Source organism: Chanodichthys erythropterus, chromosome 10 (genome assembly GCF_024489055.1).
Source record: "Chanodichthys erythropterus isolate Z2021 chromosome 10, ASM2448905v1, whole genome shotgun sequence".
Classification (NCBI taxonomy): domain Eukaryota; kingdom Metazoa; phylum Chordata; class Actinopteri; order Cypriniformes; family Xenocyprididae; genus Chanodichthys; species Chanodichthys erythropterus.
In genome coordinates this window covers 42328518-42472696 of record NC_090230.1, presented here as the reverse complement: position 1 = coordinate 42472696, position 144179 = coordinate 42328518, and the positions used below count along the sequence as shown (strand labels likewise).

At 37.7% G+C, this 144179-nt stretch overlaps 3 protein-coding genes across 8 annotated transcripts; 2 read left to right on the top strand and 1 right to left on the bottom strand.

Moving 5' to 3' along the window:
• Positions 1–7496: 7496 nt before the first annotated feature.
• On the top strand, positions 7497–12374 carry tmem218 (transmembrane protein 218). The gene is made up of 4 exons (XM_067399261.1): positions 7497–7625; positions 7867–8000; positions 8097–8199; positions 12027–12374. Exons 2-4 carry the CDS (start codon positions 7891–7893, stop codon positions 12159–12161), a joined length of 348 nt encoding a protein of 115 aa, XP_067255362.1. The 5' UTR covers positions 7497–7625; positions 7867–7890; the 3' UTR covers positions 12162–12374.
• A 10464-nt stretch (positions 12375–22838) lies between these two features.
• robo4 (roundabout, axon guidance receptor, homolog 4 (Drosophila)) lies at positions 22839–41604 on the top strand. 2 transcript variants are annotated; one of them, XM_067397805.1, is made up of 19 exons: positions 22839–23108; positions 24381–24620; positions 25941–26098; positions 26272–26392; positions 26536–26674; positions 27933–28060; positions 28206–28321; positions 28423–28654; positions 29265–29386; positions 30205–30376; positions 30469–30654; positions 30741–30783; positions 32768–32883; positions 33364–33684; positions 33758–33865; positions 33995–34133; positions 38523–38777; positions 38852–39183; positions 40731–41604. In XM_067397805.1, exons 1-19 carry the CDS (start codon positions 23051–23053, stop codon positions 40949–40951), a joined length of 3207 nt encoding a protein of 1068 aa, XP_067253906.1. In that variant the 5' UTR covers positions 22839–23050; the 3' UTR covers positions 40952–41604. The 2 variants fall into 2 exon arrangements, with proteins under 2 accessions (XP_067253906.1, XP_067253905.1); XM_067397804.1 differs by having other exon boundaries at positions 24381–24707.
• Positions 41605–50164: 8560 nt separating this feature from the next.
• robo3 (roundabout, axon guidance receptor, homolog 3 (Drosophila)) lies at positions 50165–127456 on the bottom strand. Of its 5 annotated transcripts, none has more exons than XM_067399256.1 (29): positions 126946–127456; positions 112873–113199; positions 90845–91002; positions 87687–87807; positions 87460–87598; positions 86498–86625; positions 85304–85315; positions 78769–78893; positions 76593–76764; positions 73737–73942; positions 69099–69180; positions 68542–68710; positions 64250–64416; positions 63513–63634; positions 63182–63398; positions 62823–62947; positions 62191–62368; positions 61719–61946; positions 61258–61297; positions 61022–61161; positions 60625–60900; positions 60159–60303; positions 56698–56919; positions 55931–56115; positions 55668–55772; positions 55403–55576; positions 52959–53101; positions 51473–51529; positions 50165–50845 (listed from the first exon to the last, which is right to left on the bottom strand). In XM_067399256.1, exons 1-29 carry the CDS (start codon positions 127007–127009, stop codon positions 50834–50836), a joined length of 4239 nt encoding a protein of 1412 aa, XP_067255357.1. In that variant the 5' UTR covers positions 127010–127456; the 3' UTR covers positions 50165–50833. The 5 variants fall into 5 exon arrangements, with proteins under 5 accessions (XP_067255357.1, XP_067255358.1, XP_067255361.1 ...); XM_067399257.1 differs by having other exon boundaries at positions 52959–53098; XM_067399260.1 differs by lacking the exon at positions 51473–51529.
• Positions 127457–144179: the final 16723 nt, after the last annotated feature.

The following is a 144179-nucleotide window of genomic DNA, read 5'->3' as shown; positions in this document are numbered from 1 at the left end:
CAAAGCAACAGGCCAATAAAACAAGTTGAGATACACCAGTTCGCAAATAAAACGCAGATCCATTTATCTGGATTGATATGCATTTCTAATCTTTTTAAAACGAGTGAATTAGCCACCATAAGGCAAGCCATTCAAATGAATTAATAAAGGGAAAAATAACTCAGTCCTTGCTGTTAAGTGATTCTGTCATGTACTGACGCCATTACAGGCATTTTGCACACATACAGCTACCGATCAATGCCTTTCAATGGCTCTGAGCTTGAAAGAGGATGATGGAAACGTGGGGGGTTCTGTTCGAAACACAACAAAAGATGCACAAATAGATCAGCGGGAGAGGAAGCTCCGATATAGCCCAGTGTCAAAGGTCCAAATGAAATCAGGTGGTTGGAATCAATGGTGGTCTGTGTTTGAATGCTCTAGAGGACAGAGCAGGAAGTGTGAATGGGAGAAAAACATGCCTTTATGAATGATGTCATTGAAACGGGACGAAGCGAGATGGCACTTTCGGAGAAGATGGCTTTTACAGTAATAGATGAGCGTTCAATGCACTATTTCAGCTCTAATAAAAACGCCGCACTCCAAAAGACAGGAGAGTGAAATGCACACAATGCACCGCTGGAGAACATCTATCTCTCTCCAGTCACGCCAAATGACACCAACATTTGAAATGTGTAAAACATGTGAGAACTACAATTCACATGCTCACTCTAATAGAGGAAATATTAAACATCATTCTCTCTCAACCTTATAGTCAAGCACTCTCCTGCCTCTAGCACATTATTTTAATTTGACTAGTTATTATACTCATGCATATATTTATATATTTAGAGGGGGAAAATGTATGAATTGGTCTTGGCTAGGGTTTTTTCCCTACTTTGATCTCAAAAAGAATTCAAATAAAATATCTTCAACCTTCAATCTGTTCTGAGAAACTACTCAGAAATATAATAAATTCAGAATTTGGTAGAAGTGTTTGTATTTCCCTCAGTGACGCCGAGTTCATTTATTTGGATTATCAGCATTCCACTAGAGATAAGAACAAAGGCACTCAGAGGTTTACAGTCTTGTTCAAGGTTTTTAAATTCAGAATTAATAATAAGCTGCTGCTAATTTGACTCTGCTTTTGATCCTGGTGAAGTAATTATTTCTGTTCTTATGAACAACTTTGGCTGTCATTTGCATGAGATAATACTTTATTATTATCATTAGAAAATTAATAAAATATATAATAATAATAATAACCAGGGCAAAGGTCACTGAGTTGTTACCAGGGCATTGGTATGCAGTTGCTAGGGTGTTGCTAGGTAATTGCTCACTGGTCAAATTCAAAAGATCCCACCCCCAAATCACAATATGAGATTCTGATTTCTAGAAATGGTTTGGGTCCCTCCTCCAATGTAAGTCTATGGTATCACTGATATACTACTGTAGTTTTTGTTAATATTTTGCATAAAAATTTTTATGTTGTTTTCATTTTAATTTTTAAAGTTATAGTAATTTGTTACGTTTTGATATTTTTATTACTTTTTTATGTTTATGGGTCAGTGACATGACATGCATATTTTTGTGTCCAAGTGCATTATTTCCTTTTAAAATAATAATTTGAATTAATTTTTCCTTTTAAAATAATAATTTGAATTCATTTTTAGTACATTTAAATAATAAATATTATTTTGTTTTGTTATCTTAAACCCCCACAATATCATGTGGTGCAACTGTCCGAACAAATAAACAGACTGTATATAAAATGGTGTTTTAATAATAAAAATATAAAAACTAAAGACTATGTCATCATTTTAGGTTTAAAACCTTTCATATAAACAAATGTTATAAATATCAGTAATCTTAAAGATGTTGAGATTATTGAAAAACTTTTTTTTTTTCAATTCTCTTTTATTATGAATTGACAAGGTAATAACAGTTAACAGATAATGCATCATCCGGAGGACCCCAGCTGATCCTTGTGGCAGAGTGAAAATGTTTGTAGATCTCTCTGCTAATTTCAAGTATAGGTAGGTGGGTATACTTTCCATGTCAGGTGGTACAACTACAGTATATACATACAAATATTTGGTTGCCGCCTGACAAAAAGTGAATTTAAACACTTTGAAATTTTATTTGACAACTGAAACTTGTTTAAACATTGTTCATGACTCAAAAATATGCATTACATCAGTTTTGAAAATATTTAAAAACACTTTTTTTGAAGGTTCTTTTGTCAATAACCCTTATATTTTACACTCTAAAAATTAATTCAGGGGACCTGTTACAACAAATTAAATAATGAATTGCAAGTAAAAAAAAAAAATCTAATTTATTATTTTAATTAAACGTTTTAAGTTGGAAACATTATTTTGTAGAGTTCTGTTGACATAATAATGTTGATCATTACATCAACTTAATATCGTCTGTAATTTAAACTTAAATTTTAATTGGCTTTTTTAATAAATTAGGTTGTAGTAACTTAATTAAATTGTCTTGATAACTTCGGAAATTAGGTGGATTTCTAGTTCCCGTATGCTTTGCATAGGACTAGATAAGGAGAACAAATGTTGAAATTAATTTAATTGTTTTTAGTGAAGGGAAAGTTAGTGTTTAATGCTGTTATGTTTGACATTTAAACGAGTTTCTGTAATGAAGTTTTTGTGGTTAACATTGTGCTGATAAGTATACATGCATGAAGGTAAACACCACATTTACTCAATAAGCAGTGACTACACTAATGTCAGTGACAAGTAATATCTTACTTGTTCATTAAATATACATGCTAAATAAGTTACATTTAGCATGTGCTATGATGGCTGTTGATCTGAATTTAAATAGATAAGATTAATTGATTCCAAGGCTACAAATCTGGCAGTTGGAGGGACTTAATTTTGAGTAATCAACTCAAAAATTTGTGTTTATGCTAAAAATTAAGTTCCTCTAACTCAATGTAGCTTGTTGGTTGAATGTAAATTCACTCAAAGTTGTCATAACTCAAAAAACTTGATGCAAACTGTGTCTTAATTTTTATTTTTTATTTTTTTTTGAGCCAACACGTTACGTTGTCTCAGTTTAGTTATGTTAAAACTTCAACTTAAAGGAGAAAATGAGATGTTACTCTGGCAACTATAGCTAAAATAAAATATTATATGTGTGTGTGTCTTTCAGTTGTTGTTTTTTTGTTCAAGTAATGATTTTTTTAAATATTTATTTAACAATAATAACCCTGTTATTAGACCAGACTTTTTATTATCAATTTTTATTTATCATTTTGTTCAAGATGTTTTAAATGTTACAGATATATAGACACAAGTAAGGATAGTCAAGGACAGATTTTCATCAAGTCATTTGTCATCCGGCTACATCTATTAAAGTGCATGACAAGTGCTGACATGCACAGCAAAGGACGACTTCATCACATTTGTTAACATGAGATCATCACTTCTTTTTGGAGACTGTCGATTTCAAGCCTGTGTTTTCTCATAAATCAAATCAACGTCAGCTCCAACATATCATGCCACGTCTCTCTAAGGCCAGGGTGACATTAAAACAGCAAGGCCTGTGATGGGAGTGCTATACTACGAGTGACTGTTAAGTGCCTGCGCACGTGTAAATCAAGTAAATCTTCCTCTACCTCCAGGTCCCTGGAGAGGAGTTTGACCGCCGTGCCTAGCAGTATAGGAGAGCAGCATAGCGAGGTCGTTTGGACACACAGCCGTCCAACGCAATAACAGGCCCGCGCTCCTCAGAGAGCCATCAGGATCAGCAAAGGCTTAGCGGTGGAAGCCTGTAACAACAGAGCTCTGTCTCTGTGCATCTAAGAGGAGCAGAGAACAATGTAGCCTCATATTGCTTCACCTTGAACACACAAGACCCCAGCAGACTACAGGCTGATGAATAATTCTCATTTGAGGCTGCTTTTTTTATTTTGCATAAAATGGTATCTCATTAACTGTCAACAAAAACAACATGTGTAAGATCTGAAAATCCAAATGAGTCCTGTAGAAAAATATGCGTTTCAATTATTGTTAGAAAGGAAGACAATTTTCTAAACAGCTTTATGGAAGTCTAGAAAAATCACAATTGGTTTACAATCTTCTTTTTGCTCAGTTTACTTCCTTCATTTAGGGTGACTGAGTCATTTTATTAGCGATTAGACCAAAAGAGCTCCGGGTCCTGCAGTATTGAACCTTAGATTGTAATTTGCTCATAATGTGGAGAAGGGAAATATGCAAATAAAGTCTTGAGTATTTTGTGTTTGCAGTTTTGCCCGTGGGCAGCTTGTCCCGCGACACAAATCATCAATTAAGATCCCAGCAGGGATCTCGGCATTTAAATTAGCCCCATCCAACAACTTTTATCTTCCAGACAAAACATTACAGCCTCATGATCGCCTGCACCGCAGAAATAAAACAGCTGATTAAATGAGATTCAACTTTGGGTGGAAAATGGACATGCAATGTCACTCTTATGTTGTCTTATGTATAAGTAGATGACACATGTGTATGATATTTCCTCTTGGCTAAAATAATTGTATATTTGAGACTAAAGAAATTCAAACCTACAACTCCGTGAGAACTTTGTTGAGGCCTGTACTGGAAAGACTAAACTGATCACATCTCAATATTTGTAAAGAGAAAAAGTGTTATTTACTTAAATACATTTAGAATGTAGCTTTTTTTTTAAAATAGTATTTTGGCATATTGTGAAAGGTGTTATGTATGTGTATACTTTAGCTAAATATTAAATTAAGAGGATTTGAGATTTTTGCACCACATTTCTGCAGGTTGTAACTGATCTAATTGTAGTTATTCTGATATAAACCTAGCATGAAGAACTAAATTAGCATTTTAGATTTCCAGAAAGAGTATTAAAAATGACTAGCTTGTACAAATTTGCTTCATAAGCTTGCAAACAGTTTAAAACAACCCTTAAATATCCACATTTCCTGTCAACTGCCATTGAGTCCTTTATTATTTAACCTGACAACTTAAAATTTTAGAAAAAAGGCTGTTTTGTCACATGTTTCTTACTTTACCTTTAAGACGTTCACCGCTTTTAAAATGTCTGCTTGCTAGTTTAGGTAAAGAATCCACATTTGCAGAAAAATGCACAGCCCTATAAGTTAGGTGCAATGAAGGATGTTCAAGTCAGTAAACTTTTACAAAGGAACAAGTCTATATCTGATGAGGAACTTAATTATTAACAGTACAATGTAATGTTGTCTCTCTGCAAGTCAGAACGGAACAACCAGCTTCATGTTTTACAAATCAGAGGACAAGTCTAAGTATACACAAGAGAATAATACTGTACCACATGTATGTAAACAGTATGCATGGAGCCAACAGAAAAGAGTCATTAAATTGACGGCTTAAAAATATAACCATACTTGATAACAGTACTAATAATCGCAATGAGCATGTTTCCAATATAGTATTTCTAATATTTCTTTAGACGTGTTTACTGTAATCCGCCATTTACCTAAAACCAGTCAGGTGGCGAATTATGGAAGGTTTGGGGGAGTCTGTTCACAAATAAGCACCACCCCAAGTAGCCAAAGTACAAACAAGACGTGGGACCTTAGCAAACACTTTCTAAAAACCATATATGGGCTTTTTTAAGCAACATTTTGGCACCCATAAAAGTTGGATTACCAATTTACTCAAGAGTGCATATTTTCAATCGACGCTAGTCGCTAGCGAACAGACTTCGCGTTAGTCAAAGGTGGTAACCATAACAACAGTATGCTGCTCGAGCACTTGTAGTTATTTGTCAGTATCGTACGAATCATAAACAAAACGAAAAAACATGTCAGTACTAAAATCTTTATTACAGATTCGCATACCACAAAAACGTTTGTGTTTTGATTTTAAAAAAATATATACAATATTGTCATCGGAGACAAAAAAAAAAAAAGTATTCGCGAAGTTGACTCCGCGGTTGACTTTGTGTTTTTATTTTCCTAAACTCTTCCTTGATAATGTGCGATAATCTCATGTCAAACTGGAAAAAGTTATAAATTCCAGATAAACATTTACTGCGCAGTTTCAAAATTGACTAGTTATAAAGTAAAATACAAATATTACCTTGTAGTACGTTACTCATTAAAAGCCATAAGATTTATATGTAATACTCATTAAAAGACATAAGCTTTGCTCAACAAAACATTAGCGATAACAAAATATATCCCGATTAAAATTCTAAACATGAATTTACATGCGTAGCCTATATGTTGCGCGTTATGAATATGAAGAATTTAGTCATGTATCGCTACAAAACGCCTTTTAAAACCCAACAAAAATGTCGACACAAAAATTACCACCACATTTCACAAGTCCAAACGCATCATCCACCATAAATTCATCCACAAAGAAGCGCTCCCCAAACTGCACGGCATCTTCTACCGTCTTTCCTCTCTTCCTCCCTCCTTCTATCGCACTCGTTCTCTTCCTCCTCCTCCCTCCCGCTCACTCACGCGCTCTCTCTCTTTCCCCTCACTTTCTCTCTCCCTCTCTCTCTCTGTCTATCATTCTCTCCCCTCAGCCCTCGGCCAGTCTGTATGAATAATGTCCTGCCTTTTGTAATGAGAGCGAGAGGGAAAAAAACAGGCTGAAGTGTTCGCCCGCTCCGCGCTCTGACATTGAAAATGAATGACAGCTTACCTGAATGCCAATCTTCATCAGACTGACACCAGGCTGACAACACAGCCTATACTCCCCTACACAAGCCGTGACGTCTGCCATATCAGACCCCTCCCACCATCTCCCCCTCCTCTCTCCCTCTCTCTCCCCGTACCCCTCTCTCTGCCGAGTGTACACCTCCGCGGTTCCTCTTCCACTGGCATTAGTCCATGCTGTACCGAACACCCCGGGCCCTGCACGCGCATCTCCGGTTCATTAACGGTGGAGCCCGCTGGCCCCCTATCGGCATCAAATGAGACCTACATTCGGCTGCAGCTCGCCTTGGCTGTTAGCCTAGTTGGAAAGCAGAGGAAAACTATTTATTTGAGCCACAAAAAAAAAACAAAAAACAAAAAGGCACTTGGTCAAATCTCAAATGTATATTTAGGTATTCTTCTAGAAATTTAACCCATAGGCTACGAGTAAAGTTTAGGCAAAAAAGCCTAATCTGGATATAAATCCCTATAAAGGGAGCTAGGCTATATATAATTGCCTGTATAGAGACTGACAGTGTGATAGCCTAATGCTAAAATAACGCGTCATTAACATTAAATAATTGTCTTTTAAATTGTCACTGTACTGTAGCCAAAGCACATCATCAATAGCCTATATGAAAAATATATTCAAAATAAAATATAAAGAGTCTATAAAAACGGCGAAAATACAAACCAACATATATTAAGCACACACACTATCAGTGAGCTTGCAGGGCAAAGAAAGTGTTTATACTGTACGTACTACATATACCCAGTATTCACAAAAACTACAACTCCCAGCATTCAGATCGCCAGATACTACAACCTGATTGGTCTATTTGCGACACAGGAAGTGTGGAGATAAACAGAAGCGACTGGGTTTCCATGGAAATATTTTATACTTTCTGCAGCTTGCATCTAGGCGTAAATCAGTATTATTGTTCAGAATTTCGTAGCTGGTTTCATCATTTGGTTATTTTATAAGGTAAGCAAACGGCTTAGCCGTAAAAGGCTTACAAGGGATAGTTTGCTAGTTTAAGCACGTAATTTTGATGAACTGCATGCTTGTGGGACTGAATAAAAAAAAAGCTTGACTGTAAATTTCTAGTAATAGCAGTTTGAAGACGATGGACGCGCCACGTGGTTTGCTTTCATAACATCGGATTTAGCGCGCGCGTCCAATCTTAACACGCTGTCTAAACACAAGAGATACTTCTCTATTTCAGGTACACGCAGCGTGAGAGGTGAGGATGGCCGACGTGGTTTTGGGCGTTGGGACAGGTGTGTTTATCATTGCTTTAATCTGGATAGTGACTCTCGTGCTCGCCATCGTTCTGTCGCGCGCAACCGGCCCAACAAAGTAAGAGCATACGTTTACGTTTTCGACACAGAATTTGCATCTCCAGTGCTCTGTAGTGTTGTATCATGAATAATATCGATGTTATTGCCTCACCAGGTTAGGGATCATCCCTGTATTCCTTCTGGCGCTTACCATCACACTGGTTTTAGTCTTTTTCCCTCGCGCACCTGAAGTTCCTTCCCCTGAGAGAGCAGTTCAGGTGAGTGCATTGTCACACTCTCTCACACACACACACTGACCGGCCACTTTATTGAGTACACCTGGCTTGTAACGGGTTGGACCCCCATTTGCCTTCAGAATTGCCATAACTCTTTGTGGCATAGATTTAATAAGGTTCTGGATACATTCCTCTGAGATTTTGGTTCATAGACATGATAGCATCATGCAGTTGGTTCAGGTTTGTCAGCTGCACATTCAAGATGCGAATATCCCCTTCCACCACATCCCAAATGTGCTCTATTGGATTGAGATCTGGTGACTGTGGAGGCCATTTGAGTATTGAACTCATTGTCATTTTTGAGATGATCTGTAACAATACTCAGATAAGCTGTGGTGTTTAAACAATGCTTAATTTGTACTAAGGGGGCTCAGAGTATGCCAAGAAAATATTCCCCACACCATTACACCACCAGCAGCAGCCTGAACTGTTGATACAAGGCAGGATGGATCCATGCTTTCAAGTTGTTTGTGCCAAATTCAGCCCCCTACCATCTGAATGTCACAGCAGAAGACTTGTCAGACCAGGCAATGTTTTTCCAATATTCTATTTTCCATTTTGGTAAGCCCATGCAAATTGTAGGCTTAGTTTCCTGTTCTTTGCTGACAGGAGTGGCACCCGTTGTGGTCTTTTGCTGCTGTAGCCCATCTGCTTCGACGTGTTGTGCATTCAGAGATGCTCTTCTGCAGACCTCGGCTGTAACGAGTGGTTATTTGAGTTACTTTCTATCAGCTTGAACCAGTCTGGCCATTCTCCTGTGACCTCAGCCATCGACAAGGCATTTTCGCTCATAGAACTGCTGCTCACTGGATATTTTCTCTTTTTCAGACCATTCTCTGTAAACCCTAGTGATGGTTGTGCGTGAAAATCCCAGTAGATCAGCAGCAGTTTCTGAAATATTCAGACCAGCCCGTCTAGCACCAAAAAAAAAAAATCACCTTTCTTCCCCATTCTGACACAGTTATGAACTTAAGTAGATCATCTTGACCATGTCTACATGCCTAAATGCAGCAAGTTGCTGCTATGTGATTGGCTGATTAGATGTTTGCGTTAACAAGCAGTTTAACAGGTGTACCTAATAAAGTGGCCGTGTATTATGGTGCGTAACGCCACCACAATGTTGTAAATACGAATGGGGAGCTCAGGACTTTCTTTAAGCCCCGATCTGTACGAGTTGGGGGCGTGTCAATGAGAAACATGGCGAAATACCACAATACTTATAGGTATTTAGCAGTGACATTGTCAGGCTTTTCTATTTACAACGAAGTAAGCTAATTCCTAGCAAAAAATACGATAGCATCATAATATAACAATATAATATGTAACAATAAAGTTTACAATGGCTTCATAAATTAATTAAAAACATAAAAAAGCAACATACAACCAATGCACATTCTTTGCTCTACATTTTCTAGCAGTAGAATTTTTTTGTGTGTGTAATTAATTTAGAGAAGGCACACCGCCATCTTACTCCGACGAAAGTGAGTTGAACGCACACGACTTCCCACTTCGTAAGTACGAACTTCCCAGGAGGACTTGAACGCACCAATATTTCCTGAATTCAAGTTCAATTTATAATGAAAGGTTAATGTATAAGTGATTTGATAATTGTTTTATAAGCTTATTGAATTCTGATCTTCATGCTTGAATAGTGTTAGGTGCACTGTACAGCTCTGTGTGTGAGTTATATTTGACAAAGACATGTGCTAGTTTATCTCTCCTCAACAGCAGACAAGCACAAACACAACAGCTTTTTCCCAAAGTCTGTCTTTGCCAAAACCAGCGCTCTGAGCTGCCAAGTCACCCTCTTGTCTGCACAAACAAAAACCGAACCATTTACCTTTTCAGTCTTCAATAGCAAAACAGAAACATGTTGACTGAATCAAACATTCTCTTGTCTTCAACCTAAAATTAATATATTACCCCTGCTCTCAGCTTGAAAAAGATTACATTTGTTTTGATACATAGACTTGCGATATCACACGTTACATAGTGTAGTTCATTCCTGTAATATCTTGCAAAAGATGTTCTCAGAATGATTTTCTGATGTCAACAAGCACTTTTTTTGGAATTTTAGAAACCATGTATGTTTGTGCAGGTACGCTAGTGTTTAATAATGAATATATGGTCTGATAGTTGCCTAAATTGAAAAACAATCTCCATCATTTTTCCACAGTGGCTTTCTGTTGTAACCAAGTCTCTCATTACTATAAGCATGCATGTAGCACCATTCGTTGTGCTAGTCTCTGATTTGTGCATAACGCCAAATCCATGTTACACCCATTGCTGATTTGCTTGCAGCGCGTATGACCAGATAACAGTTTTTTTCTTGATAGGTGACAGTGTGTTGTATGAGAAATGGGTAACCCCTCACTGTTGTACAAAGGAATAATATCACAGTGCCAATTAGGCCGGCCCCAAACAGGAGCTCACTGCCGCACATTCGATGCCACATTAATAAAACATGGCCTCTGCTCTGTGCTTCGCTAGCCAGCTAATTGGCAAATTAGAAAGTGAGATGCGTTAAACGAGAGAACACTGCATTCGCTGGAGACAGATCCCCCTCCCACATACACATGCATAGACACACACAAAGACATCTCTCTGTCTGTAGTTTAATGTAGGTTGTGGCCTCTCCCATGATTTAGGCCTCATACTCTAGTTCAGGTCCGTAGGGACGTAGACTGTTATTAGTATTCAATGCTATCACCCTGTTCAGCTTTAATTCTAACTTGGAAGAAAAACAGACAGCAGAGTAAGAAATAATGGCAAGAAAGAAGTTATAGTTTTCGAAGAGAATGCTTGAATAAGGGTAAATCCTGCTACATGAATATTAAACAAAAAAAAAATTAAATTAAGGATACTGATTTATATCTATGTAACATTTTATGTCTATTAACATACACTCTAAAAAATGCTGGGTTAAAAACAACCCAAGTTGGACAAAAATGGGTCGTTTTAACCCAGCGGTTGGGTCAAATGTTTGCCCAACGTGCTGGGCAGTTTATATAACCCATCTGTTTAAAAATTACTCTATGGCTGGCTTAAAATAAATAATAAATGCTTACTGTTTCATTCATTAAACGTTTTAATAAATGTTCATTTATTAAAAATATTGATTAATGTTAATTTCCAACATACTTTGGGTTCATTTTTAGCAAGCAATACAGTAATTTTAAACAATAGTTGAGTTAAATAAAACTACCCAGCATGTTGGGCAAACATTTAACCCAACCGCTGGGTTAAAACAACCCAATTGCTGGGTTTGTCCATTTTCAACCCAACTTGGGTTGTTTTTAACCCAACATTTTTTTGTATCTAGTTTATATGTATTAAATGTTTTATATTTCCAGTTTATATTATATAATTGTTTTCTATTTTAATATATTTTAAAATGTAATTTATGCTTGTGATGACAAAGCTGAATTTTCAGCAGCCAATATTTCAGTTTTCAGTCACATGATCCTTCAGAAATCCTTCTAATATTTCTTATAATCAATGTTTAAAACAGTTGCATTTTTAGTTTCACACTTTTCTCAAGATCATTTAGGTTAAAATACTGTCTGTATGGCGCTTTAATAGTGTCTTGTGCTGTGTTAAATGTTTTAGTGAGGTGCCTCTGGTTGCAGTCAGAATTTCTTAAAAGAACCCTGCTGACCTCTAGTGGAGAAAAGCAGGACATACTAAATGTATTTCATGTTAATTAAAAATATTAATGGAAACATCAAAGTCCTCATGGCTTTAATTACTTTCCAGTAACTGTATAATATGTTAAATAATTCACGCCGTAAGCCTGTGATGTTTTTCAGATAGTGGATATGTTCTTCATCGGCCGGTACGTGCTCCTGTCCTTGGTGAGCGTGGTGTTCTTGGCAGCCCTGTTCATGTTGCTGCCCTTACATTTCCTGGAGCCCGTGTATGCCAAGCCCCTGAGAACACACTAGACTGCAAGGCTTCATGTGCCAAACTCCTACAGATATCCCAAAGCAGGGCAGCCAACCTGGCAGCGCAGTCATTCAACGAGCCCCGTTTGAGATGAGGACAGCAGAAGGTTCCAGGGCTTTTGTCTTCCTGTCCAAATCAGAGACGTCCACATCTCTCTGAGAGCACAACATAGAGCGGCCTGCATGCAGCATGTGCATTGCAAACAATTTCGGATGTGGTTGGGTCAACTTTTTCATGTACAGATTCAAAGTTAGATGTGTAATTGAATTGTTTTCTTCCTGTTACAATTTCATAATTTTATGTATTTTTACTGTTAAAAAGAATACAATTTTATTTTTATGTCAAACTTCCAGTTTGTTCATTTCTTCAATTAGAGGTGTTTGCTATGGAAGCATCACTATTATTATTGCTCATAGTCAGGATTAAGGTTTTCGAAAAACTCATAACTGAGTATGAAACTGAGTATTAAACTGTGATTGGATCGTTGAGTCAATGGGTAGCAAATAAGAACCAGATCAGTCAAATTAATGAATGACTCCTTCAGACTGTTTTGTGAACTGAAACGGATCATTAAATGGTTAGTTCACCCAAAAATTGCTCCAAATGTAAGACCTTCGTTCATCTTCAGAACACAAATTAAGATATTTTTGATGAAATATAAGGGTTTTTTTATCCCCCGTAGAAAGCAACTTAATTACCGTCATTCAAGGTAGAGAAGAAAAGTCGTAAAGTAGTAAAGTCATTGTTAAAATAGTCAATGTTACTACAGTGGTTCAACCTTAATGTTATGAAGTGATGAGAATATATTTGTACTGAGTCTACGTTCGGACATTAACACAGAATCGCTGAACTGCATTCACTGCGTCAACTGCGTACGAGTTTGACAGGGTAGAGAAGAAATTGTTGAATAAAGTCGTTACTTTTTTTTTGTTTTTGTGCACAAATAGTATTCTTGTCACTTCATAACATCAAGGTTGAACCACTGCAGTCACGTTGACTATTTTAATAACTATTGTAATATTCTTTGCTACTTTTCTGGTAATTACGTATGGGGGATTAAAAAAAAAAAAAACACAACCTTGGATTTCATCAAAACTAATTTGTTCCGAAGATGAACAAAGGTCTTATGGGTTGGGAACGACAATGCTTACTGACAGAAATTTCATTTTTGGGTGAACTAACCCTTTAAGTCAGTGAGTCAAACTCAAGCACCAGATCAGTCTGAATCATGAATGAACTTGATCAAACGATTCATTAAAGTGATCTGATGGCAAAAAAAAAAAAAAAGATTCATTCTCTAATCAGACATTACCTAAGACAAGAAAGAAATATCAAACTGTGTGGCTTGTTTAAGAGAGGTGGCCTTGTACTATCAAAAAACAATCAGACTTGCATTTTCACCCAGCGGAAGATAAAACAAAACATTCCATTTTATGGCAGTATTAAAGGGACATGGTGATGGAAAAAATATATCAATGGTTTTCCGTTCTCTTACAGACGTTCTGCATTTCCCCAAGAAACTTTACGTTCACTCACAAAATGTTTGCATTCTCCTAAGAAACTTTGCATTTGCTCGCAAAACTTTTGAGTTCCTTGCAAGCGAATGCAAAGTTTTTCAGGCGAATGCAAAAGTTTTTTCACAACTGACCGATGAAAATGCTACCTGAAATCTTATTGGCTGAGAATGAACTGGAATTCTTTGACAATCAAAGATGGATCTTTAATTTATTATCAGTTTAATATTATTTAGTAATACAAATCAAATCTATCTTAGAAATGACCAGGGATGAGGTGATTGGATGATTTGGACATAGTCTCTCTTACTGCTTCACAACGGCATACATTGTACTCTGCAGAAGGTACTTGAGCCATTTCTAGTCATAATCAGTGCATATTTTTGACACCTTCACTACACCAGATCACATTCTAATACCCCAGTCCATTGCAAACTCAAATTTCACTCATTCACAGCTCAAACCAGACAAATTTCATTTTCTTGGTCCCATATTGACATGCTAATTTTGGCCTTATGGAAGCATTCTTCAAGACACTGTCTCACTCTCCGCACAATACCACAAAGACTCAGGGAGCAAAGTTGGGCGGTCCAACAAAGCTTCAAGCTGTGCAAGTTGATTATTTTGTTCTTAACAAGGCGAATACTCTGTGTGGGCCCTTTGTTGCCTCAGACGTTTACTTTCATTTTCATAAATCTCTCTGGGAGGCAAACTTCACAAGGCAGATGACCATCAATATTGCTTATTATTTTCACAGGCGTGTTGTACATGTCTCCTGTGATCTTTACAGCATGAAGACAATAAATAACAAGCTCCAAACCTGATGTAAAACATGCTAGTTGCAGTTTCATACATCACAAAGTCAAAAAAAGTTGATCAAATGTGTGTCAAATCAAACATGACAACAATAGTCCAGAGTAGAACCTACACGTTTGTCCATTACAAAGCAAAGCAAAGCCAGTTGAGTTGGTGGTCATGCTGAAAAACTTGAAATATCCTGGAACTCATCCCATATGCTCATATATCCGGAGGTTCTTATACAGGGAGATTGTGGGAATGTGAGCAAGAAGCGAGGCGAGGCCGTGTCTCGGTTGCGCTAGCTCTCACCCCTAAGGTCTTCGTGCGATCCTTATTTAAAAGTGGGGAGTCCGGCAGGACGTGCAGTGAAATTCCAACCAGTGCGATGAAAGAGAATCTAATGAATCAAATCCAATCCTATTAGTTCCGGCCCACATCGCAACACTGAGGCCTTTCTGCTTGCTGATCGGTGAAGATCTACCAGAGCTTGAGAAACAGGGTACCGGACGGATGGACTGGTACATCAAATGGTTTGTGTAATCAAACCAAAGGATCACAGACACACTGAACGGAGTCTATAAGTGCGATATAATAAAATACAAAAGACGCTAACCTTGAGAAACTGAGAAAAGAATCATTTTGAAAGGTGCCATTTTAGGAGCTCTTCTAAAACCAATATGTTTATAGATGGTTTCCAAAAGAAAATCAGTCATGTAAATCTCATTTATGATAATTAGTGTTTTAGTAGTCAAATAAAGTAGAGACAATAGAAATAAGGAAGCTCTGAGCCATCTGTGTAGAGGAAGTGGCATAGGTGGCTGAGAAATGACATTACAAAACAGATTAGCAATTTGCTAATGTACTGCTCTGTAATCGCTGACTGCAATGACACTTGACTTATTTGTGTTTCTTTTCCATTTCTTCCTGTCCTTCTCTCTGTCATTTTCCTTATCCCTTCTTGTTGTCCGTGCTGGTAGTGACTCTCTCTCTCCAGGGAGTGGGAAAAACGGCAGAACAAAGCATCGAAGGGAGCAGGGCTCATTGGGAGTCTGAGCTGGAGGCTTTGTAGGGCAGCCAGCTGGACATACAAAGAGAGTAAGAACGAGAGAGAGAGAAAGAAAGCAAAAGGGGGATGCAGAGCCGAAGAGGTGTAAGAGCGGCCCAGGATATGGGTGTGGGTGCTGCCGAGGCTTGCGGGAGAGGGGGAGGGATGAGGAGGGGAGCGGGGTGAACACTAGATCCTGCTTTGTGATCCATTCAAGCAGAACTTTTGCCCTCACACCCCTGGCCTTCTATTCTCCAGCTCTGTGCTCCACAAGCCCACCCTTCACCCCCGACTCCATCCCTGAGAATTTTTTATCTAATTGGCGTTGGATAAATGTTTCTCGTATAATTTGTTCAATATGGGAATCTGTGAAGGAAAATTGTATAAGTCTATGAACAGAATTCCTGTTGGTTGTTGTCGGATGTTAAAGGTCAGTTATACAGTGGGTGTGGGGACAGGTGAGGTCAAATGTGGGTGCTAACCTGGAAGTCAAACTAAATTAACTTTGATTAAACTTACAGTAAACTAAAATTGTTTTATGGGTATGCAAGCTCAGTTGAAACGGGGTTGAAAAATAGACATTATTATTATTAATGTCTTTATATTTATATTTTAAATAATTGTAATATATATATATATATATATATATATATATATATACACTCCAAAAAAATGCTGGGTTAAAAACAACCCAAGTTGGGTTGAAAATGGACAAACTCAGCGATTGGGTTGTTTTAACCCAACTGTTGGGTTAAATGTTTGCCCAACCTGCTGGGTAGTTTTATTTAACCCAACTATTGTTTGAAAATGACTATATGGCTGACTTAAAATGAAATTAAAATGTTCATTTATTAAACATATTAATAAATGTTAATTTTCAAGATATTTTTGGTTCATTTTAAGTAAGCAATACTGTAATTTTTAAACAATAGTTGATTTAAGTAAAACTACCCAGCAGGCTGGGCAAACATTTAACCCAATTGCTAGGTTAAAACAACCCAATCGCTGGGTTTGTCCATTTTCAACCCAACTTGGGTTGTTTTTAACCCAGCATTTTTTAGAGTGTATATATATATATATATATATATATATATATTATTTATTTATTTCACAAACAGAGCAGATATTTGTTGTGAATATTAGCAGCAAACTATTTTTTTGTGGAAACTGTGGTATACTACCATTCAGATGTTTGGAGTAAATAAATTAATACATTTATTCAGCAAGAATGCAATATTTGATAAAAAGTGACAGTAACGACAAAATCTTACAAAAGATTTCTACTGCAAATAAATACTGTTCTTTTGAACTTTTAAAACGATTAATCAGCAAAAACGTTGCTATTTGAGCACCAAATCAGCATAATAGTATGATTTCTGAAAGCTAAAGATTCAAAAGTTTTTACCCGTCAAATTTCATCTTTGTTTTTTAAGATGGCTCCTCATAAGACTTTTTTTTTTTCTACCTATTTTTTCCATCTCTGTGTCTCGCTTTAGGAAGATTAGTGCAGTCTCCATCCTCCTTCGCTGAAGATTGAGGCACAGTTTAAGGGTCAGTTTGAGCTGGAATAGCCCTTTGCAGAGACACCCTGACACCCCATGGAGGGCTGAAGCGTGGCCTCTTTCGGGCTCTGACCAGGGTCACTTGACATGACCCCCTACCTGGCAGGGGGTACAGTGAGAAGTGATCATTGAATAAACAAATGACTAGTCTTTTATTCCAAGGTCATGGTTTGCAATATGGGTGGTCAGTGAAATCTGAAAATGGTAAATTTAGACACTTGTTAGGAGCATGTTCCACATAAAATGCATTGCTCACACACAAATCAATCGTATGACTTCAGAATATCTGCAATAGAGCACACAAGCTGTCTGGACCACTTTTTGAGGCTCCCTTTTTAAGCTTGAAAGCTCCATTTTCCATTCTGGTGTTCCTCAGAATCATAGAGGTTTTGGATTACATGAGTGAGATTAAATGGTGACAAAATATTCTTGATTTGGGTAAAATCAGTTTAACACCACCGACAACATTGAAAGTGCATTTTAAAGGATTAGTTCACTTACCTAGTTCAATTACCTTAAGCTTTACTCACTCTTAAGCCATCCTAGGTGTATATGACTTTCTTCTTTCAGATGAACACAATCTGTGTTCCTACATCTTCCGTATTCAACTTACGAAAAAAGCATAACTGACGTCGTGCAAGTTATGCTTTTACGTAAGTAACGCTTTTTTTGTAAGTTGAATATGGAAGGCGGTCTGGCGGAATCTAGATATTTTACTTTATATCTTGTAGGGCTGGACGATATGGCCAAAATTTATATCACGATATAATTCTTAATTTCGGTCGATACGATATAATTCCGATATCGATATGAACTATATAATAGCCTCAGAAAAGCTGCCAAGAACGGTCACAATGGACGTCTGTACCTACAAACGTCTGAAAAATGAATTTGCCAAATCTATGAAATCTCTTCCTATATAGAAATATTTAATATTTTAGAAATAAAAACAGTACAAATAAATTTATGTTCAGCTTTTATTTGTATTTAGCCTTCATACAAACATACAAATAAACATAAGACTCACTCACTTTAGTAATATTAATATCTTTAACATTAAACTATAACGTAGGCTGATTTTATTATTCTTAAAGGGTCATGAAACCCCAAAACACTTTTTTTGAGATGTAAACAGATATGTATAGGCTGCACATCATTGAAAACACTAAAAGGTAGCCTACTTAACTATAAAAAATAGTTATTTTTGCATTTTTCAGAGCGATTTCTGTCTTCCTGTTTGAAAAACGGAGTCGGAGCAACGTCACAAAATCTGACGTAATCGTGTACTTTCGGCCCAAGTATGGGCATGGTCGAACATGCTGACGTAGACCGTTTCGAGCGAATCTCGACATATATTCATGACATAAAGCTCATTTAATCCAATCACTGCGCTGTAGTATGCATGAGATTATAATTGCAGTATTATGCATGAGGAAGCATCACTTCTCTCGGAAGTGGATTGTTTTGTCACAAATGGAAAATATGTTCGCATGAGATCGCATTACAGCACACAATTCAAATGTCACAAAAGTGCTGTTCATTCACCTCTGCCTGCTCTAGATGCGTTCAAATACGCAAGCCCTAGGCTGTTTACCTCAGCACAACACGTGTGTTGTTTGTATTTTGCTCGCGATACGGTCAGAACTGGAGTTTGAATATGAACACATGAAAAATACGATTGTTTTTATGATATACAGGCGGAGCGTGCATATGCTCGGTTTCAGCGCGGAGCTCCGCGATGAGTTTAATAACACTAGCCACGTGACACATAGCTCATACAGAATAAATTATCCGTGTTTAAAGTTTTTATTTCACATATTTTCCTGCACCAAACATTAACCAGCACGGTGTAGTTATGCACACATATTTCCATCAAGTTGTGGAAGCTTGTTCCGTCGCATTTGCATCAGGTGTACTCATTTTGTAAAACTTGCCGCGTTCGCATTTGATCTGAGCACTGGCTGGTGGCTGCATGTCTCTGTGGTGTAAGTCATCACGCAAATAGCCACTCGCGTTCTGCTCTTAAATGTGCTGTAATATCAAAATACCGGAAATGTGTTTAAAAATCATATGTTATCGATTTTTTTACACAAACACATCGCTTCGCTTCAGAAGGTCTTTATTAACTCCCCGGAGCCGTGTGGAGAACGTTTATGATGGAAGGATGCACTTTATTGACCTTCATACTCATTGGTTGCGTCAGGATATTTATTAATATAACTCTGATTGTGTTCATCAGAAAGAAGAAAGGATGGCTTGAGGGTGACTAAATCTTGGGGTAATTTTCATTTTAAAGTGAACTAATCCTTTAGGTCAAAATTCAACTTTCGCCTCATTCGCAGAAACTGGCTGATAGTGTACATCCTGTAATATTTTATCTATCGCCCACTTCTCTCCCTGTAGTTTATAGTCTTAAATGAATTGGGAGGTTTTTGGAATTAAATCCCGATCAGGTCAGGTCTGTTAACTCAGCATGTTTCTTCTGTTCTTCTGTGCTGAAGCAGCAGGACTGGTGAGTGGAACACAAGACCAAACTGCATGAGACAAATTGCTTTCTCTGTCCCATTTGATTCCACCTCTGTGACGAGTGGAACACATACTGTGCACGCAAAGAGGAACGAATTTCTCCCTTTTTGCTTTTTGCTTCGTGAACGGTGAAAAATCTTTAAACATATGTGAACCGAAAAAGAAGAAAGGAAAAGAAAAGGCCTGCATCTTCCCTCATTCACTTTGCTGCTCAGTAATCAAATTCAACTAGGTTTCTGTTGTCCGATAATTGAAATGTTTAAGTGTGAAAATCGAAATGATATCCACTTCGAGCGAAACGTCTTCACTTCGACAAATGAGAACGTTCCAGTTGCATTAGCGATTCGGTCCGTTCACCTCTCCTCTAGGCGTAAAATAGAAATTGTGTTGAGAAAGTGCGAATCCCCCCCCAAACAAAAGCCGTCCCTTTCATGACCGACAAGCAGCCAAAGCCTTTGGAGAGGGTCAGTTTTGTTTGAAAACACTCCCTCTCTCATGCCTTTGAGAGAGTAGCTTGATGCAGAAATGAAGGCTGTCTACTTCGCCTTTTGTGGTCCGGGCCAATAGCAGTCAGGCAATGCGTTTTCGCCCGTTTGATGTTTAAAGAGCGCGAGAGTTTGTCATTCTGAAGGATTTGATCAGTCGACTAGCAGACACTTGATTAATGGAACTGATCCCTTTCGGTATGGGAGATCCCCTTCCGTCCCCTCCCAGTTCGCTCCCGGGCCTTGTTTGCCGTCTTTGGGACGTGCAGAACGAATGACACAGATGTTGTTGGTGGAGACAGTCCCCGTCCCTCTCCTCCTCTCCCGCGCTCCCAGCATGGGGCCTGAAACTTGTTTTTCAATCATTGTTTCCGCCAACTTCTTTCCCAAAAGAGAAAAGAGAGGCGAGAAAGAGGAGGGAGAGAGCGGAGGGGAGCGCTAAATAAAAGAGGGAGGGAAAGTAAATACAAAGCATTTGTGGAATATAAAGAAAAACATTCTTTATAACAATCTCCCGATAATTTAGCACTGTGGGGAGAAGGGTGCATCGGTCTTAGCCACAGTTGGGATGGTGTAGTGGAGGGTGCAGAGCCAGAGGAGAGGAGCTTTAAGCTGAAGATGCAGGTGTCAGCATGGCTGCTGTGGGTGGCATGGCTGTGTACCTGGACCGAGGCGGCGCGCCACTGCCAATGCCAGTGCGCGTGCCTACCTGACGAGCAGGTGGCACAGAGGTCAGAGAGGTCAGAGGAAAGAGGGCACCTTCGCCATCGTCTGGCACACCAGCGGGCATCGCACAGGGAGAGAGCCCATCGCAGGAAAGGTAAAGCGAATGGATTTCTTGGGCGGAATATAGCATTGTTTTGAAACGTATTGATGTAAAATCGTGATGCTTTTCTTTAATTCCTCAAACAAATTATTTTTGTTGAAGAATAATCATTTAAATATATAAATGTATTCTAAATCTATTAAAAAAAAAAAAAATCATTCAGAACTTTTCGGCAGCCGCTCTCTCGGCATATCAGCATGGGGTCCAAAGCATGAAATCAGAAAGACAGTGATAACTTGATAAAGTCTTTTTCACTTCATGATTTTCACTTGTGGTCACTGGGGATTTAATTTACACGTGAAGAGTTTATTAAGCATGACGGTACTGTAGTGTGCTGCGTTTACATGACTGCTTTCAAGTTTCACTGTTTAACAAACTTTAGCTGGTGTAGTTTATGGTATATTTGACCTTTTACTGGATGGTTATCCAAGCAAACTTTGTGAGTGCTTTATTGAATGGTTGAAGTTGTTTGACTTTTGGAAAGTAGGCAAATTATGAACAGGAAAAAAGGTGCTGCTGTTAAACCAATTTCTTCTTCCTTTGCTATTCTATTTATTTATTAATTTGTAAATATATATATAATCTACATGTTATAATAATAATAATACAAAACATCAAAAAACATATTTCATTTTGACCAAGATACTATGAAGAAGTTTATATTTTTAACATAAAATTCTGACCACTTGTTACTTATTAAAAGCATGCTTTATACCCTTTTTGAGACCATTTTGGTATACAAATAATGTTAAGCTCATACTCAGTCTCTGTTAAGAAATTCAATTCAAAGAGACTTATTTATGAGTAAAACGTGCTGAAAAGTTACTCTAGGCGGTAAATCAGCCTGGGCTTCTTTTGCGGTGCAGATTTAATTCTGTGTTGTGGTATGCAGTCCCATAGTCCCTCAGCATCTTTTGTTAGTCGCTGAAAGCTGGTGATCCACAGGCCATCAAGGCACTGCTCCCTGGATCAATATACGTGTCCATCAGTGTGGCCTGCTCTTTTAGGCCACACAATAGACAGTTCTCTAAACAACACTTTATTTATATGTGGCTTTCGAGAAAATGAACTGCCGCCGCCTCTGCTTTTCTCTCTTCTCTTTTCACTTTCTGTTTTCTCCTCTCTCCGTCTCACCCCCTCAGCGACCGTATTTACACAGACTTAATAGTAATTGGAATTAGCAAGTGTTGCCCCTCAGTGTTGTTTTAGCTCTACAGTAGCAACTGTGCTTAACTTTCACTTTTGTAAACTTTCTAAATTCATTTTCATTATGTATTTTTGTTGTATTCTTATGAATCTAAGGGACAAGTTTGTGATTTAATGGATAAAAAGGTTAAAAAACTTGAACAGAACTGGTTCATGGTACTATTCTGTTAAGTTTAACAATTTGTTTGCAAATAGTTCATGCTCATATAAAGTTTAGTGTAAATTTGTATTCATATATTTTTAAAGAGGAAGTAAAGAAGTTTTTCTTGGCTGTGAGGTCTAATGGGTTCCTGTTTCAGTATGCTGTCATCACATACATTTGCTAGAAACGTTTATCACACATTAAATGACTGACTCAATAAATAGTGAAATCACTATCATACATAACCACTACCTTCCTCGCAATAACACTTGTCTAGAAGTAGTCGCTATATAAAAAAATAAATAAATAAATAAATAAAAGTTGGAGACACAGTAGTATAAAAAGTCGTTGAAACGAATACTCCGTCTCATGTGTAAATGAACACAATTTGGCCCAAAGTATGTGCCATTGTTTAAACAATGTAGTCTTGATGTCAAAACAAAAACAGAGGGCAAAAGCACGACTTCAGGAAACTAAGTCACACATGTGTAGTTTACCTCACCAATTGTTTGTCATTAGTTAGCGCTGGGTCGTCAGTCATCGGAGGTGTAAATCCACTCCAGTAATCATGTCACCAACGGCTGCTGCTGCTGCTCGAGTCACCGGGGCGGGTCTCAATCCGGATGGCGCTCTGTTCAACACTCACTGACTGAAACGACAGACATGACTATGAAACCTCTATAACCTGTAGAACTAATGCGTTTTTATTGCGGATTTGTAACGCTGTTAGTAACAGCGATGCATTTGTTTATTTTCATAAACTGAATTCGACGTGACACGTAATATGACGAGACACTTTATCGAGCTCTGTTGGGTTTTTGGGATTATTTATAATATTGAAGGTAAGCACAAACTAACTGTTTCAGTGTGTAACTGTCGTCATGTTAATGATTAAGAATAATGGGATTCAGACCGAATATTAATTAATCTTTATTTAATTTTACAAATCCATACGACAGATACGGATTTACATATTTTTATGTTTAATTACTATTTTAGAAACGATTAGATTTGTTTTCTAGTTTTGTATGATGTTAATAATAATAAGATTAAATTATTGCGACATTATTTTTCTAATATTAATAATAATGCTATTTTGTGATGAGAACAAATTTATTTACATTTTTGACGATGTCTAATATGTTTAAAATGCTATGCGTTAGAATGAATGTATAATGTTGATTATGCCAACAGTATACTATATAAAGTTACTGTACGTTTAAACCCCATTATCTTATAAGAAAGTTGACATTTCAGCAAGTTTTATTTACATGTAATGCGTCCAGAAGCCCTCTTAAGAGACTTACATAGACCTGTTTATAAGAATCAATCTTTATGGACAAAACTTTTAAAATGATGTCCATTGTTTCCTTAAAACAGTATATTAAAACCCCATGTAGAATGTCACATTATGCTGTTAAAAATGCAGCATTACTTTCTTCTTCTTCTTTTTTTTTTTTTTACATACTTCCAGTGTTTCCCCCAAATTCCTTCACAGTGAAAATGACATAGCAGGACTGTGAGACTCTTAGTTTCCTCTCTTTCAGGAAACTGCCCCATCAGAGACAATAGAAACTTTTAATAGTCAAACACATTTTTGCCAAGAATGTAGAGCTCAGATTCTCTATTGTACATTTCACCCTCTTTTGATGCATCAAGAACAGACTTGGCTTATTTCAGTTTACGTTTACCAACATCATTTATGTTTTTTAAACCCGATAGACAACAAGGACTTGTTGTAAGACCAAACCAAATGCTTTTTTTGTTTCAAGGACACCCTCTCATGCCCATGTGATTGGCATGTTTTGGCGTGAGAGTACAAAGAGACATTGTAGGACATTGTAAGTGGGCCAATAATAGCAGAGGGCCATTCCTGCACTTGGTGCACAGGTGACGGATGTCCTGTTGGTCTATGACTTTGTTTGTAAGTGCTGGGCCTTTGTTCCTCTCAGAGTGGGAAAAACAGCCTCCGGCACAGGAAATGTCTTTCCCTTACTCATCGCGGGGTCATCTGGCCATTCTAAACAAAAGAATTCAACAAGCTTTCAGGACTGGAATTTGTTTAGTAGATATCACTGGTGTTTGATTCGCCATTTTTTCTCCATTTCTTCCAGGTTCCAGGCTTGTTTCAGATAGTGGTCTACCCCGTATCGTCCACCATCCCTCTGATGTGGTGGTCCGGGTGGGCAATCCGGCCACGCTATCCTGCAGGGCAGAGGGCAACCCTGAGCCCACCATTCAGTGGCTCAGAAATGGCCAACCACTTGATACAGACAAGATGGATGCGCAGTCACAGCCTATCGTTTTACCAGAAGGAAGTTTGTTCTTCTTCAGCGTCGTCTCCGGCAGAAAGAGTCAGTCCCATGAAGCAGTGTATGCCTGCGTTGCTCGGAACAGCGCCGGGACTGCGACCAGCAGAAACGCCTCTCTTCACATAGCAGGTTTGAAGTGGGATGTTTCCTAATATTAAAAGGACAGTTCACCTGAAAATGAAAATCCTGTCAGCATTTACTCACCGTCATGTTGTTCAAAACCTATATGCATTTCGTTGTTCTGTGGAACATGAACAAAGACATTTTGACAAATGTCTTAGCATTTATTTATTTTTTTGTCTATAAAGAAGTCCAGTGTTGGGAGTAATGCATTACAACTTGAATTACGTAATCAGATAACTTTTTCAAGTAACTAGTAAAGTAACATTACTTTTTCAATATACAACAAAATATCTGTTACTTTTTCAAATAAGTAACCCAAGGTACTTTGTTTTCACATTTATTGACTGACAGCTCTCTAAAGTAACGCAAAAGTAATGTAACACATTAATGTGTTACATTAATGTAACACATTACTTTTCATAAAAAGTAACTAGTTACTTTTTAGGGAGGATTACAATATTGTAATGCATTACTTTTAAAAGTAACTTTCCCCAATACTGAATAAGTTAACTGGGTCCAAAAAAACTATTTCAAATGGTCAGTTCCCACATAAATTCACTTGTTTGACCCCAATAGCAATGAATGACCCATCAAGACCTACTGAAGGAACAAGAGAGTGAGGAAGCTTATTAAGATGGTCCTTGAGATTACTGGAGATCAGATGTCAAAGTTTGCTTTCCTGCCCGAAACAAACAGAGCACTAATTGAGCTGTGACAGCATGCTGTGTTTGTAGCCCAAACAGATTCCTCAGCAGGCCCGTTTACTCTGCATTCCACTGGATTGGAGCAGGACCTGATTGAGACATTACATCAATTGTTGCACACAATGAATTTGCATTTTGTGTTCATCAATTCACCTGCTAGACAAACAAGCTACGTTCAAATGAGTTGACAATGGGCATTGATTACTAAAGCAAAAAGATGTTCATGAGGGAAAAAAACTACAAACATTTTTTCTCCAGTCTTCAGTGTCACATGATCCTTCAAAAATAATTAGAATATGCTGATTTTGTGCTCATGAATGTTGAAAATAGTCATGCTGCTTATTATATTTTTGGAAACCGTGATGCATTTCAGGATTCTTTGATAAGTAGAAAATTCAGAATGTTTTGTTACATTATAAATGTCTTCACTATCATTTTTACTGTTATCCTTTTAGCACTATTTATAGCACAATAGAACATACATATTTCAGTAATGTCTGAAAATCAGGTCAGTGTGATCATGTGCGATTTTCAGCTCTGCGAGAGGACTTCCGTGTGCAGCCCAGTGATGTGGAGGTGGTGGTTGGCGAGGTGGCTGTGATGAACTGCAGCCCACCCGTCGGACATCCTGAGCCCAACATCACCTGGAGGAAAGACGGGATCCTCATCAACAGCAGCAATGAACATTATAGTGTAAGAGCTATTTTATTTTGACATTGTTTTCAAATTTTTGTGCTTGATTCTTGGGAACTCTTCTTGGTATATGTCTGTAGAGGGCAGTATAACACAGAAAGTGAATCCTAAGTACCTGAACAGTGTTTTGTGAGCCTGGATCACAATATATTTCTGCTCATCTTCATGTATAGGAACTGAATGGTAAACTGATCATTGCTCCAGCCCAGAAGAATGACTCTGGAGTTTACAGCTGTATAGCCTCAAACATAGTTGGAGTGAGGGAAAGCCGGGCCGCTCGGCTGTCTGTATTAGGTGAGACCTGTTAATGTGCTTTGATGCAACATGGTGTGATCTCTAAAACTCTATTTGACTCAGATACATCTCCACTTTGCTCTAAAAGATTATGAATAACTTAGTAAAGCTTAGAGACCCATGCATCTTTTATTCTTCCTCAGCTAAGCCAATGTTATTACGTAAACCAGAGGATGTCTCAGTGCAGCTTGGGGAGTCAGCACAGTTTTTCTGTGAGGCTGACGGAGACCCCATGCCTTCCGTAGAGTGGAGCCGAGACCAAGGACGTCTACCCAATGGCAGGTCAGATGCATGTGCAGAACCCTCATAATGGCCATCACAAACATGCTGGTTGTTGATTATTTGAATGCAGCAGCTGCAGGTTTTTATGGGGCATTGAGAGTATAATAAGTGAAAAATAATAAATAAACCTAGTCATTTATTTTAAATAAACTGAATCATAGCAGGGCCTTTTCCGAACCAAACTCTCAACCAAGCCAGCAACCCTAATATAAAAATGTTTAATTTTCTCGGTAAAACTACATGATATCTTCCTTTAAAGGGGGGGTATCACACACAGTTTCTGCCACTCTCATGTTAATCTTGAGTACATATAGAGCAGTGTTTCTCAACCGGGGTATGTGGACCCCTAGTGGTCCTTGATGTAATGCCAGGGGGTCCTTATAAAATATCTGAATATGAATATTTGTATATTTTGACATATTCCCATAAAAGAAGATAATATATGTATAATATAACTGACAATATGATTGAATATTGGACAAATCAACTAACGTAGTAGTAAATTATACTTGATTACACTCATCACAAAGACATTAATGATACCAATGAGCCAACATTATTTTGGGGTCCTTGAGGACGGTTCTAAATATGACAGTGGTCCATTACGCAAAAAAGGTTGAGATTCACTGATATAGACTAACAATGCATCCCTCAATGCACCCTATAGTTTTGTCATATTTATAAAAGATAGATTGATACGCTAAACCGATCCGAAAAAAGCCAAGATTCTGGAGGCGTGTGTGCCGTCAGTGCTGTGGGCGAAGCTAAAGAGTCACGAGCGCGCGCAGCTTCTGCATAGAGAGAGATCGCATGCTAGCTGCGACACCATTATAAATAAAAAGGGAACAAAAACATTTGTGTTGTTTACATTATATGCACTTGCGCGCCGATTGCCAACAGAGGTAGGAAGATATGTCGCTGCAAGAGGGGAAGTCATTTTGATTAAAGATTACGAGGACATGAATTTTAAAAATTTGCACGGATAAAGTTATTTATAATTGTCGACTTTGATTTCATGGTGACTTTAATAATGAATAATCCGAATAACCAAAGATGATACAATTATGTATTATTTATGAACATTTTTTAAATAAATGTTGAAATATATATATAATATTTCAGAATGATACTTATAATTTATTTGTATAAATTCTATATATTCTATATTGTACTGACCAGTATGAACATAATGCATAATAGATCATGCAATTCCTTACAATTCACATTCCTAAGCTCTTATTACAATCGCATTTGCCAGATATTTAATCAACCCAGACCACAGTCTGCAAATCCACTACGTGACGCCTCAAGACATGGGCAGGTACACCTGCACTGCAGAGAATAAGCTCGGGGTGTCTGTGGCCAGCGCACAGCTTCTTGTAGAGGGTAAGAATAAAAGTCATCATTCAATAAACAGCAGGCAATCACTTTTTTTCTAATAAAACATGCACACTTCCACCATTTTCCAGCATGCCATTGTATTCCACTCACCCTGTTGAGATTAGTAATGTCTGGCTAATATATATTACAGATACAGGAAGCACTAGACTGAGAGACCTACACAAGGAGCTGTCTGCCTTGCGTGTGATTCTGGAGAATGTCACAGTTATGAGTACAGCCTCCAACATGTCTCAAGTCATGTGGAGGGTAATGCAGTTCAGCTCATCCCTGACCATCATACACCACACTTCAAATATTTGTATTTTCTTAAGTAACTGTTCTCTCTTCTGTTGTCATTCTGTATGTAGTTGCAGTCATCTATGTCACAGCCTCATTATCTTGAAGGCTTTGAGGTGCTGTATCGCTCTCTCCTGCCTGCTAGCTCAGAGTGGACAGCTCAAAAGTTTCCTCAGCCTGGTCTTCACACCCACGTGGGACCTCTGAAGAGAGGCTACAAGTACGAGTTCAAAGTCCGACCCTACGGCAGCAGCCTGTACGGCAGGGAGAGCAACACCAGACACTTACGAGTGCCAGAGATAGGTGAGAATCAAGAGCAGTACCATGCTGCTTTATTAATGAATATTATATTCATATACCATAGTATTTGCATGGTTCTCCGAAGTACTTCAAACAATACCATAGTATTATCATAGGTCCAAAAAAAACACAATATTATTGTGGTTACTTTATATAGCCTTTTTATATGCATTTACTCAGCATAGACACATTAATAAAATCATAAATAGTGACAGTAAAGACATTTATATTAAAGATTTCGATTTCAAATAAATGCTGTTCTTTTAAAAGAATGTTTCTTAAGCACCAAATTAGCATATTAGAATGATTTCTGAAGGATAATGTGACACTGAAGACTAAATTAATAGCTGCTGAAATTTCAGCTTTGCATCACAGAAATAAATTACATTTTAAAATAAGTTAAAATAGAAAATGGTTATTTTAAATTGCAATAATATATCACAACATTACTGTTTTTACTGTATTTGTGATCAAATACATGCACCATTGGTGAGTATAAGAGACTTATTTTTTAAAAACATGAAAAAATCATACAGAACTCTATTAAACTATTGGAATATTAAAACCAACTGTGTCACCTTGTGCCAAATGTAACCACATGCCGTGTTCTCAGTTCCCAGCGCACCACCTCAGGATGTGTCCATAACAATGCCCACTGACCGTAATGACACCGTGCACCTCAGCTGGGATCCTCCACCTCATGACACTCACAATGGGATCATTCAGGGATATCAGGTATTACCTGCATGAAGTGACACATTGTGAAATAATTTTAAAGCTAATAATGCCCTAAGAGGCTTTTTCTCCAGCAGATATGGAGGAACATAGTTGTAAGTAAAAATATAATTTCTTTCTAATTCCTAAAAAATTAATTTAATTAAAATTAATTTTTAATCAAAAGAAGCCTGGAAGCAGCTAGATAATGCTTATTTTCAGCCTCAGACATTTCTAGACTCTCTGATCACATAAAAATGGCACGACCCTGCGAAAATCACACAGGCTGCTACAAAACTTCAGAGATTCTGTCTTTTTACAGTATTTAGAACTGTTTTTTTTTTTTTTTAAGGTGCTAAAGAGGATGTTTTGTTTTATACATTTTTGCAATATTACTTGAAACTGTCTTTACTAACTGATAAAAGATAAAAGACGCGATCATCGCGTAAACGATTGGCTCTCTGGCTTGTCAGTCACTGCCATGACGTTCCTTGTGAGAGACGAGTGTGGCTGCGCGCTCCAGTAACTTTCCACACTCTACAGGCGCTGCATGCAATGTTTTTGTCAGGAGATAGGAGTAACGACTGCAGATTATGAGTTACCTGCGGTGAGTCTGACATAATGAATCCACTAACTCATTTCAAAAACTCAGTAACAGTCTTTGGTTTCTCAGTCGACGAAAAGATCCTCTTTAGCACCTTTAATTAGTCCACCATTCAGAGTTTCTGACTACAAAATTGACTCTAACAGAAACTAATTTCTTTGTTGCTGTTCATACAAGCATTAGCAGAGAATGCTGCCTGCTTGTTAATGTTTTACTATGCTGTTCTTTCTGCCAGGTGTGGTGTGTGGAGTCTGAGGAACTGAAGTCTTTTAACTGGACGGTGGACAGTGGAACTCACAGTATTGAGATCAGCACACTGCAGCCCGGCAGGCTTTACTGGGTCACAGTGGCTGCCGTTAACGGGGCGGGAGTAGGGGTCCAGAGCGACCCATACAAACTGCTCATAGGTAAGCTTATAAAATAACACTGAGGTATAATTTTAAAATGTAACCTACTCAGTATGTTACCCGTTGTTCTCTTTTTTTTTTCTTTTTCGTAGAGTCGAGGCAGGAGTCAGCACCGCATCAGACAGGCATACTCAGTATGTCTCATTTCCTTGCTGTGATTAAAGAGCCGGTATTCATTGGAAGTGCTGGCACCCTCCTGTGGTGTATTTTGATGATTACTGCCCTGTTTTTGTACAGGAGACATGTCAGACACGCCAACAAGGGAGGCAAAAGCTCAGGTAATCTATAATAAAGTCCCCATCTAAATCCTTGTTTTACTTTATGCTCATAATCATACAATCATAATTTTCTCTTCGATTTATAGGCTTATATAGACTGGAAAGTGAAGATCTCATTATCAAACACAGGTAAAAAAAAAAAAAAACCAAATAAGGTAAAAGGACATAATACAGTGAGTACATCCCCTTTGAAAAGTAACATTTTAAACAATATCTCAATGAATACAAAAACAATTTCCAAAATGTTGACAGGACTAAGTTTATCATAACATCTGTTTAACTTATAACATGAAAGTAAGGTTAATAATATAACTTAGTTTACACAGTTTTCCATTTTACTCAAATTAGGGTGATGCAAAAATGAGTACACCTCACAACAAAAACTACTACATCTAGTACTTTGTATGGCTTCCATGATTTTTAATGACAGCACCAAGTCTTCTAGGCATGGAATGAACAAGTCGGCGACATCCTGCAAAATCTATCTTTTTCCATTCTTCAAGAATGACCTCTTTTAGAGACTGGATGCTGGATGGAGAGTGATGCTCAACTTGTCTCTTCAGAATTCCCCATAGGTGTTCGATTGGCTTCAGATCAGGAGCCAATGAATCACTTTCACCCTGTTCTTCTTCAGAAATCCAACAGTGGCCTTAGATGTGTGTTTAGGATCATTATCATGTTGAAAAAGTGCACGGCGACCAAGAGCACGGAGTGATGGTAGCATCTTCTCTTTCAGTATAGAGCAGTACATCTGTGAATTCATGATGCCATCAGTGAAATGCAGCTCCTCCACACCAGCAGCACTCATGCAGCCCCACATAAGGACACTTCCACCACCATGTTTCACTGTAGGCACCATGCATTTTTCTTTCTGTATTCCTCATCTTACATTATTTTTCCAAAAACCTTTATCTTGGTCTCATCACTCCAGAATATAGAGTCCCAGTAGTCTTCATCTTTGTCATCATGGGCCCTGGCAAACTCTAGCTGGATTTTTTTTGTGCCTGAGCTTTAGGAAAGGCTTCTTTCGTGGACGACACCAATGCATGCCATTCCTCTGCAGTGTACGCCGTATTGTGTCACGGGAAATAGTCACCCCAGTTTGGCTTTCTACTTCTCTAGATAACTGCAGTGAACTTGCATGCCGATTTTCGTCAACCCTTCTCATCAGAAGACGCTCCTGTCGAGGTGTTAACTTCCGTGGACAACCTGGACGTCTCTGTGTGATGGTTGCAGTTCCATCTTTTTAAAATTTTTGTACCACTTTTGCTACAGTATTCTGACTGATAAGTAAAGCTTTGCAGATCTTCTTGTAGCCTTCATCTTTCTGGTGTAAAGAAATTATTTTCTTTCTCAGGTCTTGTGACATTTCTCTTACATGTGGTGCCATTGCTGACAGCATGAAATGGGAAGGGGGTTTAACACTCTTTTATAGTCAACTGTCTGCTGGACACCTGTGTAATGAATAATTAGACTGTGGTTGAATTCTTGTTAAATTAGACATTTGTAGTCTAAATTTTAGCTTTGCTCCAGAGACTTTCAGTGGGGTGTTCTCATTTTTGCATCACCCTAATTTGAGTAAAACTGCAAATTTGTTCTCCAAGTTATATTATTAACATTACTTTCATGTTATACGTTAAACAGATGTATTGTCAACATTTTGGAAATTGTTTTTGTTTTAAAATGTTACTTTTCAAAGGGGGTGTACTCATTTACGCTGAGCACTGTGTATCACAGTACTAAATGATAACCATATTCATATACCATGATACTTTAGAGAATACCATGGTACCACAATAGTACATGTCCAAAAACGTACTGTCGCCATGATAGATTTCCAAAAAACACTATCTGTACACTAAATGTTGCTTTGACATGCACTATCTCAGCTAGTAACTAAGGAAACCCATTTCCACACACTGACATTGTCATAATTTCAAATTCTCATAATTATGACTTAATATCTCAGAATTTTGATATTTTATATATATATATATATTTTTTTTTTACTTATCTTCTTTCTTAAATTTCATATTTATAATTTACTAAGGAATGTGGCTGAAATGGACTTCTACAAGTAACTGAGTCGCCATCCTTATTATTTCCATTCTAGAATGGCGGCACCAGACTCTCCATGGATCTCTGGAGGCTGGAGGCCAGACTCCAGCAATGAGCCCAAGCAGGGCATGTGGACCCCGAGGCAGGAGAACTCTGGCATCCGGAGGACCAGTAAGTCACAACTTCCCCTCGTGTTCCAACTCAAAACTTGAAACGCTAAAACTGCCTTTTGAAACACAATAACAACTTTAGCATGTTCTTAAAGGGACAGTTCATGCAAAAAATGATAATTCTGTCATCATGTACTCATCCTCATGTTGTTCTGATCCTGTATGTCTTTATTTATTCTGTGAAACACAAAAGAAAATGATTTAAAGAATGTTCATGCTCCACCGATACAGCAAAATTTAGATAACAAAATTTTTCAACTATTATCCCATATCATCTTCTCACCAGCCATGCACCCTCATCTACTCCTATTTTTTGCCTCTCGTTATCTCTCTAAATGACAGACACGTCCTCATGAGAACCTTCAAAAGATGTCTGTCACCCCTAAAGTCACGACTCCGCAGAGTCCTCATCAACTCTAATTACCATTGACATCTTGGCACATTATGTAAATCTGTCTGATTTTTACCTCTCCACTGACAGCTCTGCCCATTACGGCTAAAAAGGACCCCAACCCCCTGCGGTCAGCCGTCCCCATCGTACCAGACAATTGCGGTGTCTATGGCACCTTTTATGTGGATCTAACCGGCAACGGACTGAAGACGTTTAATAGTCCTGGTCGCTGTCCCAGAATGCCCCACAGCAACTCTCAACTGCATAACTCAGAGACTGTTCGCATCACCGAACCCATCGTCAAAACCGCCGTTGTGAGGGAAGTGCAGGCATTGCCATGGAAACGTGCCCTCCCTTCCCAGCCCAACATGGGAGTTCTGAAGGAATCGTGGGAGAAAAATTACAAGCGTGGTGAGACATTTATTCATTCACTGAGTCATTAACATTAATTTCGTCCAGAACTGACATGTTTGTCCGATTCCAGAGCTGCACGCGGTGAAAAGTGCCCCGTTAATGCCCGTGAATCAACAAGCTCTGGCAGTGTGCAGTGTACCAAGTAACCATCAGCAAAGATTCAGTCAGCACCCTGCAGGTTTGAACACTAGCATTTCTCATGTTTCAAATGTAATTCTCAATTATATATATAAACAAACCTAATCCTTTGAATCTTAGAGGAAGTGTAGTGAAACTCTCTCTTCTAAGCTGGTCTACATTCCCTCAGGTGGTGTATCAGATCCTGTGAAGTCACCAAGTTCTCCACGTATCCTGCATTACTCCGCCTCTCTGCAGCTGGTGGACATGTTACCCAGCCCTCCGCCTCTTCCTGTGGAGGACGACCACAGCCTCAGCTCAGAGGACGAGTGAGAATCACACCTACACCCAGAGCAAAACTGAAATGTTCAGAGATCTTTTAGAGCTCAACAGACATTTTAGTTATGTTGGTAAAACTTTATAATAGAGTTTAATTGGTTACATTTTTGGTAATGCATTAGATATCATGAACTAACAATGAAAAATATTTTACAAAATTTATTAATCTAGGTTAAAGGGATAGTTCACCCAAAAATGAAAATTCTGTCATCATTTACTCCCCCTCAAGTTGTTCCAAACCTGTATGAATTTAGAAGATATTTGGAAGAATGTCATAAATTTGGAAGATATTTGGAAGAATGTCAGTAACCAAGCAGATCTCGCCCCCCATTGACAACCATAGTATTTTTTTTTTTTTCCTAATATGGTAGTCAATGGGGGCGAGATCTGCTCTGTTATAAACATTCCTCCAAATATCTTCCTTTCTGTTCAGAACTATTCCTAAATTTGCTGTTAATTTACTCTCCCTCAGGCCATCCAAGGTGTCTTTTTTCTTGAGTACAAATGTAAAGAAGATTTTTAGTTGAAACTGTGGTACTTGGTGATTCACATAATGGAAGTCAATGGGTGCCATCAATTTTGAGATTGAAAAAAACATATACAGGCAAAACAAAATTAAAACCCGTGGCTCCTGACTATACATCAAGGTCTTATGAGTCGAACCGATCGGTCTGTGCAAGAAACTGAACATTAATTACAACATTATTACCTGTAATCCACAGCCTCGGCAAACGGTCCTGAGAGCGTTCATGGCACGACCTTCCTGATGCATAATGACGTATGTGCAGAAGCGACCTCACGCGTGAGCTGACACTGTGTTTGTTTACAACAGAGAGGGAGGACGCGTGTGTTGTATTGTTCATCAAAGTGGTACTTGTTCTTATCTTGGATGCCGCAACCTCTATAAAAAATAAGATTGCGATCAGTTGCGTCAATCTTGGGAAGGTTGACTTTTCACAGATTTCCAACGTTTGAGCTCCTGCGCATACTGGACCGTTGAGGACCGTTAAACGTGCTCAGGACCATTTGCCAACATCTGAGAAGTTGTAAAATCCTAGTGTCCCATTTGTCAGAGAGTTCAGTGCACATGAATAGACTAGAACGTTAGATGGTCTTCAAAAATGATGATAAACTTCAGCGTTTCAGCATTCTGACACAGCAGGATTGGAGTGGTGCTAAATCACTACTGCCACCGAGCTCAAGATTTGTGTCCATTTCTCAAAGACCTTTGAGGGGTTGTGCCCCTGCAGTTCAGTAATGACAGTGTCTGTGACAATACCGTGTCATTATAGCGTCAGAAGAGAGAAGTGTACTACTGTCTCTCTGCTCTCAAGCTAAAAGACTGGTAACCAATTTAGCCTGTATCTCAACTCTAATGGACAGGGAGGTAGAGGAGGAAATGGCCCACACTATTTATTAGAAGGTCTGTATGTGGGAGGAAGTGTGTTTTAAATGCCGTAGGACACAAACAGGAAGTTTCTTCCGGCGGTGCACACTGAGGCTGCTGCCATCATGGTACAATAAGAGGCCAGAGTAGCTAGCTGAAAGAGACACAGATCTGCCCAAAAACACAGATATATGGATAAGCTTTCTTAAAGATCTTTCTAAAAGCTTTCTAAAAGAACATTTTGTTTGAACTAATTGCTTAGAGGTTGATCTTTAATCTTTGAGACGTAATGCGGCTATTGGTTATGTTTCATGTAAGTACTCTGTCTCAGATGGTTCTCCTAAAATATCTTACACACAAATGAGATAGACCTCTTTAAAACTCAAAATGATACATATGCAAGAGTACTAGAGTCATTTCATCAGAAGAAACAATTCTGACAATCTGGTTACTTCTAAAACAGTCTAAGACGTTGAAGAGATCTTATATGTGATTTTACTTTCCTATGGGTAAAATATGGAGACATGCAGGGAAAAAAGGATATCATGACCATGAATTAAAGGAATAGTTCACATAAAAAAGAAAATTTCCCCATGATTTACTCTCCCTCAAGGCATCCTAGGTGTATGTGACTATCGTCTTTCAGATGAGCACAATCAGAGTTATATTAAAAAATATCCTGTTTCTTCCCAGGTTTATAATAGTAGTGAATGGCGCTCCTGATTTTGAAGTCCAAAAAAGTGTATCCATCTATCATAAAAGATACCTACAAGCCTACTGAAGCAGGTTTTTGTAAGAAAAATATCCATATTTAAATCTTTATAAACTAAAATAACTAGCATTCAGCAGACGGCCTACCCAAATCGAGTAATGGTGGAAGATTAACCCCTGACCAATGACGCAATGACGAACGCGGAAGCGCAGAGGAGAGAGCGAAACAAAACACCGGTCATGAATTGGTCTAAAACAAGAATTTTGAAAGAGAAATGTCTGAGGATTTCGATATAAGAGAAGAGGAGCTTGAGTTTGTTGCACAGCCCTATTTGTTTGACCGCAAGAGGCGTCTAAGTTTATAATACTCCTACATCATACATTGCAAGTCAAGTCAACTTGCGCAGTATGCGTACAGTCATCTGCTGGAAGCTAGTTATTTTAGTTTATAAAGTTGTAAATATGGATGTCGCTTCACTTCACAAGGCCTTTATTAACCCCCTGGAGCCATGTGGGTATCTTTTATGATGGACGGATGCATTTTTTTGTACTTGAAAATCAGGAGTGCCATTCACTAACATTATAAAGAGTCAGGATATTTTTTAATATAACTCCGATTGTGTTGTTGTCATATACAGTGCAGTCCAAAAGTTTGGAACCACTAAGATTTTTTATTTTTTTAAAAGAAGTTTCGTCTGCTCACCAAGGCCACATTTATTTAATTAAAAATACAGTAAAAAACAGTAATATTGTGAAATATTATTACAATTTAAAATAACTGGTTTCTATTTGAATATATTTCACAAAGTAATTTATTCCTGTGATGCAAAGCTGAATTTTCAGCATCATTACTCCAGTCTTCAGTGTCTCATGATCCTTCAGAAATCATTCTAATATGCTGATCTGCTGCTCAAGAAACATTTAATGTGTACAATTGTACAGAATATATGTGTACAATATTTTTTTTCAGGATTATTTGTTGAATAGAAAGTTCAAAAGAACAGTGTTTATCTGAAATCAAATCTTTTGTAACATTATAAATGTCTTTACTGCCACTTTTGATTGATTTAATGCATCCTTGCTGAAAAAAAGTATTCATTTCTTTAATTTCTTTTCAAAAAAATAAAAATTATTACTGACCCCAAACTTTTGAACGGTAGTGTATAATGCTACAGAAGCTTTGTATTTCAGATAAATGCTGTTCTTTTGAACTTCCTATTCATCAAGGAATCATGAAAAAAAAAAAGTACACAACTGTTTTCAACATTGAAAATAATCATAAATGTTTCTTGAGCAGCAAATCAGCATATTAGAATGATTTCTGAAGGATCATGTGACACTGAAGACTGGAGTAACGATGCTGAAAATTCAGCTTTGCATCACAGGAATAAATTACTTTTTCAAATATATTTAAATAGTACACAGTTATTTTAAATTGTAATAATATTTCACAATATTACTGTTTTTTACTGTATTTTTAATTAAATAAATGTGGCCTTGGTGAGCAGATGAAACTTCTTTTAAAAACATTAAAAATCTTAGTGGTTCCAAACTTTTGGACTGTACTATACACCTATGATGGCTTGAGAATTAGTAAATCATGGGATAAATTTCATTTTTAGGTAAACTATCCCTTTAAGAATACATTCCTATGACTTATTAATTTGTGGCCACATTTTATTAATTTGTTTCCTTGTTTTAGTTCAATCATAGCCATGTTTAATTAATTTGTTCCCTCATTTTAGGTAAATCGTGGCCATGTTATACTAATTTGTTACCATGTTTTGATTTAGTTAAATCATTGCCACAAAAAAAAATAAAAAATAAAATAATGAATAAGTAAAATGTGGCCACAATTGATCTAAAACAAGGGAACAACTTAATAAATTGTGGGAATGATTTCTTAATTCATGACCATAATATCTTGTTCCCCCTGCATTTAAAATGCAGCAGACATGAACAATTAATCTGGTAGCTTATCAAACCCTACACATATGATCAATTACACTATAAAATCTTCTAATTAAAAGTTTGCGTCGGGTAAAGGGCAAGCTAGTGGGTTAAATGGCTAACAGTATGCTAATGTAATATGCTCAGCAGTTAGCATGCAAAAGTAAGCAAACTAAAATAAAAGTATACTGTACTATTATATTTAACACAATTTAAAAGAAATGTAGCAATGAAATAAAAAGTAAGAGTAGTATGCTAATATGAATTTAGCTAGTGGTCCGAAAGGAAACATGATTAATATGCTCATATATATATATATCTGATCCCTCAGGTCTACCAGATCCACCAAGCTGACAATCGACATCGGCTCTCAGCAGTCTGTGTGTGCTGCCTCTGGGCTCCAGGGTCTCGCTACGGCCACTCCGGGCTGTCCAACCCACCACAGCCCAGCCCAGCTAAGCCCGTCCTATAGCCACCTGTCCACTGCCTCCTTCTGTCTCTCCACTGATGACTACGAGGACACAACACTCAGTACTCAAGGCCACACTCAGTACATGGAGATCAGCCCTAAACCACAGGGACAAAGGTAAGAGAACACCTGAAAGGGCATTTATGTGAAAAAGTATCAAGACAAGGGCTAATTTTGATGTCTCCCATCAGTACATCTCATCAGAGTTCTCCATCAATGCCCCGTCCATTTTCTCCCACGCCTACGTTCGGATACATCTGCGGTCCTGTCGACCAGGAGATGGATGACGAGCAGGAGTCTCAGCCGGTCGGCCTCAGGAGAGCCACTCTGAGAAGCACGCCCTCCTCTTGTTGCAGTGAATGGGAGGGTTCGTTGTGGAACGGCTGGGGTTCAGTGTCCGAGAGCAACATGGCGAGCGCTCGAACGAGTATCATCAGCTCTTCTGACTGCTCTTTCATAAACGATGCGAACTTTGCCCGCGTCCTGGCTTTGACAGCCGAATCTATGAGCGGTACTTTATCAGGCAAGATATAAACTCTCTTCAGCCTCTGTAGAATTAGGTTGTTTCTTAATTATTCAAGTAGCAAGTTTGCTAACAGCAAATACTGATGTAGTTGACAGAAATGGCCACTAGGTGGAACAATCTGCTCATGTAGTCGAGTTCTGTGGCTTTATCAGCAGGTCCGCAGTGATTCAGCACCCATGAAAGCTCTGCTCATTTGGAATGTCCACTATTTAAGTAGTGCATGATAAAATAAAATATAAATATTTTTTTTTTTTAAATAAAAGTGTTTGTAAATGCAAATATTTTGGCTAATTTTAATCAAGCTTTCAGGTAGCAATAATAGTGTAATACTTTCAGATCTCACATTTAACCTTGTTTAAACCTGTTCTGCAAATTTCTTATGGGCATATTTATAAGTTATTTATAAATCTGACCACATTAGTTGCTAAAAACTGATCACACTTCACTTTTCTTTGTTGCTCACTACCTTTTTTCAGTTTTTTTTACTAGTTTCTTTGCTCTGCAAGGCTGTACAGTTTTTCTGCCTCATTTGCATAGCATTATGTAAATATTCGCTTCAATTCAGATCTTTTGGAGTCATTATTATGTATGAATTGGCCTTAAAATGTTTGGGCACTTTAGTCACACTTAATGTTGTGAATGATTATGAATGTATATTGGCACATTGGCAATATGCATATGAATGTAATTGCATTAAATAACAACATATCAACGCAAGTTGCTTTTATTCTATAGGAAGACAGCACAAGCAAAATAGGCTTTGAATGATAAATGAAGATTTTATCATTTTGGACAGTTTCAGGTTGTCAGATTTTAATAGAACATATTCATACTTGTCATAAACTACACCAGCCTTCATATTCAGACCAGTAGGTTCAAACTAATAGCAAAAAATAGCTCAAAAAAGTGAGGTCAGTTCTGAGAAAAGCATTATTAGCATTGTTTAATTTGATGTTTTGTTATTTAACGCAATCACATTCAGACTATTTAACGCATCGCTTAAGCACCTTTTGGGATTGTTGCATAATTAAAGTGGAGAACTGTTTTTTGGATGGGAATTCTCATTGTCAGATCACATTCACAAGGCACTGCAGCATTACGCCTCCCAATGAGACAGTGAAAAATAGCAGCGCTACTTTGGTACAATGAGAAATAATGGGATTTGAGGGCCTGTCTGCAAATTGTCTGAACTCCCCCACCATCCTCTCTGAAGTTTCAGCAAATCAATCACGGCTTTCAAAAGAGAAACCTACAGGGACTTTCCTCTCTCCATTTGCTGATTGTTTCCCCCTTTTACTCTCTCTCTGTCTATCTTTCAGTCTCCCTGAATGCATCAGGTTAAATGACTAGTATATTGTAACTGATGAGATCAGCAGCATTGTGCGTTATCGTTCAGGGTTATTATGGTCAAATTGACTTGTGCGACTTTATACGCATTAACAGATTGCTTTCAGTTGTGTATTTTGTACCTATGTGCATGCGTATGCATACATCTCTCTTGATTTCCTTTGTGATGTGTGTGTGTGATCGTGCATTTTGTGCAGATTTCTCCCCGCCTGCATCCCCCCTGAGTGTTCTCTTCCCCCCTCGAGAGTGTTTTGGAGAGGTGGAGCCGCTGCCCGTGTGGGACTGGAGCACCGCGTGGGTGGAGGAGCTGGAGGCCCAGTTCAAAGCCTCCAGAGAGACCAGAAGAACCGCCACATCTAGCCGACACTCGGGCATTGAGCGCTGGAGAGGACATCTGGAGACCCCCTCGCACCGATGATCGACTCGCACACGCTTAAGGGTTGTTTATGGACTACATTTCCCTGCGTTCCTCAGGGCAACCCCCCTCCTTGTAGTTTTGGTGGTCTTGGGTTTGTAGCAAGGTCAATTAAATCGAAGAACACAGTGCTGTAAGGTACAGTATGTGCAGTGTACGCCACTTGTACCACACCATAATAAAGACTGTTGTACAGGACATTCATATTGGCAATCGAAGAAATGTAAATAAACCAATTTTATTTAATAAACCTCCACATACGCTTTTATAAATCATATACGCTTTTATATGACAGAGTTATCTAAAATACACAGGAAATATTATACAAGATGTTTTGTATTTTAGGATTCATTTTTTATTATTTTATAATTAAAAATCAAATCTTTTTTCTTTTCTTTTTATTTTATTTTAAAAAATGTTAGTTTGCATTTAACCTGTTATATAATTGAACTAAAATGTTAGCAACTTAATAAAAAGTTAATTTTATTGTTAAAGGGTTAGTTCACCCCAAAATAAAATTTCTGTCATTAATTACTCACCCTCATGTCGTTCCAAACCCGTAAGACCTTCGTTCATCTTCAGGACACAAATTAAGATATTTTTGATGAAATCCAAGATTTTTTTATCCCTTATAGAAAGCAACGTAATTACCATCATTCAAGGCCACATGGTTAAAATAGTCAACGTGACTACAGTGGTTCAACCTTAATGTTATGAAATGACGAGTATACTTTTTGTGCGCAAAAACAAAAATAACGACTTTAAAAAAGTATTCTCGTCGCTTCATAACATTAAGGTTAAACCACTGTAGTCACGTTGACTATTTTAACAATGTCTTCTGGACCTTGAATGTGATAATTATGTTACTTTCTATGGGGGACAAAAAAACAACAAAAAAACTTTAAAAAAAAAAAAAATCTTTTTTTTTAAAAAAATTTAAAAAAAATCTTAATTTGTGTTCTGAAGATGAACGAAGGTCTTACGGGTGTGGAACAACATGAGGGCGAGTAATTAATGACAGAATCTTCATTTTTGGGTGAACTAACCCTTTAATTATTAATTTTTTTATTTTTTTTTTGTATGAATGTAGTTTTTCTTACTAAAAATATTGTTTTAGCAGTCATTTTGTAATGCAAATATTCCTCACACTTGCTGCACTACTAAAAAGTCACATTTTAACTCATTTTATTTTTACTAATTGCCTTTTAAAAGTTAATAAATTAACATTTTGTTGCAAGTATCTGCCTCTCGGATCACATATGTTTGTGTTTGTTGCATTTGTGTCTTACTGTCTCGAAGTTAAGGCTGCACAAGAGGTCTGTCAAGAGAACATGTACGACCCACCAGAGCTCTAATCCTCACCGCAAGCCAGCAGAACCAAATCAGACAACCCTAGACACCCGCTGGACACACACACACACACACAGAAAACACAAGTGACCATGGCATGACTGCAGAGGGATTATTGCTTGCCCCCCCCCCCCCCCCCCTCTCTCTCTTTCTCCCTACAGCCATATGCTTGGCACAGAAACACACCTCCCCCATTACACACTTTTATGTGTGTGCACATAAACACACTATTTGAATCTACAGTCTTGAATTCGACTATGGCCAAAAAGGCATCTTTTTATAGCCTGCTGGTAATCCTTTGACCCAGTTTGCCATGCAAGAGCACACTAATACATTACCAACTTTTGCTTCTCTCTTGTTTCTTTCTTACATTTGTCACAGCAGAGCACCACACATTTGTCCACAAGAATTATTCTGCATGAAACAATTCTGGTTTCTTCATTTTTGCAAATATACAGGATTTTTTTTCTCCTTTTTTATTGTCAACCAGGTGAAAAAATAGTCATAGTTGTGAGATATAAAGTTGCAATTATGAGAAATTAAAGGGGCCATATATAGAATTCAGAAATCCTTGTTGTTAGTGATACCGGTGGCCTTTACAGCAGCCAGCAACTATTGCTCGTGCTTGCACTTGTGCACACATAACGTATAAGAGACCAAATGTGAATCAAGGCCCCCATATACTCAAGGCAAAGTTCTTTTCATTTTTTGCTCAGAAGTAAAAAGTTGGAAATAACTTTGCAGCGATATACTTTTAATGAACATCCCAGATGCCAACACGCCATCCACGCTGCCAAGAGCGACGTCTAGATGAATATGTACTGTAAATATGTGCTACGGGCTTTCTTCTTAATAACAAAATAAACACACACACACAGAGAAAAACAGAGGTGAGAAAGCAGCAGTTAAGAAAGCATCTAATAATAGTGATGTGGATATGTTTGCACCAGCTCTGTAAATCACCGGCATCATGTTGGCAGATGAGGTTATTCAAATTACACTGTTGTGATAGTTTGACTATAAAGTATATTTGAGACTACAGACTATATAGCTCTGACTATGTGAGACTATATTTGAATTAATCCCTTTTCTTTGCATGACGACATTACAGTACAGAATGTCTCTTTTTTGGCATGAACTTAAGCATTTGTTTCATGTGTCATAGAACGGAACAGAGGCTCTCGGGAGCTCGCACAAACACCCTTTTGATTTTCCCGGCAAAACCGTCCCGAGTCCTTCAGATAAAAATCAGTCTACAGGCTTTCATAGACAAGCTAGGGGAAGGTCTAGTAAGTTTTGCTACAAACAGTTCACACATTGGCAATCCAGGGTGATTAATAACATTTTTACAATAGCCTCTTTAAGTTGCAATTATGGTATACATAAAGTAGTCACGACTGTGAGAAATAAAGTTGCAATTATGATATAAAGTTCTAAATACAAAAATTTAAGTTGCAATTATGAGATCTAAAGTCACAAATATGAGAAATAGTTGCAGTTGTGAGATATAAAGTTGCAAGTACGATAATAAGTAACAAACAATACAACTGTTGCAAATACAACTGTCACAATTGTTAGATCAAAAGTCACAAATATGAGAAATAAAGTTGCAAAGAATAAATAGTAACAAACTTGAGAAATAGTTGCTAAAATGAAAAATGAAGTTTCAATTGTGAGAAATAGTGCAATTATGTTATAAAGTTGCAAATACAAGAAATTAAGTTGCAATTGATTGTGACATTTAAAGTCACAATTCATAGTTTTCACGTGACGTATCACTCATAGGCAGGAAGTCGTGGGGGGGGGGGGTCAGGACCTACCCTATCTGAGGGTTGTCCCCCGCTAAAAATATCATTAAAAACCATGCTGTGTATTGTAAATAATATAATGATATATACTTAAAATAACTGTGTAAGTAGTAAAAAATGCAATCGCAAATGGGGCAAAACAAAAAGCATTTTAAAGGGTTAGTTCACACAAAAATGAAAATTCTGTCAATAATTACTCACCCTCATGTCGTTCCACACCCGTAAGACCTTCGTTCATCTTCAGAACAAAAAGGAAGCTATTTTTGATAAAATCCGATGGCTCAGTGAGGCCTGCATTACCAGCAAGATCATTTCCTTTTTCAGTGCCCAGAAAGCTACTAAAGACATATTTAAAACAGTTCATGTGACTACAGTGGTTCAACCTTAATGTTATGAATCGACGAGAATACTCTTTGTGCACCAAAAAAACAAACTAACGAATTTATTCAACAATATCTAGTAGAGGCTGATTTCAATACACTGCTTCATGAAGCTTCAAAGCTTTAAGAATCTTTTGATTTGAATCAGTGGTTCGGAACAAAAGATTCATAAAAGTTCATAAGTGCAGTGTTTTGAAATCAGCCATCACTAGATATTGTTGAATAAAGTCATTATTTTAGGGGATTTTTTTGGCATGCAAAAAGTATTCATAACATTAAAGTTGAACCACTGTAGTCACATGAACTGTTTTAAATATGTCTTTAGTAGCTTTCTGGACATCTGAAAGTGTTAACTGCCTTAGTGGCAATGGAGACCTCACTGAGCCATCGGATTTTATCAAAAATATCTTCATTTGTGTTCCGAAGATGAACGAAGGTCTTACGGGTGTGGAACGACACGAGGGTGAGTAATTAATGACAGAATTTTCATTTTTGGAAGAACTAACCCTTTAACATTTTGAGTCCCCTCCTCCCTTGCCTCACAGTGCTTTGGTCCACCGCACACCTCACCTACACACATAAGTCCATAGGAGAGAACAAAGCTGTTCATTAGTTGTGGAACTCCAGAAAGTAGGCTGTCAAGGCTATTTTATTCACTTTAAACATCAGATTCTTTTCTCTTTAATACAAATGATCCGGAGTCACTAATAAATTAGTAAAGACAAAAAATTATGATAACCCATGTATTTTTCCAGGAGTCCGCTATGTTAGCGATTATAACGTTACCTAGCTTGTTTGGTAGCTTGTTTAATATGATGTTAGGTGTCAGATCAGAGGGCTTGCTGCAGTTGAATATCAAAGTAAGAGATATCCTCTGTCACAGATGGCTGTATTATTTGTGTCCCCTTTAAAAATTGCTCTTGAGAAATTTTATGTTTATTGTTCCCCCCAATTTACGCCCATGGTGATGCTCTTATAGTAACGCCTTCCTGGAGGGCAAAACAAGGCTTTCCTCCACTGACCGCCAGTGATTTTTTTACCAGATTTGTCAGGTAGTAAGACAGTGATATTAAAATACCAAATTCAGTATACACCTTATTGATGATACATACTATACACAGGCAAGCAGAAGAACTCAGAATATACCATATACACAATAAGGTGTACCGAATTTGATCACTGTTTTAGTTCATGAAGGCACATGAAGTAAGCATTTTAGAATGTCCTGCTGTTTTTAGTGATTGAAATACTGCAGCAGGTGCTGCATATGTTTGCATTTTGTTCATATATTTTTGTTTTTCTTCTTTTGAGATAGAAAACTGACAAACCTGTAATGCAGTTCTTGCTATGTTTTGCTTTCCAGGTCTCTGTGCCAGTCTTGTGACTGAAAACTATGGATTAGTAAATATTTAATATTACATTTATGCAGTTATGTGAAAAGTCGCAACTGTGTTCTACAAAAACCGTTCGCAAAGACCCGCCTCCTTTAGTTACTGTTGCTACGTCCGACATGCCATGCCGCTCTCACGCCACACATTATGTTCTCACGCAGCGATGTACGATCAATAATGAAAAAAATCCCATAATGTACGATAAATTCAGTATTTTGTGACACTTAAAATGATGGTCGTTATAATCGGCTCATTGATCTAGCTGTGTGTGAACTTTGTTAGGCACGTCTTCCATCTCATCTCATGTTACGTCTTCTCGGCCAATCATCATGAAGAATGGATCTCTCTCACGAGCTCAACCCTGCATCAATGTGCATACTGTCCACCCTATCCGCCCGAAGTAGTATTGAAAATGACTAATGTCACATACTATTTAGGATGCAGTATGCACATTGAGACTCAGGCCAAGTTAACGTTTCTGCCGCGGTGCTTAGGTCAAGTTGTTTCCCACTAAGGTACGCCTAATAATTATTTTTGTGGTAATTTGCAGGTCATGTCAAAAAGTTGTTGGTCTATAGATAAATAGCTGTATTCTGTACGTTTGACTCGTCATGTCACCTTTATTTAGCTCTTTTTACAATGCAGATTGTGTCAAAGTATAGCTTTACAGAGATAGAGGGAACATACTTTTGGCTGTATAGCAGCTAAAATAGTGTGATTGTCCAGCTTAAGTTAGTTCAGTATTGGTTCTTTCCGTTGTAAAAATCATTAGTTATTAATTTAGTTCATTTACCTATACTAAAAAGTCGTGTACGATAATTTTCTTCCAAATGCGATAATTTTGAGCTTCTACGATACTTGGACATTTCCAATCTGGTAACACACAGTGAAAAACATCGCGGAGCACGAAGACACTGAAGGTGTCGACAGACAGAGCAGGTTACTTTTGATATGAAGTCTCGAATTTCAAATTTTGTAATTTTTAAAGAGATTTAAAGGATCAGTCCACTTTCAAATAAAATGTTCCTGATAATTTACTCACGGCCATGTCACCCAAGGTGTTGTCTTCCATCATTTTCGCCGCCATTTTGTGGCTCTTTAATGTGTAATCATTTTCAAGTCCACCAACATTAATCTACTAACTCCCCTGACTGCTTTGTTAGACAAAATGGCGGATTCTGCGTTATGATTGTTTAGATCGCCTGTCAATCAAACTCCCGGCGAAGATATAAAATCAAAATTACCTTTTAATTTTTTTATGAGTTGGAAAAAGCCTTCTATAAAAGTATAAATGCTTCAAAAAGTAATCACGCACATCCCCTCAACAGCCTGCATAATTTGAGGTATTATTAAGTATCCAAATGATGACTTAGCAAGTAGCACTATACTTGCCAGGGAAATTTAAAACCAAGCATCACTGTCTCCAAATATCTGTCAGGCCATTTCTGAGTTCTGTCAGCCCCAAATGCTTCCAGGAATAGTTAGCACATGGGACAGATTTCCGAGGTAATACATTGCGGCCCTAAATTATCAGCTAAATTGACATTAATGTCCAACACCTGAGTCATCATCTCTCATCTGCAACCGTCAACACACTAAATTAAAATTAAAGCCCCTGTGTGGCACTCCATCCAGTAGAGTGGGCTTACCCGAGGTCCTGTGCCCAGTCGGAGGTTCGGAGACGGGTGTGTGTGGAGATGAGAAATGGCAGAGTGTTTTGCACAGACCCCATGGGATCCAGCCTTCTGTTGGCCTTCACTGACCCAGATCTGCCCCGAGAAAGATTAAACTCAAGGGTCCTTCTGTTCCCTAAAGCCTATGCTCCACAGGCAGAGTATACAAGTCCAAGCCAGTTCAACTGGAGCTGCACAGAGAAAAGAAAAAGCGTTTATGTGCAATTGGTCAAGAATTGCAGAGATTACACTGAACAGTTGACTGCGTACTCAAGAACCTCTCACGGGCTGATGGTTCGCTTTATCTCAGAGGCGCAAACATTGCTCACTTGCCATATAAATGAGTCCTCGTACCTAGCTAACAGCCTGGCAGCTGTGTGACTCTAAACACTAATATCATTCTTTTCTCGTCTCTATAGAGCATTCAACCGATTTAACCTGGTGTTCGTCGTAAAACATCTTGACATTGATTTCAAAGCCAAATGCCAAAGCCGCTGTTTTACTAGCTTGTTTGAACATTGTCCTCTTGGTTTTAATGTGGCAATTGCATGTGCTTTGCATACATTATATGAACAATGCGGTTGAAGGCATCTATCTCTTGGTTCTGTAATTAACATGGAAATGGGAGAATGGTATTTTGACTGTGCTTCGCTCCCCTCTGGCCCTCCTGGGCGTGTCTCCACTGACACAAAGCTAATGAATGAGCTAGTGATTTATGGGTAGTGGGCTTCCACTTAAGGAAGAGTGCGTGTCTTGACTACTTGGTTTGAATTCTAAGGAGACCTTCAAAGGTGAAAGCTCAGATGATCTCTGTACCCTCTACATCTCTCAATATATTGTACCTTCCATGTGATCCACCTCTAAAATTGATCCATTCGTATATTAAAAATCTTCATGAGAAGAAACTTTGACTGGATTTTGCGTAAAGCGTAAATCCTATTGTTTATGAGGTTTAAAAACTTTTAAAGCCCAGATGAGTACCTACATGGTAATGTTGACCAGAATTTTACCAAGTGGAACATGTTCTTAGATCAATAGTTGATATAGATGAGAGATGTTCAGTTCCAACTTGCTCCAACACCTGCCTGGAATCTTCCAGTGATCCTACAGACCTTGATTAGCTGGTTCAGGTTTGTTAAGGTTGGAGCTAATTGCTGCAGAAAGATGGACACCCTTGGGTTATTATTTATTTATTACATAAACATTCCAGAAACATTTAGAAACTTATTCAGTTCTGTGGGTAAAAAAAAAAAAAAAAACATTAAGTTGCAACAGTTCTTGCACATGCATTTTCTGCAGATATCGTTGTGATAGCATTCTAAAGTAATGCTGTGACAGAGTTTTGCACTTATCATGGGCCGTTCACACAGAACGTGTTTTTCCTTTCCATTGCGCTACTTTTATATTGTTTTTCTACGTAAACGCTCTAGTTGGAGGTGTATGACTGTTGCGCTCGCGTCTTGCACGACACAGCGTTCTAAAAACGCAGCACTCAAGTTAAAATCAGTTCAACTTTTAAAAAATGCATCTCGAGACCTTGCGTTTTTTCCCCATTCCACTGTCCGTGTCTTGTGTTTTTCAAAGCAAAACCTCTATAGGCTACAGCTTGATAGTCAGAGTAGTCTTATTACAGAATTAATGACTCTTATGGGTTAGTTATATTACTTATGTTATGAATAAAAAAATAAGTAAAAAAAAACTGTGCAGTTGGATTCCCGGTTTAGTGGGAATAGGCTATAGCGTATCAAGTATGGTCCGAATAATGAATGAATGACTCAAATGAGAGTGAATCCTTTAAAAGTTACTGACTGGTTGTTCAGATCACAACATGTAGTTAAAGAAGCAGTCTGTACCTTCCACAGACTGCAGCTTTAAATACACATTATGCAATTTGTCAGCACATGTAATTGCATGAAATACATTACTACATGTTTGTTGTTTAATATAGGCTATAATTGTATTCCAAATGTTTATTCCTTAAAGTAAAATAATCATTAATGGAACCGTACCATAAAATGTTTTGGTAAAGACTGTTCAAATGGCTCATTATTTATTGTTATATTCTCCTTTCACTCATTGTCTTCAAGTGCATACTGCTTTTTTTCATATAACTACTTGTCTGCTGTTTTTCCTTATTTTCCTACCTCAGGCTAGTCTCAGGTGGGAGTTACTCACATTCGTTGTTTTTCTTATTCTTTACCCTCTACTAGTTTTATCCAACTCACTGTCTCTTTCTCCACACTTGTGTTTTCTTCATTCCTCTTCCCCACTCAGCCCTTTCTCCTTCTCAGCATCCAGTGTTGCCCTGGAAAAGGTAATTTCATGGCCCTCACTGGCGGTTCAGCCAGGTGGAAGTAGCGACGTGCCTGCAGTAACCTTAGAAACCAAAGATGAATGGTCACAGCCTTTAACGGTCGATGCTGACCTGCTTTGTCTTTGTTGCTGCAAACTTTATGCTTAATTTCTGAATAAAATTTAAAATTCTTTAAAACATAACTTTCAAAAACATCAATTTCAAGACAAACATATATAGCTCAGAATGTATTTTATTTTATTTATACAAAACAACAAGGACTACCAAAAAGTTAGTCAAAGGAACATAATTTTGGTTTTTTGAATGAAATACATTTCCTCACCATCTCCAAAACACTCCTTAAAAAAGACAAATACAATCGTTCACAACAGTCGTCAAATGACACTCTCTTGGCTTTGAAAAGAAAGGGGGAATGGGACCACATTCCTTTTGTGACCGCAACGATGGGGATTCACAGACGGAGACGAAACGGACAGACAGAAGCGTCCTCGGCCTGGTTAGGTCATTAGACTTGCTGTCTAGCTGGCTGGTCAAACAACACATATTGTGCTTTCTATTTTTTTGTTGTTCTCCAACACAACGAGAGTGCAATATTATTATGCTTTGAAATGCTGCTGTATACATTTCTACAAGAGGTTGGCACATTCAGACATTAACTTATCTATAATATCGGAGCTTTTAACATGATTTCATTTCTTCTTTCATGTATAAATACAATATACTCTTCTTTCCAGGCTTCTGGACCCCATGTAAAAAGCTTCAACGGATGATTATTTACAGTGACAGCGTGATGAAAAATGCCCCCGTGAAGGTCATAAATAACAATAATAACAATAATTAATAACATAATCAAAAGTCCCAGATTCATGTTCTGTACACTCGATCACTTTTCTTCGGTTCTTCTCTTCAGTTTCCGAACGAAAAAGGAGGGATGCCTAAGTCAAACTTCCTGCGTCTCACAGCCTTCCCTTATCTCATCTCCTGAAAGAGTAGAAAAGAAAAAAAAACAGGATTTTAAATCAACAGAATAATGTTTGACATAAATAATCATTTGAAAGTCTTGAGACCAGTTTGAACCAGCTTCTAAGATAGTTTTAGATGAACAATGCTGGTTTGCTACTGGCACAAGCTGGTTATTTTTGCAACTTGACCACTGTAAGACACTAAAACCTTCATGAAAGTGGCCAAAATATACCTTATACTGGTAACCAATAGTTTTAACTGGTCATTTAAACTGGTCAACCAGCTTAGCTGGTCTGCTCAATAGATAATTGTGGCCTTTCTCAGGACAAAAGAAAGGCTTTTTGGTTTGGTATGTCTATAGATGACTTAATGCAGCAGGGATTGTCCATCATGGGACGTGACAAGATCTGAGGACACAGAATAAAGGCAGACCCCTTCTCCCCTCTCTCCGTCAAGCACCTATTCACGCTCTCTGTCCGACTGGAAAGATAAGGCTAACCACCATGACAGGACGGAGTAACCCGAAACTCCCTCCCCGGGGAACGTATAGCCCTCTTTTATGAGGCCTGTCTTTTATGTTCCAGAGGGGGTAACCTGAGAAGAGGCCACACATTTGAGTAGACTCTTCTGTCCATATGGAGTGACCTCAGAAATGTGTAACCCAGTGCCCATCACAGAACTGTTCGTGTCTATAGGGAAACACTGTAAAAAGAAAAAAAATGTTATGGCCACTTTGGCCCATGTAACTAGTTCTTCTTAATTTCTCTGTTTGACTAAACTAGTTATAAATGGTGAGAAACCATCTTCTGATCATGAAAAGTATCATGGTATTAATATGCGTTTTGGACATTACTCAGTTATACAACATGCATAACCAAGGTATTTACCACCACTGTACATTTTTGCATAAGGAGAGGGATTGCATTGCAAAGATGTAAAATAAACCAAAAGAAGCCAAGTTAGTGATTTTACCTTGGTAAAAGGATTATGTACATATTTAATTACAAATACAATGCAAAATTGACAAAAAGGGTTAATAAATTACTACTACTACTACTAATACTAATAATGATTAATTATTAATTATAATGAAATCGTTCATTTAAAAGAAGGTATAAAAGGCAAAACCCCCAAACTATAGATATCACTCTGAGTAATCAGCTATCGGTATCGGTGGAGAAATTTAGTATGGGTACTAATAATATTTATTATAATTATATACAAACATGAATATTTCAACCAAATAATGCAGAATTAATAACAAAAACTATAATTATTATTAATTACAAGCGATACTTCCATCAAATAATGTAGAATTATTATTATTTATAACAAGCAATATATCTACCAAACAATGCAGACTCTTCACAGGATATTTTTACAGGTATATTTGCTTAGAATGGGTTTCATCCAGTTAGATTTTACAACTGGAACTCTTTTTGTATTTGAGAACTATAAAAATCGTTTTTTAGAGTGATCGTGCAAGTGTTTGATATGAGGAAAAAACACTTTACAGATAGATCAGTTGGTTGTAGCATCTCTTCTGTCGTCTGTTCTCTGAGCAGCGGGGAATGTACTTCAGAGGAAGTGTCTGATTGCTGGCTAAAAGTACTCTGTCTCCTCTGCTCTACAGAACACTCACATTATGTGCCCAACAGCCAGATGGATTCTCATCCACACTTAGTCAATTCTGTCTCACCAATGAATGAGTGTTAAGAAAAGATAAACTAATGCACATGTTTGTGAGCCTGTGTTTGACTAAGCTCAGCTAATGTTTAAGATTCGGGATTAGGGTTAGGATTTGGGAGGACGAGGATTAAATCTTGAGAGCATAGAACAATCAGTATTTTTGTCTTGAAATACTGTAAAAATATCTAAACATCCTTAGATGGATTTACTTTATCAAAACTGTGTAACATTTGATTTAAGCATAAAAAATAAATATTTATGCTGAACATTTTGCCTGTGTTACAAGTCTTAATATATAGTCTTATGCATTTTTTAATAAACCATAAGTATTTTTTATTAATGAAGTACAGTAAATATTTTGTTTTAAGGATTATTCAATATTTTGAATATATAAAAAGACAAAAAAATTTTCTGCAGTGTGAGATGTGTTACTTGGTCTTACATCATTTCTCTTCCTGCTCGTTCCATGCCCTCGTGATCCTGTTGACCCCCGTGATGATGAACTTCCTGTTGTGGAGCAATTGCTGGACATCTGACCCCGAGACAGGAAGTTGGGCTTGTTGTAAGGAATTAAATCATCCTCTGCTGAGAGCCACATAAACAAAACCATAATGTTAGGGGTCAATAAAAGTGTAATGTAAAGAGTATATAACAGTACACTTCTAGTGTGTGTGTGTGTGTGCACGCGTTTTTGTGACATGTCAGGACACAAATGTGTATAATGACATGGGTATGACATAGGTATTACAAGATGTGGTGACTTATGAGGACATTACCCCATGTCCAATGTTCCCTCTAAGCTGCGCGCGGCCGCGCACTTCTGAAGCCGCGGCCGCGCAGAAAAAATAATTGCCGTGCAGAGAACAGACATGAAAATCATGTGTGGGGAAATCCATTTGATTGTAGTAGCTTAAATGAGAAATAATTGCAGTGCTCTGGACAACCGCTAGAGTTAGAACCGGTGAATGCAGTTTAAGAGAACGATGTGAGCGCGTGTGAGCTGGCTGGCCCTGAGTCAAATCAGTCGCGGTAAGAATACTGTCATGTTTGCGGACTAAATACCTCAATACAAGAGGCAACGCGAAACGAAAAGAAATGTGAAATAAAACGTCAATAAAACAGAATGCTAACAAAACTCTGAGACATTTACAATCACACACTAACCACAGGTGTAGCTTGCAAACTCAAAATACATCAGTGATATACCTCAGTTTAAATAGATTTTTGTGTGTGTGGTGGTGGTGTGGGTTTCAGGGATGTTTAGATAACTATAAAAGAGTTAACGTTCACTTTTCTTAAACATATTTAGCTATCAGATCTGTTTAAATGCTTCAGTTTGTTTTCAATTTATAATATATTAAAACAAATGGAAGTATAATACTGTATAATAAATAATATAATACTGTATATCATTTTAAATACTTATCATATTTTATTATAGTATATTATAATGTAAGCCTAATAAAAAAATGATCTCAAGGGGATCGTTTAGGGCTCCTTGCCACGAAAAATCTTGAAACCTGGTATATAAAGCAATAAATGTAATTTTGATGGTTTAACACTGTCTGTTGCTAATAATTGACTGTACAAAAACACATTATGGTTGTTCCAAACCATCACTGTAACTGCTCATATTATATTATTATAAAGAATTGAACTGTCCTGCAGGAAGACAGAAATTATTTTTTAATATAATTTCTTGCTAAAGACTGGTACAGTTAACACAGCAATGTGAAAAAATCTCAAGTAACCTAAAATTATGCTTAATTTAGTGACTGAACTGCTTGTTCTCAAACATATTATTTAATAAATCACTAAGTTACGTCAAGGGTCAAATAAAATAGAAACGGCACATTAAAGTTAAATGTTACATTTGTATGATAAAACCATTTTTGTGTGTCTGTGTGTGTGTGTGTTTACGATCATTGTACAGGTCTGATATAAAGTATGTTTTTGCTCAGGTGGCCAAAATGTGCGCTCAACAGAGAAAAGTTTTGCTCAGCGAGAAAAAAAATTAGAGGGAACATTACCCATGTCCCCACTTTTCAAAAGGCTTATAAATCATACAGAATGAGTTTTTGTGAGAAAGTAAAAATGTGCACAGTTTCCTCTGATGGGTTGGTTTAGGGGTAGGGGTATTGTAGGGGATAGAAAATATGGTTTGTACAGTATAAAAACCATTACGTCTATGGAATATACCCACAATTCACAAAAACAAACCTGTGTGTGTGTGTTCTTGTTTGTATTACATCGTGGGGACCCCACAATGTAATAAAAACCTGAGATCACCTACGTTGTGGGGTCCAGCCAGTGGTCCCCACGAGGGAAATGGATTAATAAACATACTAAAAGATGTTTTTTTGAAAATGTAAAAATGCAGAATGTTTCCTGGGATGGTTAGGTTTAGGAATAGGGGTAGGGTAGGGGGATAGGAAGTATGGTTTGTACAGTATAAAAACCATTAAGCCTATGGAGAGACCCCACTAAGATAGGTGCGCCTGTTTGTGTGTGTGTGTGTGTGTGTGTGTGTGTGTGTGCTTTTGTTTATATTACATTGTGGGGACCAAATGTCCCCATGATGTAATATAAACCTGAGTTCACCTACATCGTGGGGACCAGCCAGCGGTCCCCACAATGTAAATGGGTTTATAAATCATATAGAATGAGTTTTTGTGAAAAAGTAAAAGTTTGCACAGTTTCCTGTGAGGGTTAGGTTTAGGGGTAGGGGCAGGGTAGGGGGATAGAATGTACAGTTTGTTCAGTGTAAAATGCATTGAAGTCTATGGAAAGTCCCCACAATTCACAAAAACAAACATGTGTGTGTGTGTGTGTGTGTGTGTGTGAAAAAGGAATAACAGCATTTAAGACTGTCATGTATTCTCTAACCATCTATCCGTCTATGAGAAGAGTTTTTCCGATTGGGTGTGCTCTGTTCTCTCCTCTCCATGGAGGAATGGGAGCTGCCCATTCTCTCGAGGGACGTCTGCCCACATTCGAATGCCCCTACTTGAGCACAGTCGATCTCATCCTCAGGAGGCGGCTCTGGTGGAGGGGGCAGGTCTGCAGAGATGTGAGCAGCATGTTAACGATGCAGGAGCAGGATAAATGATTAACTAACTTCATTCTGGGAAAGGCCTGGTCAGTAACTCACCGCCTTGCAGTATATCTCTTCGGTATTGACCGCTCTTGGAGGTTTTCTTCTTCACCTTGGACTTCTGCCCAGGAGGCGTTTGGTCTGCAGAGGGCCTCGCTCGAACTGCAAGGGGGAATGTGACATGAGACAATGATGCAACTATAACAATTGTAGGAGATCTGTGAAGTGTGTCTATTTTTATATTGCCGGGAGCATGGAATGTAGTATTTTACTTCAGTTAACATCGCCAAAACTTGTTTATATGGAGAACTGAAACACACCTGGTGTGGTGTTGCTGATGTTCTCTACACTTTGGGCAGCTCCTTGGCTCAGGTCCCGTTTATGCGCTGAGCGGTGTGGCACAGTGTTGTCAGGACACTCCTGGTTGGCGGACAGGTTTGGGTTGGACTGGGTTAGAGGGGGGCTTGGCGCTCGCGGCACAGGCACTGGTCCACACGGCAACCGGCTGTCAGTTAGAACAAAGTTTGACAGGATGAAATATAATCAGTAAATTAGAAAATTACATTATATCGAACTAAAATGCGCCCCACTCAATGGATCTCTGTTTTAACTCAAAGCTGCATTTTCTGAGCCAACAAGGCACATGGACACTATTATATGCACTCATATTAAATGAAAAACGTAGTAGGCCAAGATCAGCACTTTGTAAAAGTAAATGATCTTTCTAAACTTGGCACAACTGCAGTCTAGCAGGAAGCTTAATGAGAGTCTCAATATTTGCTCTGTGCTGTGATAATCTACAAATACGGACATGCGGAGGAATAAATTATTCATAAAACATATTCTCTCCTGCAGGAACAAACAATAACACTGTAAAAATTCACCTAAGAGAGTGAAAACAAATAAACTATTCTATTAATGCAGAGAACTAAAATGCAGGAGAGCAGTTTCCTGAAGGACTCCATAAACTTTTTATGCAATTTATGTGGAAAATAAAAGGGGAATAAACTGAAATGCTGACCTGTCAAAAAGACATGCACAAAAAAATAGTGAAATATCATTTTGAAGGTTTATGTGGGCATCTCACCGTGCCATCTGTGTCGGTTCGAGCTGGTGTAAGCGTGGTATATCGTGGCAGTGGCCATCGTCTCTGGGAGATGGGGTTAAGGTGGCGGTGGACTGGTGGCTGTAGGACGTGGTTGGGGAAGGAGCCTCTCCTCTAGGAGGAGGAGCAGGACCGTCCTCCATCGTGCCGTCCATGAGGTAGGTCCTCTCCGGAAGAGGAGGACACCACTCTTCCTCATCTGACCTGTGTGAGGAGAAAAGTGTCAATATTATTTTGAGGTCCAAAAATAAAGTACAGCCCTACAATATGACTAAAAAGTCGACTTCACAAATATATATATATCTATATATATATATATCAATTAGTACAGTCCAAATGTTTGGAACCACTAAGATTTTTAATGTTAAAAAACAGTAAAAAACAGTAATATTGTGAAATATTATTACAATTTAAAATAATTGTGTACTATTTAAATATATTTGACAAAGTAATTTATTCCTGTGATGCAAAGCTGAATTTTCAGCATCGTTACTCCAGTGTCACATGGTCCTTTAGAAATCATTCTAATATGCTGATTTGCTGCTCAATAAACATTTATGATTATTTTCAATGTTGTGTATTACTTTTTTTTTTTTTTTTTCAGGATTCCTCGATAAATAGAAAGTTCAAAAGAACAACATTTATCTGAAATACAAAGCTTCTGTAGCATTATAAACTACCGTTCAAAAGTTTGGGGTCAGTAAGAATTTTTTTTTAAATTTTTTTTTTAAAGAAATTAAAGAAATGAATACTTTTTTTCAGCAAGGATGCATTAAATCAATCAAAAGTGGCAGTAAAGACATTTATAATGTTACAAAAGATTAGATTTCAGATAAACACTGTTCTTTTGAACTTTCTATTCATCAAATAATCCTGAAAAAAAATATTGTACACAAATATTTTGTACAATTGTACACATTAAATGTTTCTTGAGCAGCAGATCAGCATATTAGAATGATTTCTGAAGGATCATGTGACACTGAAGACTGGAGTAATGATGCTGAAAATTCAGCTTTGCATCACAGGAATAAATTACTTTGTGAAACATATTCAAATAGAAAACAGTTATTTTAAATTGTAATAATATTTCACAATATTACTGTTTTTACTGTATTTTTAATTAAATAAATGTAGCCTTGGTGAGCAGACGAAACTTCTTTTAAAAACATTAAAAATCTTAGTGGTTCCAAACTTTTGGACTGTACTGTATATGAATATTGAAAACTCATATTTGCAAGGGCGTATACATTCTAAAATAAGAACTTTTCTTCATCCTAATTTACTCACACTAGCCATCGTTTTGCAGCAACTCATGTTTTGCTGGCTGTGATGTAAATTAAAGGCTACCGGCCATTTTTAAAAGGGCTAAATCTTATATACATATCACTTTATATATCAATATATTGCTTTTCTTTTTTCTTATTTATTTTGTGCCATTTTATGAGGAAATTAGCAGATGGCAAATGATACAGAAGAAAGGTGGCAGAATTTGGAAAGGCCTGTCACTACTCCAGCGTTTTCAACCCTCGAAAACGGAGACTTTTGGAAATGCTGTAGACCCCGTTTTAGTTTGAAAAGTGCGGGGTTGCGTTTCAGTGTAAACGGACCAAAACGGAGACTTTCGAAAATAATGGTGTGGCTGCCCACCGGAAAACAACAATTACAGACCAGGGTAGCGTTTCCCAAAAGAATTGTAAACCTAAGTTGATTGTAGCTCCAACTTAGGCTCGATCAACTTAGGCTTACAATGCTTTTGGGAAACACAGCCCTGGGCTGGTGGTTTGTTTGCAAGAGGCAACTGTTTACACGAGCATACCCATGCCAGTATAGACGAGGATCGTTTTCATTATAAAATGCAGTTTAAAACGAAAACGCACTAGTGTAAACAGGGCCTCAAACTTGAGTTGATGTCAGAGCAAATGCTCTACCCCACACATTATCCAACTATTACATCAATTTTCTTATCACTCACTTGCCCTTCTCAATTAAGTTTGGGAGAATAAGTGACTTTTTTCTGCTTTATAACTAAATTCCCTCATTTTTAGCAGAAGGTTAAGTAACTCCAGTACCTCTGTGCTAAATCAATCACGGCACACTCATTATGATTGCCTGCTGCAGTAATCACCGGGTCAATGCAACCGGTGGCATATCGATTCCTGCTGCCGTTCTGTCAAATGAGACAGCCTGGCCTCCAGATAACAATATGCGTGATCTTTCAGCTCTTGTGGGACCAATCCATGCAAGAGCAATGGAAAATAAGTTTAATGCAGTGGCATTTTGAGTGACACTGACTCAATGTTTTGCCTTGGGCACTTTGAGGGCAAACCGCTGAGCTGAATGACACCTACACACGGAGCGTTTTTGGTTTAGTACGTACATGGCTGCTTGAAATTTTTGTTGAGTTCTCGAGCCTTGCTGAGCTCAAGGGTGAGTTATTAAGATTATAGTCATATAATGCAGTAACAGAGCCAATGTTCTCGCCTTCAGGCTGGCACAAAGGTTAACCTTGTGATCCATGAGTTCATCACACATTTGAGGGCTAGTTATGAAAATCCAGTCTGGCTGTGAGTGTTGCATTGCGTTCTTGTGCCCTGAATAACGTCTAATGCTTGGAGGAAGAAACTTGAGAAGGGTTGTACCTGTCACTGGCTAATGCGGTTACTGTGGGAGGCTATGTCAAGGTTATCGGATTCACAGATCTGCACTGGGCTGGTTAACCGCTGCGGCTAATGTGACGCACCCTCGTTAGTGCCCCTCACGGGCAGCCATTGGGCTGAAGTGGCGGCAGAAAGCAATAAGAGCATCTCTACCCGTCAGCGCCTGCGGCCGGGGCACTCTGCGGCTACCGCTGACCGTGAGCTTCACTAACAAGGAACTAATGCGATACAGACCAGGAAAAAGAAACATAATTCAGTCAGGCCATCAGAAGGAAACAGGCCAGACTCAAGGATAGCATATCGCTAACTTTGTTAGCCTCCATATACAGCCTTGTCAACAGCAATTAAACTGCTCTGGCCCTGCGAATTTTGAGACTGTTCCTGGAACAATCAGCAAAACTTTGTCCAGAAGGCTAAGTGAGGCCAAGCTAGCCAACATGCTGCAAATTGGTAAAAGATGTCAACTCGTAGACATGGAAATCAAGTTAAAAACTAAAATGAATTGCTGAAAGCGTGTTTAAGAACTTGAGGTGAGACTTGAGATTTACTTTGTCTGCCAAAGTCTTAATGGAATACTCTCCGGGCAGCTATTTTCTACTAGTTCAGCGCCTATCTAATTGAATGAAGACTGAAAATTTTTGTCAAGACTTTAAATAACGTGAAAATCACCAATAGTATCAAAATGATTGCTTTTTAATTTAAATAATGCAAAAAAAAAATTATTTTTCAGGCAGGTCCAGCTGGCATAGCAGTGAAATGAATCTGAAGCCTTCCAGTGAACTTTACCCCATGTCTTGGATTAGTTCATTATCGTCTTCCTCTTCACACTCGTCCAGCTCTCCAGAGAGGGGTGGAGGTGGCAATGCATCCATCCAGTTGAGAGATGGTGTTTTAACTGGCTTCCCCATCAACTTCTGCTTTGGTTGTTTTACTGTAGAAAAACAAGTGATTTGTGAAGAACAAAAAATAGCTTACCTTAATTCAGCAGTGTTGTCATTGTTAACTAAAACTAAAATTATAAAAAATCATTTTCGGTAATTGGAATTTTTTTTTTTAATTATATGATGAACTAGAAATGTTCCTTGCCTGGGAAACTAACTGAAATAAATAAGTTGAAGCTGAGGTACTAAAATGACTAAAACTAAAATAAATTCTATAATAATATATACAAACTGATAAAATAACACTCTTATTCAGCCAAGCAAAGCATTCATATTAGCTCTAAAGGGAACAGATAAGACTTATAAGATACCGTTATCAGTCTTGGAGCGGTCTGGCTGGGCATATTGAGCATTGGAGGTTCCAGGCTGAGTCATCCAATGGCTGCCATCTTGTTCAGGGCTGCAGGGTGCCTGGTTGGTGAAAGGCATGATGGGAGTGCTGGCGTAGGGCGTGGTATGTTGAGAGTACTGAGCAGTAAAACTGCGCAGGTCCTCGCTGGTGGGGTCAATGGTGCTGTAGATGGGGCCTTCGTTGGAGTCTGCACTGTACTTCTCATTTTGGTTGAGGTAATTAGAGATTCCTGCCTCTGAGGAAGTGATGGTAAATTAATTAGCGTTTAATTAATAAGACTCTGTGCTGTGGAAACTTAGTGTTCAATTAATTTAACAGTACAGCCGGTGGTGTTGTTCTATAACAGCGAGTCTTACCATTATAGTATCTCTCCGGGGTGTCATGTTTAGACGTACAGCAGTTCACAGTGTCTTTCCCGTTGTGCACGAGATTGGTAGTTGGCCAAGAATCAGCCAGCCACGGGTAATTTCCCATGTTAGTACCCAGCATACCAGGCCTGCATAACCAGACAAATCAAAAAAATAATAGAATCCATACTGTCTCTATATTTACACCCTGAATTGATGCTTAAAAGTCTAAAAGTGACATTTACCTTCCATTAAGTCCAGAACTTTCTCCATGTGGAAAACCAACTGTAAAAATATATAATGCAATTCAACCACAGGCAGAAATATCAAGATTAAATGTCATTGTGTTAGCTAAAACTAAGACTAAGGCTATTAAAAAAAGACTAAGACTATTAAAAAGCATTTTCATAAATTTAAATAGAGCTAAAATGAAATAAAATAGAAATATTAGATGAAAAACTTAAACTAAAACGAAAAGTTGCAGCTTACTGTAATCAATTACATTTTGGAAACAATGAAGCTAAAATACAGTGAAGCACAAAAACTAATAAAAATGGCATAAAGGCATAAAAAGCACATACAATTACTACCTAAATATAAAAACAAAAGCAACATTCAAAATATGAATAAATACTATAACAGTATATAAATAATACTAAAATAACTCTGCTAAATGTTTCTTAAGGTGTAATATGTGCATGCATACCTGCAGGTGTGTATGCAAATGATGCCGTGTAATGACTGAGCTCTTTCCTCTTCTTCCGTCTGCAGTAGATCCACACGCTGAATCCCATAAGGATTACCCAGCATGCCCCGCCAATGCCTGCGATGAAGGCAGGCTGCTTCACTACGTCTGTGATCTGCTCAGCCAGACTTACATTCTCGTCAGATTCGCTGCCTCCACCTGTGACTGTGGGCTGCTCTGCGGGCAATTCTGAAAAGGAGGGAGATAGAGAGGGAGAGAGCAAAGACAGATCAAAGTGTTACTCAGACAGAATGTCTTAATAGGACTCAGCTTATTGGAAAGAATTAAGCAATTTAGTCTCAGAGCGGGGCTTTAAAAAGCAATCAAAGAGAATTTACAAAATTTTTTGTACTTCTACTCCACAAGCCCATCATTTCACACTTTTAATTCTTTCAGTTTAATAGTCAGGGATGTTTTTGCATCGAACACTCACTGATAAGCACAGATACGGGCTGGCTGTGAGCGCCCACTCCTGCGCTGGTCACTGCCGCCACCTCCACCTGGTACAACACGCCGGGTAGAAGCCCTTTTAATAAAGTGGTCAGCACATTCCCGTCCACCGTCTGATTGATGTGGTAGCGTGTCTGAGAGTCGTTACCCAAACACCAAACCTGAAACAAGATGAGACTTAGATATAAACTTAAAAATACTTGAGTGTCTTAACACAGGTCCTTGACCTGTAGGACTCACATCTGCAAAAGAAAACATCCAATATTAACATCCTCAAATGATATATCATGAAACCGGATCATGTTTCACGCCGAAAAAACAATAAATATTAAAGGCATAGTTCAACCAAAAATGAAAATTCTGCCTAATATTTCTTTCTAAAGTTACATTTTGTAATGTCTATTTAATGCTTTTGTCATTTATCACAAATTAATGACTTGAAATTGGGGGTATTTTCTCAGCCAAATTTGATGTGTGATTAATTAGATTAATTAATCGGCACATTGTTTAATTAATATATATATATATATATATATTAATATATTTATAAACAGATAGAAGAGACAAATTATTTTTTGCAAGTACCTGGATTGGACATTGTAATCTAAATCTCACCTTATACTCTTGGATGACTCCATTTTGCATCTCAGTGGGAGGAGGCTGCCATGATACACTGATGCTGGAGCTGTTGCTGAGCTTGACTGTTGCCACGGTTACAGCACGAGGTGGGGCGCTCGGAACTGGAAGAGAATTAAATTAAAATTACAATTTGAAAAGTGAGTGTCCTTAATAGTAAATCACCATTATCCCTCTCCATAATTTTATTTTCCAGAATGAAGTGATTCATCTTCATATTATGTACAACAGAATAGAATTGAGTTGGCCTGGGCTGAATGAACTCGAATTGAATTGATTAGAAGGAAATTAAATTGAAGTGCATCAAATGGAAACTGAAAGAGCTGCAGATATCTCACCCTCCTCTTGTGTGCGAAACGTCAGCGGGCGGCTGTCCATACCCTGGAACTCGTTAAAGTAGGGTCGTATTTTAATCTCGTATTCCGTGCCTTTGAGCAGGTTAGCGATGACAGCGCTACGCTCTGTTGCAGCTTTCACTTCCTGCTGGGACCAGGAGCCGCCGACAGGACGATAAAGCAAACGATAACCCTGGATGTACTGAGACTGACGATCGACCTGACAGATGGAGAGAGGGCGACCGAGACAGAGAAATGAGATAAGGTGAGCCGGCAGGTGAATCATAGAGCCGGTGAGGAGCTGATTCGGAGGGCAGATATCAGTGGCACTTACGTTCCAGCTGATCTTCACGCTGGATGCCGTCAGCAGCAATGGTTCGTGAAGCTGCACGGCCATCTCTCCCAGCTCCCTCTGCACCTGTCGGTGGTCCACACCTTGACCTGTAGGACTCACATCTGCAAAAGACACCAAGAAACATCCAATATCAACATCTTTAAATGATATGAATATATAAATATAGGATGTATCAAGAAACCTGTCAAAAATACAAAGGGTAATAAGTTCATCACAAAACAAGAAAAGTATAATGCATTTTATTTTGCATTAAAATAACAAAGTTTACTTTTTGTAACAATTTACATGTTGTGATGTATGTATTAATATGAAAAAATATATATAATTTTCATTTAAGCAATATGGAATTTTTATTCTATTTATTTATTTATTTTTTATTAATATTAAATATTAATCAATATTGAATATTTATATATCATGTTTGTACTTGCTTTATTTATTGTTTATTGTATTAAAATAAATAAAATAAAATAAAATAAAATATTTTTCTTTTGATTTTTGAGATATTTTTGATGTTTTTATGATAAGGTGCAATCTAGATTAAATGAAACAGATTTTTATATAATATGTGAAAACAGGCACAAATTATTTTTAATCTGATCACAAATAGTGTAATTTGTTTCACTATTTAAATAAAAGTTATACAACATAAATTTACACATCAAAGATCTCAATGAAAAAAGGTCATAAAATTGATTGGTCTCCAGTGTACAGACCTTGTGTGCGCACAGGCTCTGAGATGGGGCTGGGGTCACTCAGGCCATAAGCGTTGACCGCCCGCACAATGAATAGGTAAACAGTGTTCGGAGACAGTCCAGTGACCGTGTGCTTCTCCAGTTTCACCAAATCCGCAACCGTCTGCCATGTGCTACCCGCTGATTGGCTGAAAAATTAGAGAGAAAGACAGATTACCTTACTAAACCAAATTATTAATCATATTTTTATCAACAATTATTTCCATATGTGTTTATTTCTGCACTACAATAATCAAAACCAGCAGATTCATACAGCTGAATCTAAATAAAACATCAGTACGCCAATGTTTTGTCCTACATTTGTCCCGAAGCAGTTGCACGGCATTAGAGAGAGGCGGATTTAACAGCAAAGTCAATGTCATAGATGCTTATCGGCACTCCTTTGATTGTCATTACATGTGTCTGTTTAATGACCCGGCTCTTCTGTGATGCTATTCTTGCAGCCTTTGGCTTGACAGTGCGTGGTGTGATCTCTGCGGTGATAGATTTATTTATGGCACAGACTAGGCTTGTCATAATGCAGTCAATGCACTGCATGCAATAAATAAATAAAATCTTGGACCCTGAACAGTGATTTGATTAAATATGAAGCGAAAACATTGTTGATTCTGCACAGGGGTAAGTTTTAGCTCCAATTTAAATACACGCAGACAGTTATTAACATCCAGATCACGCCTAAACGTACAGGAATATGAATTTGGCTTAACGATAACCCAGAGAGCTACTTAGATGTGGCGTACAGGTGGGCAAGATTCACAATAACATACTTCCCCTCTAATAAACAATGAATGTTAAGCACAGACATCTGTCTGTGCCAGAAGGCTTTGGGATATGTCTCTTCACTTGTCTGTGGTTAACCATCATCCTTGTTTAGAGCGGTGGTCACGTGCGCCGCGTTCAAGGTTTATTTTTCCCCGATGGCAACTCCTGCCGCAGACACAAAGCCAATAAAAGCCCGACCTGCACAATTAGGCCAAGCCATAAATGCTGGGAACCTCGTAAATATTCTTTCAGCGGGCCACCGATATCAGCGATAAATCCAAGGTCACTTTGCTATCAGCTGGGATGAAAGAAACAGGGAAAGGCTGAGGTATGGACAAATCCCTTTTCTCCAGCAGGACCGTGATTGGGCACACAAACACCCACACATACATGCATAAAATCAAAAAGTGGGCCGCAATGTAAACCTTTTTTTTATGTATCGAGGTGTCAAAATCCTAAACCCAAAAGCTTAAATCCTCCTCATTCACAATCTCAGTTCTTTTCCATCCCTCGCTTGTTCTCTGCCACCCCTCCCATTTCCCTTTCCCAACACTCCGTGTTCCACAGCACCTCAGGGAAGGAAATTTTATAGCAAACACACCTTTCAGCCCCACAGCACTCTATAAAGAATCAATTTTAAGGATGTGGGGCCATGCTAACTGTTACCCAGGGGGGAAATGGAGAGGAGAGAGACTAGTGTGTGTATATGAAATACAGAAAGAATGAAAATGTGTGTGTGTATGTGTGTGGAACTCCACATCTCCATTGCCTCAATACCCTGTTTGCTGTCTGCCCTCCCTTTAAGAACTGCAGGACCTTGGTTCTGTAATTAGAGGTAGCCCCATTTCAGCCAGCTTACAATAGCTTAAAAAAGTGTCTGTGTGGACTAGATTTAAATTCATTAGCATGTCATACTTAGATTTCTCAAGCTTACTTTCCATGAACAAACCTCTCATAGACTGAACAAACCCCAAAACACTGTATTATGTATTATAACCCATACCAAACCTGATTAAAAAAATGAATTAATATATATATTTTTTCTGTAATTAAATCGTGATTTAAAACCATTGGAGTCCTTAATATTTTTAAATTGTAATAATTTTAAAGTTTCTATCCAAGTTAATGTACAAACATCTTAAAGAGAGTATATTTTAAATATTTCTTTAAATGGCATCATTTTATGAGTGAAGGTCAGTATAACTGATACTAATACTGGTACTGATATCTCTATTGAATATATATATATATATATTTTTTTTTACACTAAAAGACATTCAAAATTAGTATAACTGAAAGTTATCAATTTCAACATTTATTAGGCTTTGAAAGATAATTTAAGTGAACTTAAAACAATCTTCACATACACCCATTATGATAAATGTCATACCTGTGTTTACCTGTGTCATACTATGTCATATTCCTACTTGTCTAACATGGAAATATACAGAAATTGAATAAAGTTATCACACACTTTACAGTCTTCACAGCATAAATTATAAATGAAATATAGATTAATCCTTATTAAAGTTGCATTTATATATTTTCTCTGTTACCTTTGTTCTTTGATTAACATTAATGACAGACATCACAGCAACTGGTTTATTAGGCTGCTGTGATTTTAAGACCTGTGGATTTGACACGCATCTCATTTTCTTACAACTCTTTAAGGTCTTTTAAGACATTATTTAAGTCATTTAAGACTGCTCTTATGAGGATACTCAACAAAACTGCCATTTTGACATAATTCTGTGTGTTATTGTTTGTTCAAGCGTGAAAGAACTAGATACTGGCACGCATCAGGTCACACAGACACGATATTCACAAACAGCACATTCTCGTTTGTCTTGTGGCACTTGAATCATTTAAAAGCAATTGCATGAGTGTGAGTGTGATCATATATATATGTATTCATATATATTAGTTCATGTCCTTGATTCTGATTGGTCAAAAACTGTGTTTTATTCATGATAAAACACGGCTATGACCGCTTCACCCAGCGATTCTGTGTATCACTACACAACACCCTTAGCAACCACTCTTAGCAACGTAAACTGGATGTTCTCAATCAGTATTGTTCAGTGAAGCTTACTATATTATGTAGAAGAGTATTGTGAGAAAGAGATTGAGTTTCATTTTCCTTCAGGTCAGAGTCCTGTTCATAATAAAAAATCTGTTTAAATGCCCAACGTATTATCTTGTCCTTTTAACAGTTAAGGGGTTTTCCTGTGACTGACAGCATTAATCAAAACATTTGTCAGTTGCGTCTTTTTCTTGTCTTTTCAATGTAAAAGTCTTCGCTACTGACTGACGCACTCATAAAGACAGTCTTTGCCGCCATCTAATGGCGTAATAATGTAACTTCTGTTGCTGTTCACGGTCAGGGACTATTTTTTCCGGCGGAAGGAAGGCTTTTAGTGACAGTTTACTTCATGAAAGTTGCATTGATACATATTTTAGGCTTTAATATTTGTACTGTGTGGTAACCATTTTATAAAAGCAATAAGGTACTCCAGGCTAGTGCTGTATCGTGAATAAGTCACGGCTGAAGGGCGTTATTAGGCACGACGCAAAGCGCAGCCTCTAGTACCTTATTGCTTACATATATATGTTTATATACAGTATATATAAATTTGTATTTCATTTTTTGAATTTACAATATTTTTTGTATATATATATATACATTATATATATATATATATATATATATATATATATATATATATATATATATATATATATTATTTTGCAAAATAGTTATATTATATATTCCAACACCTTGTTCCTAATTGGTCCAGCAAGCCCAATAATTCAGAAATTGAGATGATGTCAAATTTATGAGCTCATAACTGTCCAATCACTAAATAGGTGTTGACATATCCACCTATTACCTGCCCTAAGGAACAACAGTGTGAGCTATGTTAGTATGCAGAGGTTAGCCAATCAAACAGAGGTAATTTACTTAAAGGCACAGTTTCAAATCTGTCAAAGAGAGGGTGGAAAATTGCCACAAATTTAAATGACTAAATTGGCCCAAGAAACCTACATGTGTAGAATAATTCAATAATTCATGAAAATATATCCCCTTTAAATAAGCCTGAGTTCTCCAGTCTATGTCTGAAATTCAATTGTAGAAAACCAATACAGTTGCTATTAATTTAGATCTCTCTGGCAGTAGGTTGCCGCCTGAGGGGAGTGATTCTTGTAGCAGGCAGGATGTGAGATGTAAGCGCAGGATGTAGCTGCCCTCGCATGACCGTGAGGAGCAGTAGAGCGAGGGGGAAGGGGTCAGGGACGGGGCAGCCACACGGCGGTATTACCCTGTCTGTCACGGCCGACCAGTTACGCTAAGACAGTGACACTGAATTAATAAAAAATGAAGAATGGACCCTAGTAGTAGCTTCTGGCAAGAGACAATATTATCTAGTGTAGGAAGGAAAACAAACAGAAAGGGAGCAGAATGGGGATGCTTACAGTGTGCACTTACTCACCTGAAAGCCTCAATGATGTAAGAGGTGACAGCCGCCCCGCCCTCATGTGCGTTCGGTTGCCAGGTCAGGGTCACGCTGTTACGGGTTACGTCAGTTACGACAGGCTTCTGGGGTGGACCGGGCAGCTGGTATGGCTCTGAAACCGGGGGTACAGAGAGACCACCACTCTCTGTATAGATAAGATAAGGATATTAGCATCTTCATAATCATATTATTTATGATCCTGTTACCAATGCGAGCTATGGTCCTGTTTGCAGAACAGAACAGAAAACACTTGCTGTTTCCATATTTTCCTAGATTCATAGGACATTATAACAGAAATCAATATTGGTGAGGAAAAGTCTGATCTCAGGTCAGCACTACTCCATATGCTGACATCTGGTAAATGGACACATATATTTGCTGTGTAATTTTGTAACGGAAGCGGCTTCCTCAGCCGATTATTGCAGTTTGAAGATGATATGATGCAGTTTGTCAAAGATAAGAACACATAAATGGGGTGATGAATCACTTGTGTATGTGTGTGTGTGTGTGTGTGTGTGTGTGTGTTTTTTTACCTTTCACTCTGAGTACACCACTCCAGCTCGTCTCTCCACTTAAACTGGAGGCAACACAGGTGTAGGCCCCGGAGTCCGTTTCCTAGCAACAGCAGGCTCAGGGTCAGCATTTGTATGGATAAACTCAAACACAATGCATTGCCTCACTCCACTTGGAGCAGCGTGGAAATCTTGACAAATGAGCACAAATTCCTCAAAATTGCCTATTATTTCACAATAATACAGGATCAACTGTTATTTTTTCCTATTATCATTGAAGTCAGTGACAGGAAGACAATAATGTGCTGTTGTGAAACCTAGTGAGATGCATATGTTGTCCAATGTAAAACTAAAAAATAATTACTTCTATTATAGGAAAACTATAAACCGTATCTTTCACAAAAAAGGAAATCCCACAATGCACTATGATGAGTTCAATGCAAACAAATAATGCATCCAAGTTGTTGGACAAGTACACATAAATTATAAATGCATGTAATTCATCATTCAATGCCAAAAAGTATACATAAAAATAGTTTAATATAATTAGAATTGACTTTTTTTACTCAATATGTCAAATGTGTATTTTTATGCTTATTAAGAGTAGCATGATTAGTTTAGCAAACAGCTAACAACAAATTCTATTGAAATAAATTCAAGTGCACTTAGCACACGCAGCACTGTTATGACGAATGGAGATGCTGCCTATGTAGAGCATCCTAAAATGGTGACTTATGAGAATCCATTTCAATCAAGGTGCTGTCTATGTAGGCAGCAGACAGCAAGGCAGCTCACTAGTCAAATGTCAAATAGATGGTAACTGTAAATACAAATATAACCCAGATTTAAGGTCACAATATAATTTTTTGGTGCAACAAATAGTCTGTTTCAGCCCTTTACACACACTTATATAAGTACCGTTCAAAAGTTTGGGGTTGGTAAGATGCTTTTGAAAGAAGTCTCTTACTAATGTTGCATTTACTTAATCAAAAAATACAGTAAAAACACTAACAGTAATAATGTAAAATATTTTTACAATTTAAAATAACATTTCTATTTGGATATATTTTAAAATATCACTTATTCCTGTGATGTCAAAGCTGAATTTTCATAACTACTGCAGTATTTAGTGTCACGTGATTCTTTAGCAATATAAATATGAAGATCTGATGCTCAAGAAACCATTCATGATTATTAATATAAATATTGAAAATAACATTAGAGATGTTTTTACTGTCGCTTTTGATCAATTGAATGCATCCTCGCTGTATAAAAGTATTCATTTCTTTCAAAAAAAGAACTGACATAAAACATTCGAATGGTAGTACATGCAAATAACACTAGATAGAAATCAATACGCAACAGTCTAATCCATAAAACAATTTAAAAATCAAACCATGCTGAACAGTTTAATCAGATGAATCCAGATCAGATGAGTTTGAGATTGTCTTCATAGAGCATCTCAGTGAAATATTAAAATCTTCCCATGGTAGGAACCCAACTGAATTTTCATCTGTCAGTACAATTTAAGATATTACTGTCTATCGTCATGAGTTAGCATGGGTGTATTGAATGTGAAAAAAGAAAAAGTAAATACAAAGACAAATTGGTGAGCTGTGGGAAGAGCGAGGGGCATTAAATTTTTACCACAGGGCCGAGGGGAGAAGTCAGGCAGAAATTGCTTACGACAGTGAGAGATGTAGTAAAGCTTTACTCTTTCTCTCTCTCCATGACAGCGATCTAATAGTGCTGACAGCTCAGGGGCACCAATGACACGTCAAAGGATTTGACTCATCGGTGATACACACATACATACATACGTACACACACACACAAACTATGACCTCGAATGTCCGCACACTTGTGATATGTCTGTTTCATGTTTAATCTCATTTTTATGTAGAGAGTAGCATAAGCACGTTCATGCACGTCAGCATGAATTAAACAGTAGCTGACACGAACATTGATATTAGTAGATAATGCCTTGTCTGTGACTGACCCCATGCACTGAAGAGTAGCTTTATATCCTCAGGCAGCACAGGAGTGTGTTGTTGAGAGTGTTATTTTGGTCATTTATGAAACTCTCCTAGGAGAAGGAGGAGAAGAGCAAACAGAAGGTGTAGAAACACTTTCCTCTGTGACCTCTTCCTTGTTTGAGTGGATAACCTCATTGGTTAGAACTCTGCTGTGCTGTCTAGTCATTGGTGGAGAACCGGCAGAACTTAGAGAGGTAAGCAGTCGGGCATCGACTGATTAATCACGGATGGCAGCTCTGGGCTCAGCGCTAAACACGCACTTAAAAATGTATGAGCGGAAAAGGAAATCGGGAGATAAATATTTTGAGAATGCATCCACATCTACTTATTTAACCCTCATGTCATTTGAAACCTGTAATTATCTATTATGTGGAAAGAATATTTTTAAGAATGTGCTGGTTGTTCTTTTCCATGAAATTACAATGAATTAGGTTTTAAACTTAAAAAAGAACACCAAAAACACCATAAATGTATCTCAAAAGTGGTCAGTATGACTCATGTTTTTTTATTTCAAGTCTTCAAAAGTCATAAAATAGCATTACATGATGAACAAACTGAAATATAATTCATTAATCAGTAATTAATTCAGGGTTTTTAACCACTGCAAAGTGAGAATCAAATCAGTCTGATTCATGAATGAATCTTTTGAGTCTGATATTTTTAATGAATCAGTTGATTCAGTTCATAGTTCACAAAATGATTAATTTTGAATGAATAATTGACAGTTCTTTTTATGGAATATTGCAGCATTCATTAAAAATGAGCTGTGCACATCTTCTGTTTAATGCTGGATTTACAACATTTTGTCAACTGTGAACTGAATCAACTGATTTATTGAAGAGATTTGAATCAAAATAATTATTTGTCATGAATCAGACATCACTACTCCTCTAATAAGTTAAATTTAGTCCGTTCCAGTATTGTTTACTAAAACTATTCATTTTTAATAACACTTTTAATCACTGAAATAAAGTGCCAATAAATATTAGATGATTAACTTAAATTTAAATTCTTAAATGAAAATTAGAAATGTTGAATTGGCAACTAACTCAAAATAAAAAAAAACAACCTGAAGTACTAAATGACAAAAACTGAACAAATAAATAAATTAAAGCTAAATAGAAATAAAAGAAAAATCAATATAGACAACAACAAAAAACAAATACTAAAATTAAAACTGATTATAACTGATATAAACTGATAATATAAAAAAAACAAAAGCTAATTTAAAATATTACTATTAGTATAATACTAAAACAACACTGGTCTGTTCCTCACACAAAGCTATTGTATTGCTTTAGAAGACTTAAAATATAGCACACAAGTCATTCGGACTGCTCTCGTGGTGCTTCTTTTTTCATCCTTATTCACTTTCATTATACTAAAAATAGTGGCCCATGATATTCTTCAAAAATTCTCCCTAAGTGTTCAATGAAAAAAAAGCGATTTATTTTTCTCTGACTAACACGTTCACTCATTCTTTTCCACATTTCTCTTTTCCTCACTCCCTTGGCACAGTCAAGAGCAGGCAGTTTTTGGCGCATCTCCCGGTATAATGGCACCTTTTCACAGTGCTCTCTCTTTCTCTCACACACTCGCACGCTACCATCTGTGCAAACCCCAGTCTCCGTGCCCCTTGTGCTCTCCCATCATGCCGGGTAATCGTGGACTAAAGGGGGCCAATGGAGGCACCAGACCAGAGAGGACAGGGCAAACACCAGAGCCAAAGATGTCCATCTGAACAAAGCATGCAACATTTAACAAGCCAAATAAACAAAACCTCGACACAAAAGCCTAAATCCTCTGATAAATGAGGCTGCTACTTAAATTAACACAATTTTTTTGGCACTAGCTGTCCGCATTCAGTCCACTGTACTGAATATCAAGGGCACATTTAATGTGTTACAAACATTGCAGAGAGTACAGAGATGCTGAGAGTAGCACATAAAGATTGCTAGCCTCCCTACCTTTCTATATTCCAGAATGAGCTTTTAATTAAGGCATGAGTGATTGTTAATCATTCCCTGGCACAATCAATTAACACATCAGGTCCGTTCACAGCAGTGCCGCGACCTCAGGTGAAACCTGCAATCGCACACACCCTCGAGGCCTTTGAAGAATGGATTTCATTAGGCTAGCATGAGCTAACACTAACGACAGCACACGTTCTCATTACGATCATAATTACCGGTTTTATCGCCGTGCACAACTCTCGCATAAGCGGCTGGGTCACCCCGAAACCGTCCACGGAGCAAGTATTAAAATCGATCCGCTAATTAAGCCTGCCTGTCTGCTGTAAACTCAATTGCGTGTTTTATGCCCCCGCCATTGATCGGATAGCGGTAATGACATTTTACAGCGATCATCTGTGTCTAAACGTCACACAGGCGTGTCTGAAAATGTGGCAAGGTGTGTGATGTGTGTCTGGAAATCCGTTCGTACGGTATATCGTAGATAGCATATGGTGTCTGTCAGCAAAAAGACCCGCCTGTGACGGGACATGCGCTGAAGAGAGCTTGATTTGAAATAACCATATATTAATAGTACCCACCGGGTATTAGCATTTTGAAAGCCGTATATGCTGAAAAACAGACACACTTAAAGAGTATCTTGACTGAAGTACCTGCAGGGCTGTGATTTGTAAAGTGCCGTTTTCCATTAGGCTAATGCGCTCGTCGTTGCCCAGGATTCTCTGCCCGTCGCGCTCCCATTGGATGCTCGGAAGCGGGTTGCCCATCACGTGGCACTGCAATTGGGCTGTGGTGCCTGGAGCGAGCGTCTGGTTGGCCGGGCCTTGGCGGATGATGGGGGGGATCCGATCGGATGGGCCTAGGGTGAAGAGAATGAGAGAGGCGTGGGCCACAAGAGCCAACTTTGCATGTAACCACCATATCACCCACCTTGTTCAAATGATACTCAAGAGATCGTTGAAACAGACAAACTATGAATTATGCTAATTGAGATTCAGAGAGTGACATGATGGTAAAATCACGCTTTATAACATGAATGTCATGATACAAGTAAATACAATTAATAAAAAAAATTGCATTTTTGCATTAAGCAAAAGGCAAAAACACAAAATTCACTGAATTTGTTTAACTGGCCATTTGTTTCAAACTCTTAACAAACTATAGCCCCACAAACAGAAAATATCAGTAATTTATATAATTTTAATTAGATCAATGGCACAGGCCTCTTGGTATCATTTGATAAAGTCGTAGTGCAGCTATAAACTCTTTAATGTTATTGCCCAATGGAAACAAGCCAAATGCACTTTTAGCAGGCTGCACTGCATTATAATAAAATTATTCTGTGCATTTAAAGATTGCTGTACAACATTTATGAGTCAATAACTGTTAAAGATGGATCTATTCTAAATCTGCATGGTATTAAAAACAATAAAGTTATTTTTTTATTTCCCCAAGAAGATTATGCCGTTGTTATTAAATCATCAGTAGCGGTGGTGTCTGGACTTATGCTACGCTCCATTCAAAGCTGGATTTGGGAAAATACTATATACACTACCATTCCACAATTTGGAGTCAGTAAGTTTTTTTTTTATTTGTTTGTTTTTTTTGTTTTTGACAGACATTAATACTTTTTTTCAGCAACTGAATTAATGAAAAGTGACAGTAAAGATATTTATAATGTTGCAAAAGATTTCAAATAAATGCTTTTGAACTTTCTATTAATAAAAGAATCCTGGAAAAAATTAAGCAGCACAACTTTCTGAAGGATCATGTGACACTAAAGACTGAAGTAATGACCGCTGAAAATTCAGCTTAGGAATAAATTACATTTTAAAATACTTTAGAAAACATTTCTTTTAAATTGTAGTTATGTTTCACAATATTACTACTTTTACTGTATTTTTGATCAAATAAATGCAGCCTTGTTGAGAAAAAGAGGCTTCTTTTAAAAACGTATGAATACTGGTGTACTTTTTTAAAGTCAATATGAATTGACAATTCTTATTTTTTTACAGAATGTTGCAGTGTTTATTATAAATGATTTTATCAGTGCACATCATTACTTTTTAAAATTCATAACCCCTTGTAATCTTTAATCAAATATATTAACCTCCCCTCACCCTCGAAACAAAGTCTGTTCTCTTCATTACACAAATGTATGTCTCAGTGAAGGGTGGGACTAAATATCCTACACAACTGACTGCAAACTGGCATTCAGATCTGCATCCATTTAGTTAGCAACACCCAACTTCCTACGATCCAATCAATTCCAGAGGACAAAATCAAGTCCTGCCTTACATTTTTTTTCTCATTCCAGAAGCCGTTTCACTCAGATATACATCAAAATAGGGAAGAAAATATTATCGCAAGTTCTGTTTCATCACGGCACTCTAGAATAATTACACTTGCCTCTGTTCTTCTACAATTTGCTCTTATATTTCTTCACGTTCAGCTGCATCTCCTTCTATTGAAAAATGTGATGGTCTAACACGGCCGCGTTTCCATGAATAATTTATTATTTGTTTAACTAGAGCTGAAAAACCCAGTCTACTGACCAAGGAGAAGAGTCTACAGACAAATAATTGACAATTCTGTTACTTCAGTATTCTCATTTGTGAAAAAAAACAAGAACCTGGGAAAGGCTGCCTGCATCTCTGACATTTTCCCTCCGTTGCGGTGAAGAAAGGAAAAGACCATAAGGTCAGAAAGGAAGACGAGGGCTGTATTGCTCAGACAAACCATGCTGTGTTCCTAGTTGATGTGAAATTCATAGCCACGAGTTTCATATAAAAACTATGTCCTTGGGTGCAGTGACCCTGCGCTGCACATATATATGTCCTTCCATACATCATTTCATTATGTATCAGGTAAGAAACTACAGTCAGATGATGCCAACATGCCAGGGTCAGAGGGGTTTCTGGGAAATGCGATTACATTTCATGAGCCCGTTTTGTTTTTTTAGCAAACCTCCAGCACCTTGAGCAAACATTGGACTCTTGGCGAAGGTTTTTCATGTGCTGTGCTGAGACACAGTTTGGTACAGGCGCACACACGTGGAGTACACATAAACAGTTTATCCTGTTACTGGGGAGCATGACGGAGGCGGCATATGTTCCTGGGGTTATTTGCATAGCACAATTGTGCCCTGTCCTTTCTGATTACGTCTCCAGTGCTTCCTGCTGTTCTCTCATTTGCGGAATGCAGAAATTTTAATTTGGGGCGGCTTTGAAGGCTTTTTAATTTATTTTGGTTTAGAGCAAAAAGGCTACGGCTGGGCAAAGCGGCAATTTGTTCAAACGCAAATAAAAAATATTACTCAAATCTTTGTGATAAGGCCTCACACAAGCAATTCAATTACATGTACAGTTCTGGACCTTTAATGTAGTTAGATTGATATTACAACATCAATGCAAGCCGACTGCCAGTGTTTGATGGAGCTGGTGGGGTGTATAAAATGGCAACTGTATGTGTGTGTGTGTGTGCAAAGCTAGTTTAAAGTATTCACTTACTGCTTTCCACCTCCAGCAGGGCTTTAGTCAAGATGCTGCCCGCCACACTGATGGCCTGGCAGATGTAGTACCCAGAATCCTCGCTGTGCACATCTGTAATGGTCAGCTCTCCACTTAACGACACAGAAAAACGGCCTGCCTGCGAAGGTGGCTGACTGGGAAACAGCAGGACCTGTCCAGAACGACAAATGCCATCAAAAAACAGACTAAACATGATAAATCACATTTAAAGTTTATGCTTTCAGCGCTATAGCTTATAAATACATTAACTCACAAAACAGACCAATGTGATTTTACCATGTTCATCACCCTTAATCATAGTAAATTCACTTTAACATGCAGCCTCTTATGGCATATTGCTTTATCAGTTAATTTATGTTGCATTACAGTTCGTGACTGTTTGTACAAATTATAAATGTATTAAAAAGGATATGAGATAATCAGTCTGCTGATATAATTTATGACTCATCACAATCACTTTAAGATTTAAGAGCTCGGATGAAATGGCTGATTTGCATTTACATTAATAGAACATCACTGTGCATTCAATGCGATACTCGGGCATAAATTTAGTTGACCGCTGAGATTCACATCCACACATGAGCCGAACAATAGCTGCATTATCTCAGCTGGTGTTTTAGAGAGGGAGCTCAGGAAGAATGCCAGATACACAAAAAGACAAGGCCGAAGGATCTTAAGGAGTCTTCCTCTTGTATGAGGCTGCAACACTGACAGCTGCCCTATTGTTCCCACTCTGCAATGTGTGTGTCACTGTTTCATTTTTGGGGATAATCTGGTGACCCCCTCACCCCAGCCCTCTGGCTCTGACCGGACTCACCCTCATCCTCAGTTCTGTTCTATATCTACTGACCTCAAAGATCAGCCACACATACACAGAAAAAACAAAACAAAGAATAGATGAGAGATTAACCGGAGAAGAGTTCATGGCCCGCTGTACAACGGATATTTGATCACCTCTAGCCTATGACACACTCTGCTCGATGAAGAAAACAAGGATGAAGGAAGGTGAGAGGGAACTGGCTTCCTCCAAGTGCTTTAGAACAACCAGAGGCTTATATCTTCATTTCCTCTGCTGTGCTTTATTATTAGAGACATGAGCGTGTTATCTAGCTGGGCCCAGGGACACGTTCTATCCTCCTCTGACCCAATGAGGAGACACAAACGTGAACAAGCTCCTGCAGAAATCCAGAGTTCATTCTAACCCGGTGAATACTGTCACTGGTATTCAAAATGGCTGCAAGGCTGTCTATTTCTTTCTCTCTGTCTTTCTGACTCTGAAAGCCCTTGAAAAAAACCTGCGTAGTTCTTCTTGCTTCTTGTATTATGTTATACTAATACACATTAAATCATATAAAAAACATGAAAACTCATATTTCATCCTAAATTTTCACCCCCCCTCCCCTCCCCCCGTTTCATGAGATTTACCTAAATACAGATTTCATAAACACACACAACACAGAAAGCTCCTATCAAATATAAATATCACATCACATCATGTCAAACATATCACTACAAGTGACAATGCACATACGAGTCAAAGACAGTCTCCATAGCAAAAGTGCTTCTCTATAACTCGTCCTCCAGGTGAGATCAGATGGATAATGAAAAATAAATCCATCAGATTCCCAGCCGATATGGGCACTAGACTTGCCTTCCTACTCAAAATATTAGAAGTGTCAATCGCAGACTCTACAGTGTGCAAGATAATACATATCGAGTGACCTCAAAAATATTTGGACACTAGCCAAAAAAGTTTTCTATGGAATAAGTTCGCCTTACCAAAAAGTGTCAAAATATGTTTGTTTTTTAGACATTTAATCTTCATTTAATCACATTGGCTTATCTGTCCAAATCATTTTTGGTCCACTATATAAACAACAGCAATACTTTTAATAGCTTTAATGTTTCTAGAATGACTTTGAATTTTCACACTTACACTTTTCTATGAGTCATTAGACAGATTATAGTCTTGTTTGTGTCTTGTAAAAACCTTCCAAAACAATGCTTTAGTTTTCTTAAAAAATTCTGGTCACTACCCAGGAGATTGGCCTTCCTTTAAGGAAGTACCATGAACGTATTCGGCAGATACCTTGATATGTTTTGACACTGACTGTAAGGGTTCCCCGGTGTGCATGTGTGTACTGTTGTCTCTTACCTGACTGCCTTCTTTCTGCCAGAACACAGCGGGAGGGGGATTTCCCTTCGTTCCACAAAGAAAGGTGACAGTACGGCCTTGGGCAGAGATCTGATCCCGCGGACGCACCACGATCTGAGGAGGAACTGAAAGAGAGAAAAGAAACTTGTGAAGCTTTATAGCCACACAGAACATATCAAGACCCTATAGACTCTATATGAGCTTCTAGAACATTCGGCTGTCTATATAACTCCTCCAAGTTGAGATTATCCTAGAGTTACACCGTCTGGCAGTTTTGTTTAGTCTATACTTGAGTTTCCCAAGGAGATGAACAGTGTGTGTTAGTACTGCATGCCGGTGGTACACAGTTAAGCTGTCATAGCTGATATTGTACATGGTGCCACATTCTGGTACTAGTGCTGCAAAAGAAGATAAGGTTAGTGTAGAGTGTCTACCATGTAAACAGCACTCTGAGCTATAAAGTCTGTTTAAACAATGTCAAAGTTCATACTATATTTAGCTGAAAATATGCAACACAAAACCAACACTCACACCTTTCCATAAACAATTTGGGTTTGCTCTGAAAATCATGACCAAAACTAATCCACATCAATTAAGTCATATTTCAGTACTGTTTTGACAAACCAGGGCTTTTGAAAACTCAAGTAGGGCTATAACCAAATGCATATAATGTCTGAAGGCAGAGGTTTCAGGGTTAGCCTTTCTGAACAGAAAGAGATGGATTTAAAGAGCTTAATTATTATGGAAGTCTTTTCTCTTCTGGGCCCGCAGAGGTACTTTAAAGCACAAGATAGCACATCTGATGCAGTGCTGAAGAGCCCTTATCTTGTGGGGGATGTACAGGCGTATCAAGAGCAAATATACATTTATATATTAGTAATCTGGCTCTTTTGACTAATGTACATTTTCTGTCCACTAATGAGGGTCTGGATATAAACGAGGACCTCTCAAACTCCCAAGAGCATCATTGGGTGGCCAATGGGTTCATTTCATCTATCTCTCAGTGGATCCATTCTTCCATCTCGTTCACTTTCTCTCTCGCAATCTCTTTGATGAGACCTTGTTGGCTTTCTTTCTGCTGCGGCTGCTTGGTTCTTGCTCTTAGTGTGAGTTTGATCAATGGATGTTCGTGATGGATGCTAATCTGCTGGTTTTATCTGCCCTGCAGCCATCTTTCTACCCAGCAACATCACAAGGCATTGAACAGTTTCTACCCAGACCAAACACAGTATTTTCAGTGAATTTTCCTGTACATCAGTCTACAAATGCTTGTCAAGTTAAACAACTTTGCTCTAAACATTTATTTTTAGTTTTGTTCTGTATAGCTGCTTTCATACACAAGAATGTTGCTCATGTGAACGGCCTCAAAGTAATGTGCCTGAACAGGGTCAGATGAACCCAAAAAAGTTATGACTTTTTAGTCGACTAGTTGTACTCAAAAAATACGTGTTTTACTTATTATGGATGGATGGATGGAAGGTAAAAAAAAAAGGTTATAAAATTAATACTAGAACAAACACCCATATTAGTAGAGGATGCTGCGTGATAGACAGGGTTTGGAATTTTAGCAACGAGGGTGGAATATAAACTAAACTGATGATCGGCCTTCGTGTGTCTGAGCTCGGCTGGGGCTGATGGGTATTGATTATTTCCGTGCTATTGCCCTTTATCAGGCGCTTGTGAATGTGCAACGCTGTCACCTTTAACCTTCACCGGCTAATTGATTTCTCATCCTCCTTCCTACTCCTGTGCAATTTTTTTCTTGTGTTTCACACACGATTAGAGTGACGCGTCAGCTCTGACAACACGCATTTATACTCAGGAAGTGCTTTCTCCTTTAGCTCACCTCAAATTTTCCACTAATTCATCAAGCCGAAGGGCTGATAGCATTAGCACCTTCCCTACTAATGCAACTAACAAACTGCACTCTATTTGTCTCACAATTTACCTCAATCACTCTCTTATTTCACCCCACCACTTGCTTAGTCTCTCCTTTTTCTATTTCTTTTTGTCTCTTTCATTACAAAAGTCAAATACAATCCAAAAGATGCAATCAATGCAGCTGTCTCAGATCAATTTCCCGATTATATCCCTGCCTGCCTGCTGGCTTTTCTTGTAGACTCTATCGTGGAGTGTAGGCTGCATCACAGCTTGGAGGCGACAGGCATGCTGAAACAGAACAAGGCCCAATAGGGAGCCTGGCCACAGGGGTCATAAGGCTGCTGTCCAGAGGTCAAGCAGAAGCCATATCACTGACCCTAGAGGTCAAATCTGAAACATCCCTTGCCACTATAATTTGGGACCCTAGTCTAGAGAGACTTCAAAGCAATCTGGAGAGGTAATGACACCAATTTCCCAATTTGCCTTCCAGTATTGACTGTATTTCTCACCTGGGCTGATGCAAGGACTGAAATATTGACTTAATGGTATGCAATATCATGAATTTTATGATTTTTCTCTCTAAATAGAAGTGGAAAATCTCTGAATTTCTGTCAGAGGAACTAAAAAATGGAGAGAGAAGGATATTACTGAGACACACATACTGTCTCAAGGGATTTCACTCTAAAAATATGACTTACCAATGTAGCAGCAAGCGGTGAATGCGACTAAGAAAATGTGCCCTAGGCTGTGATAAATAATTACCAGTTAAAACAACATTACAGAAACAGCATGGAGTTTTGCGAAAGGAGAGAATGGAGGTGTCACAGACATGCTAATGTGGTATGACAGGGAGAAGATTTAAGAAAGGACTTAAAATATACATAATGCCTCTACTACCAACAAACATGCCACGCTTTTAAAAGACAAATCAAACAGATAAGAATGCCAAGTCTTTGAAATACGGGGCAAATAAATAAAGATATTTGTTTAGCTATCTGTTTAGATATGTCTTTCTGGACATACATTTTTTAAATATCGGAAACTGCACAAATAATAACATTAAAAACATTAATATTTAATATTAATATACTACTACTATTCTATTAATACTAATAATAATAATATAATTTAAAATATATTATTAATATTAAATTATTAGGGATACACATTCATTTCTATTCTAAAGTTAAACATAACAGCTCAGCCATAAAATCAACTACAACTATTCTAAATTATAGATAGAATGCCATCTGTTAAGATATCTATAAGTCTTTCTGGACATCTTTTCCACAAAATATCACAGATGGTGTATCTGATGGAATAGCAGTAGACAGAGTTGTGAAGGTGCCAGGCTGGCTGGCTGGTTAGTGACAGGTCAAAAGTGTCAACCACCCAAATAGACTAAACAAAAGTGCTGAAAGCTAAAAATTATTCATGGAAATTTGTTTCCTCCCAAGTTAGTCCACAACACGTGCAAGTATCCAACACCTTCATGCTCCTCTGGGAAGGTTAGTGGTTAGTGAATACACAGCCACAAACTCGTATGCAGATACACCGCCAACAAAACGTGTCTTCAAACATCACATCTATCCCCGGAGGGACTCGCAATGACAGGCAGTTGTCAGCGTTGAACAGTGATGCAGACAGAAACTGTGGAAGGGCCATGCTTCAGTGCTCAGCGCCGCAATTAAAAACCCCTACATGCAATTAATACAGTCTTCAGAGTGTAACCGATTAAACGCTTTACAGCATTGCAGGTTATCTACACCAATACAGGGCATATGTTTACAATGCCTAGCTGAGCAGCTGTTTCTGTCCACCAATACCTGCCAAATTCATAAGCTGTATATTTACTGCATAATCAAAACGAGAGCGTAATCTGCATAAATGCGGTTTTTCAGAGAGCTAGTGCTGTTTTTTAAATACTCCCCCCTTGAGGATACAGTAATATGCATGGGCTAGGATCAGTCGTGTCAGAGTTTGGAATAGGATACACTTTTTTTAGGACAGCTTAAAATGAGTTGGAGAGGCGCCCTAGTGCAGCAGGAATCCATGGGTTTATATCATATTTATTGTCTCAGCTTAGACATGCTAATGAAGAGGGCAGTTGAGGAAACATGCTGTGGATTATTTCTTGATGCTTTGCGAATGATGAAACCAATCCATCATCTTTAGTGGATAGAAGACAGAATCTCTTCCTGTTTCTCCCTTGCAAGTCTGACTAATCTAACCCAGTGTGTATTAAATGTCTGGCTTTTCCTCTGAATACAGAGAGTCTTAACACACTTATCTAGCTTAGAAGTCTAAAATGAAGTTAATTTTATAGCTATGCTACAAATCCCAAAATCTAGCTTTTCACTGTCTATATCTACTTTTTAAGACTGCGGAAAACAAGTTGATCGCAATAGAGTCTGACAGTAGCATGTTGCTAAGCTAAAAACATGATATTATAATTAGATAAACTATTTTGGACTGATACTTTCCAGTACTGAATAAAATACACTTTATGAAAAGACTAATTGCATCGCATTCTGGGATTGCCATGTATACCATCCAGAAGTTTGGGGTCAGTATTTTATTTATTTTTTTAAAGGAATCAATACTTTTATTAAGCAAGGACACTTGATTAACTTGACAAGACTTCTTTCACAAACTATTAAATCTTACCGACCCTAAACATGAATGGTATATGTGAGACACTGCTTAGATTGTGAACAAAACAAGTTCTTACAAAGCTGCTTCTTACCCGCATGGAAGAAAAATCACTTCAATATCTCAATTGTGTCTCAACAAATTGAGATTTGTGCATAAATCTTCAGCATATCAGAATTTCTCTCTAACAAAAAGACCAAAACCCGCCGGTTTCACAGACAAGGCTTAAGCTAGTCTGAAACGCATGTTTGAGCTGTTTTAACTGAAAGCAACTTGCACTGAAAGATCTTAAAATATGTCAATGCCATTGTTTTGTCTTAAGATGCACAGTAATGTTTTTTTTCTAGGGCAAGTTTATAAAATCTACTTAAATGCCCTAATTAAACTAAAGCCTAATCGTCTAAGCCCTGTCTGTGAAACTGGGCCTTTTAGTCTTCTAAAAAAGATTGTTAATTTATCAAATTCTTCCCAAAATCTGGAAATAAAAAAGAGATGGAAATAACTGAGATTTGGTTGCAAACAAGGTACTGTTTGCAACAATTCTGACATTGACTTCTGTGCCTAAAAATGTTGCCTAGGTGGGCAGCTCAACAGATCTTGGAACAGAGCTAAGATTTCCTTTGTTAGGCTAAAAAAATACACCAAAAACAGTTTGAGCAGCTCTGAAAGTACTCCCAAACTTTCAATTTCCCAAACTTTCAATTAAATGTATCTCATCCAAGACACATATAACAAAGTAGGAAAAAGTACCAAAGACCCATGTTGGGTTGAATGAAAACTACCACCCTGCAGGGGACGGTTTCTTTTACCCCCTTAAAATGAAGCAGAACGCCCTTGCTTCCCTCTGAAAACATTCTTTTATTCTGCCTGTCTTTCTGTCTGTTGGTCTGTCTGAATATTACTGAAGTGCTTTGTCAGCATCAGATATAGTCGTTCCACTTGTTTTCCTTGACAGAAATAACATATCTGGAAATGTACTTCTCATTGTGCCTTAAGTTAAATACAGTTCTTGAAAGAAAAACAAAGCAAATGGTATAAAATTCAAGTTCTAAAAAAGGCGAAAGTGTTAGTATTTATTTTATGCTATTTATGAACACGTTTAAGGGTAAAACGATTGTAGGCTTGGTGACTCCGCAAGGTTTCAAAGCCAAAACCAATGGGTTTCTGCTGACAATATAGAGTTGTTCTAACTGACTGACTGGGCCACACTGTACAAAACCAATGTGGGAAAAAAATTGGTTCCAAATCCCTCAGATCTTCTAGAACTCACATCCACTGAATTATTATGGGCATTGCAGCAGCAATGATCAAGCTCTGAAGCTGAGGTCTTCTCTTTCAATATCTTTGTATGTAATGTGATCACGCTATTCTCACAGAGGTCACTCGTGTGCTGGGCTAGACAATGACCTTTAGTAATTCTCCTCAGTAAAGGACATACAGAGAATCCAACACTTCAAAAAGCCTCTGAAGTTCAAATACCTGCATTTTCTATGTCGGTTTTAACAGTGAAACCCAGTGTTACTGCTCTGCATATCTGAATTAATGATCTGGACTAGAATAGTCACTCATTACTTCTGTATGTAGAGGGGTAGTTCATCCAAAAATCATTCCAAACCTGTCTGACTTTCTTTGTTCTGTGAAACACAAAAGAAGATATTTAAAAAAAAAAAACATCTCAGAGTTTTTGTGTTCAAACAATGAAAGTCATTTGGGTTCAGTGTTATTTTGGACACCACTGACTTTTGACAAAGCGGTTGAAACGTTCTTTGAAATACAGTTCTGCAGAAGAATGAATGCCATACAGGTTTTGAATTATATTAGGGTGAATAAATGGCAGAATGTTTTTATATTTGTAAACAATCCCTTTAAGAGGAAACTGAAAAGAAATGACAATAAGGAAAAGACAAGTATGGCCAGCTCTGGGTCTTAACCAATCACAGCCTCCAAAACATGTGAAACACACCCACACGCATGCAGAGAAATGAAATGGAATGGTACTTACGAGATGGGCCCACTTTAATGGAGGAGAGGATGGAGAGAGAAACAAAAAAAATGGATAAAAATGAGATGAGTGGACTGGAAAGTTGGATTTTGTTTTGTATTTAGAACATGAAAGAAATTAATAAAATAAGTTATTAATGAAACAAGTGGGATGAAACAACAATGGGCGGCAGTAATAGGAAGAAGAGGAGATGAGGAGGAAGTGATGAGAGAAACTCTAAATTAATGTTTCGTTCATGTCATGTTGGAATTACCATAATTACAAGAGGACTCTGAGCTGTTGACATCCTTGGACTCACAAAAATATTTGTTTCTATGACAACACTCATAACACCAAAATGTTTTTTGCTGTTTTGTGGTTTATAAAACACTTCATATTTAAATATATTAATATAATACTCACTAAAAACACTTAATTAATATAGCTTTTGTTTTTATTTCTAAAAGTGCACACTAAGCAACATATATGATTAAATTATACACAAGCATAGCCAGCCATTTTGGTTGTTTCTGCATGACACTAGAATAATCAAATTGGTCAGAATTTTCCATTACATTAATGAAACTAGTATTATATTAATGAAACTAGTAATTCAGTTTTGAATCTGAAAACATAACTATGCTAATTCCAACATGACGCGAACAGGAATAAACTCGTTCTAAAACCTGTTGTAGATCCCTTGTGTCTGACAGTAAAGCCTACAATGTTTATACAAAGCAGTACTAATAATATTTCGGTTTCACTCACACGTTGAATCATCTTCCATCAGCTGTCAGGTGAAATCATTCACAGCAAGTGTGCTGCTATAAACATCTATTAAGTGTGTGGAATATTCTTAATGCGTGCATGTTCCCAAGCCCACAGTCATGTTTTATGAAGCAAGATGTGCCTCTAACCAGATGGAATTATGTTAATTGCATCTGGCAGCTTTAAATAAATGGCTGTTGCCATACTTCACTCCTGTAATCAGCAAAATGCAAGGCCAGCACGTGTGAGAGTGTGCGGGCTTTGGTTAATAAAATTCAGACTCGGTTGAGTGTGTGTGAGAAAGATGCTAAAGTCAGAGGGAAGTATATAATAGAATTATTGTCAAATCCGTCAGATGTGCTGCTGTGTGGACGTGTATGCGTGTGTGTTTGAGAGAGTTACTGAGCTAAGCAGCATTTGTGCATCTGCACAGTTGTTGTAACTCACCGTGGACCTGAAGTGTTCCGGATGCTTCGGCTTTGCCCACGCTGTTCTCAGATAAACAGGTGTACGAGCCCTCATCTTCAGCCTTCACCTGAGTAAGACGCAGGCTGTTGTCGGCACGAATCTCAAACCTGCCAGGAAACACACACACACAACAGAGTTACTCTGTAATTTGTCTATAAACTGAGAACCACTGTTCTCTGCCAGCTGTATCAGCAAAGTTTCGCTACAGTGGATTTTAACGCTGTAATGCTTCACTGTGATTAACATCTGCTGCTAACAGCGTTCAAGGAGTTTTGAACTAATATATTGCAGAATTTGCTAGAATAAATATATATTATATTATAATATAATTATATTATATATAATTTAATCATTTCAATTGTGAAACAATATAAAAATATATTTAAGTAATAATTTAATCAATTTTTTATAATAATAGTACAATTTTACTACTACTACAACCACCACCACTACTACTACTACTACTACTACTACTACTACTACTACTCATAATAATAATAATAATGTTATTAAATATATAAATTAATGCTGTCAAACGATTAATCACATCCAAAATGAAAGTTTGTGTTTACATAATATATATGTGTGTGGGTGTACTGTGTATATTTATTATGTATATATAAATACACACACATACAAGCATATTTTATGAAATATTTACATGTATACTTATACTTATATATATATATATATATATATATATATATATATATATATATATATATATATATATATATATATATATATATAAATTAAATAAAAAAAAAAAATCAAAATTATTATTAAATGTGTGTTAAAAATGTATGTTTATTATTAATTATTAAAATGTACTATAATATAAAAAATTTATACATTTTTTAAAGTAATTAATCAATTAATTAATTTTCATCTTTAATCATATTGCTAATGCCACCATTTTATTCCATGCATTTAAGTCTCACCTTCCCCGAGGCAGTTCTCCTTCCTCTTTCCTCCAGCGTATGGTGGGAGTGGGGTCTCCCTGAACCTCACACTGGAAGTCCACTGTGTCATCAGCGAGGACCACCTGATTTACAGGTCTGCGTACAAACATTGGCCGCTCTACAGGAGAAAGAGATTCACAAAGATATCAGTGTAAAAGAGAGAGAGAGAAAATGAAAGATAGATAAAAAAAGAACTACAAACCTACCAAACACTACAAGCTCAGCAGGGTCGCTATCCTTCTCTCCAACCATATTAGTGCCGACACACACATACATTCCTGCATCGCTCTTTCGTGTATTAGAGATCATCAGCTTCCCTCCACGGATCTGTAAGGAAAAGAACACCAAGATCTGTCAGGGGTATGCATTTATAAAACATCTAAGGGAAAAAGACACAAAAAACTGAGTTGGTCCCCATTGGAAGCCAAACATGCTGTGATGTTTTATGAAAATGTTGTCTGGGCTCTGGAAAACCATGTAATAATACTAAAGCAAAGTGAGTTTGGTTGTTTATGAAACACACAAAGAGGACGACCAAACTGATACGTTTAGTAAAAGCACTGTAATAGCCCATTTAGTCGAGTGGCTGATAAGAGAGTCATAGGAACGACCATGACAGAGAGACAGACAAATAAAAGGTCAGTGTTTTAATGTTGAGAGAGAGCGAGAGAGAGAGAAAGAGAGACAGAGAGAGATAAAAGATAAATTCCTATTTGTTAGCTGTTTGTCTGAGTTATTAAGAATAATGTCCTCTGTGAACTTACAAAATGTTCACAAATGCATATACCTTTATTTCTATTTAAAATCAATTTGTTTGAATGCTTTGGCAATATTATATGGAAAGAAATTTAAATAAAGTCATACAGAGTCACAGTGCCAACAGAAAGTCATCATACCCTGTGAAAATCTTTACCTTTTGTCACATTATAACCCTCATCATCAAAGTGAAAATAACATTTCAAAACATTCTGGATGATTATTAAAAATTGACAAACTAGAGTAACATTGTTGGAAAAGTCATCAGTCCCCTGATTTAATACTTTGTAGAGCCACTTTTTGCTTTAATTACAACCATTAATCTTGTTGGATATGTCTGTACTAGCTTTGCGCACCTAGAAAAACATTGCAAACAAATTGCAAACCTAGGAGTATTTGTTATTGGTTCAACGGATCACAAAACTCACAGTTCGGATCATATCACGGTTATTAAGTCACAGATTGGATAATTTTTTGGATCCGCAGAACAAAAAATTGGGGGGTGGGGGGTATGACAGCAGAAACTACCAGCCTAACTAATACATTATTAAAGGCAAGTGAACAGACTGTAAAAAGAACAAATACTGTACACCAATTACAAGCATAGATAAATTCAACATAAAGTTACAAATAAAGTATAAGGTCTTACTTTAGTATTAATTTTTGTGTACAGAAATGTAATAATTGAATGTAAAATGACACTGTTCACTGTATAAATTTAATATAGATTAATCTTTGTTAAAGCTGTGTTTTGTTGTTTGATTTACATGACAGGCAACAGCAAGTATATAGGTTGCTGTCACTTTAAGAGTACGACCCCATGCACGTACATATCTGATAGATACACATCCAAATTCTCACCTCGTTCAATTAAGACATAACTGAATGCGTTTACGAGAATACTTTCTGAGAGGGGTATTTTGACTGACATAATGCGTCTATGTGTCCATCCAAGTGCATTGAGGACGTGAAAGAGAAATCAATTTGGAATTTGTGAGCTATCTGAAACGCACCTCTCTCTATCTCTTTCTGTGTGTGCGTGAGCCTTGTATGTATGTGAGTCTCTGCACACCGATAACAGCATGTCGTGCGATACCGAAATCCCCTTTTGCCTCTTCTAGCGCTGGAATGGTTTTATATCTATTTAATGTGTGAATTAGCAAGACAAAACATGTGCAAATAATAACCTTTCACTCTATTGCGGTTAAACTTGCAATTGATCCACAAATCACATGCGTGTCGAACCGTGGGGCTTGGTCCGTACGGATCACGGTTCAACAATGATCCGTTTAACCACTAGTATTTGCCCATTCTTCCTTGCAGAATTGCTCATCTTCAGTCACATTTCTGTAGTGAGTGGCAAAGGACTGCTCTCTCCAAGTCCATTCACAGATTTTGCAAGGAATTTAAGCCAGGGCTCTTACTTGGCCACTCAAGGAAATTCACCTTCTTATCGTTAAAGGCCCCGATATACTTCAAACGAAATCGAAGAACAAACTGATGTGACGTCTTTTTGAACAAAAACAGGCCAAAACGAAGTTCGTTTGGAGTTTGTTTTGGAAGTTCGAAACAGCTTTCTGTAAAAGTTCGCTTCGGCTGGTAAATATTTTCCAGTTCATTTCTCCTCTTGAGTCCATGGAAGTGGAAATATGAACACTGCGGAGCTGCTTTATAGTAGAAAACAAAGTTGTACTTCTGATGAAATGAGAGACTGACACTGTTTTCATGTTTAACACAGTAAAGCTGCTTCATTTTAAGCAATCTATTTTATAAAGTGTTATAAAATATAAACAACGTGGCTTTACTGGAGTGCCGAATCACAGAGCTTGCGCAAACAAACATATCCACGTTGTCATGATCAGATGCTTTTCTAATGCTTTATTAAAAAAAATCCTTAGTAGTTTCTCAATTTTGTTGTGTTTATTTTGTTACTGAGAGGAAAGCACACAACATTTTTACATATTCATCTAATCGTTGCTCTCAGCAGTGTGGGCGATGTCAGATGTTCGATTACAGTACCTCGCTGCTCACGTATTTCGAACTTCGTTTTACCCCTAAACAAAGAACGAAAAAGAACTTCGCTTGAAGTATATCGGGGCTTGAAGTATATCGGGGCTTGAAGTATATCGGGGCTTGAAGTAAGCCATTGTTCTTCTGGCTGTATGTTTAGGATCATTGTTGTGTTGGAAGGTGAATGACCTGACCATTTTCAGCTGTCTGGCAGAAGGACAGTCTAGCAGAGTTTGGATGTACCTGGCAGCATCCACTTTCCCTTCAATCCTGGCCAATCGCCCATTCCCAGCTAATGAGAAACATCCCCACAACATAATGCTGCCACCAACATGTTTCACAGTAGGTATGATGTGTTTTGGGTGGTGTGCTGCGTTTGCTTCTCACCAAACTATGTAAAAACTACCAAGCTACTAAGCAAACATAGAATACCACCCAATTGATTTGTTGCTCAATAAACATTTGTTATTATCAATGTTGAAAATAGTTGTGCTGCTTTGTAATACTTTTTTTCAGGACTCTTTGATGAATAGAAAGTTAAAAAATGTATTTTTTTAAAAGAAAGAAAGAAAGAAAGAAAGCATGAAAGGACATTCACCGTTATCCTCTCATCCTTGTCGTTCACTTTCACGTTGTTCCTCTTCCAGGAGATAGTGGGCTCTGGGTGGCCTCGTGGAGGGATGCACTCCATCACTGCCGGCTCCCCTGCTGCCACCACCACGTCACTAGGAGTCTGTCGAAAATCATCCCGGAGAACTGAAGAAACAGGAAAAAAAAAGACGAAAATGATCAGCAACTGGGAATGGGGACCACAATAGATATAATAACTCCACAAACAGCTGCAATTATTGTGCTATGTAGCAACATTTGGGGATATTAGTTTATTGCTATGCAATCACTTTGTTAGTTGGTTATCCTGGTTTAATTTGTTTGCAATGTTGTCCTGTTCCCCCTCTCCCTCTGGTCTTAATTTGCTCACTGTCCATGTCGGCCTAATAAATAATGCATTGTTTCCTCTAACACATGACTATAAATAATTAAATCAGTTAGACACTGGCAAATCCACCTTTTTTTTGTTACTGATAATGGCAAAAAACAGAAAAATATAACTGACACAAAAATGAAGTTGTGTGCAAAACACAAACAAAGCACATGCAAACACAAATTTGGCAACATAAGCAATAACCACAAGCACAAATATCCTTCAATCGACCTTCCTGCACCTTTAGGGCTGATGAAATCAGTTCCCCTCTCAATCTGGATTTCCATTTTATTGCCATTTATCAGATTCAATAGTGCCAGCACTGCCAATACTTTAATCTGACCAGTGCTCTATCAACTGCACGCTTCCAATTGGTGTTTGTGGCCCAGAGCGAAAGGTTTGGTCAGATAGAGTGTATGAAATGGAAGGCTTTCAATATTGCTCTGGATCAGATCCAAAAGTGAACCAAACTACAGCTTTCTCACTCAGAACACAATATCCAAAGCTCAGACAGCAAATAAATCCACTGAAATAAGAACCTGCTTTAGTCGGCAAGGAATGAGAGAGGGAATTTAAAAGTTCCCTTTATAGCCAAAGGGAACAGACTGAACTTGAACACTAAAACAGGCAGCAGACACTAAATAGTGCCTGAAGAAATTCCTCTTGCAAAATCCTATTGTATTTTTTCCTTATCTTGATAAAACAGCAATTTCACCTTTCCTTTCTTCATTCACTAATAATTGCTTGCTGCTTATTCAGACAGAAAACCGTTTCATGCAAAATTTCAGTCAGCTTCACAACAGGAGAAATTTGTTCTCACTCTAATTCCTTGTTGATGAATTATTCTAAATGATGGGAGCGTGTGTCAGCAGATGGTAATTATCATAAGACATGCCCATCTCCATATAAGGGCAGACAAAAACCTCAAGTACAAGGGTGCTCAAGGCCAACAGAAACACAAGGCATTTTTAATGGAACATATTTATGCAGAATCTATCCCAGTTGCTATCTAACAAAAAAATGATGTGATAAGACAGTCTATTTCTAATAGACACTTCCTTATTTCATTACTTCTTATTTTAGAGTAACTCTAGTCTAGGATATAGAGGTACCTGGTCTTTTGTAAGTTTTTGTAAACGTACTTTCCCAAATAAGAATCTCTATCCCTACTGCCTAATTCGCTTTCTCTCTGACAGTGTCTCTCCTATCTGCCTCCTTTTTTCAATCTGTCCTTTTCTCTTGACTGACCTGAACCTTTCCAAATTCTGTAATCCAACCGAACTGACAGAGGTCTGATAACAGTCTGAAAGCAGTCATTTCTCTCTCTTCCCATCCATCTTGTTCATGCTCTCTCTCACCCTCTTTCTCAGACCACTTCACAAAAAAGTTTAAGAGCTGAGCTTTTTTTTTGTTTTAGATTAAACTGACAGATCAGAAGTGTTACACAAACTTTTTGAACACTTCCTAACATTAAGGCAGATTTGTAAAGCTGCGGAGGCTGAGCTTTTACTTCATAATATGCACATCAAGCCCTAACGATGATTAATTAATTATAGAGATTAGAGAGATGATAGGGTAAAATTTTCAATTCCAAGTGGTGGAATTGATAATCCTTTCAAAACTCTCAAAACTGTCTCAATTCCAGACAGCACTAGTGGGTTTTGTAGAGCTTCAGCAAAATTTACAAAAATCATTTTGTAACACTTAAAGCCATTGAAGTCAACATAAATAACATGTTTTTGTGTGTATACAACATTTTGTGTGTGTATATTATATATATATATATATATATATATATATATATATATATATATATATATATATATATATATATATATATATATATATATATATACATATATAACAAATTAAACAACACTTTTTCAGTCCCACTGTCCTTCAAATTACCCCATTATACACTAGCATTTCAAGATAAATGCGTATGAGTGTTATGAATATGCTCTTAAATGCAAGACATTAGTTATATCTGTAAAAATCTATCATTGTCATGCACATAATAGATCGACGGCACCACAGTCAAGGTTTGCGGCTTGGGGACACCGGCTGTCCTTCAGCACCGCGAGCGTGTCAGTGAGAGTTTGATGCTATCTCAAGGTCCCTAATACCTCTCGATGAGCAGAGGAACCGGAGTGTTTCTGCGGCAGGTCCTCGAGATTAGAGTCACAAATCTTTAGAGGTTGCTATGGATCAATATAATGCAAGATTTACTATAGCCGAAACAGACTGAAAAGCCACAGATGGACAAAAAACAGCCTGACACCAGCTGGAATTAAATTTTTGACTATTAATTATGGGTAAGATATAATTGGTGCATAGGATGTGTTTATGTTGGCGTAAGTGAATCACCATGTACGCTTTGACTTTGGGATGGATAATGTACAGCCATTACATCTAAATTACTGCGTTAATGTCGCTACAATGTCATCACGGAAGGGCGGGAGAGTTCGGTTTGATGAATGAAGCTCTCCGCGCATGTGTGAATGAATATATATTGTTGATGAATCCCAAGCAGGACAACAGAACAGGCAGATATTAGCGTTAGCTATTTGGGCGCCCCTCTTTGCACCTCTAATGGATGTCTGTCAGCTGCTGCTATTTTAATTTCCTTCCTTTCAAATGTATGCGATAGAGTGCCATCAAGCATGAATATACATTACACTTCATGAGGATGTCATGGTGAATGATGGAGGCTTTCCTGCTTGACAAACATGAGTATAATTGGATGTCTACTGATGCTGCATTTTAAAATAGGGAAAAACCAAAGCTAGTTGTGTCAATCACATTTTATTAAGCTATTTAAAGGTTCACTCACTATTAACTAACAGGCGATATATTTTTGATCAAACATCAGTTAAATACAATATTAACTGAATTAATATTTAGTATCAAACACACAAATATAGAAAGTCCAGACCTTAAATTCAGTGAAAGTGTTTGGGATGTGCTGGAGTAGACTTTACAGAGTGCTCACCTCTTGCATTGTTAATACAAGATCTTGACCAAAAACTGATGTACCTCTTGATGGAAATCAATGTTGTGATGTTATTTCCATCAAGAAGTGGATCTATTTTTGCTCAAGATCTTGAGATAACAATGCAAGAGTCTCCTCCAGCACATCCCAAAGACTTTCATTGAATTTTCACTGAATCTTGACATTGTCATCCTAGAATATGGTCATGATACAACTTCCTACATGGTTGTTTAAGAAATGAAAAACTCTTTTAGAGTTAAAAGAATCGTTGCCAAACATATAACATGCTAGAAACATAATAAACAATGCAATAATGATCCAGTCATAGAATCTTAAGTGTTTACCTATTAGTGGCAAGTATTTACCACTAACCATGGTAAAATAACTGTTCTGCATGTCCCTTCATGGCTTATTGCTTTATTAGATGTCACAACAACAGCCATAATGTTTCAAAGCAAGTCTTAAATAGCTTGACAAGATTTCAACCAGCAGGGTGCTGTGTGTTAGTCAAATCTATTTGGGCAAGCTTGAATCCCTGGACCTACCTGCAGCTTTAATTAACCTCGTGAACCGGTCCTGAAACACACTGTATGTGAGCTTTCAACTAATTAATTTCCACACACACACACTCACATGCATAAAAACAGAATTGAAAAGTACAGTCCCTTGGGCTTATGGAAATCTAATGTTGCCCTGTTAAGACAACAACTGTTCCAGTTCCCATGAGAGAGGCACCCTCCAATCTGAGGGAAAATTGAGTTCTCATGGACTTTCCCATTCTTGCTGCAAATACGGCTTCCAGTAAACAAGAAATCTGCAAGAAGTCACTATAATTATTAGAGGTGCTTGCTAAGCCAATAAAGACTAAGCATCTTCTTCTGTTGTTCCTATCTTGACAATCAACAACTTAAGATAAGGTACAAATGACTCTGGTACAAATGACTCTAACAGGTGGGAAAGGGTATAATTTTAAACTAGTCCTGGTCCAGCTTTGACCAAGAGAGCTTCTATAAACCCTGATTAGACTGCCAATTACCCATAAACCCTGGGGATGAAGGATTAAGACTATGACCTTTGACCCCTTATGTCGGCCTCGGGGGGAAACCCCCTCTCCTTCTCCTTCTTTCCATCTTTCTATCTCCTCTGAAAACAAAGTCGGTGTAATCCTACCCGTGAGTGCCGCAGTCCACTTCAATTACCTCCTTCGGCAGCCACTATAGCTGCATTCTGTGGGGCATGGCTAATGAATCCCCTGACTCGCAACCTTTCCCCTCTCAAAAATCAATTCTTCATCCCCGGTCCTTCATTAATTTTAAAGTCGGATCTCTGACAATGTAAGGTATCCCTTAAAACCACCAACATATGACTCTGCTGGGGCCTTTCACTTGCAACCAATGCAGCTGTCTATACAGTAATGAGTCTGTTTGTTTGAGTCACTGAGTGGCAGGTGAAAGGCTTTATGAAATCAATTCAAAAGTGGAGACAGGTGCTTCGATAGTCTGTTTGAGGTCTTTTTCAGCATTACAACCAGTTTGCATTGCTGAAAGTGCATCTGAACTCTAAACATGTTTGTTTTTTATGGTGTTCGGTACTTTTATCCGCTTTCTAAATAGAAGTTTTAACTAAGCACACAAATGCATCCACAGTCATTCACGCCTAATGAAAAGGTTTATCGTCAAGCGTGATCAGGCACTCAAAAGCATGTTACTTTGTTCCCTGAAAGCTTGCATGCTTTACGATCACTCATGAATAAAATCTAATATTCAAATGACAAATGGCTCTCTCTCAGTGATGAAAGGTTTATGTTCGCAGAGGCGCTTTCAGCATTTGAGTTGGTCATCTGTCAATCTGTCCTCTCTGCATGAAGCGATCTATCAAACGTTCAGACGTACACATAGACAAACGCATGCTGAAGATGGCTTCATCACGCAGATATGGGCTGTAATCTCTGTGAGGCATTAATCTTATTAAATTCGGGTCAGGAAATCATGAACCGTGTCAATATCAGTTTTACAAGCTCTAATCCGTGTGCCTTGATATTAAAACTCTGCACGCTCCCTCCAATGTGAATTTGATTTAGGGATGTGCAGGTGCCCAATGACGCATCTTACATGTTTATGATTTCATACTATTTTATTAACATCCCGCCATCACTTAAAATTCAAGTTATGTGAGTTTAGCATGCACAATCAGGTGAACAGGTGGTAGTTGACCGACAGGCTATTGATTTATCTGACTGATGAGGTATAATGCTAATCATCATCTGTGTGTGTGGACATATGGAGAGCTTTAGGTCTGTCCGCTGGTTTCTCAACCCTCTCATCTTCTTTAAATGGTCACATTTGTCCTCCAGCCCCCTGAACGTCCAATTATCAACAACAGATCACCCCTGACCACCCCAGACCAGGGCAGACCTGAGGCAGGAAAGGGAAAAAACCTTCCACTTATACAGACACCCACCACCACTAAAAACAGCCCTCAGGGACTCTGTTTTTGAAAGAAGTCTCTTATGCTCACCACGGCTGCACTTATTGGATCAAAATACAGTAAAATCACTTATAATGTCATATATCTCTACAATTCAAAATAACTGTTCTATTTTAATATATTTTAAATTACTATTTTATAATACATTTATTCCTGTAATGGCAAATCAGAACAAGAAAATTAAAGGTGCTGTGTGTAATTTGACTGTACTAAGCAAAACAATTCCATATGTTTGCAGATATTTAGGAAACATGCTAAGTTCACATACTTGTTTCTCCAACAAAACAATGCTACAGCCGGTTACTTTGAAATTTGCATTCTGTGTCGGAAATATCTGTTTTGGTCCGTGTGATCTCGCACACTAAATTATGCCAAATTAATTATATAATAAATTATATTAAATTATTGCCAAATTTTCCAATAGTATTTTGACACCCCGGTCTGGGTGAAATCACAGTGTATTGTAGCCACGGAAGCCAGCAAACTAAGTCAGAGATCGCAGATTCAACCTAAAAAGCCTCGGCATCCATCTAAAATGCTCTATGACCAGAGGCATATTAAAAAGCGGATATTTAACTTATCAACTTACATTGTAAGGCTCGTCGCCTTCCGTTGTCAATTGTGCTTGTTTCTGTTGCGTGTCCTCAACTTGGCAACCCGTGTGAGCGTTGAGTCTGAGGAGGAGGGGGCAGGAGAAACAATCCTCTCCAACCCTCTCCAATATTTTGAATTTGGACTGCAGTACCCATTTCAACCACTAGCTGTCAATATCACATACCACACCTTAAATAAAGTAAAAAAAAAAATAAAAAAAATAAAAATAAGCAGCTTTTACTCCAGAAATCATTCTAATATGATGATTTGATGCTCAAGAAACATTTATTATTATTAATTTTATTACAATTGTTCAGAACAGTTGTGCTACATTTTTGTGGAAACCATGATTAACATTATAAATGTTTTCAATGTCCGGTTGAAACACTACATTTGGTGCATAATACTGAAAGCATTAAAGGTGTACACAAACTTTTTTAAAAAGAAAATTATAGTAATACACATATTGTATTCACAAAAATACGTCCTCACAAAAATGGACAGCCAAACATTGGCAAAAAATGTTATAGCAAGATGCTTAAACAGTTTCTCTTGAGCTGTCTGGGTGTATGAGTGATTTCCTTCTTTTCTCTGTAGTGATTTGCGGCCACCACTAAGAGTTCCCTTGTGGAGTCAACACAATTACAGCAGCTTTGAGAAAGAGTACTTCTCTTGAATACACCTGTCTCTGGCCCACATGAAAGAACATCTCAATATCTTCCTCCAAATCTCTGGATAGTTGCGGCTAAACCTCTGCCCTGCAGTCAGTTATGGCTGGAAATAATATATCAGACTGACCCACAACTGCAAGCAAAATAACTCAAAGAACTTGTGACATTTTGAGGTATTTAAACTCTAATCTTCTCTGCCATCAATGACACTTCAGAGGATAAGAGGATCTAGATCAGGTTTCATATCTTCTGGCTATGAGATGCCACAGCAGCTTGGAAAGGTTGGATTTCAGAGGTCTTCTGCAGTCACGTTAGCATCAGTATGGCCCAGTGCCGAACACATCTGTTGCAGTCGATGGACCCACGGGCTGGGCCAGCTCCTGACAGAAGTCGGGGGGTGGTGGGACAGAAGCGAAGAGGGGTGGAGAGGTAACAAGGGAGTTGGGGGGTTGGATATGACGCTTGAGGCACGTGCAGCTTGGACATCTGTCCCTCTTTCCAACCCCCACCAGCTAACATCCCCTCCACCACACATAAATACACACTAGTCTACACACACACACACACACACACACAGAGCGATCTACTGCCTTCAACGTTTCATCATCCCAAACCCCGATAGGATCAAAGAGGCCTCTCCAGACGTAATGAGCCCGGTGCGAGCTCAGGGCAGAAGCCCAGACTGATATTGCCTTGGGGACAGTGGGAAATCAACGCTGCATGTACGCCATACTCACTTTTTTCGGTTTCTTTCGGCTTTTGTTTGCAGTTGCATTAGCATGTGCATGTTTGTCTTCGTCTCAACGTTCATTTAGATGCTGTCTCTGCTGCTTAGCCATCACCTGAGTCCTGTTAGAACACAACAGCTGGGATCCCTCGCTCTCTCAGACTCTCTCTTTCACAGCTGATTGATGAAAAGCATCTGGATGCACTGATGTGGTGACTATGCATGGAAAATAATTTCCTCCATGTGTGAGAAACGCTCTGACCCACCAGGCTGATGTTAATATTCAGGTACCCTCACAGGACAAACAATCCAAGAGAAAAGGCTTAGAGCTAAATGACCAATTTTGTGCAGTTTCAAAGATCAACTCAAAATTGTAAATAAAACAAAATAAAAATAAAGCATACTTATTTGTTTTGTAACAAGTATTAAGAGTACATAAGTAAATAAATAGCAACTGTAATATCTGAAAAGAAAAAACTTATATATATATATATATATATATATATATTTACACACCATGTTCCAAATTATTATGCAAGTGACATATCAGTAAGGTTTCAGTACAATAAACATTCAGATTTTAGTTTTTCTAAGAAAATATTTGTTTGTTTATTTATCCATGTCTTTTTAGATAACTGGTATCAATCTCAGACAAAATAATTTGCCAGATCTATGGAATCCCTAAGAAAGATCTTTCTGAAGATGAAAAGCATGAAATGGTGCAATGTTGTGCAAAAGGCATGAAAACAACTAATATTGTGTGAAAACTGAATGGAGATTATCGAATTATCATAAGATCTAAGATCTTTCTTCCTCTCCATATTGCATGAGAACTGTGACTTGCTTAATAATGTGGAACAACCTCCAAGTACGGTTTCCATAGATCTGGCAAATTATTTTGTCTGAGATTGATACCAGTTATCTAAAAAGACATGGATAAATAAACAAACAAATATTTTCTTAGAAAAACTAAAATCTGAATGTTTATTGTACTGAAACCTTACTGATATGTCACTTGCATAATAATTTGGAATGCGATGTGTATTATATATATATATATATATATATATAAATATAATATGTGCTGTCAAATTGATTAATCGCATCTAAAAGTTTGTGTTTAAATAATAATAATAATATGTGTGTGTGTGCTTTTGTTTATATTACATTGTGGGGACCAAATGTCCCCACGATGTAATATAAACCTGAGTTCACCTACATCGTGGGTGTAAATTAATTAATAAAAATACTAAATTATGTTTTTGTGAGAAAATAAAGGTGTGCACAGTTTCCTGTGATGGTTAGGTTTAGGGTTAGGGGTAGGGTAGGGGGATAGAAAGTACGGTTTGTACAGTATAAAATGCATTGCGGCCTATGGAAAGTCCCCACAATTCACAAAAACAAACATGTATGTGTGTGTGTGTGTTTTTGTGATTTATCAGGACACAAATTTGGATAATGATGGGTATTACACTGGTATTATGACGTAAACATGAAATATGGGGACATTTCATGAGTCCTCATATTTAAAATAGCTTTAAAAACATACAAATCAATGTTTTATTAAAAATGTAAAAATGCAGAATGTTTTCTGTGATGGATAGGTTTAGGTGTAGGGGTAGTGTAGTGTAGGGCGAAAGAATGTACAGTTTGTACAATATAAAAACCATTACACCTATGGAATGTCCTCACTAAGATAGCAAAACAAACCTGTGTGTGTGTGTGTTGTTATTTATTTTTTAGGGTGAATTCAAGTTGATTGGGACACTTTTTCCCAGTCATCTCAATGGCAAAAAGTGTTCCAATCAACCTGAATTCACCCTATATATAGGCTATAAGTGAAATATTTGCAAGCAAATAAATAACTAAATAAATAGCATTTCTAATATCTGCTATAAAAACAAGTAAATAAGTAACTTGTAAGTAATAAGAAAGAAACAAACAAAAAAATAAATAATTAAATAAGAAAAGTAAAAAAATAAATATTTGTACCACTGCAATCCTTGGGTTCTGGGACACAACTCAGCTTTACAACGCTCGTAAATCCTTAGTTGCGGTGGCAGACACTGTGAAGACTCAAGAAATAACAGTGATATTTCATCTTTTACAACCCAAAAGCGTTCCCCAGCTTCCCTATCCAGCCTGCTGAAATGATATGCATTCTATATGAGGGACAGAGAGAATGAGAGACGGAGAGATGTATGAGACGTGCTGCCGAGGTACATCATTTCAAGGCTCTTAACTGCCCATAAACAGGCCCGTCTGGTCTTCCCCGAAACCTTTTACCCCTCGCCATGTCAGGGCGACAAATTGAAGTTATAAATGAGTATTCTTTATGAGGAAGGCCACATGTGCAGTGCTGGAGGTGGGTGTCATTATCCAGAAAAGGAGGAGGAGGAAGGGGGCGTTTGACCAACAGTAAGATCCAGAGGCACAGAGCCAGAGGAATCGACTCTAACCTCCACCCCATTCACTGTTAATCACTGTCCCACCAGCAGCTGCCTAGAGCAGCCCTTGCTAGCTACATCAGGGTACACCAGCTTCATTTAAATGACAGAGAGGTGGTTTTATACAGTGGAGACGCCATCAGGAAGGGAAACAATCTAGTCATTTTAAATGTGCACTTGCGCTGCATAAAGATTCAATAAATTATTCTGTAAGGATATACAAACGGTTGATGTATATCGCACTTCACCTCTCTTCTGAAAACTGCTTTAGAGTGGTATTTGTGCCTAAACCCTAGGAAGTTCACAAGATTCAGCTCTATCCTGGAGTCAATCGCAGGATTTCTGGTCTAAAGCTAGATGGGAGGTTAATCTTCACACCTTACCCTGCATGTGACGGCCTGCCACTCAAGATAAACCACAGACACACACAAACATGTTGACCTCTTTCCCAACAAATCCTTACAGGGACAGTTCACCTAAAAATAAAAATTCTGCCATTTACTCACCTTCGATATCATTCCAAACATATACACCTTTCTTTATTTCTTTATGGAACGCAAAAGATATTTGAATTTTTTTATTTATTTATTTTTATTTTGTATATACAATAAAAGTCAATGGTGTCCAATTTAGTTCTGGAATCCACTTACTTTCATTGGAACGTTTTAGACGTTTTTGTTCAAACATTGTTGTTATTGTTAACTAAATCTAATTGAAATAAAGCTGATGTGAAATAAAATATAAGTATTAGATGAAAAACTAAAATGATAAATTTTTGATATTTGGAAACGAATAAGGGTGAATAAATGAATTTTCATATTTAGGTGAGCTATCCTCTCCACCACAAAGCTTAAGGATTCATTTAGCCTGTCAGTCACATTTACAATGCATTATGGGTAAGTTCAGTTGCTTACATCACTATGTTGTTGTGATGGAATCTAGACTTCAATAGAGGTTTTCTAGTTCTCCACCAGACACAATAACGCTTCGTATTGGCCGTTTCAGCTCTTCTACAATACATCAACTTGCTGATCAAATTTTTTTTTTTTTTTTTGTATCAGAATAAATTATCTAAACTAAATCAGACAAGCCTCAAATTTTCTCATCTTTGATGCCTAATAAGAGGTCAGCTCCAAACCATTTGCATAACCTCCCTTATGTCCCAATTACATTGTATTAAGAAGCGTTTCGTAACAACAGAAGCTACTAAACCACTTCAATCGAGTGTTTTGGAGGGAAAACAGCTGCTCGGTGGGTGGCTGACTGTCTAACACGTCCGCCCTACTGTAAACTCATCATTATTCAGTGCTTGGGTGCGTTGCGTGTGTGAACCGTTACCAGCTCCTGCGCTGCTGGACACAACGCTGGCCCACAAAACGCCTGAGTGGAGAACAAAAGTAGAGGAGATAAGGGGATGAGGGAGGGGAGGAACTCTGTATTGATGGCACATCTAGGAGGAGAGCCCCAGGCCCCCCCATAGCTGGTCTTTTTGTATGCAGATACCGACAACAATAAGTCCATTAGTGATGTGGTCTAATCCGGCGCGTGTGGCCGACCACGGTGGAGGCTAATAGAGACATGGTCTTTGGAAAGAAAGAGGATTACTTTAATCTAGTGATGGTCTGCACTTCTCGAGCTTAATGAGAGGATGGGACTGAACTCTGTCTTTGTCCACCATCACCCCCCTTTCCGTTAATGAAACGTCCCCCCATAGAAATCCACAGCCATCTGAGGAAAACTGAAATGTCCAACTGTCCAAAACGAACCAGCACTGTCGAGTATGAAGTATCGAACTTACGAAGAAAGTGTAGCGCTTCACGCAGTTCAAAACACTTACACCTACACCTTCTGTATTCAACTTACGAAAAAAGCGCAACTAGCGCACCTTTTTCATGAGTTGAATACGGAAGGCGGTATGGCGGAAGCTAGATATTTTACTTTATAACTAGTTGAATATGGATATTTTTCTCACAAAATTGCTTCGATTCAGAAGGCCTTTATTAAACCCCCGGAGCCGTGTGGAGTACTTTTATGATGGATAGATGCACTGTCTTCAGCCTCATTGGTTCTGTTCACTGCCAATATAAAGCTTGGATGCGTCAGAATATTTATTAATATAAGTCTGATCGTGTTCATCAGAAAGAAGAAAGTCATATACACCTAGGATGGCTTGAGGGTGAGTAAATCTTGGGGTAATTTTCATTTCAAGTGAACTAATCCTTTAACGCGTTATTGCCACGTTAACGTGTCCTAAATTCAACACAATAGAGATTTTCTTCATATGAGGTGCAGTCTGAACATGTTTTTTCAACCTCGTTTTGATTGACAGGATATAATCGGCCATGATCATCGGCTGTTTTTATGATCAATGGCCGCGAGTGAAAATAATCGCTTTTATCAGCTGATACTGATTATTGGCCAATACATTGGTGCATCTCTAATATATTATATATGTATACACACATATACACATACATAAATATGTTTTTTTTTTTTTTTTTTTTTTTATACTAAAAACCTGTAAGTTTGCAGCTCTGGAAAAAAAAAAAAAATCCTTTTATTTAGTAAACAGACAATTTTTGCCTGGGGATCACTAGTGGTAAGACAGCTGCTTCGAAATAAAATTATTGATTTATTTTTAGAACAATACTTCATACAGAAATGTGCCTAAAACAAAATATTTTAACTAATGTAATACACAGGAAAAACACAAATGCACAAAAGAGTTAAACATCACAAAACCTGTGTCAAATATACTGTCAAAAGCTTGTATGCTGTTTTTTTTAGGCTCTCAGCAGAGAGTTTGTAAATAGAGCTCAACAATCATGAGAACAATGTCTGAAATAATCAATGTGCCACCAGCAAAGACGTTACTTATGTAATGGATTCTCAATAGACCGCAGAAATCGAATTGTGTACAAGCCTACAAGGTAACTACAGTGCTATTTTACAACACCACACATGGTACTAAAATCATGAGAGGAGACAGGGCTCAAACTCAGCGGAGCAGTCAGATTCTGAGAGCGCTCTGCGTGATGCGTCAGTGCATATCAGCGGGACAGGTCTCGGGATAAGGCTTGACGTTGAAGCCTTTCCTCGCAGGGGTTTGAGGAGGGATTCTTGTTCATCCCAAATCCTCTGATCCTTCAAGGTGAGCCCGTCTGCTAAAAGGAGCTGCATTATACGCTTTTGAAAGACGTCACAAATGTGGGCAGGCTGAGACGTGCACTGTCTCAGAGTTTGATTAGATTGGCTGGAAAATTTGATTGGTTGACATTGCTTGATGAAATTGAACTGTCATCTTTTGTTCTGGAATCTTTACGTGATCAGTTCTTGTTCAAATGACCTTGAATTTTAAAATTTACAGGAAAAGAACTGGGCCAGGTTTGTGTTACTATAAGGGGCTGAAACCAGCTAAAGAAGGGAGAAACAAGTAAAAAGACGTGAATTAAAGGCCAACAGAAATGTAACAGCTTAAGAAAAAGTGTTGCTTTTGCTTGTGGTGGGTGTGCATCTCTATGCTCTCCTACCTTCTAAACACAGACCAATATCCTGGCCCATTGCTCTCTCCCATTGCTCTGATGCCAGCTGGCAATGCCAACGAGAGAGAAGCAATCAATCATCCCAGGGCTGGTGCATACACAAACTCTCCGGGTATACGGATTGCACAGCCACATATGCAGTGGAAAGAAAGATAATTTAGCATTCGAAACGACCAGTTCCCATCAATCACGACACTTAAAAGGCTTACGAACTTCATTTTAAGCTTAAATGTTGTCTTCTCACTCTACAATAATAACATCAGAGGTGTTTTAAAAATAAGGCTAAAGTTCTGATCTGGATAATAGGCATTTTAAGAAATATACCATCCTGCACGAAGCCCTTACACTCACCTGGCAATTTAGTATGCCAGTAAAATGGACAATTACAATTTTATGATCTCTGTTAAGAAAATTAATAGATGCAATTAAAAAGTCCCTATGGTGGTCAGGCTCTCCCAAGTCAACAGCAATGATTACACATTAATTTAACCACAACCACAGAGTGAAACAATTGTTTCATGAGGTATATGAGTAAGCAAAAGTTCATATAAAATGTCATAAACAGGAAAGTTGATTGGATCAAGCCGCATTCTGTCTGAGCAGCACATACAGGTATGTGTATTAGGGCTGGGCGATATATCGAATGCTTTTGTCACGCGCATTTCATCAGTAAAGCCGATTCATATATCGATATCGATTCATATCGATATTGAACGAGATATTGCGTGGCTTATCAGTGTACTACGGCTCTGTCTATTAAATGCCGCTCCATTTGAAAGCAGGTGATGGTTATTTAGCGTCAATCAGGGAACCGGCTTTACTGACGAATGGAATGGCCATTTGTAATTTTAATGTGTCTGGCTGTACTTTTCAGCTGTACAAAACAAACAATTTTAATTTTTACTGCACTTTGATATTCTTCTTGTTATTCCCTATAGCAGCTAATAAATCGGAAGTCTCGCACATTCACAAAAAACACCTTACTTCTTATTAAATGTATTATTATTAAAGGGCTAGTTCACCCAAAAACGAAAATTCTGTCATTTATTACTCACCCTCATGTCGTTCCACAAGAACAAGAACACAAATTAAGATATTTTTGATAAAATCCGAGGCCTGCATTGACAGCAAGTTAATTAACACTTTCAGATGCCCAGAAAGGTAATAAAAATATTTAAAACAGTTCATGTGAGTACAGTGGTTCAACCTTTATATTATAAAGTGACGAGAATACTTTTTGTGCAACAAAAAAACAAAATTACGATATTTCTACAATATCTAGTGATGGCTGATTTCAAAACATTGCTTTGAAGCTTTTCAAATCTTTTGTTTTGAATCAGTGGTTCTGATCACATATTAAAATGCCAAAGTCATGTGAACTATTGAAATTGCGAAACACTTATGATGTAACGAAGCCTCGTTTATTGAAATCACGGGACTTTGGCGCTCCAAACCACTGATTCGAAACAAAAGATTTGTAAAGCTTCGAAGCTTCATGAAGCAGTGTTTTGAAATCGGACACTACTAGACGTTGTTGAATAAAGTCGTTATTTTGTTTTTTTGGCGCACAAAAAGTATTCTCGTAGCTTTATAATATTAAGGTTGGACCACTGTAATCACATGAACTGTTTTATCTTTTTAGTACCTTTTTGAACATCTGAAAGTGTTAATGATCTTGCTGGCAATGGAGGCCTCATTGAGCCATCGGATTTAATCAAAAATATCTTAATTTGTATTCCGAAGATGAACAAAGGTCTTACGTGTGTGGAACGACATGAGGGTGAGTAATAAATAACATAATTTTCATTTTTGGGTGAACTAACCCTTTAAATGTAACTACTGACTTAACATTCAAACCAATGTAAAAAAGAAAAAAAAAGAAAAACCTCACTGTAAAACAGTCTCTTCTATCAGTGAACTGAGCTACAGAGAGACACAAATAAAGAGTTGTTGGTGTCTCAGAGTTGGTAGCAACTATTGAAAGTGGATGGTGGTTCCCTAGGGTGTCAGAGTTGGGCTGCTTTGTTCCTTGTGTCTGCCTGCTCTGGTCATAACCCTGACTATACAAAAGCACACAGATGCACCACTGCTCATCAGGTTGAGTGGGGGTGTAGTCTAAACTCCTCCTTGCACCACCTGTTGCTCATTCAGCAAAACACTTTCCCTCGTTTCCTTTTACATTTCCCTCTTTTTATTTCTTTCTGTCCCCCAGAAGTTTATTATGACTATCTTTACCGCACATCTTTCCCCCTTCCTCTCTCTTGCTTCATCCAAGGTGACCATGTGTTCATATGTCTAAGCTGTGTTACTCGTGAATGGCTTTAATTAATTAATTAGGTAGTATGAGAGTTAAATAGCCAGGGGACAGAAGGCCTGTGTCGCCCCGTGTCCGAATGACCCCACCCTGTCAGCAGTCTCCCTGACCCCTGGAGTTCGACAGGCTAAGTGATCTCATTATTGCTGCACGGACACACACGCAGCCACATGTGCGTCTGGACAGACCGGGTCGACTTCACTGGTTAATATGAATTTGCTAGAATTAGAGAAGACAAGCGAAAAATGCATTTGAAACTTGGCACCTCTTCTCTTCAGTACTTTGGAAAATTCAGGGAGATTAATAGCTCACATATTTACAACAGAGGCTTTGGAATAATAAATCTACTTTGTCGATGCAACTCATCAAAGTCTGGATGAAGTTTTAGTAGCTTTGTGGGACTGAAATGGCCTTCTGAGTCATGATGAAATGGGAAGACGGATCACAGAAATCTGATTCATGCAGTTTTTATAGCTGCATCAGGGTGTGTCGGTGCATTAAAGCTACAGTAAAAGACTGCTCAAATTTAATTAAAAAGCTTTACAATGCTCTTTTACAATGCCCTTTTCTGCTGGTTTCATAATCAGTTTATATTGAGGAGTTACAAAGTCTGGATGGTTTTGGGCCTCCCTTTCAGCACCAACACAGAGTCTAGATCCAAGGCAATAAGGTTAATAGCACAGAGGGCAGGCGGCCCAGAGGGGAACAGCATGCCCTACTGAACATAAGCCACTATTACTTTAGTTTTGTCCTGGACTGAGGGGCTTCACATAAATAGGCTTATCTGTCAGGATGTCTACAGCTTAAACCCTAGAGGTACAGTGAGACCCACAAGAAAACCCTTCCTTTAGCAGAATGGCCAAATTCAGACTGTATTACTTCTTTCTCTTTTATATAATCTGCATTTGCTAGAATTAGCGAAGGTGAAAAATGCATGTGAAACTTGGCACCTCTTCCCTTCAGAACTTTGGAAAATTCAGGGAGATTAATAAGTCACATAATTTATTATATATATATATATATATATATATATATATATAAAATGAAATATAAAAAAAATATTTTATATCTATATGTCATTGTTTTAACTTAGATAAGAATAGATAGATAATATATTTAATTCTATATTTTTATTATTGAATAAAAAAAATATAAATATTAATGCATTACATTAAAACAATGACAGATAGCTAACATTTTTATATAAAATATATTAATATTAAATAAATAATAAATAATACAAATCATATTTTCAAATCAATATTTATTACATATTATTAACTAAACAAATTTAAAATTTGCTAAATATAAGCTTGAAAAAGGAATGTGTTCAATAGCATATAGCAACAGAAATCAGGACAATCCTAGTTAAAATTCAGTTCGAATTTGTTGCTAACCCATGTTTTTGCAGTGGAAAGTGTGAAAGTTTCCCGCCTCTCACAGCCAATCAAAACACAGAACAAGAGTATCTTATCTTCCTTTCACCTGTTCATTCCCAACATTCCATAGGACAGCTGTTCTTCTGTCTTCACCTGTTCCCCTGGAAACCAGTCCTGACCTCCGCAAAAAACTTTCATTAGATGCTCCAAATGGCTGATGTTTACCCATAAGCCCTTGTGAGCCATGCAAAAGTATAAAGACGGGCGACAGCAAATGCTGAGCATCATTTAAAAAGTAATAAACCACAGATGAACCACCACAGATCCATTCCCTTTCATCTATCATTTAAAGTATGAGGATTCTGTCACTGTAAATCATCCCAGCTCCGGCTTCATCATCTGAGAAATGTAACTGTGCCTACATAACTCATCACCTCGACCATAAATACCACCTTCAAATGCAGCATATATAAACAGGCTGTTAAAACACTCCCTGGGAATTCGGTCCCTCCCACGCACACCAAGCCAAGAGCCTGTTTATTCTCACCAGAACATCTCGCGTTTGACCGAAGATCTGTGCCCTGCTAATGTACGACATGCTGCCTGCTGGTGGCAGATCAACATGCCTGGCATATGGGTTCCCTCCTTCTCCTTTCTATTTATCTTTCTACCTCCCTTTCACTCTATATATACCCATCTTTGCCAACCCCCCAAAACCTGTGAACCAGACAAGCTCTGTGGCTGGCAGCAGACCCCTCATCCCAGTCTCCCGCCCACCACCTGGCTAATGGAGCTGTGCCACGATGGAGAAAGATGATCTCCATGTAGAGAGCTGGCACTATGTGCCCAAATCTCATCAATTCCCACATAACATCATCAAAAATCAGCTATTCTAATGTTTTATTGCATTAAATGTACAGTTCACTCCAAAAAATGAAAACTGTCATAATTTGCTCACTCTCTTGTTGTTCCAAACCTGTATAACTTTCTTTCTACTTTAATACATAAAAGAAAATATTTTTAAAGAATATCTGGATTTTTTTTTTTTTTTCATTGTTGGTTTGGACTTTTATTACATTGACAAAACAGCTGAAACATTTGTCAAAATATATTCTTTTTTGTTTCTCAGAACAAAAAATTCAAAGAGGATAAGAACGACACAGATGCCGAAAGAGAGTAAAGGGGCTCACACACCGGACGCGAAGCTCAGCACCGCGCAACGCCGCGACATGTCTTAACATTGTTTTCTATTGTTTTCTGGGCGCCACGGACAGGCGCTGAATATCGCCGCCGGTGTGTGTACACTCATAGAAAATAATGTGTTCGAATTTTAAAAACGTGTCGTGGCGCTGCGCGGCGCTGAGCTTCGCGTCCGGTGTGCGAGCCCCTTAAGGGTGTAAATGAGGGCAGTCATATTTTAATGTACCCATTATGATGTCACAATCACATTATGATGTCACAATCAGTGTTGGGGAAAGCTACTTTAAAAAAGTAGTGCATTACAATATTGCGCAACTCTCTAAAAAAAAAAACTAATTGCATTACTTAGTTCCTTTTTATGGAAAGTAATGTGTTAAGTTACTTTTGCTCATCTGGTCTGGCCTTGCTTGTTTGTTTTTAATAAAAACAGTTCTATTTTTGGCAAATTTAAAGGCCCTTTTGCACCAAAAGTGAAATGAATAAGCTTCAGGCTAAAGAAAATGCAAATTCACACCTGTACAGTAGAGGGCGCAGCTCAAATAAACCTTTCAGCTGTGCAGCCATTCTGGATTACAGAAGAATAGGATGCAGGAGTGCTTTTTTTTTTTGCTTAGTAGTGTGGTTGAATTGGATCATTGAAGGTCAGCAGCAAATAAATTGCTTAATAAATTAAGATTAAATACATAAAGTATATATGTGTAATTTAACTTTTAAATATTGCTGGTTTGCATAATATTATGAGTTTGCATTTGCAATTTTTTATTTATTTTGAGGAATACTGAATCTGTGAGATGAGTAAATGTATGCTCACATTTAATCTAGAACTACAATAACCACATACTTATTTGAAAAAGTAACTCACATATTATGTTGTAAATTTAAAAGTAACCAGTTACTTTATTAGTTACTTGAAAAAGTAATCTTATTACGTAACTCGCTTTACTTGTAATGCATTACCCCCAACACTGGTCAAAATCACTAACATTTTATTTAAATACATAAATTTTTTTTATATTAAATGTTAAATGTAATTGCATACTGTAGTATGCTGTCAGACTTGAAAACAACGCTTGATGAAGGCCTCATGACCTAAACGTATAAAAATAAGATTTGCAAGCTATTGCAGTTTGCAGGACTCATCTATTCTTGTTAGATTTTTTTGTTTCTATTTATTCCTATGCACTTGCTTATAGGGATTTTAAGGAGTTGTCAGTGAATGTTGTCAGTATAAGATAGTATATATATATATATATATATATATATATATATATATATATATATATATATATATATATATATATATATATATATATATACATACATACACACACACACACACAATAGTCGTATCTATGTGATTCTTTCTTGTTTTATGCCATTTTTGCAGACACCCCTAGAGGAAATGTCGCATTGTCATCTCACAGAGGGACAAACATATCATAACTAATGATGTAGGCCACAAGGATGATGGGGGCACGGATAAAGGACAAGGCACATAGCTGTCGAGGATGTGCGGTTTAGGAATCTAGACCTAGAATCAACTCCTGTGGGGTTCTAGAACTATTTGTGTACCAGAATTCTTTCCACTGCACACATTCAGTCTACAGTTAATGATAATGACAGTCTCGTTTGAGGCACATAGACTGCAAACGTTTCTGCTCAATGTGAGAAGAACTCATCCAAAAACCTTTCATTTGTAAGGGTAAACTTGGGATTTTCAAATGTTTGATTATGCGTTTAGCTTGTTTTTGGTTCACTGAAGTAAAAGTAGATAGTGCTGTAAAAAGAGTTACCAAGTCATACAAATTCCAAGCATAAAATTTATAGTCTGAGTCTCTATCGTATTCAGAACGTAAACCACCAACTTCGGAAAACTAATTTTCTCAGCAACAATAAAAAAATGTTTTATTCAACAGACCATCTGTTCCACAACCCTCATGGATCATGAACTTACAATGAACTCAGAGTTTTGAAACCACAAGGTGTCTGTTAGGCGCCGGATATCACTAATAAATTAATCTGAAATGTAGGTTAATGGCTTTAGTAATATCATCAAGCAGTCAGTTCTATAACTGAGTGGAGTTATTATTCAAATCCAATCTGAAAAATCTAAATTTTGTTGATAGGGAAATATGAGAGAAATATAACTTTCATTGCGTGTAACCTCCCCTGATAAGAAAGAAGAAATAAAAATTTAACTGAAAAGAAATCCAATCTGAAAATGCTCATTGAGAATGAGAATAAATATTATCATGCAGTAAATAACTATTATTTGAAGCTTTGGAGAGCTGCAGCTTCAATTAATCCTGTAAGCATCAAAAGTAATATGGTTTCTTTGCTTTCCCTTTTAAATAAAGATATTGCAGCAGGCATGATAAATCACGTTGGAGCTCAACATGAAGGTTCAGATCCTAATTAGACAGCTGAGTGTGACTGAATTGCAAATGCTTTGCGTTTTAAAGCACTTTGCAATAAGAATGCACGAAAGAGGAATTTCATAGACAGGATTTATTAGTAGCTGGAAACCGAATCTGCATTCTGACTTTAAATTGTGTGAGAATAGTGCAATTCTTTCGAAGCAGTGCCAGAACATGGGGACTATTATGACTCGCTGATATCTCAGAGCAGATGGTGAAATACTCGAGCAGGTGAAGGATCTGTCCTTTGACGACGCCATTTAAGTTCTGCAGGCCACCTAGAAACGATTCTGTATAACAAATCACAGAGCAATCGCTCTGAGGTCGCATGACAAAAACATAACGTTGAGGAAGCATAATGAAATTGGCGATAATCTTATGACCGAAATCAAATAGTGCCATCAGCATTTAATTAGTGTGTATTGGATATGGCGAGCCCTGCTGTTAAAACCTGGAGCCATTCCATGAGAAACACTGAGATGCTGGTGGATTTTTTTAAGCTAACATCTGTCACCTGGAAGCAGCCAGCATTGCGCTCCTCTCTTGGCTATTTCTGGGGTTGAATTTATCTCGAATACCAGCTACCATCCATCTACATTAATACCACAAATCAGATTACCTCCTCTAAAACTAACAATGACCTCAGTGCTTTACTCCATCCAGGGACGATGGTTATGGGCCGCCGCAGCCAGTGGAAGACTAAACAAGATAGAGTGGAGATGGAGGAGAAGGGAAAAAGATGAGGAGAGCAGGACAAAATGGGAAAGCTTTATAGAAGGGGAAAAAATGAGATGAGCACTGCGGAAATTTGCAGAAGGAGAGGTTGAGGAAGAGGGCACGAGGCAAGGATCAGAGTACAAATGAGCAGACTTACTTGCGACCTCCAAAGAGGCATTACGGCTGACGGCTTCGCCCAAGTAATTCCTCGCTACGCACACATACACCCCTTCGTCGGGCTTGCTGCGCCTTCCGTGAACGATTCGGAGGAAGAAGAGGGAGCCGCTGGGGAGGAGCATACGGTGGGACCGCGGATCCTCTCGGTCTGTTTCGACTCGCTCGCCATCTTTGTACCACTCCACCATGGGTGTCGGCCGACCTTCTGCCTTACAGTTCAAAGTGGCGGGCTCACCCTTGGAAACAATGAGGTCGGAGGGGTGTTCGACAATCCGTGGCGCAGCATCCTCCAGCCTGGGCCGAGATCCTATAAGAGAGAATCGGTGGTCACTATTTGCATTACATGCAATTGAGAGCATCTGGTATAAAAACAACAGCAATAACACTAACAGTGTCTTAACCAGTGACTCAATGCAACAGGCAAGCACAGTTGTGAACCTTTGACAGCAATTGATTGATTCCTAATTCACTGCTTTTAAATTTGACAGTTTTTGCTAAATCAAAAAATTTCAATGTGATTCAATAAACAATTTTATTCAATTTGCATAACAAAAATTTGATATTTATTTATATGATTCTTTATATACTTCCCCTAATGTATCTTAGACAAGAAAAATAAGAAAAAAATATGAAAATTTTGGCTGATACGATAACCGATAATTCTTTATATTTGAAAGCCGAAAACCGATAGATAGCCGATAAATCTAAATCCGAATTTTTATATAATTTTTGATAGCCTGATTACAAAAACAAAAGTCTCATCATTTAAAGCCACTTCCCAAGCACACAATTGTAATGTTCTCATTATAATTTTATGTAGCCTTTTATGTAGAGCTGTACATGTTGCACTTAACTGTATTTTCCTTTTTGAAGTGATTCTAATCATATTTCAAGCAATTCGAAACCATCATGGTGAACAGAGCACATCTGAAGTGTCTCAGCGGAAGGAAATAATCCATTATTTATCGGCTTTAAAATATCGGCCAAATTAAAACATTAAAAATGAACATATATCGGCCAATACCGATATGGTGGCTGATATATCATTCGTAAGTTGTGTGATTGTGATGTCAGGCAAAATTGTCACTTTGAGTGTACTTGTCACCAAAAACTTCACACAAGATTAGGAAACATTGTAAAAATCTAAATAAATAACGTATAAATTTGATGACTACTTTTTGCAAAACAAACAAACAAACAAAAAATAACCCATAAATTTAAGCAAAGAGTAAAAATTCTCACTTCACACCAAAAACAGCTCTTAATTCCAGTTGGAGGTTAGCCAAGATAACACAAACACAGATCCAGCACCTGCTATACCAATGGCACCTTTACAAGTTGATTATTCATGTCACTGTTGACAAGGATGTAAAATACAAATTCCGCCAGTACTCAGCTAGGTAAAATAAAGGGGTTATACATATGTATTGCTCATATACATGTTATATCAACTAGCAGTATGAAAATTACATGCTCTAAATTCAACAGCTATCAAAGAAAACAGAAATGCATTTCAATCCCACAGTAGCTGGAATGCCTGGATATGTATATATAATTTGTCTTCTGTTTTAAGGCGCATATGAATTCATGCTGACTGCCAAGGGTTTTTTTGTTTCACACAGTTGTTGGGTGGGGGTAGGGGGGGACCGGTGGTATGGTAATTCAGGTAGGCTTTCAGAAAGCTTTGAAATTGCTTTTCTCTCTCCCAATTTGAATGACAGTATGGTGGTGGGACAATTATGGATGAATAACAACAACACAAACTGATTTCTTAACAAGACCGGGGAATTTCAGCCATCATGAGATATCTGGGGATGAAAGTGAATCATTGTGCATGGTGATTTTGGAAATAATTACCGATCCCGGCGGCAACAATTATACTGGGGTTTAAAATTTGTGACAGGAGAGCGACTGTGACTTCCAGCAGTCAGAGAGAGGGATGGTGAAAACATCCTTCAGTTGGAAATGAATAATGTGTGATAGCTGTAACAAAAAGCTACAGGGAAAACGTCCATCATCACCCCAAAATCCACATAAAAGTTACACAGGATTATGTGGAAAAATGCGCTAATGCATTTTGCCTACATAGAGATACTCTAATCTAACATTCCTCTGTTTATACTAGTAACATGGCATTACAAATAGTGCTTTTAAGGATTAATTCTTACCATTCAGATCTGCAAGGCTTTACTTTGCTTTATTACTTCATATTCAGTCAACTGGATAAACACCCCTGGGCCAGAGACTAATGCAACTTAAAACAAACCCACTTCCCAACCACTTTACCCTGGCCATGAATAACATGACACAATGACCTTACAGTAGTAGTACATTGGGCCCCGTCCACGAGAGACGGCAAAGGCCAACCGCAAGCTTTGTGTTCACCTCCAAATCCCCAGGACTGTTGCCCTTCTACTCTCTGAAAACAAAAAGCCCTGTGGCCCCGCTGGGTTAAGGGAGCGGAGACCGCCAGGGTTTGGCTAATAGCTTTTAGCGGACACTTATGGACTGCCGAACAGACTGCGGTTGGCAGGGGGTGGAGGAGAAACAGTGGGGTAAGAATCCAAGAACAGACTTATAAATAAAACAGCCCAAACACTCTCAACCTGCCACGGAGGAGATGTAAGGCAGGGAAAGAGATGGAAAGTAAAGACTGAGCTAAACGGCTACTAACATAGCAGCTACCTCACCTAAATGTGACCTCAGGAAGACCAGGGGGACATGGGACAGGTTAACAGTGTGACTGAATATGCATACAGAAGTGGAAAACAACATCTGGAATGTTGATCAATCTCTCACCCTGAGTCTTCAGAGTTCCCGTTATGAGGTGCTAGAACTGCTACTTGTAAAAAACAAGACCTACAACGGACGTTTGGGGGATTTTGACAACCCTAAGGCTTTAAAAAGGAAATTTGTGGTCTCACACCCTGTCAGAGAAATCAACCCTTGGGGAAACAGTACACTTTAATGCCTTCTGAGGCAGATAACACATCTCCAAGAGCATCTTTTATGTAACAACACTTGGAAATGAACATTAAAATGTCTCTGGTACAGACAAGGTAGGAAAGAAGTGCTCAAATAAGGAAGTGAATAAGGCAGAACAAAGGTGATTTAATTTTAATAACCTTGCCACAAATGGCTGCTTCGCTCCACTGTGAATTGTGGGAAGTGCTTGATTTCTGGTTGCAGAGTGAAATAAAACTGAGACAATCTTGCCAGCATTAATTATTAATGGTGCTTGCCAAGGCAAGTCACTCCTTTTGAAGTCACATACTGTACGTTTGTACTACAGACATGATACTTCATGCGGCTTGTGAAAGATTACATTTCTAAGTGATGAGTACACTTATGACTTTCACATAGCATATGAGAATATGCCACCCCAAAATAACAAAGTTACATTGGAGGAGGTACCGGAGTCATATGTAGGGGCCAGAATCTCACAGAAATTTAGTAGTAAACTTTTATCTTAAAGGATTAGTTCACTTCACAATTAACATTTTCTGATAATTTACTGACCCCCATGTCATCCAAGACATTTATGTCTTTCTTTCTTCAGTCGAAAAGAAATTTTAAGAAAAACATTTCAGGATTTCTCAATATAGCCGAGGAATAAGGGTCTCATCTAGTGAAACAATTGGTCATTAAAAAAAACAAAAAAACCAAACTGTATATACATTTTAACCACAAATGCTCATCTTGCATTAGCTCTGTGATGCGCCACATATTACGTAATCACGTTGGAAAGGTCATGCATGACGTAGGCCGAAGTATCGATGCAGTGTCTACAAAGCGAACGTCCCTACCACGGTACTTCTGCCGACGTCATACATGACTAGTGAAAGACGAGCATTTGTAGTTAAAAAGTATATATATACATTTTGGTCCTTCAACCCATTGAACCCTGTTGAAGTCCACTATATGGAGAAAAATCTTGGAATGTTTTCCTCAAAAACCTTAATTTCATTTTGACTAAAGAAAGAAAGACATGAACATCTTGGATGACATGGGGGTGAGAAAAATTAGGACATTTTAATTCTGAAGTGAACTAATCCTTTAAAATTGATTAAAGGGAGCCAATTCTTTATTTCTGAATTTTGCACAATCCTACTGAGAGCACCTTAGCAACATCCTAGCAGCCAGCCAAAACAACCTAGCCTAACAATTCTAGGCTAATTCTTTGCTTCTGTCCAGCTGTTAAGGATTAAATGTTGTAAGTGCAGCTGAAATTAGAGCATGTCCTATTTGGAAGAACCTATACAAGTGGCAATCTCACTGTGTGACACACTAGTAATGGTTCCAGCAGTTAGATTGATTCGGGCATAAAGGGAGGTGCTGCAACTACAACTCATCTGCTCTTAAAGGTATCGAGCCCTTGTACTGTAATAGGGGTTTGACCTTGTTATGTGAAGGAAGAGGGGGCGAGATGAGCCAGCTCTGGGAGGAAATACATGCATCTGGCAATCCTTCTGATCAATCCCAAGGGGCTTTTAGTGCTAAGAATATTTATCTCCAGTGTTGGGGGAAGGAAATAAGATCTCTAAACACTGCCCAGCTAAACAAAGATAGATAATGCAAACCATGTTGCAGTAACAACACATGCTCAGGGAAATTTTCAATATCTGATTCAGAACAGCAAGTGCAGTGACATATGCAAATATTCAAAAGTCTTCCAAGAGAAGGTGTCAATGCCAAAGGATTTCCATGACAACTGTGAAAGGAAAGGTCAGATGTCGATCTAATAATTGTCTCCTTCCCTTGAAGTATGTGTGAAAACCTGGAGGTCACAAAAAGGAAACATGAATTAAGTAGTTCTAAAGAAGTGAAAATTAAAATGCAGAAAATGACCTGTGCAGGACGAAATTAGTATAAAATCTTATACAAAAGTGTTTGATTTTGTTCCTTAGATGAATACGACAAGATCCGCTTTGATATCTAAAACAATTTTGCAACATGTCAAATTGTGGTATCGTATAAAAGCACAAAGCTTTGATACTCAAACCACAAAGTTTAACACCAAAGACAAAAATGACCAACTTTTCTTTCTCCCAACCCTCATCTGCAATTCTTTTGTGGCTTCCCGCCCCCTTTAAATAGTTGATTATTTAACAACCGCACCCCTCCTTTTTCACTGGAATCTGGGAATTGATTTGCAAATGTGCATTCATTACCCTAAGTTAAATTAAGAAAGGGGGGTGTTCTTTCCTTCACTCTTTCTTAACTGATCTGTTTTTTTGCATTTACAAACAACAAAGGGGCTCTTGAGAAAGAGCACAAACCCAGAGTCATAAAGCTGCGCTCTTTACTCCCATGGCTTCTGACGGTGAGACGACAAAGTGAAGCTGGTCACATGCAAAAAGGAAATCAAATTACACAGGAGGGCTGCTGTTTTCCTCTGGGATGAGTGTGCTTCTGCCTGAATCAACCCTGCGAGGTTGGGACCAGGATGGATTAAGTGAAGTGGCAAGCACAAAAATTCCATGACAGCTTCAACAGAGCAACTTGACACCTTTAGGGGTTGTGGCAAGAGCTGCTTATGTGTTTCCTGCTTAGGAAACAGCAAAAGATGTTGTGTTTACTGCAGGGGATGAGGCGGGTTTCATATTCCAACAGCAAGAGACAGCATCGAGTCATGGAGCCTTAGCATAATAAAATCAATGTACCATTGTGGGTTCAGAGGCTGTGTGTCCATTACATGAGCTTTGATGTTGTTCAAGACAAGAAATACTCCCTTTTTGCAGCCTGCATACTTGCATAGAATAAATTTATCAAGACTTTTGCCAAAAAATAATAAATCGAAAGGAGACTGGTTAATATATTAATAACAAATAATAATAAAACAATAAATACTACTAATAATATGGCAGCGGCTATTTAGCAACTAGATTCAATTACACTAAGTGAAAAATAGCATATTTTCTTAGCGATAGATGCTATTTACACTAAGCGTAATAGCCTCTGCCAACAATACGGGCTAGATGCACTTAGTGTAAATAAATAATTGTGCAAAACTGAAAAATAAAGTAGTGACCAGTCAAAAAAAACTAAAACAATATAATATATAAATAAATATAATTAAAAAATAACCAAAATAAAATTAATAGAATAAACATCTATCCTAATATATAATATATTTTGTGGTTGTTCAATTAATATGAAATCATAAAATTGCATGTATAGTAAAGATTAAGAAAATCCATTGTCTAAAATAGTTTTAGATTATGTATAGCATGTCAACTACCAGCTTATTTTATTTTTGTGAGATAAAATGCATTCCGACTTTGAGGAGAACTGGACAAAACACTTTGTGATATATAAACGAATCCTAAATGCTTAATCTTTAGAGAGGAGCAAATGGGACTTCCTGACACATCAGATTTTATCTTAAAGCTAAGGCTCATCTGGCCTCTCCATTGCTTTAAGAACCTTCTCACTTCACAAAATAAACAGTACTTCAAATGAACCTTCTGCTGGGCAGTAGCAACGTCCAGCAGAAGGTATTGATCCTTCAGTGGATTCCCATGAGTAGACTTGCCGGAAAAGAGGAGGGGAATAAATACGATTCTTTCAGCAGTTCGACCTGTTAGTGCGAATCTCTTTAAGTGCTGACCCTAAACCCTGCGATCTCAAACAACACTGAGCTCTGAGTAGCCTAAGGTGATCAAGCCATGAAGCGTAAAATACAACCTCTTGGTCACCCTGGACTTGCCAAACTAGTTCATTCCTTTAGTGTGAGAGCATTTCCAGAACAGGCTGTGAGGAATCTAAAGATTGTAGTTCCCTTTGCTTTTCTCTGGGAATGGCTGTCTTTTTATGCAGTCACATATTCAGATATGTATCAGTACTCTGAGACACTTTTGCCTGGGTTCATTCAGATTCTACAAACCCTCTATGAAGGCGGTACAATAATACCACAGTCTGTTTTCCCTGACCTCCGGTAATTTCAACTCTCCTGGCCAAAGAAAAACACATCTGGAATACATGTCAATGGCATATCGCATATCTCAAGGGGGCGTCGACTGTAGAGGAAGAAGTAGGGAATAAAAGATAAATTGTGCATGGTGGCGACAGCGGAGCTCCGTCCCAGCTGCTCTGTGTTGTCTGGACCTCTTCAGTGCCCCGCTAATGGAAGTGGCCCGGTTGGGGCGAATAGCATACCAAGACTGGTTGAGATACCATCAGCTTCCTGGTCCTCCTAGCGGTGCACCACGTTCCGCTGGATTAATCCCACCTCGCACTTTCCGCTTGACCCCAACATCCCTAGGTGAGGCCCACACAGAACCACAAATTTAGCAGGAAGTGAAGTTTCAGGGTGAGGAATTTGACTGTAAAGCAGATCTAGATGTTTTGACAAACCTGATCTTTTTTCTGCTATTCACACCAGTCGCTTTTAAGCACAAGCGAAGTTCCCCCAGAAGACCGCCTCGTCTCCTGATCCCTTAAGACTGCCATTTTTCAGCTTCAGGTCAAATTCCAGTGAAAAGGTAAAACAAAGTGTAAGCGGGCTTTGAAGTCACTTTCTTCTCATCAAAAATTATACAGCCTCTTTAAAATTCTTTCAGTCTTCAATGGCCGGTGCCTTCAATCGAGAGCCAACCTGACTATTCATGAACTGGATCTTTGAAAGTCAAACAGACAGAGATGAAAAGGACTAGGGCGTAGTCGGCACTGTACGGACAGGCTTCATGTTAAATACATGCTCAGGGAAAGCGTGATTGTGCCTATATTCAACATTTGTCTAGTCTCAGCACAGCGGGAACTCTGCATATCTCCCCCTGAGGTCCAGGAGATAACATATCACATTCAGGATGTGTTCTTGTTGCTCTGATGGCTGATGATTGCAGGAGGAAATGACCAAAATGAGGGGTAAGAAAACCCCTAGGCTTCCCTTAGCACTGGACTTAACCTGTGAATGTTTCTGAAGATCTGCAACATATGGCACTGCATTGGTGAAATACACAGCTGAATAGCTTTCAATTAGTGATTCACACATTTAACAGGTTTAACATTTAAGTCAAGTGGTGCTTGCAGAGATGGTGGGTGTTTTGCATAAGAATGACTCACTGGGTTGGTCATAAACATGAGCGGTCCTGGCATGGCTAGATTGAAGACTGACATGTAGGGAGGGAAGAATTTTCTACTTGAGAAAGGCACATGAGATAAAAGACTGCATGGAGTGCATAATAATGTAGTGCATTCAAATGCTGACAAAGTGAATGCATAGCATTAGCAGCAAAATTAATAAGACTAATTTCCATTTTTTAGACTGAAAACAGAATATAGTATTACAACAAAGTACCACTAAAGCTATAATACACTGCTAAGGAGTGCAATGACTGTTCAAGCATGAAGGTCTGAAACACTGCAAAATGTACATGTATTTATATAAAATATATCAAATGTTTGAAATGAGATAAAAGAGAATTCCCTCTGGAAGCATTTTTGCCCTATTTTGGGTAACTGGGGCATTTCTGTCACTTTTGTTGGCAGTTTTGCCCAGAGCACTGGTTCATTTCTCACTGTGGTCTGAGAGTTAGAGACTGAATATACAAATTTTTTTGGTTGATTTGCAATTCTTAGTCTCTCTATTGCACAAATCATTATGAGAAAACTTGCTAACAAATTTCACTGAGCAACAAGGCTGTAAAGAGCTGTCAGAGCTGTTCCTTTTAAAATAATTTGATGAATTCATGACATACTTCACTATTCTATAAAACCTATTTAGATTGAATTCATTTTTAGAATTTGAATTTATTTTATTTAAATAAAACATATTATTTTATGTTTTGTTATCTTAAACCACCAAAATGTCAGGTGGTGCAACTGTCCGAACAAATGAACAGACAAGAAAACTATTTAAAATAGTGTCTTAATAATAAAAAAAAATTAAAAACTATGGCATAATTTTAGGTTTCATATAAACAAATTTTATAAATATCAGTATTTGTAAAGCTGTTGAGATAATTGAAAAACTTTTGTCCAGCAATTGGAATGTCAGGGTGGCACAACATGGCTCTTTTATAATGAATTTACAATGTAATAACAGTAAACATGATAATGCATCATCCGGAGGACCCCAACTGATCCTTGTGGAAGAGTGAAAAGGTTTGTAGATCTCTCTCAAATACTGGTAAAAACTGCTAATTTCAAGTATTGGTAGGTTGGTACACTTTCCATGTCAGGTGGTACAACTACAGTATATACATACAACTATTTGGTTGTACCACCTGACATAAAAAGTCACAAAAAATGAATTTAAACACTTTAAATGAAAACAAACAACAAATAACTTTGTACTTTCATGTTGGTCCAACAAAACTAACCAGCAAAAAGCATAAATCATCATATTTTCAGCAGGAAAGGCAGCAGATTCCTGTTGTAATTGAAACTATTTAGCATATAATAGAGCTGATATAATATCAAAGTCTTGTCACACGTCTATGGAGACAACGACAACAGCCTGTTAACACTTCAATCGCTCCAACAAAGACAAAGTATACTTACACCATGGAAAAACATTCACAACATTCTTTGCATTGCACTCAAGGACCAATTCCAGCTCTGCCAAGCTGCGATTTTGATCTACACGGCCATTAAACGACAACCGCGCACGTAATGTCCATGTCTAATAGCCCTCTGAACCCGGCAACTGTTATTTACTGAAACAACACAAGGATCATGACCGATGAGGATAACGGGGAGTCGAAGCCAAACAGGAGCACAGGAGAGAAGTTGAACAGCATGAAAAGTGTGTAAACAAAGGCACCAAGAGGGGAAAGAACGAGAAAGAAGTGTGTGTTAATGAAGGTAATCTAATAGCGGTGCCCATGCAGATAGAGACTGAGTCATTAAATTGGAGCTCCTGATGAGAGCGCACACACGGCCCCGGGCCCTTTTGTTTACAGTGTGCCCAACACACACATATATACACTATTAGCCAGGTCTGTTTGCATCAACTAGCCTAGTAAACAGAGCGAATATAACACAAACCAGAGGTCTCTGCTTCTCCAAGGACAACACAGTTGCACCATGTAAACACTCAAAGCACAAGCCAGCTGTTTAGGAGTTGGAGTGAGTTGTTGCTCGGTGTGAAAGTGTGGTAATAGGCTCAGCAGGCCCTGATAATGAGCAGTCATACTGTGTTGTTTGTCAGAAGGCGTGGATCAAGAAGAATATCTTAATTTTTTGCACAAAAGTGATCCGATAATCAAATGAGTGGGTGAGAATTCATTCCGTGGGAATTGTGCGCCAGGCCTGGATACTAAGATTCCTTCATCTGGCTATGTAAGTGGTATGCTGCCTTGGCACGCAGGTGGCCCCTGCAGTGCCCCACGGCTGCCCACAGCTTCTTTACACACACTCTCACACAGATAAACCACAGAACCCACTTGAAACCATCCAAAGTCCTCAACAAGCTTATCCTAATGGGTATATTTACATGTTTAAAGAGTGAGGAACGATGAGTATGCATGGAATAAAGTTAAAAGCAAGCACCAAATGCAAGTAAATATTGCCTTTGGCAAGTAAATAAAAGTTAATATAAAAGTTAAACTAGTGCATTTTTTAACAACTATCTATCTATCTATCCATCCATCCTTCCATCCCGAAATTAACAAGTTAATGTTGGACGCGGCAGGTACACATTTAACAGAAATTTCATGAGCAAATTACTGTGAAATGAAAATGTTGTAAAAATTATGCCACAACAATATACCTTTGAGAGGCAGAAAAATAAACCTAAAACATGAGTTTTTTGTGTGTGTGTGGTATCACAGTAATCCTCCAAAAAAGAGGATTACTGTGATACCATGCTGTTGGATTAGGAAAGCAACGAACAAATGCAGCTAATGTATGCGTTTCAAAAGCTTAGCCTACTAAATAAAGTATTTATATATGTATGTTATGCAGGTATTGAACTTTTTGCGTTTTTTTTTTTTTTTTATATGATTAGATGATGGAAGAGAAAAACAAAAATGCTGGGGAGAAAAAAATGCAACTGTTACAGCCTGACAAGTAATACTTTTGATACTGGAAAAATCCCTGGAACAACCATGAACTTCCTTGTAGTATTGCTGACATACACTTCCTACTATCGAGTTATTGGATAAGAAAGAGAATCACCGAACCACTGCTGTAGGGCATGTCAATATTGAAGTAGTGAGAAATTTTCTGATTAAAAAGAGAGGCAACTATATTTCTTGATAAGGAAGCTAAATATCAAACCTCAGTCAGGGTCAGTGTGCCAAATTGGAAAAAAAAAAAATCTTTCATTAATGATGAAATTCCCATCGACAACGAATCTAAATGAATGATGTATTTGCAGATGTCCGGACAATATCTCTCCTTAAACATACTGATCCTTTTATGTATGCCACTCTTTTGATCCTTGTTTCCACAACACAGTTTGAGCATCTGAAAACGTTGTAAACAAGCGGCCACTTCAAGAAAACAATCGCAGATGAGTGTTAAAGGAAGCTGAAAAGTCACTTAGGGAACTGGTAGTAAACTTAGGGAACACTCAGGGAGTTTAGCTTGGCCCTTCTAATTCTTCGTATGGTGCTTCCTATTTTGAACACGGCTTTGAGGGTCACCACAGCCACTGGAACTAATGCGTAGGGCCATTAAACTGTCTTCATCTGCGGTCAGAGGCACAAGGTTGGACAGATTGATGCCAAGGCATTGTTTTGTGTCCCTATTCACCCCCACACAGCCACGCCAGCCAGAACCAATGTCTTTAGGGTTCAATTCAAACTTCCTGTCAGCGCTAGACTCATAAAACCAGAGCCGTATGTGCTTCTGGCTTCCTTTCTTGACCAATTAAAAAGCTGCCATTCGCTCCACAAAGAGGAGGCGATAAAATCGTGCTATTTTAGGAGATGAGCTACGCTCTTAGTTTGTAAAAAATATGTGCTTCTAATCAAAGGTGTCACTTTTTAAAGCATATTAAAATGTTTTAATTGAACATTTGTGGTGCAGCCAGTATTAATTCTTAAGTAAGATCTCAGCGGCAACAACAAAAGAGTGCGGGAAAGATACTGCCAAGCTGTTTTGTCTCCCGGCAAGAATCCAGTAAAGAGCGTGAATGTGCCGGGACAGAAATCAGACTGAGACATCAGAGCGTGCTCAGTAGGGGATGCGGCATTTATCTTCCTCCTTATTGACAGCCTCTCGACAGCACACTGTTTACACAGAGGAGACAGGGAGTAACTGTGCGAGCGAGCGAGCGTGCGAGAGGGAGACGCAGACTTCTCTGAGTCACACCTCTCATACACACACGCGCAAACATGCCTCTCTTCTGATCTGAGGAGCGACGACAGTCCTGGAGACGCAAGACATCAGAATAAGCTGTCGCATATGAAGGAAAACCCTAAATGACACACTTTATGTGAAAAGTCGCAGAGCTTTTGAAATGCTGCCAATCAAATGCTTATACAGTATAGGATGTAACGGCTACAGATCCTTGTATTTGCATTATGCAAATGTGGTAATCACAAATAAAAAAGAAACGTTGTGCTTAAAAGTCATTTTCCAATAAGGTTCATCTGTTTTAAAGGGTGTCATTACCGAATGAGTCAAAGGCCGGCAGTCGTTAAATGCATGTTTGGGGACAATCCGGGAAGAGCCGACAGCTGTTTGTGGCTGTTTAAAACAACTTCAAAAGAAGCCGGGCAAACACACGTCCTACTCGAACTACAAATGCAACACAGACAAACAACAAATACACAAGAGTCACACTCAGAAGAGATCAGGCACCTATAAATGACAAAGTTGAAGAGTAACTCAATGCCTTTCTTTCAAAACCGTTATCAGGTGTGAGAAGGCTAAAGGAGACAGCCAGCGGCCCTCGCCACATACCTGAACTGGATTAAGTCAGAGGCGTGGGAAAAGAACGGGACAACGCGTGACACTAAAGTCAACTACACCAAACTAATCCAGACTCACTTTTTGGATGGTTATGAGCCTGTTATAGAGAACGAAAAGGGTTTTAGTTTGACCAGATCTGCTCAATATACAAAAGAAGAACACAGTATTGACAACACAACTGAGACAGGGCTATAGATCTAGTCAAATAAAAGCTTTGCGTGTCATTTCATCCCTTGCCTGGCGGCTGTGCTGCCCTTGATTCAGTGGCAGATTTGGTCTGCGGTTATATTGGAGGACAGATCTCAGAGGCAATGTTTACTGCCCCATAAAACAGAGCTTCTGTTGGCCAGCAATACCCAAGCATGATTCAGTTCAAGCTATGCAAGATTGTGACTCTGCAGAGCCAGGGTTTGCAACCAGGGGTCCTGAAGGTTGCCCAGGGGGTCCAAATGAACACTTATATAATATATACAAAAAATATGCTCTTGACTAATTTCTAACTACTGATCTACCCTTCATCCCTGAGTTTGAACTCTGAATGAGAGGTCCTTGAGATCTGAAAAACCCTAATACAGTGCATTAGTGAAAATGTGCTAATTAAGAGAAGTGTAGTTTTTCAATATTATGCTCTCTCTCTCTCTCTCTCTCTCTCTCTCTCTCTAAGATAATCTTATTGAATTCAAGTGCTGCTCTGTCCTAAAGTAAGTGCATTTACTGTAAACTGGGTCAACTGGTCTGTTTCGACCATATGCTCAAGTATAAACACTATGTATTAAGGATAAACCTATAAATCATCTGTTTACACTAAAAGTATTGTATATGTAAGTTATATTCGTCTTAAATGACACGAGACCCTGTGTAATTAAATAAAAAAATGTTTGATTTTACTATTACTTAAGATGAAGAATATCTCTTCAACCAATACATGTCTATATTTTGAATATTAGAAAAAAAATGCATGCTATAAAACTTCTGCTGCTATCTGTAAGTGCTGTCTCTATCTATGTAAAGGATGCGCATCATCACCACACAACCTAAGAAAAATAATATACCTCAACAAAATACCACCACAAAAAAGACAATATTTACATTCAGAACCACCAGAGAAGATGTCGACAACTAATTCACAAGGTTTTGCGATTATAATCCTCATATAGCCATCTGTTGTGTTGTATTTTCTCCAGCTTACCTTGAGATAAGCAGATGAGGGCAAACGAAACGAGTAGCGCATCTAAAGTCCTGCGAAACTCCATCACCCTCAGATATAAAGTCCACTTCAGTCGCCTTTATCCGGACAAACAGTCCCTAAAATCATCCAAAAAGCGCTACAATCCGGTCGAAGTGAGAGGAGACGCGTTTGAACAGGCGGTCACATTGAAGAACTTTACAAACTAGACCCAAAAACACATAAAAACTGTGCAGGTTAATCTGAGCCTCACAAATATTCCATATTCTCGTGCGCTTCCTATGTGCTCGCGCTGTGTGCTGCGCTCGAGCGCTGATCTGTACAGATAAAGAGTCAATGTAACGGACAGATAAGATGTGATGCTCACAGTCTGTCCCAGACGCTCTTACTTCCTCCAAGATTCAATTCACGGGCAAAACATATTTCTTTTAGAGCTTTCCCTGTGTGTGGAAAAAGTATCCGTTCATTAATAGCCCGTTCAGTCAGATTTCCATCTCAGTCGCTGCCCCGCAGTCTTCCCTTCGCTGTGAATGAACGGATTTACTACTCTCGCGTTTACGGGCGACTGTCTCGTGGCTCAAGCCCACCCCCCTGACTACCTTCAGCAGTTACCCACACTGGGGTAACTGCGCTCTTAAAGGGCCAGTAGCTCTATTTCCCAAAACCCTGCAGAGATCGCTGGAAATTCAAGCTTGAGGATCTGTGAGATAGTTCACCCAGTAATTAAAGTTGCCATTATTTATTCACCCTCATGTTGTTTCAAACCAGCATGATTTTTTTTCACGCGCAGCACATAAGATGTTAGTCAGAACTGACAGCCTCAGTCACCATTTACTTTCACTGTATTGCCATTCCAAACAATGACAGTGAATTGAGACCGAGGCTGTCATTGAGCCTAACATCACCTTCTGTGTTGAGAGTAAATAAATGAAGACAATTTTAATTTTTGGTTGAACACTTCCTTTAAAATCACCTTGTGTGAGATACTTTTAGTTGACGACACATTTTCTAAGAAACATATTTGTCAAAAAACAAACAAACTGCTTTTTAAAGGAATAATTTTGTAAAAATTGAGAAATCTGTCATGTCCCTCATGTTGTTCCGTGTTATTTGCATCAAAAGGAGATATTTTGAAGCATGTTTACTCTGGTCCCTTCCATACAATGCACTGTAAACCCAAATAAGTTGGCAAAACTCAAAAAAATTGAGGCAATCAGATTGCCGCAACATATTTAAGTTAAAGTTTAAGTAAGCAGAACTGAAAGATTTTTATTTTTTACTCATGCATTGTAATTCATACCGTTACTTCAAATTTTCATGTAACCTCAGCATGCTAATCTGCTAACATTAACAATAGCATGGTATAGCACTAGCTGAGTGCAGCAATATAAAGCATTTAACATACTACTCAAAGCAAGCTGCATTCACCATGACGGGAACTCTCCAAAAACCCACATTAACAGAAAATCTTCTAAATTAGCTTAACAAAATATTAACCACAACCGAATCTTCCTCTTAACATTAATCTTGCACAAAAACATTATATAACACTTAATTTTATCATTAACTCTTCCTTTCCAGTGCCATGGGCAAAGCATGCTGGGAAATAGATATCCCAGCCCATTTTCAGTTAAACTTAAGTTTGTCTAAATTAAAAGAAATAAGTTCATAAAACTCAAAACAATGAAACAGTTCAGTTTACTTAAAAAAATATCAGTTCTTTGAACTTGAAGAGATTTATAAAACTTGAAAAATTATATATATATATATATATATATATAGATATATATATATATATATATATACATATATAATATATAATATATATATATAATCTATATATATAATATATATATATATATATATATATATATATATATATATAATATATAATATATATATATATATAATATATATATATATATATATATATATATATATATATATATATATATATATATATATATATATATATATATATATATATATAATTTAAATATGATCTGTGAAGATTGTTTTAGGGTTTACAGTGTAACATTGTGATTTTGATGTTTTTATATATATATAAACTTCCCTCTCTGCTGCACTAATAAAGAGATACAAGTACCAAAAACTTATGTATATAGTCTTATATAGAGTATATAGAGTCTGTATATAGTATTTTTATAATCCCTTTATGGTGCATTTTGGAAAATGGCATACCTTCACACCCAATTGACTTTCATTGTATGGAAAAGAGTTGCCAGAACATTTTACAGAATTACTGCTTTTGTGTTCCACAGAAAAAAAGTAAGTCATAATGTGGGTGTGATAGCAAAAAAACAAACAAACAAACAAACAAAAAAAATCTGGATGAACTATTCCTTTAAGAGCAACTAGTGATATATATTGATATATAAAGACCTGAGCTTAAACACTTTTATTTAAATTAAGAGCCTATAGGTCAAGGTGCAAGAACATGTTGCATTTCATTTTAGTATTACATTTAAATTCTGGTCTGTCTCCAAAAAAGCAGCCCCTGAAGACTCTGGGCTCTAAGAAAATCATCAATCACAGAAATGCCATTGTTTCATGGGAATGACTAGATCAGAAGTGAAAAGCAATATCAGAGGTATATCAGTGTGGTATGAGGTTCAGACAATGAGACACGACACAGAAGACCCTCTGTCTGCGGCAGGTAATGATGGCGGATGATACCGGTGGATTCAGCCCTGGCAAATAACAGCAATGAATCACTAAACAGGGAAAAGAGGGCTGTTTTGTATTCACCACATTTCATGCTTTCCATCTCTGACATTTTCTCCACTATAATGAGACTGTATTTGTTAAAATATTAACCAACAAATTGCATTTCATGTTAATTTCAAGTCTGAAAGCTCAACATGCAAGTTATGGGTTGTATTTATCTTAATTTTCCTAATGTAATATATTCTCTTCCATTATGTTCACAGTGGAGGACAGTCGACGCCTGGAGTACACAGGGAGCTTCTGGAGCAGCTACCCTTCATATTGTCCTCATGTATGATGCATGAGCAAGTTTAACTTAATTGCAAAAACTGATTAATTGAGCTTCAGTGTGTAATTGAATAAAACATGATTCCGTTTTCCCCTAAATACATTTCAACTCTCTTATGACTGATGCAGCATGCTCCGACTACCATAAAACATCAGCTGGATGCGTCAGGACGAGAGTGCAGTCTGTGAATTTAGCTGAATAATCACATTAGCGTGAGAGTTATGGCGACATCACATCATCACGTCTTAATGATGCCATTAAGCAACAGTCGCAGGAGTACGCCAAGAGCGGGAGTTCGGAGAACATCGCTGCAGATGACAGATTATCATTGAATTTATAAAAGCTAACAATGAGTTGCTCAATCTTTTGCACATTGAGGGCACAGAGACACTCTCCCATTATGTTATTTAACATCTGCTTTATTCGTCAGAAAACTATATAATATTTTACGCAATGAAAAACACAAGGCTGTTAAATCAATTTCTTTGTTTCTTTTGTTGAATTATCTGTTTTTTTTTCTCTCAAAGAAGATAAATGGCAGTGAAAAGCATGCCTCAAGCAATCCCTTCACATGAGACTTCGACTAATTTACACACTCAATTGAAAGACACCATTATGTACAGCCAATCCAGAGGCTTTATCAATAGAAATTAACTTAACCTTACAAAGAAGGTGATGGGAAAATCAGTTTGGAAAATTCTTAATTAAGCTATGCATAGATGAATAAAAAGCACCTTGGTGACAACATATCAGACATCACATCAATGTTGACCAATCAGCATTGACAGCAGAAAACGTTCTGAAAATGCTATTGCACTATAAGTAATTAGCCCATCCACCATAGAGCCGCTTGAGTCTGTGCCAGCAAAACGTGATTTATTACACTGATCAGCCGCACCATGAACACCTGACAACTCACACTGAACAAGGGCCAAGCCATCTGACACTGTGAATTTAAAGCTCAGCACATCCCAAAGAACAAATGAACACACAAATGTGACATATTCAAATGTTTAAAGGAAAATTTAAGGTTCAGTACAAGTTAAGCTCAATAGAAAGCATGAATATGTCAAGAAAAAAATAATTTCAACTTGCCCATTTTTTTTTCTTCAAAAAAAAAAAAAATCTGGAGGCATTGAGGCATTTTCAGTGAACACGATTGGGGCCATTCTGTAAATTTTACAATACTTTCTGTTTCAAAAGCCACAAAACATAAAAAAATATGAGTGCTGGCATGATTTTAGTGTGAAAAAAAAAATCGCTTACTAATCCATTCTGTGAGAAGTTATATCCAACTCGTTACCATGATAAATTATATATATATATATATATATATATATATATATAATACTTTTTACAGTCATTTTAGGGTTTACCGTGTTACATTATCATAGCACCGAGTTGGATATAACTTATCACAGAATGGATTAGTATGCGATTTGTGTGTGTGAACCCTAAAATGGTTTATATATAAAATAAAATGTCATTTTCTAAGTCTTAAATTTCTGTTTTTAAATCCTCAAATCCTTAAATCCTATACAGCTATGGAAAAATATATATATTATAAATATATATATACAACCCAAATAAGCTATACGTCACATCCTGGTGACATTCACAAAGACCTAAACCACACATTGACATGCTTTGTACATGTGTCCGGCATATCTGTTCTTGCCAAAATCCCCATAGCAAGATATCGACTGCCCATCACACTGCGATCGCCATGGAGACTGACAGAACGCTGAGACCAAATGACATTTAATGAGAAAAGCAATACACAGAGTCCTTATGTAACGGAAAAGCATCTGACTCCCCCACATGCCCAAAGCAGTGTTGCATATGACAGTTGAACGTGAGGGAATGATACCAAAAGACAGATGGAATGAAAAGAAAGTACATAAAGGCTTAAAAAGAAACAAAAGACCTAGCGAGAACGTGTTTATTTGCTGCCCTTTGATTGAGACCAATTTGCTTGATTAAACCGTGACCTGAGCCCAAAATCAAATCAACTTCAATCAACTAGTACATTCTGTTTTGCCAGCCTAAACCCTTCAGTGGGAGAAATTTATGAAATTGATGCTTTCTCAAATGCATTGGGATCCCCGACAAAAACCTGTTAATTCTAACGCTGGCCCTTTAAGATGCAGCAATTTTATTATAGATTAATTGATTAAGAGGGTGCGGCTGGAAAATGACAATATATCTCCTCATTGATCTGCTTTTGAATGAGATTGGCTGCTACTAATCATCCCGGGGGACACGGGCGCACATTTAGATGGCCAATTTCCTGTTGCTCCCCAATGCATTAATATTCCACTTTCCCTACCTCTGCCTGCCTATCACTCTCTCTCTCTTTCTCTTTCTGTCTACCTCGCTCTCTCTCTGTCTTTGTCTTTGAGCCCCTCTGTTTGAGGCCCCCTTAATTGTAGCTCTGTGAAGCGAGAAGGTCCCTCTGTTCTACTCCACCATCCTGAAAGGGGATGAAATTGGTGTGTATCAGACAACCGTGCCCCTTCTGTTAGCGTCATATGTGCGGCACAACGCCACAGACTCAGGGCGAAGTCTGACATTAACCCCTTGTATGTTAGAAGGTTTGGTTTTCAAAGGAAACAACTGGTTTCAAGAGCTAATTATCTAATATGGCCACTCTTGGCACAGGAACTATGTAAGGTCGACTTGCACACACATGCCTCTTAATGATGGCTGCTAATTAGATAGCTTTGAGAAAAAGCTATTTTTTGTAGTTAAATGAGCTTATTCCAATTAAGGTGTGGTAACATTATTGAAATTTTGATGAAATTTGATGGGCAAGAAAGTTCTTTTGTCAGTAGTGCTGTGGTTTGCGCAACACTAATGTGAAACCAGACTTCATTCGCCTCAATGGAAAGTATATTTATACTGTATAATCATTCCCTATACCCATAGTGCACTATGTGGCATTCACCATGTAGAAAATAGTAAATATGTGAACAAGTGACCGATTCGATTTCCGATGCAGCTTCAGCGTCTATTTATAATGTAGAGGGTGGGAATTTTGTAATTGTTTTGGAACACAGCAGCTTATTCATAGCCTTAAGGCTAACATATTCATACTAAAAGCTAAAAAACTTTAATTCTGATTTCAGGGGGACTTTAAATAGCGTAACTGCCACAGAATATTGCATTTTTGCACACTTGAACTCTCTGAATTGCTCGTAAACTACCTGAAAGTGAAAAAGCCGTGCTTTAAACAGCAAAACTTGCATTGTATTCATTTTTCAAATCTGACTTAATTGAAAGCGTTGAGAATGCTGAGTTGCACTTGAACCCATTAAGATGAAAGGGAAAATCTATCATCCTCACACAGAATTACCAATAGCATGGATTCCTATTGAACTGACTGGATTTTGCCTGTAAAAATACATCGAACATTGATAAATGTGACGGCACCTTTAGTAATGGTTGACTATTACTTTTTTACTCTTGAGGAAGACTTGTGCAGGTTAGATAGTCATTTAGTCCAGAGATGGACTAGCTAATGATATGTTCCTCCTTTTCCCTTCAACTTGTGCTGGAAAATTGGAGCTCCCATCATTTTGTTTCCCTGGAGATGAAATGACTCTTCCAATTCCCACAGTCTGTAGCTGGATCCAGGAGGGAGGTGACAGCAATTACGGTCCTCAACGGCCAGTAGCACTAAGGGAAATATGCTGTGACAAGTCTTTGGCTATAGCCGCGTCCGGAGAAGCCTGGTTTGACATTAGCTATCTCATCAGAGTGGCCATTTCTCTCTATCAGGCATCGAAATGACCTGTTTTCATGCCTACATGCATGTGTTTAAGTGGACTCACAATATGCATGTTTATATCTCTCATCACAGGCAATTCCATGCTGCTTTTGCCGGATAACGACATACAATAGACAAACGGCATTGAGCATCACCATCATGGATTGGCTACAGAAACGCTTTTAAATATGCAAAGGGTTACTCATTTGACTGCACTGCATATTGACTAAAATGCAAATTAGTGAAGCACAACATGGCTTCTGCTGTTTCGGTGTGGGAGGCGACACAGAGACAGTGAGGAATCAATGTTATCAACTCGCTGCTTATTGCACTTATGCAGGTGGGGATTAGTTGCTGATCTGGAGATCGGAAATCATATTCAACACCAGGCTGATTAAATGTCAATGAGATTCAAACTGTTTTTTACAGTAAAAGTTAATGTGTTATGTATAATTAACACAACAAATTATAGGTAATGCAGCTTTAGATTGTTTCTATGAAAACCCTGCAATGATATTTAAATTCCAATATGAGTTAAATTACTATTATGAATGCATAATATATTGTCGACATGTTAGTATTAGTTAATATTAGCAAGTCTTTAGATCCAATAATAAAGCAGATAATACTTGTTTTAATCATAAACCACATTAAACTTTTAGATTTAAGCTTAAAACAAGGGAAATGCTATTGATATTTGAATAATTATTAGTTATTATTATTATTATTATTATTATATTAAATATTTGATTAATCGATAAAGATATTTTTACTGAAAAACAAGAATTACTGATCTCTACAAGTTTTGTTTGTAAATGCAATAAAAACAGTATTTAGGTTCATGATACTAGCTATTATATTTGTTTTTGGCCATTAAACGTAATAATTAACAGACATATAGCCTAATCAATTAAGAAATAAATCATAATACTGATTGAGATACCTACATGGCAGCTATATTGTATAGTACGTACTGTATGTGTATGTGTGTATATATATATAGCCTAATCAATTAAATATTCAATTTAAAGTAATTAAAGAATATTGTAATAGAAGCTGTATTTGAAAGTAGCAGTTATCTTTTTATTTAATGTAAAAAAATGCATCTATATTATATATATATATATATATATATATATATATATATATATATATATATATATATACACATTAGTGTGTGTGTGTGCATATATATATATATATATATATATATATATATATATATATATATATATATATATATATATATAAATATAATGTGTATATATGAATAATAACTGTAAAATATAACTGTAATGCAACTTTCTTCATTTTGCTCTATTACAGAATTTCAGTGTGAACTCGCAGCAACTCTTTCTCCAGTGATCTGGTCCACTGGTGTGTCAGAGCTGGAACGCTCTGGTTGGTATAAGAGTGACACTACTGTTTTATCTCTTAGCTCTCTCAGGTTGTCCGCACTGGACGAAAACCGCTCAGGGGTAAAACGCAAGATGAAGGCAGGGTGGGCAGAGAGTAATCCAGGACTGGAACATTCCTAAAGCCTGTTTACAACATGGAGAGATTGGCCAGGGGGACTTAGAGACATCGCTGCACCAAGCAAGGACCCAAAGAATAAACCCACTCTGACATAATGGATAAACACTACTGGGCAAAGAGAAAAGAGGAATGAAAAGAGAGGCAGGGATTGAGAAAAACAGAAAAAGGAATGAGAGTGAAGAGTGTAAATATAAGCAACACAAGCTTGGTGAGCACCGACAGAAGCACAGAGGGACTTTGTACCACAGTTGTGCCAATTAAGCCTATGCCAGCTTTCACCATTAGGCCCACATGTTGTGTACCGCTGATCGAGCTTTATGTAAAAAGCAACGGCGCATGGAGACCAGCCCCATCCCACTGAGAGAGACAAACCCTCACGGTTCACTGTGCAGAGAGACTCTGATGAGAATAACCCCCAGCATGCTTTCTATTGTCCCAATACACATTTCCTCCCGTGTGTAGAATCCGTTTCCTCCTGTTCCAGAGCGGACAGGGATTCCACGTGTGAATCGGCCAAGAGGCTCCTTCAAAAGCGAGGTATGATTATGACACACCATCTGCGAATAAATCTAAAGGGAATGCAGAGAGAAGCAGTTTCTTGTAACAGAGCAAAATTTCTAATAAAAATAGTAAGTGTCACTATTAGTTTTACTCAATAAACCCCTGACCATAGAAGAAAAAAATGAAAAAATGACACAGGATGTTGAGAAGAGGTGTCCTATTAGTTTTCTAAGAGAAACACCTCCCTAGCAACCTCATGAATTGAGCGCAACAGTCAGGTTCCAGAAGTAAAAGCTCCATTGAATTTCTCCTTAAGAAAATTGATTTTTAACAATAACTTTTAAACCTTTAAATACAGGCCTACTGTGAGTTACGAGGTTGTTGAAGCCGTCAACAAAAGCAAACAAAAATGTTATTTCAGCTTATTTTTTAAAAATATTTGTATTTAAAAGCAGAATTCCTGGTGGAAAAGTAAATTACCCATGATGCTGTACAGAAAATTACACCAATCAATGAGTCAAAAAAGCAACACACACCAAAATAGCTCCTTAGCTCCGCCCACTCCCATGAAGCACTGTGAATTATGTAATCTAGTTGATTTCCCTATGCTCTCAAAATACTTAAATATTGGTATATATTTTATAAATTGTATTTTATATTATAAATTATAAATTATATATCTCTATTGTTTTTAATTTGATTATGTGGTTCATAATGCTTAATGGGATTGTAGTTCCTTCCTTCACTAAAGCCGTTAAGAAGAACACAGTCTTTGTATTTTTTTCATTTTGTCTGATTTTCAAAAACTTTTTTGCTTCAAATCAAGTTTGTTATGTTATGATTCGCCTCATAGCTAATTGGCTTGGTTCATTGCTTATAACCCTTTAATGAAGACTTTTTTAAAAAATTAATGGAAAAAATATTTCCAGAACCAGCACAGCTGAAAAAAGGGCGGGAACTGTTGAACTCTATACTCAGAAGCTTAGCAACTGCATAGCAACATGCTAAAAAAACCCACACAGGACATATAAGAAACCGCCTAGAAACATGTTAAAACTACTCAGAACATCTTAGCAACCACAAAAGGACATGTTATAACCACTCTGAACACCTTAGCAAATGCATATCATTGTTAAAACACTCAAAATTCATTGGTAATTACATAGCAACATGCTTAAAACAACTCAATTCACAGTCGCATGTTATAACCACTCTGATCACCTTAATGGCTACATAGCAACATTATTAAAGCCACTTATATCACCTTAGCAACTGCATAGCAACACCTTGGTAACCAGCCATAACAGGTTTTCCAAGTGCCAAAAAGTTTAATTTTTCATTCATAATCATGTTTCAAGAAATCTATTATTTTCCTTTTTAGATTGTATGTCACCTTCTCTTGTTTGTATCCTTTTTTTTTGTCATTTAGAATACCTTAGCAGCTGCATAGCAACACCTTGGCAACCACCTATAACAAGTTTTCCAATTGCCATACACATTGTAAAAGCTTATTTTCTTTCATAATTGTGTATTGCAAGTAAATATTGGCTATTATTTGCCTTTTAAGAACATATGTGTCATCTTTTCTTTGTATCCTTTTTTTGTCACTCAGAACACATTAGCAACTACATAGCAACACCTTGGCAACCAGCCATAACAGTTTTCCAAGTGCCAAACACATTGTAAAAAAAAAAGTGGTACAAGTTTATTTTATAATTGTGTGTTTCAAGTAATTTTTGGATATTATAATAATATTCAATATTTTTGGATATTATTTCTATTTTTAGAACTTATGTGTCACATTTTCATGTTTGTATCTTTTTGTCATTCAGAACACCTTAGCAACTGCATAGCAACATCTTGGCTGACAGCCATTATAGGTTTTCCATGGATCAAACACACACACCCAAAAAAAAAAAAAAAATCTAAAAGTTTATTTTCTTTTATAATTATGTGTTTCAAGTCATTTTTGGATATCATTTCTATTTTTAGACCTTATGTGTCACATTCTCTTGTTTGTGCCCTTTTTTGTCATTGTACACCACACTTTCTCCAGATAGTGACATCAGAGGTGGCCTGTTCCAGCCGTAATGTCACCTATTTTCTCTTGATTTACAGCACCTCAGTAGGCTAGACTACCTCTCTGTCTGTATGTGTGTATGTGTGCTGCAAGGATGTTTCTCTTATTTATGGAACATCGAGGCCTGCTGAGAATGTGTGATGCCTTGGGGAGCGTCCCAAGCCTGGGAGAGAGTGGCAGGGACTGTCCCCTGGGCCGCCAGAGGCCAACTTCAAGGCTGCTGTTGTTTGGAAGACAATAGCCCATCAATAGCTATCCTGGACAGGGAATCAGATGTGCTAAACACGGCAGATTGGGCCTCAGGTCCAACCTAGAGCTCACTGTCATTGTGAATAGTTCTTACTCTGAAATATATGGTAATGGCTGGACACATAAGCCTCAGTTACAGACAACGGCACTGCCCACAACCCTCCCTCTGGGAGTTATAACAAGTTTAAGGCATGTCTTACGCTTTCAAGCAAGAACAATATTAGTGCAATGACACAAAGAAGACTGAACATTTCATTTCACATGGGGATATAAAAGAAAACAAAAAAAGAAAATGTAATTTAATTGTTATTTCTTACCATTACTGCCATATTAATTTCTATTTTCTGGCTCTTTTAACATATGGGCCAACACAAAAGGAACAAGGAATGCTGTTACGGATAATTAGCCTTTAGATCACAAGCACGGGCTTTTAGAGTCGTAAAAGGCCAACAAGATTAGACTACTCTGCATCTGATTGGTCCACACCTGTTTTGGCCGCTGTGGGAGCAGGTGTACCTAACATTTCAGGGTTCAAAGTTCAATGTCCCTGAGGTCACAATGCAGAGAGCGAAAGCGCAAAGACCGCAGACTGGGCCAAAAAACACCAAGCTGGTGAGCAACCAGAGCTCAGCAGGGCTAAAACGCTGCTGACAGGGTGTATGTATCATACAGCTGTCTGGTTTGTCAGTTGGGACACATTTAGCCGAGGCTCTCATCACCAGCTGAACCTTTAGAGCTTGTGTATCGCCTTATCGTCAAACTAAACTTGTTGTAAAGGCTTAAAGTTGAAACATAAGGGATGATGGGAAGGAATGTAAACAATCCTGGAAGATGTTTCACTAACATATCGTTCAGGATGAGGTCAACACATAAGTATTCAGAGTAGCCGACGTTTACCTTATGTTATAAAAATGCAATCTTCTGTCTGTACTTAAAATAATTGTGTACTAAAATAGCCTACACTTCAATTAGTATGACACATTTGTTCCTGTTAATATAGAAGGACAGATTTTTTATGCCTTCAGAAATGCATAATAACTCAAATGAGCTTACACCTACACACAATTACCAGCTAGTGAACTAAAATGTTACTACTAGAAAGAATCTCTATCCAAGACACACTGATCTTAATATAGTACAGTTTATTTAAAGTGACAGCATGACAGAAAACAGGAAAAGGAAATCTTTTCTGTGCAGCTGCATTGAATTGCACAAAATATTTTTTCAAAATATATATGGGTCAATGAAGTGATAGGTCGTTTTTTTGTCCAAAACCTTAATACTAATAAAAAAAACAAAGATATGAAGTCCAAAGTATTTAAGGTAGTACAACTAGATCTCTTTTATTGAATCCAAAAGGTTTTAATTATATTTTTCTATATATAAAGGTATTTTAAAGATTTTGAAGTGTCAAAAGGTCATTTGGTTTAACTGTCCAAAGGCCAATACAGCCATTTCATTTGTGATTAAAACATCTTAAAATGTAATAAATGTATATATTTTTATTCTGGCTTGATTTGATAACATCATATATCAACATAGTGCAAAATGGTATTAAAATTACTTGTAGAAGTCGTTGCTTTGTTATGAGAAAAAATGTCCAAAAAATGAATTTCATTGATGTCATTCGGAGTAACCAATATAAAGGGACCATTTTGGATCAAGTCAATAACATGTGACAGGATGTGACATTCAGACACCTGCAAAGGACCACATGTTCATGAAGCAAAGTAACTAACTCTCTTTTAACTATTTGAAAAATTCATGTTTTCACTTGCTCATACGCATGTCCCGAAACATCATGTCATTCGGTACAACCGCTATAAAACATGGAAAATGTTATAATATTTAAAAAACTTGTATTAAATATAAAATGTTTGATCGTCCTTTTGATATCAGTCCGTTAGCATTGTTTAAAAATATTGTTATTTGGTATAACCAAAAGTGTCATTCGGTAAAACCGAGATTTTGGTTAAACCGAATGACTTTTTTGGTGACAAATTTAGTTCATCTTGTAAAAAATGACAAAAGCAGTGTTAATTAATTGTAAAACCCACATAATCTCATTGTTAAAATTTCAAAATGAATTATATCTCCATTATGTTTTTTTACACTTTTAAAAACCTTATTTGTCAATGACCCATATAAACTAGAATATTAAGGCTTTGTGTGCTCTACTCATAAAGTACTTATTTACTATATTATTTATTTATTTTTAAATGTAGCCCTAATAATTTAAAATCTTTGAGTTGGATTAACTTTAACTATATTATATATATATATATTGTTTATAATTTATGTATTATATATATATTGTTCTCTAGAAAGCAACATTCTGATAAATATAGATATGCAGCTTTACGTATAAATTATAATTTTTAACGTTCTTCAATATTTAATGCATGTTTCAATAAATCCGTTATGACAGCCTCGATTTAAATGTTTATATTGAAAAAAAACTAATTGGAGTAGAAATATGATTATGTAATTCTAAACTTTATTTATAATAAAAATATCATTGAGTGTAATTTAAGTGTTTGTATATAAATAAGTTAACCTTCAATATTATTATAGTAGTACCAGCTGACTCCCATGTGTAGTTTACAGCATTAGTTGAGAGATATTTTTTCCTCTAGAAAATTTGCCATGTACTGTAACTGAAATACTACATCCAAAATAATCGATATTGAATCGAAATCGTAATCGAAGCATGTGAATAGTAATCGAATCAAATCGAATCGAATCGTGAAAATTGTGTCAATACCCAGCCCTAATATATATATATATATATATATATATATATATATATATATATATATATATATATATATATATATGTTAGGGCTTCATATATATATGAAGATAATAATAATAATATTTATAATATTACATAACATCTTGCACAGAATAATAGCATAATGCATTAAAATAAAATAAAATAAATAATGCATGGGTACCAATATTTTTAAACAAGACTGTAAAACATTAACAGTTTTTTGCTACCTTGTAAGCACTATCTTTTAAGAAATGCAAATCTAGCTGAATTGTTTAGCAATATGCACAACTTCTGCTGTCAATGCTGTTGATGTATCTGTCTTTTCTCCACGTTCTCTCCCCAGGCCAGCAGACAGCAGACGGTTTCAAGTGTGTTAATGAGTCATATTAGAGTAAAAATGTAACCAAATGTCAGAGAGAGCTTAAGGGGAGACTAATAAAAAGATAATAAACTGTATCTGGGAGTATGTTCCGCTGTCACAGCCTGAGCACTGGTGTGGAGTTTATTATAAGACCCACACAAAGTTTTGTTCCCCTAATCAGGCAGAATGACCTAGTTCGAGTCACCCCGAATACATCTTCATCAAAAACCAAATGCAAAATGGATTCTCTCACACACATCAACAACTAGCTTCAGACCAGGTGCAAAGTCACAGACTGAAAATGAGAGTGCTGGAGTCATTATGTGTCTGACCTGGAAGAATCTGTCGTGATCTGAAGCTACGGCCTGTCTGGCTGGAGGAGAGGACGAATGGAGGACGAGAGCAGGATGGTCCTATAACTCAATGACTTTTATAGTGCAGAATAAACAGTGTGCTTGAGAAAAAAATGTTCTCACAAAGACAGAGGATGCATGGGATTGGTCCTCAAACAGATGGGAACTTTTAACACACACAAAACAGTTCTGGAATTTCTGACCATTGTAAAGCTGAGCATAAAGCAGTGAATTATCATAAAATGAGCATTGACTTTAAGCATATACAGTAACAAAAGATTAGCTTCAGTAATATTTTTTTAAGTTTTATTTAGCAAGGATGCATTAAATTGGCAGTAAAGACTTACATTGCTACAAAAAAAGTCTACTTCAAATGAATTATATTCTTTTGAACTTTGTATTAATAAAATATTCAAAAAATAAATAAATAAATAAAAAATCATGGTTTCCACAAAAAATAGTAAGTAACTGTTTTCATCACTGATAATATGTTTCTTGAACATCAAATCAGCATACTAAAATGATTTCTGAAGGATCATGTGACATTGAATTTTGCAGCAGCCACTACTTCAGTCTTTAGATTTGTCATCACAGGAATAAATTACATTAAATCACAGTTAAATGTTTAGTTCACCCAAAAATGACATTTCTGTCATTAATTACTCACCCTCATGTTGTTCCAAATAGGGCTGTAACGATATGCGATATGAAACCGAAATCGCGATACGCAGGTCCACGAACCTGTATCGCGATGTGAGAAGGCAGAATCGCGACACACCCCTTCCAACTCCCAGAGTTATCCTTCCTGTCCAGATCCAATGCTACCACATTTTTAAATTACTATAAGTATTAGGGGTGTAACGATTTATCGTAAATGGTGTGTCTCAATCAGCTCTCTAGTTCAGTAAATGTTTCAGGCACACATTGAATCTTGCAAGCAGGATTAAACGTTTCTCATGTCAGTCTCTTGCATGGTCGCGTGGGAAAATTCGTGGCTTTCTTTCAACGCAGTGCACAGCAACAGCTGTGCTCACAGAAAAGCAAAAGACGCTTGCGATGCTTTGCTTTAAGAAGTTCTGTGGGGCCGTTCACATATTGCGTCATTTCCAGTTATTATTTTCAAATGTAGCCGCGCGGCAGGCGCGCTCATAATGGGATCGACGCGCATGCAATTCTCAACTTCTCAGAATGCCGCAAGCGCACCGCAGGTCGTGTGACAAGAATCAACCGATCAGCTATGGCCTTTCCATAACAAAACATCAAAAGCTCAGCCGAACAGCTGATCATAGCTGTACATGGTGGTTTTTATATCTTATCTCCATCAATATATCTCGTAGTAAAACTAATGCAAGGGCTAGAAATCATTTATCCTTTGCAGAAACATCCTGATTCTCTTGGAGAACTCAGTTCATGGTTGCATAGCAACGACCGACGCCACGGGAGCGCAAGCGCTTTGGAAAGAAGGAGAAGCGGTGCGGCCGCGCCTTGCACGCGTCTTTAGACGCGATATGTGAACGGCCCCTATTCATAATTCTAAGTTCATGTTAAATTTAACATTGACAGCCCTATTCAACTGTTAATTTGAATACAGAAGGTTTTTATTAAACCTTGAAATGTGATCTTGTATGTACAACAAGGAAAATTATTGAAATTTGTTAATGTTTTTTTAATAAATCTTGTTTGAATTTCAGTTTCATTTTGTTCAAAATATCGTGATACGTATCGTATCGTGAACTCCGTATCGAGATACATACCGTATCGTGACCTGAGCGTATCGTTACACCCCTATTCCAAACCCTTAAAGGTGCCCTAGAACTTCTTTTTAAAAGATGTAATATAAGTCTAAGGTGTCCCCTGAATGTGTCTGTGAAGTTTCAGCTCAAAATACCCCATAGATTTTTTTTTAATTAATATTTTTAACTGCCTATTTTGGGGCATCATTAACTATGCACTGATATATAGGTTGCGGCCCCTTTAATTCTCGTGCTCCCCCTCCCCGGAGCTCACGCTTGCCTTGAACAGTTCACACAGCTAATATAACCCTCAAAATGGATCTTTACAAAGTGTTCATGCTGCATGTCTAATCGCGTAAGTATGGTATTTATTTGGATAATTTGATTCTGAATGAGTTTGATAGTGCTCCGTGGCTAACGGCTAATGCTACACTGTTGGAGAGATTTATAAAGAATGAAGTTGTGTTTATGAATTATACAGACTGCAAGTGTTTAAAAATGAAAATAGTGACGGCTCTTGTCTCCGTGAATACAGTAAGAAACGATGGTAACTTTAACCACATTTAACAGTACATTAGCAACATGCTAACAAAACATTTAGAAAGACAATTTACAAATATCACTAAAAATATCATGTTATCATGGATCAAGTTATTACTGCTCCATCTGGCATTTTTCGCTATTGTTCTTGCTTGCTTACCAAGTCTGATGATTCAGCTCTGCACAGATCCAGATGTCCTGCCCTTGTCTAATGCCTCGATCATGGGCTGGCATATGCAAATATTGGGGGCGTACACCCCGACTGTTACGTAACAGTCTGTTCTTCATAGGTCTTTTAAACAAATGAGATTTATATAAGAAGG

What these genes read in the sequence shown, in the direction of transcription:
- robo3 (XM_067399256.1), bottom strand. Translation starts at nt 127,009, where the DNA reads ATGGAGTTTCGCAGGACTTTAGATGCGCTACTCGTTTCGTTTGCCCTC. An exon ending in TACATCATTGAGGCTTTCAG is followed by an intron (nt 64,417 to 68,541) that starts GTGAGTAAGTGC and finishes CTAATTTTTCAG; the next exon opens with CCAATCAGCGGGTAGCACAT. An exon ending in CCCGGAGAGATACTATAATG is followed by an intron (nt 60,901 to 61,021) that starts GTAAGACTCGCT and finishes TCACTTCCTCAG; the next exon opens with AGGCAGGAATCTCTAATTAC.
- tmem218 (XM_067399261.1), top strand. Translation starts at nt 7,891, where the DNA reads ATGGCCGACGTGGTTTTGGGCGTTGGGACAGGTGTGTTTATCATTGCT. An exon ending in CGCGCAACCGGCCCAACAAA is followed by an intron (nt 8,001 to 8,096) that starts GTAAGAGCATAC and finishes TTGCCTCACCAG; the next exon opens with GTTAGGGATCATCCCTGTAT. An exon ending in CCCCTGAGAGAGCAGTTCAG is followed by an intron (nt 8,200 to 12,026) that starts GTGAGTGCATTG and finishes GATGTTTTTCAG; the next exon opens with ATAGTGGATATGTTCTTCAT.
- robo4 (XM_067397804.1), top strand. Translation starts at nt 23,051, where the DNA reads ATGACGAGACACTTTATCGAGCTCTGTTGGGTTTTTGGGATTATTTAT. An exon ending in CTCTGGCATCCGGAGGACCA is followed by an intron (nt 32,884 to 33,363) that starts GTAAGTCACAAC and finishes CTCCACTGACAG; the next exon opens with CTCTGCCCATTACGGCTAAA. An exon ending in GGAGAAAAATTACAAGCGTG is followed by an intron (nt 33,685 to 33,757) that starts GTGAGACATTTA and finishes GTCCGATTCCAG; the next exon opens with AGCTGCACGCGGTGAAAAGT.